Genomic DNA, 141139 nt, shown 5'->3' with positions numbered 1-141139 from the left:
ATGTAGAGATTTTTCATGATTGTGCTCTATCGTTAATTACAAGTTAGAAAAATGAATACTAAGTTCTGATTACATTGTCCTTTCAGATGAAAATTGTTGTGTAGACAGATTGGTTCATACCTGAATTTTTGAATGACATGAAATGTTTAGGAATCTCATCGATTAAGGTTGAAGATTGATGTTTCAGTCATGCTTTTGAGGAACATATATAGATCAAGCCAATGAGATTTATAATGGAACAATGTTTGGTTGGATCTGATCTAAAATTTCTATTTAAGTTTCATATATTTTTATCGTCGTTGTGTTTCACAATGATCGTAAATTAGAGTCAATGTCAATCTTTTTTCAAGTCAGTTTGTATATGTATGCAATGACATGTATTTACCCGTAACAATTTCTATGTGACCATTTCATGTGCAAAGTAAAGGAGAGGATTGAAGATTCTTATTTTGTACGATGAAGAAAATGTTGTAATTTTTTTTAAGATTTTTTTTTAAATTTAATTATATTGATTAATTATTTCTTTGATTAGACCATTTTAATACCGCATATTTTTTGTTATTGATTTTCGGTCAAAACTGCATTGTACGGTTGTCCATCCTATTTAATTGAATTTTACGGTTTTGCTTGTTTCGACAATGATATTTTATAATATGATATAAATATGTGGGTGATTTGTTGATCAGTGATTTTAGAGTGCGTTTATTTCACGGCCACAAAAGGGAATTACTTTCTTAGGCATAACTTTTCAAGGAATAGATTTCTTGAAAATGTGTTTGGGTAAAATTATAAGTTCTTAGAATTTTTTTATTTCACATTCTTAAAAATTAATCATATATTACATTTTTAATAGTACAATTCTTATAATACCCCTATAACTAACTTGATCTTATACCAAATAGCTTCGTACTTTCTCTCTATTCTCTCCTTCTTAAACTCTAGTTGTCATCCTTTTTGTCTTCTCCTTCTTCTTATCAGAGGGGTGATTTAAGGTCAATTTTGACCCAAAAATCACCCATTCGAGTTGTTTTTCCTTCTATCCTAATTGAATAAGTGATTTCACATATTTTATGTTTTCTTTCGTTTGTTTTTATGATTTCGTCGTCTCTGCATGACTTTGTTTGTTTTGATTTCTCGTCTTTGTGCGGTGTGTTTTTGATTTTCCATCTTAGTGCGGTGTTTATTTGATTCAGGTTGAAAGATCAGCATTGAGCAAGTGCAGATCCGATTAATGACAGTGACTTTGGCGTCTTCAACGTTGCAGATTCGGAGACTTGAGTATTCCGGAGACTTGAATATAGTCATATTTGTCATATTTGTAGGCATATATACTTTGCCGTTTTATATTATTATTAACATGGATGCTGTGAATTTGTTCACAGATTCATCCTTTTTGTTTTTAGCGAATTTGAATTTCTATTGTACCGATGTACTCTATCAATTTGGATGAATGAATATCGTTTATTTTTGGAAGAAAAAAAAAAACTAACTTGGTCTTATTTTTCACTAAAATAAACTAAATTTCATTTGGTCCTATAGTAAGTGAGATACTATCATCTTAACAAAAAAGTAAGACAGCATCATCATTGTTATTGGAAAGTTAGCCAGTGATCAGATGATTGTAAAAATGTTGACTTTTACAGAATGTATTACATTATTTATGTTTGATTTAATTATGTTTTTGACAAGATTTTTGATCATTTTTTTCTTTTTCATGAAAGGATCTTGTTGACAACAAGTTGGAATAAATTTGTTAATTTGGAACAAGAAGGATTTAGAGAGAAGAAGAATAGCACTAATTTGAAGAATCTTGATCTGACATCTGAAGGAGTTCATGCTGGCGTCTTAAAGCTTGCAACTTCACCTTCTTGATCTTCTCATCACCACGATAAGCGTTCTTGAGAATATATCCCAAGCACCCTTTGCAAATTCTTGATCAACTATCTTCTAAAAAAATATTAGGGCCAATGCACTGATGAATTAGGAACAAGCCTTTTGCATCTTTCTTTCTCAATTCTCGATTTGCAGTTCTCTGAGCTTCGGTTGCATTCTCTTGCAGAATTGGAACACCATCATTCACGATTTCAAACACATCTTGGAATATGAATATAACTTTCATCTGCGAACACCACCTATCATAATTATGTCCCTTGAATATTGGAAGATTCAATTGGAATTGGTCATTGTTTGATTGTGCCGCCATTGTTGAAGCTTGTTAGAGATCGAACCAGGGGCTCTTGATATCAGTTTGTTGGAACAAGTTTGTTAATTTGGAAGAAGGATTTAGAGAGAAGAAGAATAACACTAGTTGAAAGAATCAAAGTTTATTCAATTACTTATTATGAGTTACAACATGTAATTTGCTTATATATCAAGCATCTCAACTAACTACACTTAAGAACCTTGTTACTTACATTTCAAGTAACTGTTATAAAACTAACCACACTAATAGTTAACTAACTCTAACAGTTAACTAACACTAATTATTAATGTGTGACAATAATGTACGCAAATAATTATCAGATTCATAAAAGACGACATAAAGAAAGAGGGAACCATTTCGTTTGTGAAGGTGAGGATTGAGATCGTGTCTTTTCGGTCACTATTATAAGTAAAACTTTGCATTTTAGATTCATTCATTAAATAATGTATATCTAATCTATAATTGTTGATTTTTGCTTATAATAGTGACCGGAGAGTGTATCTAGTGGAGAGTAGCCCAATAATTTTACTTGGAATTAACACCTAGGAACAATTCGTGGTTCCAATGTAATTGTAACTAATGTGAGAATTTTTATTCCCATCGTTGGATTTTCAGGAATATGTTTATATTTCCATCCTAAAACCTCTCTTTTCCTATCATCACAAATCAATATACAAACACATAACCACGCATCAATTAAGCAATAGGATAAATCAATTGAGTTTCATTGAGCATCCAAGAAATTGTTCCTGAGACTTTGTTATATTTCACATACATGCTAGCTAGCTAGAAGTGATTATTATATCATAAAGAGTACTAGCTATGAGCAACACATCAGATAACTTACATGTGATGGTGAAATACGTCCAATACATTTGTACGTCAATTCATCTGTGCTAATATTTCTCTTTGATTTATTTATTACTTAATGATAATTATATGTCAAATTTTTCCAACCGAAAGTCAATGAGCCGACACTGGAAATGTTGTGCATAACAAAATTTTCAACAATTTGTAAACTGTGAAGAGGAAGCTTCTTGGACGGTTAAAACTTTTTTGGACTTTGGTTGTTAGTTACGTGTGTATGAGATTGAAAATCATGTTTCTGGTGTTTTTTTTCTTTCATAGTTTTCAATTTTTACTTTCATGTCATTCAATTTTATTACTTGAGTTTTTAATATGTCGTTTATTTATCACAGTCAATAATTTTCAAAGAAAAATTATGTACCATAAATAAAACAAAACATATTATTTCAATAAAACAAGATACAGAATAATACACTAAAATTCAATTCTCTAATTACATACATAAATCCAATCAAAAAAAGAAAGTATAGAATTTCCTAAGTAACTACATTAAAATAAATAATCACCAATTAATTGGTGTTGTCACTATTATCACCACCAGGAGATGTAGAAGCACTTTTAGTTGCAGAAAATGGCAAAGAAGGAGACAACAACATCAAACTTCCATTCTGTGTATTGTTCACCGGTGCCGTTTTGTTCAAGAAACTTGAAGCACAACCATTTACTTTAGAACTTGATGAAGGCAATGAAGTAGAAGAAACTTGAAACATCTCAGCCCATTTCATTTTCTGACTCAAATTTTCTCCTGCACTTTGATTTTGATTCCCTTGATTGGTGGTGTTTCCGATAAGCGAAGAAAGTGCTGCAGCTAAAGCTGATTGAAAAGTTGGATCTGCTGTGATAGCTTTTGTTGCTGCAGATATAGTACTATCTTGTAAACCTACATGTTGTGAAATGTTTGAACTATTGTTGTTTTTTTGCATGTAGGTTTGGTATATACTTTCCATTGTGTTTTGTCTACCAAAGTTTAAAGTGCTTAGGTTATTATTGTTCCTATTATTACTATATGGTTGATTTTGAGTAGTAGCATAGTTGAGGAAGCTATTCCAATGCATGGGATTTGATTCAGGAGAACTAAAGCTAAGAGTGGAAGAAGGGTATCTTGGTAGTTGGTTATTGTTGTTGTAGCTTGAATTGAATCTAACAAAGGGTGATGATGTTGAAGAATTTGATGGGTTTGAAGTGAGGTCAAGAGTGATAGTTGGATGTGAATGTTGAGATGATAGTGCAGGGTTGGATAGGTATAATTGATTTGATTTTGTACCATCTGGTAGATAAAAGTTTAGGCCATGAAGATTATTGTTGGTTTGTGCTGATGGCATTGAACCAGAGTTTGAGGTTGATGAACCTGATAATAGCATCGATGCGGCCGCGGAAGTTGTGGAAGCCATTGCTGTTGCTGAAAGTGGAAGGCTGTGGTTGTGTGTCCCTTCGTATGTTGTGATTAGAATAGACATGTCCTCAACACATCTTTGTACCTGAAATTTATAATTACATGTACGTGGTGCATTTTAGATATGTGAAAACATTCAATTAAATGTCATTGTAGCCTCGAGCACAAAATATGCGTAAATTTTCTAGGTGCTAAATAAATGAATAGTTTATATTCTTTGTCCTTCTTTTTGATGAAGAATAGTTAAGATTCTACTTTGTGTAAATGATTAATTTCAATTGAAACACAATGACAACATGAGAGTGTAATGAAAATATAAATGTACCTGTTTTCTAACTGGACATGATGGTGCAACTGTGCAGCGATAGTAAGCTCGAGGGCAAGGATTTCCCTTTGCAATTTTTTGTCCATACTTCCTCCATTGGCATCCATCATTCATCTATTTTGAGAAATCAAAGTGTGAACAAATGGTTTTCATTATTTATACTAAGAGAAAAACTTACAATTTCTCTATTTCGAATTGCACCATGTAACATCGAATATGATATAAAATGATGTGAGGAAATAGAGAAGTATTTACCGTTGGGGTGTCACATCTTGCTCTAACACAAACTCTAGCTTTCTTTGCAGGAGTTTGTTGAGCAACTTCATCCTCAGCATCTCTCATTGTCTTATTGAGTGTCTTACTTGGTGGCCAAGTCTCCACAACTTCATCATTCTTTATTGGAACAACTTCAGAACTATTCACTGGACTTGGAATATTTGGTAACCCTTCAGTTGTGCTACCTGATTTTGATGTTTCAAATTTACATTCCAATCCAAGTGACAACTCTTCCTTATTGAATTCTTCATCATTATTCAATGCTAGTTTAGACACTTTGTTAACTTTCTCTTGATCATTTTTTGGAATATTGTTACTAGGAACTCTTCCAAGACTGAGAGAAACAAGATCTGATTCTGCATTCATTTCTTCATGGTTATTATCATTGTTCTTTTTTGTTTCTTGCTTAACCATATTGTTAAATTGCATTTCCAGTGCTCGGTATTCAGTCATTATTTTGTTCAAGCACATCTTTAACCGTTGATTTTCTTCTCTCACCTCACCCATTTGAGCTTTTGTTGTCTCAAGCTGTTCATCAACCTATATATTTTTTTTTTAATCGAAAAACAGGTAGAATCACTATAGGTCGGTCATCTCAACTATGTTGACACCAATAATCCAATAAAACTCAATAATAGTGTTATAAAAAAAATTTAACCTTATCATTTTTGGGCGAGGATATTGTGCTTGGACCAGCCTCAATTGATCTTTCTGTACTAGCAATGGGTGCTTCCTGTACAACAACATAGGCAAATATAAGATCATATCATTGATTAATTATATATTCATGAGCAAATGCAATTTTTTCCTTTTCATTTTTTTTCACTTTATTTACTACAGTAACTAGGTTCCTTGTTCCTTATATTAAAAAAATAAACTTGGGAGTATTTCCAAATGACATAAGAAAGGGAAAATGAGGTTTCATGTACTTGAATGAAATTATAATTATGAACATGTCTTCAATCAGTAACTATACGTATATACATGAGAAGCCTAATGAATCTTTTTCCCCTGTTCATATTTGGTCAATTATTTAAATTAATTTAAACTTGCATGTGCTGGGTAAGTATCATGTTTTCCATATATCATTTGTTTTGTGTGTGGCACATGCATAGGTCAACTCTCATCAAATGTGTATATTAATGGAAAGTAAACCCTTTATAGTAGTATATGCCAGAAAAATTTAACAACTTCAATAGATTTTTGCAAATTAAGAACATGCACAATTGGATTTAGACTTGTGTGTACATGTTTTTTTTTTTTTTTTTTTTTTTTGCGACTCATGTGTGTACATGTATTATTACTTCTGCCGACGCCTATTTTCAATTTAATATTTACGGTGTTGACTATTTCTAAGACTACTACAATTCTATCAAAAAACATATTCAACATTAGCCACTTCAATATTTGCCAGATTGTAGATATATCATCCTTTTTTATATGTTAACAGATTATTTTTTATTGGTGAATGCTTTAACAGATAAATGATTGAGATAGATATTTTTAACAAACTTTTGAAAAAAAGAAGAAGACATTTTTAACAATTTTATGGAGGTCAAACTTTTTTGGGGCTATGGATGGAGGTAGATATTTAACATACATGCATTATAGCCAATAAATACTGAAGGATTGTGGTATATATTTTTATGGTATGTACAAATTATTATTTAGTATAAAAATTTTAGGATGAACAATATTCAGTGATATAAAACAAAATTAAGTTTTGTCAAAACATGTACAAAGCCAAAATTAAGAATCGAAGTCTATTTCTTTTAATAATAAGAACAAAATAATTGATTAAATTCTATACAATCTCTATGTCCTAACTATATGGATTTAAGTTTGTTGCCTTGCATGCACGAAAGGTTATTTGTCTATAATTCACAGAAGAGTAAGACACAACTAATAGCCACTTAAATCTTAATTTTTTTTTTTTTTGAGGGAGCCACTTAAATCTTAATAGCAAGTTGATTTTGGATTTGGATAATGAAGGAAGGGGAGGAATTAATGACCTGATCATGACCCACGTTAATTACAATGATTTTTATTTTTTATTTTTTATTTTTTTTATGGCAAATGAAATTATATAAACGTGAATTATGATTAATTTCTATTTTGTGAGTGTTCTTTTATGTAATAAAAATCTAAAAGGATATAAACGTATTTATATGATTGCAATTCATAAACAAAATCAACATGATAGAGTTTTGTATAATATTTTTTTTGTTTGTTGATATATCAACCTTTGTTTAAGACTTGTAGATAGATAGTTCCAAAAAGGATTGCAAATGATGAAGAACTAGAAAATCATTTATAAAAAATTGGGTTTTCTCCCTTAATTTTACCAAATCTAATCAACATAAACCAAAACAAACATATAGATCCATATATATAGAGAGAAAGAAAAAGAGACATGTTTTGTGATTTAAAAGCTAAAAATGGCTCTTAATTATAAAAAGGATATAAAAGTATTCACCTCAGCAATAATCTCCTTTTTATGATGATGACTTTCATGATCATCACCAGTACTATGCTCACTTCTCTTATCATCTTTGAGTCCACTATCTCCATCACCAGATCTCCCAGAACTGCACTCCATATATGGAAATTGAGAAAAACTAGATGTTATTTCTTCTTGTTCTTGATCTGCTTTTGTAAACCTTTTAGGTTTTTCAAACAAAACCCCTCTTTATGGTAATATATAGAAAAAGTAGAGAAAGAGGACCTGCATGAATATTTGACTCTTGAAAGGATTTGACTAATTAAAATATAAAAAAATACAAATTTGTGATTGGTGGTACCATCTTTGAAGTTTCGTACATTTTGTATAGTCACATGGGACAAACAAGGGTTTGTTTTAAGGTCAAACTTTTTGCCACCACCGGTGACCGGAGCCTTCCTTTTCTTGTGATTAATTGATATATTTCTTGGTCTTCTCTTGCAAGTGATAACGAAAGAATTCTAGTTTGTGAATCAAATTGGTAATTATCTGTGATACGGATACATCAATTTTCTCGCTCTATCGTGTGTCAGATACATATTTTAAATGTATTAGTTATGATACGCTAGGATACACCAATCACCTTATGTTCTGTTTATTCTTCATTTTTATTTTTTATTTTTTTAGTGAAAGTCTCTTCAACCGCTATGTTCATATTAACACATCTTCCTCACTTAATCTAAAATAAAATTGGTTCATGTCTTATTTTTTTTTTTTTTTTAAGTTTTATTTCCTTCTATTTTATTTGTATGTTTTTCCTTAGTTATTTTTCTGATTTAAAATTTCTATTTATATATCGTATTTACTAATATTTTGTGAATTTTTATTTTCAAGTATACGCATTACTAAATTAATCATATAATGCAAATATTTTGTATTATTTTTTTTTCTTTCTAGAATGCATTATCCTTTTCGTATACATAAAAGAGAAATTTAGTAATAATATACACATTACTCCAACTTTTCTTAATACCCGTAAATTTTGAAAAATGGATGGAGGGAGTATAATTTTTTGCATTAATCTATTATTAATTATTTCATGTGTCATCAAGATTAACGTTATATTAATTATACTATTGTCATTTATCTTGATATATGTTTTTATATACACACACGCATTTTTATTTTGCGCCAATTGTTTTTTCTTTTTGAGAAGAAACTGAAACACATACTGCCAAACATATTTAAGACTAACGTCAGTGATTTACTGCACAACTTTCAGAGAAAGTTTTATAGTTTTCCTCATTTTAAATCTTTGTGATTTAGATGTAAATTGTAATTAACCACAATAAACTCCTTCTTAGATGTAAAATTTTAGCCGTGTCAAAAAAAAAAAAAAAAACCCCTATAAAAATAAAATTCTCAGCTGTATAAAACGGACTTATAAAGCATATAAAAAGCATATGTATAATTTGCATTATATGATTATTAATGCATTATATTATGATGGTATTAAATCTATACATGTTATTTGTTCACCAAAAACAAAAAGTCTATACATGTTATATACAGTTGTCTTTTATTGAAAAATATGATTTTTTTTTTTTTTATCAGCTCAAAGTCAGATAATTAATCCGATAACACAGTCTTGTGATAAAATGATCTTTTAATCAATTTTTGTCCAAAAAAAAAAGAATCATTTTAATTGTGAAATTTATAAAATAAACGGCTGCTGCATTTAAGATGGGTCAATGGAAAAGACCTAAGAGAGTATATAATATAACGTTAGTCATTCAAATATCTAATAAAACTCAATTTGGAAACACAGACAGATCACATATCTACTTATTTATTTGCAACTCGTTACAATTGCGTCATCGAGATTTAGAAAATGAGGAAGGCTAAGGTAGGTTGGCAAGTGACAGATATGTAATATTGAACTTTCATTTGCCACGAACTTAGTACATAGTATATATAAATATACAATTATACATGTCCACTTGTTGTATACTTGGTACTTCTAAACGGATATAATTAGGTGACAAAATATAGACAACTTTTTCTTTTCTATAGTCTAATTAGCATCCATAGAGACAATCTAGGGATCAACTCCGTTGACGTCTTATAATTTTTTGTCCTTACATAAAGCTTGAGAGAGAATGAATTTTCTAAATATATCCTAATAAGCATTGACTAATATATATTTTGTGTGTATACAGTTACACATTAAACATTAATTTTCTAAAATTTTCAACTCTCTGCCGTATTTTTTTTATTTGAGTGTTTCATACGGCACTATTCTCTTATGTAATAATACTAGTACTACTTGCATTATACTACTCTCATATACGTAATACTACTTGCATCATTTTATTTTATTAGTAATATATTTAATTTTCCGTTAAATAAAAGCAATATATTTAATTAATGTTGATCTGTAAACCTTTTTTTAAATTCCTTTGATGATTGTACCCGAAAACAAAATTGGTCATTTGATGATTTGTCTAGCCTCTTAGGCCATGGTTTGTTGGCCAATGTCTTGCAATTTGGACACAACTTCCGGAGCCCACTATTTGACTCCTAGTCACCAACTTAGGTGGGCCACATTTAAGGTCAGAAGGGCTATTAATATCGAATGTATCTACCTTACATCTGAGGGCAGGTTGATGAGGATACAAAGAGAGGAAGTAGTGGACTTATATCCACCTAGAGGCACATTGGTATAATATTTAAATTTAAGAACTTTATATTCATATCTATATTATCCCTAAATAGTTAGCTTCTGGTAATACATTTGAATGTGAATTGCAAAGAAAATTGTTGATAAATATTGGTCATGTTGTTTATCATATGTTTTTTTTTTAATGTTGTTAAAAGGTCAAATGCTCCTCTAAAAAAAAAAGTCAAATGCTCAACACATGATATTATTTTATTTGTTACGACTTTACCAGATCAACGCTGCAATTTTTTTTATCAGTTGACATTGAAAAAAATGTGAAGTTGATTTTGTATTACTATCATAATTCATACTATTAATGAAGGTATTTTATAGATGACCAATTTTGGTATCAATACTTCTGTAACCCATCTGGGCTATGCATGTGCCTTTAGACTTTTACCCATCTTGTGCTTGATTCAATCTTTTTATAAAATTATTTTCCTTGTTATATTAAAAAGAAATGTATGTCTGCAAATAGAAGCAACTCAAAAAAAAATAAATTGAACAGTTATCCATTCTTAAGGTCTACTATTTACAATGTTATGTTTTATATGACTTTTATCAACCTTCGATATTCGTTACTTGATATATTTTTTTTTTTTACTTTCAATTGGATGTATTCAAGAATATATTTGAATTATTTTTCTCCTCTTCACACCGCTATAGTATTTTTTTATTTTTTTTTGTGCTACTTCTTCTAAGTTGTGCAGTGTATGTAAAGATAGGGAAATGCTTGGACCATGCTTATTTAAAAAAAAATAAAAATGCTTAGACCTTAGACGCTGTCCAAGTTCTTGTTTAGCCCTTATATTGACCATGTGTTGGGTAGCGCAGCCTTTCTACACAAAACGGAACTGCGAACATCACAATAGAAAAGGAAAAATACCACCATACCTAAGTCTCATACACCCCACAAAGTACGTGAAATTCCAAAAGAGAAATAGGTTGCATAACCCTAGAAGTATTCATTGCTTAATTTACATTTTGTAGTCGGTTAAGTTGTTGAATTGTATAAGATTAATCTTTTATATTCTGTTGGTTTATATCTATGAAGTCTCGAAACGTAGTACAAATGCGGGTAAGTTACGATACAGATACGAGAAAAAGTGAAATTTTTAAAATTCAGGATATGGTACCACTAAAACACGTTAACAAAATATTTATACTATAAAATTTATATGCATGTAAAATACTTGAAAAAAAAAAAGCATTCATTACTTTTCAATACTATATAATCATAAAAGTCATAATTTAAAAAAAAAATGTAATGTTTTCGTATAAATCATATTTTATTTTCATTCATATCTTAGGATATCAACAAATGCATCAATAAAAAAACTCAAAACAAAGTTTGTTTAATGTTGGTTGATTGAATCTCCTCTCTCTCGTTACTTTCATCCACCAAAAACATAATTTATAATTGGTTAATCGAAAAACAATTATAGTAATTTATATCTTAAATTGAATCATATACATCTCAATTGAATTTTCACAACAAAGTCTCATTTTTATACCCTTAATTTCTTCTTTTTCAATGATACGTATCTGTGAAGTATCTTATAAATATATGTGTATATATGTCGAGTATTTTATAAGTATTCGATAAAATATATTTTAAATTAAAATAATTAATTCTGATACTCTGTGGATACGCATTCGCGAGTATTAACAGAATATCAGTAACGCCTTCATTTTAAAATACCCGGTCTTCATAGGTTCATATATATGGCATTAATTTATTCATTACATGTATATACAATTATCCATTTTCACGCATTCTATTTCAAAAATACACATGTTCGTTATGGTAGTGATGTATCACTTAATCCACATGCATCATTTTCTCATCTCATTCTGTATCACTTGACAATTTAAGAAGTAGGTTGATCGATTTAGGACAAATATTGCGTGAAAGAATAAGCAGTGTAACTCAAATGTTTTCATCATCCAATGCACGAAAATCAGATAGGACAATTCCCATAATTCCTCTTCTCTTTCGCACAATATGATTTGCCGCAAATTTTTAACCTAAATCTTAAATGGGCAAGAACTTCACGTAAGAGATAGAAAATGGATACATGTAAGATAAGAGGTCAAACTCATTCATCTCAAGATAGAACTATCGAAACCTCTTGTTAGAAAAGCTGCCAAATGCCTAGATTTAAAGTCAATAATAATCTTTGACATATATAGTGGCGGAGCCTTTAATGGGCTGGGGTGGGCCACGGCCCATCCAGAAAAATTAAAAAATCAACGATTATAGGTCTATTTTGCAAGATTTTATGCAATTTTGTGTCGGTTTTATGTTTTGGTTGATCCAAATTCCTGCAAAGTGGTGCAGTGGCCCACTCGAAAATTTAAATAATTCAATTGTAGGTCTATTTTGCGAGATTTTATACAATTTTATGTCGGTTTTAGGTTTCGGTTGATCCAAATTCCCGCAAATTGGTGTAGTGGTCCACTCAAAAAATTTAAATAATTCAATTATAGATCTAATTTGCGAGACTTTAAACAATTTTTCAATAGTTTATTTTAGTGGTCCATCCTGACATTTTTTTCGAGCGGAGCCACATGATATCTGTATCAAAGAAAAACATAAAGTGGACATTAGTGTGAGTTCCAAATCTGATATACTTCGAGACTCAAACCTTGACCAACAACTTTAGACTCATGAAAGTACTTTAAGACGCATAAGATGGGACCATAATAGAGGACATACATCAGATTAGTTAAAACTAAGCAAATAGCTAGCCCTTCAAATAGGATTACGAGTACTGATGTATTTGAGATTTTGCAGAGAAGTTTCATATCGTAAAGTTTGTTGGAATACTAGTTGTAAGTCATGAACGGATAGATATAGGCTAAGTATCTCCCACACAAATAACAGATTAGTCTTTTAATTTTATTTTACAATAAATTAATCCTTTAATTTTTTATTTGTAAATAAATTGGTCATCATCTTTGACCAAAAAAAAAAAAATTGGTCATCATCTAAGTAAACCAATTTATTTTGTCAAAAAGAAAGTAAACCAGTTTATTGCAAAAATAGTTTTTTGCATTAAACGTCCACATAAATACTTTTTAACTGAGTTTGATAAAAAAATTGTAATTGTGAACATATTTTATGACTTAAAAGTCTAATTTATTGTAATTTTTTTTTTAAACTAACTCATTACAAATGTCATCTTCATGCATCCAAAACCTTCGTAACTTTATACGAGTCTTCTTATTATATTTTTAAGAAAATGTTAGATATCAAAAATGATTTTATCAAGATTCAAGAATGACATGACTCAATAATTATCCTTAGATTTCAGTCTTATTTATTAACCTATACAAAAAAAAATACATAACACCCACCACCCTATGATTTCCGGCCAGACTGAATTTTATCGACTAACATCAATTTCAGGACAATTTTTTGATAAAATTTAAGGGTGATTATTCTACCATGTCATTTTTAAATATTTCTTAATAAAATCTTTCTTATTATATGTTACTGAACATTACATTTTCATTTAGTATCAGACTTCTTAAGTCACACTTGATATATCAATACATATACAAGTCCTAAATCACATGTGAGAATGGTGGAAGCCATGTCTATGGATGTAGTTTGACCTGTATCATGAGCAAACAAACTTAATATCTTGAAAATATTTTCCTCGCATCTAGATAGATTGGATTTTTCTTTCCAACTCAATTTATGCTGGAGTTGAAAGTTAAAAAGGAATTTCGATGCTTTAAGGAGAACCATGACAAAGCCACACCCACACGTACGAGTTTAGAAATAAAAATGAAGATTTTTGTACTCTTAGGGTTCGTTTGGCCATACTTTTTTTAGGTCTAAAAGTCACTTTTAGAATAAAGTTGAAAATTAAAACTTTGAAGTTGAAGTTAAAGTTGTTTGGTATTTGTTGTTTTTTTCAACTTAATTAGTACTTTTAAGTTCAAATTTGTTTGGCAAAATATTTTTAAAAGAGCTTTGAGATTTTATTACAAATTATTATAAATAAAATAAAAGACATTTTTTTTATAAAAAATTAAATTTTGTAAAGGCCTGATTTTTTTAGACCAAATGAAAATTTATAAATTATTATATAAAACATTATCATAAATTAAATTGAAAGCGTTTGGAAATAATCCAATATTAGAAACATAACACATCATAAACTTGAACGATTTTTGTTTTCCAACAACTTAGTGGCTATTCGATTTCTAGCTCTATCCATGTAGCTCCCATCTTGTACTCTTAAATTATTTGAACTCGAATCTTCATTAATGTTTCTTTTGAATATTTCTATTAGTCTCGCTATGCGCACAACTCCAAAGAAACATAACAAGTGCCTCCAAGGATGTCATTTCATTTGATGGGTGTAACCATCCCTTACTCACTAATAACTTTTCAAGTTTCAATACAGCATGAGTTTCCATTCTAAACATATTATAACTTTCACCTGGGGTGTTAAGAGTTTCTCGAACCCAAGTCCATCCATGAGAATAAAGAAATCTATTACCTTACTTTAGTAAGTACTTCATATGATATTCATATGCAATCATCGCTGCCCCATAACGTATTTTATAAAACATGCATTTTCTTTTTTTAACTTTTCTTGAATGCTCATCAATCTGATTAGAAGACATCTATAAACAAATTTTAAAAAAATGACATTAGTATGAGCTGCAATTCGTTTATTCTAAATGGAAGAAAAGGAAATCTAACAAAACTAATAGGTAAGAAACTGAATAGACTTACCGAGATAAAGCATAGGTAATCAAACAATATAATAAACAAAAAGCAAGCTAGTACTAATAGACAAAACATATACTGAATTTAATATGGACTTTTTAACAAGATTATCATTAAAGAACAAAATGACATAATTTGAATCTGTTGATGACAGGAGAAAGCAACCAAAGTATAAAAATTATGTATAGTAATATATCATATAAAAGGCATAAGGAAAGGTAAGCAACAAAAGGACAAAAATTAAACAAGATCTATTTAAATCAAAAGAATAAAATATAAAAATGTACCTGCACCAATGGTCAGCGGCGGCAGCAAGCATAGGTGTGGCAGAAAACACTGAAATGGAAGAGATATATATGACTAGGTTTTATGCAGTTTTGGCGGTTTCATGAAAAGGGAAAAAATGGATTGGCGGGATTTTACCAAAAATTAATAAAAAAATAGGAATATGTTGGCTTGGGCAGGAATCGAACCTGCAGAAGTGTATTTCACCTCTGAAAAGTTGTCATAAAGTTCCCTTTCACAACTTATTTTCAAACTAACTTTTATTGAATTTCCTTCTTTGTAAAAAAGACACTTATTTTATTAAGAGCTTTATTAAAATTGTGTTTGGCCCCACTTCTTCTTAGAAGTAGAAGAGAAGTGAAAAATAAGTAGGGCCAAACATGCTCTTAGTTTGCGAGAAAAAATTACCAATAACATACGCAAGAACATATAAAATAAACATATCAAATTTTGTATTTTTGTAAATTTAAAATGTTTTTGCAATTTCTGTACACTTATAATAAAGTAATAAAATATAGATGAATATTTTATATGCGTACAGAAATTATTTTATTATAAGTGTACAGAAATACTATCTTAGGGGTTTTTAGATGAATTATTCAAAGTGTTTAAAATGTTTTTGCAATTTCTGTACACTTATAATTATTTAAAGTGTTTTATAAAGTGTATAGTAAATTTTGTATTACTTTATACAGAAATATTCATCTATAGGTTTTTGAACCTATTTTTTTTTATTACTATCACTATCAATTAGATGAATATTTTTTATTATTTTTAAAAATTTAGGAGTATATAGGTTCAAAATAAAATTTTATGCTATTATTTTATAAAACCAATTACATGATTCAACAAAGAAGAACAAGAAATATAAATTAAATGGTTTAAATGAAGGGAAAATTAAAAGAAAACATGTTACATCAAAATTTAATTAGATAAAGAATGAAAACCATGTGAATTGATAGGAACATTACATTATATACGCAAAGGTCGGAGTTCAAATCTTGAATTTTTCACTTATTCACCTTAAAAAAAGTGAATTTCTATCTACAAGACTGTTTGACAAAAAAACTAAATATGGTTTATTGTCATACATCAATACAAGTTCATTTTTTATTTTTATTATATATGGAACACTTCACACGAACAGACACAAGTGAGTCACCTGTGGCCATCACTAGGGATGAGAATAGATCAGGCCAGCTTACAGGGGCCTACGGCCTAGCCTACGATATGTCAGGCCAGGCCAGACTTTCTTCTTAAATAGAGAATGCCTAGGCTTTTTTAAAAGCCTATTTAGTTTAAAAGGTCAGACCACAAGGTCAGACCACAAACTCATCAACGTTTAGATGAGATGACGCAAGTCTCTTCTAACTTAATTAAGATTTTGGATTCGAATTCAGTTTTGGACACGCAACAACATTACAACTCTTGGGGGTGAGATAACACAAATCTCTTCTAACTTAATTAAGGTTTTGGATTCGAATTCAACCTTAAACGCGCAGCAATGTTACAACTCTTAGGGAGTTTGTCACCTATTTGGATCCCACAAGGCCTGAAAGATTAGTCACTACAATTCTGCGCGGAGGATACCTGATTTGCAGAAGAAAAAAAACAAGCACACAACCATATGTAAGACTTAACTTAACCAATAACATGGTCTCCCATGTTCAAACCCGTTCTTCCATTTTATGAGTGAATTTATGACGATGTTTGTCATTTAATCGACAGAAAAAAGAAGAAGCGTAAAATCTTTAAAATTATAATTTATTATGAACATTGTTAAAAAGTCTCACATCGATATTTAAATGTGGTATGAATAAGTATTTATAAGTAGGGTAATACTCACATCTCAAACCAGTTTTGTTATAATTAATTAAGCTCAATTTCAACAAATATAAAATGTATGATTATAAGTAGAATGCTAACTAGAGCATGAGTGAAATTGGTTAAACAACCAAAATAAGTAAATTTTTATAAAAAAATAATTTAATTAATTACTTCATCAAAATTAAAAACTTACATTTTTAAAAATAAAATTTCTATTTAAGATTCCTCAAATAATGTTGAGGACTCGGGCAAGCAGCAAGACATTAACTATAAATTTAACTAATTAATTAATTGAGTAAAACATGTAGTAGTATTATTATCTTTTGTTTTTAAAAAAAGAAAAGAAAAATAGGATGGTGCAGTAATGACACAATGTGCACGTGTAATGTAGCAAATGGAAGACCCAGCAATAGATTTGTTTGTTTGTTCATGAACTGACTCATAGGTTACGTGGATCACATGTAATTTTCAATCCCGAAATCAGATACATACCATCTCAATCAATTTCATAATGACACGATACTCTCAAACCCGATACATAAGGGACCACGTTTATGTTTTTGATTTGCAAAATACGCATAAATAGGTTGTGATACAATCTCTTCCATTTTTAGTTTACAACTCTCACTCACTCTCAAATTCAGTGATTGAGGGTTTTTCTACGAACACTTAACCTGCAACATCATGTTGAACCATTTTCTTACCAGAGCTTCAAGGGTTTCTTCTCTTACCAAATACAATGTTCTTCCTGCTTTCAATTTTTCTCGGTATTTTGTTACTATCCTTTTGTGTTTTATTGATTTTTTAGACAGAGATCTGAACTTGTTCAGTTTGTTTGTTTAATTCATGTTTTCTATCTTATAATCTGATCTGAATTTATATCAATTAGCCACCAGTTTTATCATCAGTTAAATAATAATTGAATTTTGATTCGCTGAAATGATCAAGTTTGTTTGATGCTCCAATATTGTTTTGCACGTTTGAAATCACCATGAGTTTGATGAAATCAAGGTGTCACCGTGATTTTGTTGAAGCTCAAAAGCGGAACTTTTGTTAAAATTACGGTGATACACTCGTGATTCTGCTAAACTCACCGTCAATCAGGACATAATATGCCTGTCAATGTCATTGTTATGATTTGTCTTTTTTTTCATTGTCATTTTTATTTTATATATTTCTTACATAGTTTATATTAATTTATTTCATTGGTGTATCTTTTAAAGAGTTTAAAGGGTAATGAGACCCTAATACTTTGCCACATCAGCTCATTATTGTAATCCTAATTGCAATCGCGTCTTAATATTAATGAAATGAAGTAGCAAACTCTTGTGTTCGCATTGGATGTCAGGTTTTACATGTCTCTTAAACAAGTATTAATGTGGTTTTTGATTGCTAAGTACCTTTTTTATATTAACTTGCAGGTCTGTCAGTTCAATACCACTTGCCACAGTAGAAGCAGAAGAGATATCTGGTGCAAGGCCTGCTGAAGTTTTGAACTTGGGTAGGCACCACATACCATTGTTATTTTTCTTCTTAATAGGTGTTCTTCTAAATTTTGCAGAATTTTGAATGGTCATAATGAATGAAGATTTAGAAGGGTTAACATCGTTAGAAAGTTACTCTGTTTATTTTTCTTTGATTCTGTCTGCAATGTGCTAAATTTTAAGTTTATTAAAAGACATTGTTTTTTTTTTTTTTTTTTTAAAGTATAAAATGACATTGTAATATGGTGGAAAAGGAAAAGTTCTTCCCATAATATCATTTATTCTTTTATTCATCAAAATCTGAATTCTACTGAGTGTTATTGTAAATTTCTGTATAATGTAGTTTAAAAGAAATGAACTTTAATCAAACTTGGTGTAATTGTGTGACGACCATCACTCTGAATGTTTTGTCTTCTCTTTCAGTACATGGTAAATGGGTTGGATCTTCAAACTGGAATACAATTGTGGATCCTTTAAATGGAGAGCCATTTATTAAAGTTGCTGAAGTTGATGAAACAGGCGTTCAGGTCCGTTTCTTGAAATATTCCTTTTGTTGAGCCCTGAAAAAACCTCTGTTTTGTGAAAACGTAACATGATATATTCAAGGATGTATTCTTTTATTATCACCTTACTCTTCAAACTATGGAATATTAAGTGACCAAGGCATTGCCTATCAGTCACCACTCAACACCCATTGCTTCGATAAAGGGTTCAAGTTTAGAGCTTATACCTCTGTGTGTGTGACAAGGTTCTCATCATTTTATGAAAAACAAAGAGGAGAAACACAAATTTGAGTTTGAAGGCTATAGACGAGTCGATTGGAATTCAATAATTGCTTTAAGACAGTGATGTTGACTAATTTTTTTCCAATTTTTTTGACTTATCAGCCCTTTGTAGAAAGCTTATCCAGCTGCCCCAAGCATGGTTTGCACAATCCTTTTAAGGCACCAGAGAGGTATGTGCAGATTTTCTTCCTTCCCTCTTCAATTTCGTTACAGAAAGCTAAATATGTTTTCTTTGATTAATGATTGCCATCTAGGTTGGATTTTTTATTTTATTTTATTTTATTTTATGGGAACCTCATTGTTCACTGAAAACCTCTATGCTTTGTGTGTTTATTATATGAGACTATTGTCAAAATAGTTTTTTTTGCTGATCATTCATCGGTGGATATAGAAACTATCCCCAGAGGTTTTTGCAGTTTTTGTTAATGAAACAATAGTTTTTACACAGAAAACAATACTACAATTTCTTGTTTTTCCGCTTTTCCTTTTCAAATGGAAATGTGAGTTGATCTTCAGATGGTTGGTTTTCAAAGTGTCAAGAAGTGCCAATCCTTTTCAAATGTTTTTCCACATTTTCTGACTAAACAAGCCAGGTTACAGAATAAACTTCTAGGCCCAGTTAATCGACTTCTGCAAAGAGGAGTAACTAAAATACCTGGAATCATGTATTCTTAAGCTGCCTAAGATATGAATAAGTATAACAAAACTTTTTACTTTCACAAATCTATCATTTTCTTCGTTTAAGAACGGACTGATTCAAGCACTTTTTAGTATGTATTTTGAAATTTAGAGTATAATATTTTAATATAATAGGAATTCTCACATTCTTATTTTGGCCATCTTTTTGAAGTCTAAGAATTTTTTAATATTATAATAAAATATTTTGCAGATACCTTATGTATGGAGACATATCTGCTAAAGCAGCTCAAATGCTATCACTTCCTAAGGTACCTCTCACAATTTTTTTTTGTATGTTACTTATTGAGTTTGATAAGATATCATGTTGTCTGTTTACTGTAGGACAGTAGGCGCCACTTATTATATCCCTGTTGTTCTCTTCTTTAATTGGAAACTGTACATAATTTATTCTTGATGACCCTCAGGTTTCAGAATTCTTTGCAAAGCTAATACAGAGAGTTTCTCCAAAGAGTTATCAGCAGGCTTTTGCGGAAGTTTATGTGACACAAAAGTTTCTAGAGAATTTCTGTGGAGATCAGGTACATCAAAATAAGACTTGCCATTGCTAAATGAGTGATATCCCAATTACGAATATATCATTTTCTGATACAGAATGATGGAAGAACCTGCATTGGTATTCTTTAATTGATAGTTACCATTGACTGGTAGATATTTATCAATTTCCTTGAGTTCTTTCAATAAAGCCTGAATTCTTCTGTCCCTGGAAGAATTTAACCTTATCACACGCACACACAAAACAAGGAGGGGGGAGAAAGAGAGAGAGAGATAACGTTATCTCACATGCATACCTATGAAATTTTAAAGTTCATTTATTCCTTTGGCGATTTATTCTTTGTGTTTTCTTCATTTCAACAATTCTTTGGCAGGTTCGTTTCCTGGCTAGGTCTTTTGCAGTACCTGGAAATCATCTTGGGCAGCAAAGTCACGGCTTCCGTTGGCCATATGGTCCGGTAAGGATTTTATTTAATTTTAAATTGGTATATACTGTTTTGAATGCTGTAATAAGAGTATGTGTCATTCACTCACTATGGATACCTTCCAAAATTGTCAATTACCTCGAGGTTAAGCACATTGGTTTTTAGGAGTAATTGATTTAAGCTCTCTACAAGATGTAAGAAATGTAAAATAAAAATTAAATCTAAGTTTTTTTAAAAAATACTAATAATATATAATAATTATGTGGCTCTGATTCTGATTTAAGGTATGACATAGTACAACAGTTTGATACGGCAATTCAATTCCATATGTATATCAAGCCAATATATCAATGAACTTGGTTTGAGTATCTAATTTCCTTTGAGAGTAAAACAAAGATTTTACCCCAAAATAGATTAGCAGTGCCATGTCAATTCTTCAGGCAGTTACCAATGAGTGTCCCTATGTCTGGTTTATGAAGTGTATCATTATATTTTTTTGCACACTATTAACATTCACGTTCGTGTCCTTGTGTATTGTAATCTCAATGGTGAGGGTTTGTTCTGCAGGTGGCTATTATTACTCCTTTTAATTTTCCCCTAGAGATTCCAGTCCTTCAATTAATGGGTGCTCTTTATATGGGCAACAAGCCAGTCCTTAAAGTCGACAGCAAGGTAACTTCTGGCTCTGATTTAAGGAATTTTACGCAATTACATCTAATATATAATTGATACAAGACGGATACCTTCTATACTACATAATATGTTGATTACTATTATTGTGGTGAAAATAATTTTGATGGAATTGTTCATCTTCTTTGGGATGAGGGCAGATTATGCATTTTTCCTGCCATGCAAGAATACAAGTAGATGTTTTCACGCAGCTTTAGAGTCCATTGTGTAATTTTTTTTTTTTTTTGAAAGAATCCGTTGTGTCTATTGCTATTAGGCATCCTCATTTTGCTCTGCTTCTGTTGAATTTTGGAAACAATAATATTATTTGCTTTTAAAATTAGAATCTTTCTGCAGTTTAATTTTGAACCATTGACTCAAATTGTTGTAGGTGAGCATTGTTATGGAGCAAATGCTACGCCTTCTTCATTCATGTGGCTTACCCGTAGAAGATGTAGACTTCATAAATTGTGATGGAAAGACAATGAACAAGCTGCTACTAGAGGTTGGCTGTTTGATACCTTTTGTTCTCATTCAAATGTTGGTTCTAGAGAGCAGATATTTTTCTTGAAAGATTACCAATTTACTTCATGATTATATTGCATAATGATCTCAATTTTCAACTCATATTGACCTCAGCCTGTAATTTTATTGGGTCTTGATTGTCTTTTGAGCTCCTTTATTTTGTAATTATCATATACCTTTATCTGAACGTGGCTACATGTCCCTTTTATAATATGATAATGATGTTGGATCATGAAGTAATATTATATTTACAGGCAAATCCAAGAATGACCCTTTTCACTGGTAGTTCAAGAGTGGCAGAGAAGTTGGCTGTTGATTTGAAGGGCCGTGTTAAATTGGAAGATGCCGGATTTGACTGGAAAATATTGGGCCCTGATGTCCATCAGGTTTCTTACAATATTTTGTGGATTCCAGAATGACACTGACTTGGTTTTCAGTTATATAATATTTTCTCTATTCTTTATTGATTGCAGGAAGATTACACTGCATGGGTATGTGACCAGGATGCATATGCATGCAGCGGTCAGAAGTGCTCGGCACAATCATTGCTATTTATGCATGAGGTTGGTCACCTTGATTATTTGTTCGTTCTTTAATCATGGTTGAATGTCCTCATGAACTAGGGTAAACTTGTAACTATGTTATGCCTTATGTTTCGTGTCTTTACTAAATCCAGGGTTTTAATTTCCCTTTTTCAGAACTGGTCTAAGACTTCCTTGATATCTAAGTTGAAAGAACTTGCTGAGAGAAGAAAGCTATCAGACTTGACAATTGGCCCAGTCCTCACTGTAAGTATTAATATAGGATTTATCATTTAAAACTGTGTCAATACTCCCTTGAAATTTATTGAAGTCTTATCTTCAAGGTACTGAAAGCCAAGACAACTAATATCGTTTGTATTTTAATTATATGAATGGATTCTAGTGTAATTGTGATAAGTTGATAAATTAGTTTAGATGATATTCCCTTCTATTGCTAATATGGACGTTATATCCATGCTCTCGTGTTCGACTTTGTTGGTGGACCATGAACCCGTACATCCAAAACGATATTAGTTTTTGACAAATCATTTCTTCCTTTAGTGCACTTGGAAGAACAATTATCTGCTTTATTTCTGTTCTACTACACTTCATTTGAAATTCTTATTTTTGTTTATTCATATGTTGCAGTTTACAACTGAATCATTGCTAGAGCACACAAAAAATTTACTTGAGATACCAGGAGCAAAGCTACTCTTTGGCGGTCAGCCTTTGGAGGACCATTCAATTCCACACGTTTACGGTGCTATTAAACCAACTGCCGTTTATGTTCCCATTGAAGAAATCGTGAAGGATAAGAATTACGAGCTTGTGACAAAAGAAATATTTGGACCTTTTCAGGTGTGGAAAGGGAGACTTGGAACATGAAAATAAAGTTATTCTGATGCCTTTCTTTTCAAAATATAATTTCAATTTGTTTTTTTATAAGATAAATAATTTTATTTTTATTTCCAGGTTATTACTGACTACAAAGGCAGTCAACTACCAATTGTGTTGGAGGTTTTGGAAAAAATGCATGCACACTTAACTGCTGCCGTAGTTTCAAATGATCCTTTATTTTTACAAGTAAGATTTTTATGACTCAAATTTAGTTGGGTATCTGATATATCCCGTTGTTAGCAGGATTCCTATTATATCATATTTTCTTGCACATTTTGACCTTTAAAATGTTAATTATACTTTGGTGTTATCATATTTCACTCCAAAAAAAAAGTTACAGCTTTTAGGATATTAGACTTGATATTATTAATGTACGTATGGCTTCTCTTAAGTTGCGATGACTAATGGACATGCTACTTGTTCCTTGAACAATAAAAAGAAAGAGTTTAATGGGATGTCGGTGCAAATTAGTTTATTAAATGTCAGTACAAAGTTGGTTTTACACCCACATTACATATCCTTTAAATCCGAAAATCAATGGGTGGGGTTATTTTTTGAAATATTTCTGGCTTTATAGGTGGTCTCAATATGACATATGATCATTTATGGGTAAAAATAAATTTGCAGGAAGTGATTGGGAAATCAGTAAATGGCACTACTTATGCTGGTCTAAGAGCAAGGACAACTGGAGCTCCACAAAATCACTGGTAAGTAGATGTCTTTCAAGTGATTTTATTTGTTCTTTGGAGCCAAAATATATGTATTGATGCATCAATTTATGAAAAAATATTATTGTGTTTATGCAGGTTTGGACCAGCCGGTGACCCCAGAGGTGCAGGGATTGGAACACCAGAGGCTATAAAACTTGTATGGTCTTGCCATAGAGAGATAATTTATGATTATGGACCGGTATCAAAGGATTGGGAAATTCCTCCTTCAACATGAAGAGTCCTATGTAAGAGATTAAGAAGTTAGACGGCGAGACTAGTATGTCCCTGAGAATTTTTAGATTTTTAGAATAAACTTTAGGGAATCCGGTATTTGTTTAGTAGTAGAAAATGAGGTAATATTCCCCTTCACAATCTTATATTTATATATTTTAGAATAAACTTAAGTTGATTGAGTTTTTATTAGCTTTTATATTACTTGTTATCCTTTCATTTACGCCTCTAGCCATCATGATAAAATAAAAGTAAGCATTTTTTTTTTTTTTTAAAGTATTAAAAGTAAGAAATTTTTCAATGCTAAACAGATTAACATTAAAATAAGTCAGAAAATTGGACTGGTGTTTCTTGGTATGATCCCAATTTGAAGTAGCTATCAAATTGATTATGAAAAAATCAAGAATGTCAAAGGATGACATGCCATCATTTTTTTTTTTGACTAAAATGGGTAGTTTAAAGAAAAACAATTTTCACAAAAAAAAAAAAAAGAAAGAAGCAAACAATGGAAAAGAAAATATTTGAAAAAAATAAGTGTTCATGTGGGATTCGGATCTCCCCATCCCTTTTTCTCATCCTGTTTGTGCTGCATTAATCTCGGCCATCCACCCACCATTTTCTCTCTATCTTTTGAACTGTTTCTTATTTTCTTATCAAGAGGCAAGTCAATAACGAACTACTACTGTAGCCGGTGTTAGAATAAAAAAATTTCCTTCTGGACAAGAAACCGTTCATAATAAAAAGTACTGTTAAAAACATAATTTGTTTTTAAATATAAGACTCTTTTCAAACATAATCTTTTTTTTCTTTCTTTCTTTCAAACATAATCCTAATTAAGACTCTTAGTTTGATTTATAAAATAAAAAGTTAATATTGAATACATCTATACATAGATAAATTTCATAGTTACATACAAAATGTACACATCAATTACACTCTTATTTCTTCGTAAAAAAAGTGAAATATGTCGTGATGGATGTTTATATAATTAAGTACAAAGGGAGTGAGTTAGGATCATTTACAATTTTTATTCTCTCCGGTACTATTGTTTTAATAGTATTTTTTTGGTGGTGGTCAGGGTTTGAACCCCGTATCTTGCATATTTTATGCATACTAACTGAGCTAAGCTCACGAGGACGTTGTTTTAATAGTATAAATACAAAAGTGTGACATCAAATGAGTCTCGGTATTTTTTATAGGCTTAAAAATATGTCAACTATATATAAAATATAGGAAAAATGAAGAGGGAGTATGTAAAATTGGATTTGGATAAATTCCATTTGATCATACGGCAAGGACATAAAGTTAATTATATTGTCAAACCTTCACTTGGTATAATCCAAAAACGTTTCATGTGAGCTCTCTTGACAGAAAATTTGTCCATAGCACCTAGCTAATCACACAAGAGTCTCGTTCAGAAAATTCTCTCGGGCACGTAGCTTGTTATAGAAGATAAATTTGTTTTAAGCTTCAAATTGAAAACAACACGAATGTTAATATCCAATTCATCATTAAATTATCTTCTATAAATACCACATAAACTCTTGAGTACAAACACAACACATCTTTCTCGCATTTAACTGTTCACTAATCAACTTAAAAAGCAGTTGTTTGTCACAGTTCATTACCTACAATGGCTTCCAAAAATCAGTTATACTATAGTATTGCATTGACATTCATTTTCTGCTTGGGATTGTGTGCTATTCAAGTAACTTCTCGCTCTCTCCAAGTTGACTCCATGTATGAGAGGCACGAGCAATGGATGAGTCAATATAGCAAAGTCTATAAGGATCCACAAGAAAGGGAGGAACGTCACAAGATATTCACAGCAAATGTGAATTACATTGAAGTTTTCAACAATGATGCCAATAACAAGCTATACAAGTTAGGCATTAATCAATTTGCAGACCTCACCAATGAAGAGTTCATAGCATCTAGAAACAAATTCAAGGGTCATATGTGCTCCTCAATCGCGAAAACAACTACTTTTAAGTATGAAAATGTAAGTGCAATCCCGTCCACAGTGGATTGGAGGAAGAAAGGAGCAGTGACACCTGTGAAGAACCAAGGTCAATGTGGTAAGTATCAATCTAATAAGTGATGTACTCAATTCTATATGTGATAAAAAATTTAATTGCCATTTAACTATAATTAATTTTTAATTTACGTTTTTCGTAGGATGTTGTTGGGCATTTTCAGCTGTTGCAGCAACCGAAGGAATTACTAAGTTGAGTACTGGAAAGTTGGTCTCTTTATCGGAACAAGAACTTGTTGATTGTGACACAAAAGGTGTGGACCAAGGTTGTGAGGGTGGTCTTATGGACGATGCTTTCAAATTCATCATTCAAAATCACGGACTTAGTACTGAAGCCGCATACCCTTATCAAGGTGTTGACGGAACATGCAATGCAAACAAAGCGTCCATTCATGCAGCTACCATTACCGGGTATGAAGATGTCCCTGCCAACAATGAGCAGGCATTGCAAAAAGCTGTCGCAAATCAACCTATTTCTGTTGCCATTGATGCTAGTGGATCTGACTTTCAATTTTACAAAAGCGGTGTCTTTAGTGGTTCATGTGGAACCGAGTTGGATCATGGTGTCACCGCTGTGGGTTATGGTGTCGGTAATGATGGAACCAAGTATTGGTTGGTTAAGAACTCATGGGGAACTGATTGGGGCGAAGAAGGATACATTAGGATGCAAAGGGGAGTGGATGCCGCTGAAGGACTCTGTGGCATTGCAATGCAAGCATCTTACCCTACTGCTTAATTCTCAAACTTAATACTTAAGTTACCTAAACTTTGTAATTTGAGCAAAACTGTGATTGATTGTGCAATTATAAGCTACATTCATCATGGTTTCTACAACTAGTTGTGTGTATATTCTATAAATCTAGCAGTTATACTTGTGCATTTATCAATACAATGAAAAATATTAAGAGGACATCTTATAGTTCACTGTTCTTCTGTGCTCTTTTGTTTGCTTTTCTAATTGTGAGATACCACAAATCTTGTTTGTAACTTACAAGGGATCTCACGAAGTGTTTCTTGTAAGCATTGGATTTTGGCAAACTCAAAACTTGCCATTCAAGTAACATTGGTTTGGGTTTTTAAAATATAATGCAAGTCAATACGATATAAGTTTAACGCTAAATTTATTAAAATAAATTAGGGGAAATTATTGAAAGTTTAAAACACATTTGATAATGTAACCAATAACATAAAACACTTTTTTGCGGAGTTGATGAACCACGGCAGAGGACGGTGATTACGCTCACTGATGGCGGTTGTACTTGCAAAAACTCTAACGCTCAAGTCAGTTATTAAATTTGGTGAACGGGAGGTTTTTCGGAATACTGAGTGTGTCCCTTTCTCCTAGTACAATTGTCCACTTATAGACGAGCCTTGGAAGCATTTGGACACCAGGCTGTTGAGGGATTTTTGGCGTGGTTCGCATATCATCATACGATCTTGATCACACAGTGAAGATGAGTTGGACGAATTTGCTTGGGTGTACTGACGGTGTAGCCCCTTAACGCACACCTTTGCCATAGAGTCTGTTAAGATTTGGACATGGGGCCAGTTTGAATGACTTTCTACTATTGATAGACAATAGCTAATTAGCAAGGTCACCTGTTGCATTCAAATATTTCTAACTCTTATAATAGAGCATATGGTTGGTTAGTTAGTTAGTATTAACATAAATTAGTCATGAACTGATGTATGCAGCTCATACACTTGCATTCATATGCAATTAAACAATTCATTCTCTATATTTACGCTTAACATATAAATCTCCTTCCTTTGTTTTTAACTTCATCAAGTTTTGTAGTGATGAAAATGAATAATTTTGTTTTGTAAAAAAGCAATTAATATTTTGTCAAAATATTTTTGTTTTCTTTTCAAAAAGTCATAATAATTAATATGTTTTTAACTTCATTTGTTGAGCCCATAGTAGGAACGTGAAGAAGTGGGACAATTTTTCCAAATATTAGCCCATAATTTCATAATAATTTTTAAGAGCTTTTCTGTTTCTAAATAAACAAAGAAAAAAACATGATTTCTAACTCGGTTAAGTTTTGTTTTTGACAGAAAAAAAGAATAAAAAATTTCTTATTTTTAAAACCACCATATACTAATGTTTTTTCCCTTTATATTCAAGAGAAGACTAGATGGAGTAATTTGTATTGATATTAGTTTGAACTCTCTATTAGTCTTCTGCTATTCTGTTCCATTTCCTTTTCATTTGCTTAATAGTTAAAACGTTCCTTCTAGTCTTGTACTCAGAGAAACCTTCAATCCACATTGTGCTGCACCAGACATTGATCCAGTGATCAGGTATGTCATCTTTACCTTCACCTCTTCCTTGTTAGCATTCTTCTTTTTCTCTTCTGTCATATATCAATGTTCTTGTTTTTAATTGCTATGCAAGAAACACAATCTTGATTGAGTATGGAAATCAAGAATTTTCTATGATGAAATGCAAATTATACAAAGAGATTTCTAACCATCTGTAAACAATGTTGAAAGATATAATGTAAATCAGTTTGCATAATTTATTTCAAAAGGCATAGTACATGCTACTTGATTTACCAAGTTTTTCCTCATTGTGCTATATTTTCTTAATCTTACCTCTATTATACAATGGTTGTTTTATTTTAGGATATAGAGGAATGCTTAATTTTTGTTAGCTTACATAAATGAATTTTTCAAACAAAGTAATGATAATTGCGGAGCTGTTATTTATAAGTGTTAGTTCTGCTATCTACATTATATTGTTTGGTTGAAAACTCTCAACATTTTTGTTATTATCCTTTGAATGCAGGATGACAGAACCTGCATCTATCGAGGAGGAAAATTCGTCGCCGCCTCTTCCTGAAATAACACTTGGAATTGACATTGGCAGATCACCATGCTGTGTTTCTGTGTGGAATGGTTCCAGAGTGGAGATTTGGAAAGAAAGTATAAATGAGATGATTAAGAGATATTTCGAAACTTTCGATCATGTCTTTACTGATGGAGCTAGTAGTAGTAACGTCTCACTCTCCCAAGCGCATGAGGATGCAGTTTCCAACCTGAAAGACTTGATTAGCGCACTTTTCAACGAAAGTGCCAATTTCCCATTTCTGATGCACACTTTGGACATTAAGATTCGTCCTTTTGTAGCTGCATTTGTGAACAAAGTGTGCAAATCAACCACTGCAGTAGAACTCCTTGGAAACTTTCTGGTGAATTTAAAAGAAATGGCTGAAACTGAACTGAAACAACCTATAAGAAATGTAGTGTTTATTATTCCAGTTTCGTTCAGTCGATTGCAGCAAACCCGGATACGTATCGCTTGTGAGATGGCCGGTCTAAAAGTTATTAGACTGATGCCTGAACCAACAGCAGTGGCTTTGCTTTATGCACATCAACAACTGCATGCTTCTGCTTCTTCTCACGAGGATATGGACAATGAAAGCAAGAAAATTGCTCTGATTTTCAATATGGACGCGGGTTATTGTGATGTTGCTATTATTGCAACAGAAAAAGGAAAACGCCAAATAAAAGCGTTGGCAGGAAGTGCTATTGGTGGAGAAGATTTGCTTGGAAATATGATGTGTCATCTCTTTCCCGATTACGAAAATATATTCAAGAGAAATGTTCACAGGGACACAGAAATTACAAGGATGGCTTCTCTTCGAAGTATAGTCCACAACGCGATTACTAAGCTTTCGTCCGAGGCAAGTGTTAAGGTTTATTTAACGTCACTCAATCGTAGGGATGTAACACGGGAGGAGTTTGAGGAAGTAAACAAAGAGGTGTTTGAAAATTGTGAAAAGCTAATCATCCAATGCATACAAGATGCAAAGATAGAAGTTGAGAATATAAACGATGTGATAATTGTAGGTGGATGTTGTAATATACCAAGGGTAGAGAGTCTTGTTACTAAAATATGCAAAGGAAAGAAACCTTATAAGTTAGGTGTGAACCCTTTGGATGATGTACTTCGTGGTGCAACAGTGGCAGGAGCTGTTAATGACCCCTCTGGTGACTTGGACTTGCTTACTTCTCAAGTCACACTTCTTGCCATCGGAATTCGAGCTGATGGAAACAAATTTGTACCAATTATTCCAAGGAACACACCAGTGCCAACCATGAATTCGGATATACTTTTGACAACTATTCATGATAATCAAACTGCGGCATTGATCGTTGTTTACGAAGGTGAGGGACAGAAGGTTGAAGAAAACCAACTTTTAGGATATTTCAAACTAACTGAAATACCTAAAGCACCAAAAGGTTTTCCTAAAATCATTGTTTCCATGGACATAGACGATAAGAGCGCGTTGAGAGTTACTGCTTTTCTTGAGATGCCTCCTATTTCAGTAGAGGTGCGAAATTATGATGCTGGAAGGATTGGTTATTGTGATGAGTCACTAATTAGAAAACATGGTGATAGAATGGATTTGGTTACTCTGGATTTGGAAGAATAAAGTCATGATATCCAGTCCAGCATATATCATTGTATCTTGTTTAGTTGTATTTTGTGTGTTTCAGCAACAGAGGTTTGATGTATAGGTCTATTGTCTGTAACATATTTGGAAAATAATACATAGAGAGTAGAGACTAGAGAGGACTTCAGTTCTAAGATGATTCTGTGGAAAATAAAGACTATCAAATTGATAGTTAACCGTTAATATACAAGAGAATATTATATGTCAGTTTGAGAAATTTTATAGAAATTGTCAAATACAACAGAATGCTACATACATGTAAAGATATGTGATTTTGTCCTTTGACTTTTATTTTTCTTTGTTGAGATGTATGCCTTCACATTGTATACAGTAATGAAACAATTTCAAGTTCTTAGTTTTTTTTTTAGGAATTCAAGTTGTTAGTTTTTAGGTGATATTTGAAATTTTCTAAATTTAATTTAGACAAAATACAACATAAAATCCTTTCATTTTTTAAAGTTCTCTAAGTTTATGAACTTAATGATATTGTATCGATTAATTGAGCGAGACATCATAAGCGAATAAGTACAATAGATCTCTCATTGTTTTTCAGATACGGAAACATATGATGGACGACAAGTGAAGATTTAATTAAAACAGTGAAAATATATAATTGACCAAGAGGATGGCATTAGATAAATAGTTAATGAAATTTAATCCCATAACAACTTTATATTCTTTGAAAGTTTCCTTAGATTTACCATATTTAGGTTCTGGTACAAACAAATTTACAAAACCATAACTTAGAATAATAAAAATAGCTAATCAATTTAAATACTTTGATTGTCATTATATATTACAGCCTATAATCACTTTATAAACAAAAATTGAGATTTTAGATTTCATGTGGTCTTTAATATTAAAGTGACTTTTATTTCATCATAGAGAAGTTGCAAACTCGGGTTGGCCTCTTGAAAGCATAAACTTCTTATCAAACCTAGAAGATTAGCTTTTGTCACATCGGTTTTTTCCTCCATCCCTACTTACTGCATATTGGTTTCTTAGCTCCCACATAATATTTGCGACCTCATGGGCCAGACCACTCGAAAATTCATCTAAAAAACTCTAACAATAGTGGCCTTAACTTGGTACAAGATTGTTTTGTCCAAAGATTTGGAGCAATCTTGGGATTCGTACAACAAGGGATGGAAACACCACCCTTATTTGTAAACTCGTTTGTTATACGTTTAAGGCACTAACAACAAGCTTTGAAAATACACTTATGGCGCACATATTCTCTAATATACCAACGCTATTGTTTCTTCCATTCGGAGCTCCATCATAAAAGCCAAAAATATCACAAATATGGCTTTACTTTGCGAGCAAACTTTGGTATTTTATCATTTCTGGAATAGTCATCGGGACCTCATTTAGCCGGATATGCCTTAATGTTCCTTTTTGTACACATAAATGACCAAGATTTTTAAATCAAATATGTGAGTGAATCTTCCCTTCCAAACCTTAACGCCTTCTATACCCAGCCACCTCAAGTCATCATCGATGTAATCTATAATCTAAATCTTCACCTTAATTAATTCAAACATTGAAGATCTTTTCATCTGTTGTGATAACAATAATGGTTTCTACACTACCAATATTGGTTAAACTTGGCTTTTGAAGAAAAGAAACATGAATACAACTACTCTATCATAGTCTTGGATATGACGACTTCATTTGCCTGAAAAGATCTAGTTTCTTGTATGGTTGACTTGTAACAACTTTGTAACAATGATCCCTTTGCTTCATCATTGTAACATGGCTCCCAATAGCATTGCCATCAGTTCAATTCGGAAGAAGAATATTTCCTTCAGTGCATTAGAGATCCATTAGCCTCTCGTTCTCTTTGGCAAGCTTTTGGCTTCTCTAATGCCGAGTTCTTATCCAACACAAATCCGATTAATTGGCTCAAACTAGGGTTATTTTCAAGTAATGCCAATATTATTGCCTCATGCGTATGGTGATCTTGGCGTAACCATAAAACTCTTCTTGCTTCTCCAACCCATCTATCCCTCACTATCGCCTTGTCTTGAAAGCCCATAATATGGCCTCCACCTTCATATCTTCCTTCCATAATTCTCTGCCTTTAAGACATGAGGATAAATGAGTTAAATGGAACACTCCAAATCAAACTTACACCATCCTCAATACTGATGAAAGTTGTCATGGCAACCCTATTAAAGCTGGATTCGACGACTTGGTTCCTCGGATATGTGATTTCTCAGGCCTCCTTGGATGAACCTCTGATATCCTTAATGCTGAGCTCCATGCTATTCACCATGTCCAAAGGTTATTATTGGCTAAACAATTGATACTACAATGACATCATTTGTTTTACAGATTCTCTTCATTGTGTTGATATTCTCCACAAACCAACACCAAGATTTCACAAGTATGCCGCATTGATCCAAGACTTCAAAGATTTTATTCATCACAACGGGCAAGTTCGCATCGCTCACACCATCTAAGAAGAAAATAACGGTGCATACTTTCTAGCAAAGCTTGGAGTTTCGTGTGACATTTTCATCGCTCTACATATATTATACAATGTCCATATCAACTAAGTTAATCTCACACACGCGGACAACATTTTTTATTTAATTTTTTAAGGGCTTAAATAAGATTTTTTATTGATAATATTTTGAGACTTCTTTCAAAAGATATCATAAAAGGTGTTAGTTAGTTTTTGGTGGTGGTCAGGGGTTGAACCCTATACCTCGCATACATCATGCATTGTTCATACCAACTGAGTTAAGCTCACAAGGACAAATGTGTTAGTTAGTCTGTCTCGTTCAGGTAATTTTATCACTTTTTTTTCCTTAAAAAAATTCGTTTTTTTATAGAACCCTAAAAAATATAATCTGCGATTAGCTTATGGATTTGAAAAATAAGCTTGTGTTTTCTTCGTGCCATTCAATTCCGATCAAAACTGTTTAAAAATCGTTGAATTTCATTGTGAACCAACGGAGATCCTCTCGGGTCAATTAGCGGGTCAAAAAACCCGTTTGAGAGTGTACGGGCGGAGAAGATGAGTGTAAAAAAAAAACATAAAAAAATAAAATAAAAACAAGGGCTAGCAGGACTCAAACAGGCGACATATGACACATATTACCACAAACCAAACCAACTGCACTACGCCCACAAACCAAACCAACTGCACTACGCTTAGAATTGTGATTTTATAGATTTTTATAATTTAATTACTACTATTTATGAATTGAGACCAAAAATCAATGATTTAATTTAAGGATAATTAACTGAATGGTCACTATAAATATTCAGAAATTTGTTTTTAGTCCCTAAAAAATAAAATCACATTTTTTATTTCCTATAAATTTTTTCATCAACAACTTTAGTCCCTATAAAATTTTTTCATCAGCATTTTTAGTCCCTATAAAAAAATTCATCAACAATTTTTGGTCCCTAAAATACTTAAGAAAAATAATACAGGGACTAAAAAGTGTGATTTTATTTTGTAGGGACTAAACACAAAATTCTGAATATTTATAGGGACTGAAAACTTAATTAACCCTTTAATTTATTTAATTTTGGGTTTGTGAATAAAAAATGGCTTACATCGACACAAGTCTAAATAAAATTTATGTGAACATAAATACACTAATGATAAAATTTAGAAAAAAGATGATATTAAGTGATGTGACAAAATTATTCTTTTTTAAATTTTTTTATCATCTTTGTTATGTATGATAGGATTTTTTCATTTGGAATTGTGACCTTAGTAGACTAATAAGAATATAAAAACTGGGATATGCATCTTTAAACAACACTCAAAGTGTGGATTCTAAAACTTTAATTTCAAATAAAATTTCCCAAAATTCCAGAAATATTTAGTATGAAAGTAGGCAATGATACCAAAATAAATTAGCAAAAAAACACAATCAAATTTTATATCAATAGTTCTTCACAATAAGCAGATGGCATCAATGGGTTTTGTTGAACCTTTGAGTGTAGATAGTTTCAGTTTTCACGTGTTCTCTATTTTGATGAATCGTGCCGCCATGGATTGCGTCAAAGTTGCCGGCGATGGTGATTGGAAAAGAGAGAAGTTTAGATCTGAGAAGATTGGAATGTGAGTCAATGAGTTATGTTGGTTGTTGGGAGGTAGAAAAAAGATTGTGTGTGGAGAGGTCGCCGTGATGAATCGCCGGTGAGCAGTGCCGGCGATGGGGAGTGGGGAAGAAAGAAGTTTGGACTTTGGATCTTAAATGTGGGACAATAATTATTTATGTTTTTGTTGGGATGTGTTAGAGTGTGGAGAGATGTCTGTGTTCCTTATGTATTAATCTAATACCACATATATATCTAATTTAATGGTATTTTTTACTCCCTCACTGGTGAGGGACCTATTAGCTACCTCATCCTAGGGGTGTTCAGAACCGAACCGATCCACAAAAAACCGCCAACCGATCCAAAAAACCGAAAACCGCAAAAAACCGATATTTTTTGGATGTGTTTGGGCCATCTGAAGTAAGAACCGACCAGTTCGGTTCGGTTTTCGGTTCACAACTTAAAAACCGGACCGAGCCGAACCGAACCGCACTTATTTTAAAGTAACCACTACCAGACCGGTCCACTACCCTTTGTTGACATAAACTCTTCAATTCACTTACCAATTACCAATGCAACCGGAAAACATGCGTGTTTTAATTCCTTCTCTTTGTTATACTCACCAATTACCTTTGCTATTAAACTCTTCTGTTCCTTTCTTAAACTACCACCAACACTGAGAAACGTGAAAATTCAAACAATACTTAACATCTCTTCTCCTCCCTTGCAATGCGTCGCCTACCACCAGTGCCGCCGTCGTCGTCGATTCCTTCATCCTCTTCGGAAAGCAGCACCAACAATCCTGTCATTGACTCCGATTCTCTCTTTATGGGTCATCAAGTAACATTTTCGTGTATACTCACTGCTACTCTGATACTCTTTTCCTTCTCTTCAATTGTTGAATGAATTAGATTAGAAAGAATGGGTTTATTGGTCCAATTTGTGAAAATCCATGTTGCGAGTAAAGTTTTCTTCTTTGTGAAAACTCTTTGAATCACTTTTTCCCCTTTGAATCACTTTCAGATCTTTCTTTTTTTATTAGTTTGTGAAATCCATGATCAATTGCTGAATTATATAGATTAGAAAGAAAGGGTTATTTGAATCACTTTATTCTTTGTGTATAAATAATGTTGATTGATTTTTTTCATCATTTCTTCTTTGGTATAACTATGTGTCTGCTATAACTTCTTCGTGTTTAAAAGAATGTTGATTGATTTTTTTCATCACTTCTTTGGTATAACTTCTTTTTTGAATCACTTCTTCTCTGAATGTGCTATTATTTTTTTTATCAGTTATGTTCTATTTGTTTGGAAATATGTTTGGGTTATTTTTTTTTTCATGTAAAAATGTTGTTTGGTAATGAGAATTGTTGATTTTTTTTTCTTCATATAAGAATGTAAGTTTGAAATCTCGTTTGTCATAGAATTATTTATTGAGTTGTATATGAATATTTTGCAGGCTGTAAACATTCAAACTAACGAGAGTAGAATAGCTGGGAATGTTGAATCCATGAACTCTACTACTGAACTTGAACTACTAGCACCACTGCCACCGAGTATGGAGGGGAAAAATGATGTGGACAAAGGTGAAGGTTCCAATGATAAACAAACACAAACTCTTCAACAATTGAAAAAAGAAGATGAGACAGGAACTGGTAGTACTCTTTCCGGTGTCCATTTTGATGTTGAAGCATGTAGGAAAGCGTTAGCTAAGATGATAATTGTTGATGAGTTGCCTTTTAAGTTTCTTGAGGGGGAGGAATTTCGCTATTTTGTGAGTGTTGTGCAGCCTAGATTCCCCATTCCTTCTAGGATTTCAGTTGCTATAGATTGCTGGGATATTTTAACCAAAGAGAAACATAAGTTAAGAAGTATGTTTAGGAGAGGGGATTAGAAAGTGCTGGATGGTTTGTTTCTTACTTTTTGTGGTACTCCTTATGTTATGGTTTGTTAAGGTTATGATGGTACTAACTACTAAGGTTGATCTTTGGTCTTGTGTTAGTTATTTTGTTAGTCTTGCTCATTGAGTGTTTGCCTTTTTTGATCAAAATAATAAGGCCTTTGTTCCTTAATAGTTGCATGGCTATAGAGATCTTACTGAAATATGACACATTCTGCATAAACTGCTACATGCTATAGCCTATTATATGAAAGAATTTGCTATAACTAGTATATGAAAGAAAAAAGAAATACTGCAATTTATGAAATCGTAAAAATTATTTTTAATACAGGCATTAATATCACTTATATACATTTGGATAACCGAAAACCGATCCAAATTAAACCGCATTAAATTGGATCGGTTTGGTTTGGATTTTATTTTAAGAACCAATCGAACCGAGCCGAACCGCACATATTTTATTTTTTGGATCGGTTCACTTTTTGCTTCATAACCGAACCGAACCGCACCGCGAACACCCCTACCTCATCCTAGCCGTCACCGTGTATTTAATGTTTTGCAATTTTTTATGAGGATATATTTATAAAAATATTCAAAATGTTACATTAATCAATGATTGTATTGATTTTGATATTTTATAATAAAGAACGGAGGGAGTAATAATTAAAATATGGTTATAGTACTTGTTTGTTAGCAAGACCAAAACTGAAAAAAACGACTCTGTTCTGCTTCTTGAATCTCGATCTGGGTACAGTACGCTGTTTCTCCTTCTGCTTCACTCCAGTAGGGTAGGGTTCCATGGATCGTCAATGGCGTCCCAATCCCAATCTCAATCCAAGACCAATTCAATACCAAACCAATCTCTGTCCCAATTGCTTAACCCCACACTTCCCCTTTTGCCCCAACCCTTCTCCTAATTGGCCACCACCGCCACCGCCACCAAACCCTACCATCAACAATTACGACTCCGATTTCGATAGAACCTTTAAGAAACCAAGAATCGAAGACGACGAACGAAGATTAAAGCTCATTCGTGATCACGGTCTCAATCCACCTCAATTTCAACACCCTCCACCACCACCGCCACCGCAATATCACCCTCCTCCACCACCACCGCCGCCACATATTCACAATACTCCAATTTATCATCCTCAACAACACCACAGCGAATTCAATTCACCTTTCCACGATCCTAATTTTCACCATTTTCAACCTCAACCAGTGGATAATCATATTCACAATCATAATTTCAATGCACGAGAATCACATCATCCTTATCCATATCCAAATCCTTACCCTAATGGTAGTAACAATGGTTTTTCTGACAATAATGCTCAAATGGAAGCTTCTAGATTCTACAGGCCTCCTCTTCCTACTTCTCCGCCTCCGCCACTTCCGATGGATCCACCCATGTATTTTTCTGCACCTAAGAAACCACCTTCACTATTTCCTGTTACTTCTTCTGCGCCTCATGAGCCTCACCCATTTCCCCAACCTTATTTTCACACTACTAAACCAGAATTTTCCACTGCCTTTCCTACTGAGGTATGTTAATGCTAGTTTTCATTGTTTGTTTGATGCTGTTTTTGTTAGCTATGCTAATGTAGAGAGAAGACCTGTGGATTCTGTAGTAAGGAGAGTAGTTAAATCATTAGAGGCTGAGGAAGACCTAGAAAAAATATAAAAGAAACTATTAAGAAAGATCTAAATATTATTAATGAGTTAGATAGAAATACGGTATATAATAGAGCATTATGGTGTCGTTTGATCCATGTAGCCGACCCTACTTAGTGGGATAAGACTTGGTTGTTGTTGTTGTTGTTGTTTTTGTTTGTTTGTTATGATTGTTTACTTTTTGTTTTATGTTAGGAACCATCGAAACAGTACTTGGGAGATGCACAACCTTTTTCGATAAACCCATTGGCTGCCGAGAAGCCTAAGTTTGTTGATGCTTCTCAATTATTCCGGAATCCACTTCGAACTTCACGGCCTGATCATTTTGTGATCATACTTCGTGGTTTTCCAGGTGTGTTTTTCATTTTTGTATTATATTAATTGCTATTGTTGATCCAAAGTTGTGTTGGTGAGTTGTGATAGTATAGAGGTTAGTAGTAGTACTATATTTATTAGCAAATCATTAATAAGTTATGTGATGGTGTGGCTGTTATGCCTTTCTTTTTAAGCTTGAAATACTAGGTTCAAATAGATCAATTTAAGTGGTGTTGATAGAGGTGGATTAAAGAGTGGATGAAGGGCTAGTTATGATGGTTTGAAACAAAATGAAACCTGAATAAAAGTTAAAAAAATAAAATAAACCCTTCAGAACAGAAATAAAAAATTAAAAAATGCTGTAACCTGAAGAATCAGTAACCAGATGAATGAATCAAAATGTGCGGACGTGGCCCAATTAGAGAGTGTGTGACAGATAGAGTGTGTTTGAGCGTTTTCCCCTAGCTTTCCTCATATAATATGATAAAGGGCAACCCGGTGTGCTAAAGCTCCCGCATACGCAGGGTCTGGGAAGGGGTCCCACCATCAATATACATCTTATAATATGTATATTAATGGAAAATGATGAATGTTTGAAGGGGCCCTGGCCTCTCCTTGTTCCATAGAAGACCAGCCACTAGTTATAGTGTGGAGCAAATTGATTAACTGTATGCATGTGAATAGGGATTTTACTTATACGTCTTGGATTTTGTGGAAGATGACAAGTGTTCGTAATTTCATTGTCTATGTTGCAAATCTAAAGGAAGCTCCTGTTGTTTGTGATTTCTTGGCCTTGGGATGTGATGTGATAGTAATTTGTTGCCCATTTTACATGCCCGCGGTATTGATTACTTTCTTCTGTTGAGATCTTTTCTACATGTTTGTCTCCTTTTCAGGCAGTGGTAAGACTTACTTGGCAAAGATGTTGCGTGATCTAGAGGTCGAAAATGGTGGTGATGCTCCACGAATTCATTCTATGGATGATTATTTTATGACGGAGGTTGAAAAGGTTGTTGAATATATGGCTTTATACTTTTGACCAGCATTCTTGTCTTGTCATATATGAGATTTTAATTGGTTATGTTGTAACTTCTGGTGGATGCTGTGTTAATATATTTTTTTTTTTTTAAAGGTTGAGGATAGTGATGGACCAAAATCTTCAAGTTCAGGAAGAAACAAGAGGCCTGTAACAAAAAAGGTCATGGAGTATTGTTATGAACCTGAAATGGAGGAGGTAGCTGCTACTTGCATTGTGTTGTGTATTTTTTATTTAATTTAGGTTTAAATGCTTGCTCTCATCTGTTTCAATATCTAGTATTAGATTTATGCTGTCCTTACAGTTTCCCTGCTATGGAATCTGTTGTGAAGGAGGCTGTAGAGGAGAGATAAATAGGGTTTGGGGAGGGGGGTTATTGCATTGAATGTGCCAAACTTATATTGCTTATTTTAAAATTTCTTCTGTTAAGACTTTTTTTTTTATTAAGCAATTTAGGCTTTTGTTCACCCAAAGATTTGTTTTGTCTGAATGCATATTTTAAACAAAAATGCCAGGAATATGCAAAGATTAATATAGAAGGAAGCTAGAGAGTGGAACCGAATATTTGCAATGCATAGTATTTGGGAGCTCGTTATGTTTGCACCATGTTGTAATTTTTATTGTTGTAAATTTGGAATTAGGTCATTGGATCCTGGTTGCAACCTTGCAGGAAATTTTTATATTTATTTTGGATGCCTGTCTTCTGTATATATTTTTTTAAATATAAAAATACTGGAAAACTCCATCGTTCTATGCTCTAATGTATGCACTGAATCTTTGTATATTTTTATTTTGGATACCTGTCTTCTATAAATATGTTTTTTCTTGTAATATAAAAATACTGGAAAATTCCACTGTTCTATTCTCTAATCTAATATGTTATATGCACTGAATCACAATGTGCAGGCTTATCGGTCGAGCATGTTGAAAGCATTCAAGAAAACTGTTGAGGAGGGCGTTTTTACCTTTATTATAGGTATGCATTACAAAAATGTGTAGGCTAAAATATTCTTAACGCAGACGAACTCCACTATTTTGGATATTTGACTTAGTTTGAGGTTGCAGTTTTGCTCTGGATGGAAAATCTTGCATTTTGTCATGAGTTCCGTCCATACTCACTATAGTGACACTGTTTGTTGATTTATTGGTAATAGAGTTGCACCGAGTACTTGATCTTAGGCTTAATCTCCTCTGGTACACATGTTTATGTGAAATTAGTTTAGTATACTCAGGTATCCAAAAGTGGAAAATTTGTTTCTTAGGTTTATTAGAATAACATAAGCATAGAATTCATAGAGAGTGGTTGAGGGTTATGAACTAGCTTGTTATAGAATATGATAAATTCAAATGTGTAGTTTCCTATTAGATTAAGTGGTGATGCAGTGCCCATGCACTGCCTATATGTTCACTAACTACAGATGCAGTTTTGTTTGGCAATTGACCCTTTTCTTGGTGGTATTTTGTTCCTCTTCTTAGTGGATGACCGCAATCTGCGGGTAGCTGATTTTGCTCAATTTTGGGCAACTGCAAAGGTATACCATTAATTCTTTTTTTGCTCGCAACCTCTGCCATGTATGCTCAAGACGACTCACAATATCTTTGTAATACTCTCTCCGGTCACCCTCAAAATTAGTTTTAGGCATGTTTCACTTGCCTTCTGTTGCTTAGTTTTGCAAAATTATGAACTTTTGTTCCGTATCATGATTCTATATAGCAAACAGAGGGTAGAGGGTTGCTGGCAATGTACTAGTAACTTTTAGTGTCAATAACTGCAATTAACTGAGCTGAACCATTGAAAATTATATATAGATATTATGTTATGCTTCCTAGCTGTCTGTGATGTTAATGATAATGGATATTAAAGTGTTATTTTAAATAATACGGTTGCTGCTTCCTATTCCATTGCTTTATGTGAAATAAACTGCCTCCTACCAAAGTTATGGTTTGTATATGTTTGAATTTAAATCTGATTCCATTTGAAGTTGATGGATGAATGCCAGTTGCTTCTGTACTGTTATAATTATCAATACTCATTTCATAGCTAAATATATCTATGAATTGAAGAGTAGGCATATGAGATATATTTATTCAATGTTTTCTTTGCTGACGAATATTTTTCTTCCTTTCAGAGATCGGGTTATGAAGTTTACATTTTAGAAGCTACTTACAAGGACCCAGTGGTACGTTTATTTGTTTCCACCAAGCAATATGGAGCCTCATTTTGTTTTTCTTTTAGAATAACATCCAGCTAATTATCATTATTGGTCTGTGCAAAACTAAATAAACTATCTTAATTGGCCATCCAAAATATTCCATTGCATAATGATAGAGAACATTTTCATATTGCTTTAATGTTTCCCGTATTGGATTAGATGTTTGAATTTTCGATTACAAGTGTTTGCTTTTTTGGTCATATTCAATGACTAAGTTCTCTTATATGATTAAATATTTTTCAATATTATGTAGGTTTAATTATTGTTCTTTATTCAGGGTTGTGCTGCAAGGAATGTCCATGGATTTACACAGCAAGAAATAGAAAAGATGGCTGAGCAATGGGAAGAAGCACCATCCTTGTATCTGCAGCTTGATATGAAGGTTTGCAGTAAATTTGGAATTATTTGTGTGAAAATAGCAATTCTGAGGCAATAAAATTTGTATCACTTGTATAGTAAAGGCTCTGTAGTCTGTATTGTATTTTAATCGTGTCTCTTTTCCTGACACTACAGTCACTATTTCATGGAGATGATCTAAAAGAAAGCAGAATACAGGAGGTAATTGTAACTTTTGAATGTTTTTTCGTTTGAGCTTTTATGTGCAATTTGAGTATTAGGGACCTACTTTCAAACAATTCTGGTTTTTATTTCTGGGGTTAAAGATGGAATTTTATAGTGAGAAAGAGAACTGGCACGATAAAGGTAGTTAAAATCAAGATTTTACTCAAAATCGAGGAGGTGAAATAAAAGTGTAAATTGTGGAATCGTAACACGAATTGTAAGATTCTACAAAGATCATCTATATGTATATAAAATAATATGAATATGTGAAGTACTCTCCAAGGACTTCAGGCAAAGGTTTTTGAGCCTAACTTTTTTTGAGTAGGTTAATTGTTATGCTCTAAACAATCCTATAGAGATGCTACTGAGGACGTGGGCATTATGCTCTAAACAAATAATGATAAAGAACAGTTTAAACTTCTCTCAGTCACCAAAATTTAATTTCCTTGTTCTGGCAAACGCCTTAATGTTATTTCCATAGAAACTATATCAAATTGTGACAATACTTTAAATGCCAAGAATATTTTCAAAAGTAAATGTATATTATTATTTAGTAACTGTCGATATTATTTACAAGTATTCTAGTGATCGTTTTTAATTTATTAACTATAATATATTTTTAGTACTTGTATTTTATTATTTATAACAACTTCAACAATTAAAACCAGAAAACTTTTGAATGAGATGACACAGTCTCTTCCAGTTTAAGCCGAGTCTCAGGTTTGAATCCGATGTTGGGCATGCTAAATGCTAAAACTCTTAGGTAGAGCTTGCTGCCCATTTTTGGTCCACCATGCTCGAGGAAGTCTCTGTAGTTGTGCATGAGGATACCCGGTTTTTACCAAAAAATGTAACATATTTACAATATTTTTAGTAAAATATAACATGAAGCTTGTAACATATTTAGGTTTCATTGGGTTTATTTGTAATTATTCTAATGCTCATATAGCTGCGATAACTAGTTTTAATTCGAAGCTACCTTATGGCTGTGGACATCGTATCATGTTAGATATGGGATATTTGATATGTGCTGGTTATATACCGTATAGCTGTATATTAAATTTTTTGCCGAAGATCCTTCATTATTTTCAATCGGTGTGCCTGAACTTGACTGGTTTCATATGACATATTTTCCAGGTTGACATGGATATGGACGATGATCTTGATGATGCTTTAGTTGCAGCGCAAGGAAGAGAAGCTGACAAAGCTGTTGTCCGTCCTGTCAAGGATGGTGAAGGTAATATGCTCTAACCCATTAGTGTTTGTATGGCTGCATCTATCCTGTTAATGTCATTTTTTTGGGTACATCTGATCACTGATAACCAACTGTAAGATAGTCGTGGATCTTATTTCCTTTATAATATTGGATGAGTTCAGGTTCACATAGGATTATACAACAATGAGATGCTTGACCTGGCCAAAGTTAGAAAAATAAGTATCCACTCTAATATTGGGGCCTATCTTGATATGTTATCCCCTCCCCCCCTCATGTTATACTTTATTCAACCCTTTATCTGGTCGAAAGAACATTAAAATTAGGGAATAGTACATGGTTAGAAGCAATGTTGGTAGGGTCAAAAGTTATACCCATGGGATTGCCCGATCCTGCAATCCAAACACACTTGTTTATGGATCAGATGGCTGAAGATCACAGTGAAATCATAAAAATCACCATCAAATGGGATCGAGAATTCAGCACAGGTGGCTTTTTTATGTTCGGTCGGGTTTTTCCTCAGAAAACCCTTGTCCACCGGAGACTTGTCATCCAATGGATACACAGTATCTCCTCTGGATAATAATTCGGCTAAAAAATTTAGAATTGTTTTACTTCTGTCTTTCGTGTCTCTTTACTGTGGTTAGCCCTTTGCAATATAGGCTCCATAAAGGATGGGAAGAGATGGGATGCTGAAGAGGAACATCCAACGGAAGTCAGAGAACTTGGTAAAAGCAAATGGTCTGAAGATTTTGAAGATGACATCGACCAAACTGAAGGTATGAAGGGCAATATTAATGCTCTGTCTGGGTTAATTCATCAATATGGCAAGGAACGAAAATCTGTACATTGGGGTGATCAGGTATGACATGTATTTGATGCTATTATCTGAAAGCTTAGAGAGTGTAATATTTGAAGTCTGTTTCAACCTTAGTATTATCGGTAGCAAAAATTTGCATTCTCGTTTAAATTATTGTTGGATTACATGGGAGATGTAGGAAGGTGTAGGAAAGGGGTAAGGAAAAGGGTATGATGCAGGCATTGAACAATGATTATGGTGATGTTGTTCAGGGCAATGTGTGCTATCGGCTATGTTGTTTCTGTTTTTTCAGATTCTTATACGTGTATATTTATTATCTTTCTCCACTTCTTTTTCTTCCTAGTTTTGTGCGTTTTACTCCTTTTCTTTTTGAGGTAATGAGGACACTGAATATAGAAAAGGGCAAATGGACTAAAGTACTAAACCTTTAAGATTTTTTATTTTATGTTTGGTGTGTATTGAAGCACAGCCGCAACAGAAATACCGGCATAATCTGTTTTTGTTGCTTATATTATGGATTGAAATCATCTGTTCCTTCTCGTCCCTTCAGTTAGATAATGACAAATCACGAAAAAATTCCCACACTTTTAAATAGGGCAACATTTTCTCTATTTAGTGTTTTTTCTAGGGTGTTGTTTTAATTAAATGTACTAGAAAAAAGGACATACGAAGGGGACATGTGATTTGATTCCTTTCATTATAGGCATTTTCTTAATGTCCGAACCCCTTCCCCTTTCTTTGCAACCATCCTTTCAGGTTGGCAAAACAGGATTTTCAATAGGCACTGCAAGGAAGGTAACCACTTTGTCTTTAGTAATTGGACCTGGTGCTGGATACAACCTGGTTAGTTGTTTTGACTTTCATCATTTCATATTGCTTAAATTTTAGGAACAACATTTATCTGATAAGATGTTAATCTTCTTTCTCTGACATTTAGTTTCAAGATTATATGCACTTGTTTTTCATTTTACTTTGCGGAAGTTAATCTGTTGTACTTGTATGTATTAAGCATCCTGTTTGCTCATTTTTTTAAAACTTGGGAAGTTTTTTGGTTTTAGAAGGATGTAAATTCAGTCTATGTTTTCAATTGGAAGATACCTTTATAAACCATTGTATTGTGTGTTTATATACAGAAGTCGAATCCATTACCTAAAGAGGAAAGTCCAACCCGAAATAGTGTGGAAACAAAGAAGCGCAGCACATTTCAAGAACGAATCCGGGCGGAACGTGAATCATTCAAAGCTGTCTTTGATGGGAGACGTCCACGGATTGGACTTGATGTAGAGGAGGACTGAGTCAGAAATTTGGTTTACTCATTCATACAGATAGGTTCAATCTATACCTTTGTGTATCATGAATAGTTAATTAAAAGAAAGTTGTATTTTTTGGTTGGCTGGAATTGAAAAACATGCCGTCCCCAGCCGAGTTTTGTGAAATTTTGTAAAATTGACCGAAAGGTTAATATGAAATATATATTCCTGATTTGTTAAGGTCTAGTTGCTGTCTGTATGGAGACTAATGTCTCATTTATATCTTGTTGTATAATATTAATAGGAATATATTATAAATAAATTTGAGGCTGTATTAATACACAATACTTAAGCCCGTTTACTTAATTTTTAATGTTGTTAAATGTTTTAGTAGTTTTTTATTTGTAGCATATAGGAAAATATTTTAGTAAATTTCTTAGAATTTTGGATTGTGCATAATTCAATCTTAAAAAACCGGGTTGTAACGTGATGAATAATGAACTCAATGAATTGAAGAAAGAAGCAAAAGCTACATAACATGTATTTTTTAAGTTTCTCCTTGTTGAAATTGTTTTGATTTTGTTAATTATATTTACCAATTTGTTAAAATGATTAATTGGTAAATTAAAAACAAAATTTGTGATTATTTTTTAATAATGAATGGGCAGTTAAGAACATAATTAACAGACTACATCAATATTATTAGTACAATAACACTTTTAATAATAATTTTATCGGATGCATGAGTATTTTTGATACTTTTGTTTTGTCACATTTGTAGGCATAATGCCATTTTTGATATATAATTGGATGTTTGTGGATTTGTTCATAATTTTATCCTTTTTGGTTTTAGCACTTTGAGATTTGTATGATGTATTTTTCTTCTTTGATGTAATTTTTACAATTTAAATGAATGAATATCACTTTTAATAAAAAAAAATAAAAACACTATTAATAATTGTAGCAAAATATGGTATTAACAAATTATAAAAATATACTGTAAAAGTTAAGACAATTAAATACATTAGAGTTTTAATGCAATGCAGTTTGAGTTCCAAAACAAAAAGTTTACAGTTTTGAGTCTAATGCACTGCGTTAGTAGAGTGGTGTGGGATAATACCATGCCTTTTTCACCTTATACTTTTTGCTATTAAAAAATGAAGAAAAACGGGTAGTAACCTCTGATAGCAGGTAATTAAATCGGTCCAAGATGGACATATACATGAACTATGTCTTGTGTCACAGTAGATGTTGGTTTATAGATACAATTGTATTGATGACTTCCTATGCCATAATAGAATATTGGCAAAATTGCATTTTTGATCCCTTAAGTATTTATGTAGTATCGTTTTGGTTCCTTAATTAAAATTCGATTTATTTTGGTCCCTTAACTTCTCTCTGTTACACATTTTAGTCCTTTTCGTTGGTTTTAATTCAAAAAAGTTAGATTTTCTTCATTTTCTTCTGGAATTTTTCTAGGATACTTGTTGTTGAAGGTTGATGGAGATGATATGAAGATGAAAAAGAGGAGAAGAAGATGAAGAAAACCTAACGTTTTTGAATTAAAATTAACAGAAAGGACCAAAATGTGTAACGGAGAGAAGTTAAGGGATCAAAATAAATCAAATTTTTGTTAAGAGACCAAAGCGATACTACCTAAATAGTTAAGGGACCAAAAATGCAATTTAGCCCATAATATTCTTGTCCTTTTACTTTATATTTATTTACATTTACATATATTTACATTTCAGTTAATCTACTCTTTTGTCCCTTGATCTTTTCAAATATGACCAAAGGGAAATGGGGGGAAATAAAGAAAAAGACAAACACAACATAATTACATAGCTAAGGTTTTAGGTCTGATCCTTGGTTTACTACTGCTACAATCTAGATCAGCCTCTGTTCCAATGTCTTGTAGGCTGTATCTGGTTCTTAACATGGCTTGCCTACTTCACATTTTAGACAACCCGAAAAACGAGTAAGCGCTGCTGCAAAACTCCCTGGCTTTGCCTTGATGTCTGACTTGGGAAAATTTGCAGCCTTAGTTCCAGACTGTTTAAAGAAGGCTCCATTCATCATCAAGTCATTCTCTGATCTCCAACTCCATGCCTTCCATACACTTTCAGGTGCATAATCCCTCTTTGTCACCTAAATCATTTTCAATTTGTAGAATAATTAGAAGAAAATAAAACATTTATATTAGACTGAACTCATGGCTTATATGTCGCTCTTTATATACCTCTTTTGCATTTGGGTTAGGAGGAGCAATAAACCGGTTACCCTGGCTGAGTATGGTGGGATGTGTGCTACCACCAATGGCATACATAAGCCAATGAGTGTAGTCATTGTTAACAATATGAAAGAATCCCCATCTACACCTTGGCATCCTCTGTATCAATCCTTTCCCAAAATGGTTAAAAGCCACAGTTATTTGCGAGATTTGATCTCCTGAGAACCCATCATTTGCTCCAAATAACATAACCTACACCACAAGAAAAATCATTTATATATATGCATGCATGTAAGCAAAAGAATAAGTAGATGAGATGTTGTTAATTACATCATTATGACGCGTCATATGGCAGTTGGAAATGGTAATAGCCGTTGATCCCGCTACGGCATCAACCAATCCATCAGCACAATTCCACATTGAAATATGATCTATCCAAACATGACTAGCTCCAAACATTGAAATTGCATCACCATCACTCGCACTACGGGATCCATAGTGATCCATCGAGTCTCTGATTTGGCCACCGCTGGTTTTTTTAGTATCATGGATATGTAACCCATGGATGATTATGTTTTTCACGTATTGCAACGTTATCTGAGCACCCTCACTAATATGAACGTTTGCACCACGTGCATCTATGGTCTTGTCACTGGTCAGTAAAAGCTCCGCCTTTAGTTTGATATTCATATTATGTTTAAAAATGATCCATAATGGCTCTTTTTGAATGGCTGCAAATCGCAATGTCCCTGGTTTTGGTGTGACAAGATCATTGTCAGATGAATCAGTGACAACATATATTTTGCCAGCTTTGCCTCCTGTTGTGCCGTGACCAAAACCAAGAACACAATCTGCTAGCTTCTTGCGATTCTTTTCCCAATTTGGATCACATCTCCAGCAACTATCGATGGGATTTGTGGCTGAGCATGGACCTTTGTATTTGGCTAATTCCCTCCTCGTACTATTGGAACCACTAAGAGCCCTGCCCCATTCATGAAATTTAGTTTTATAAGGTTATTCATATTAATAAAAGTAAATGCATATTGAAATTAATAAAAAGGACATACTTGTGGACATGCATATTCAAATTAGAAGTTATTTCCTGAGGGTTTGGCTTATAAGCTTGCTGTGCAGCCTTTTTGGCATCATCAGATCGGTTCTGCCAGTATTGGTCGAAATGAACTATGTTAGCCTCGAAGATTGGGACTATAGCAAGAAAAAATACACAACCAAAGAGCAATCTACGCTTGTTGACTTCCATTCTTTCAAATGTTTCGTTATCCTTATCAAATTTTCTATGTTTCTTGTTTGCTTAATTATGTTTCTTTTATAGTTTGAAATCCTCATTCCTGATTTTGTGCATGGCCCTACGTACGCGGTATTATTAGATCCTCTTAGTGCCATATCTATATGTGAATGTGAATGGAAAAATACCAATAACCAACCAAAGTGCATGCAAAGATTACGCTATATTTGGGTGTGATTGTAACACCATACATTTTTCTTAAAAATAAAATAAAGTCCTTTATATGGGGGGGGGTAAGAGATTATGCATGAAGAATCAGCCGTAATTCTAAATCAATGAATGGAAAATGCAAAACGAGCGATGTGAGGGAATAGGGCAAAGCCTTTCCTTTGGATGGTTTATATTTTTAGTCCATTGGCTTATCTTGGTAATCTAATTTGGATTTGTTCACTACAATGCACAACTAATTATTTGTATGAGCTGATAATAAGTGTCATTAATGCCATATAACAATGATTAGCTTGAAATAATGAGAATTAATATGTAAAAAGAATATTTACACCAACTTGGTATTATTTCCACATTGCACATTAGATGAATCTAACGGCTGAGAACAAGGCAGGAGAGAGCGCTATCATATTACTTCTTCTGCTCCATATTATAAATTATATACAAAGAACTATCATATTTTACATGTGGCTTGTCGCTCTACGATATTAATGAATATTATTATTTTTTTAGTACACACTTAGCCTATTATTAATGTCTCTTTAATTTCTTCAATTCTTGAGATTGTAAGGTCATTCATGTGGTGGTGCTTTACCTATTTAGCACTATATTAAATAGACATCATCATTGTGGAGTATAATATTTGGATGCCTAAGAAGAAGGGTGACTATAGAAACACCCTTTCTCTCCACTTTTTGTAGACCCCATTTAATAAATCATAATGAAATAAATAAATTTTTGTTGAAATGTAATGATATATAATTATTTGTGGGATCTATTTTGTAATTTCTTTTGTCGTGCTGGTTGGAGAAAATTGATGCTTAGTAAATATTATTGTAAAATGAGTAATGTGGATAAAGGGGTCTCATTTAAGCACTTAAACCGAGGTGCTCTGTTGTGGATGGTCTAAAAAATTATTTAAATTAGTGAATATTAATTTTATAAATTTCAATATAAATGAAATAATGAAATATAAATGAGCCATTTTGAAAGAAAAAGAAAACAAATTATATGTCATTTGGAATATAAATGAAATAATAATGTTACGTTTTCTATTATACTCTTTAAAATATTTTAAAGGACAATCTAATATATATTTAAATTGGAATTATTAGTCAAAATAATAAGACAATGGAAAATCTGTGTTGCTAAGTGATTGTTTATTTTGGATATACAAATGTACGTTAATAATTAAATATTAAATTAGTATTGTTCTCCAGCGTTTCAATTTGAGTCTTCTTTGCATTCAGTCTTTAACTCAAATCAAAATAAAAGAAGCTAGTGAGAAACATGTGTTTCTTCATGCAATGTCATTTCGTCAATGTTGGGATGTGTCGAAAAATGTTTAGTTGATCACAAATATTTAGACACCCTATTTAGACGCACACACATTTGATAAAAATTGTAGAAAGAAAAATGAATTGAATAATTAATTGATAAAAATTGTGTCCAAGTACTTATGACTGTAAGAATTCATCAGATGTGTTTGCCATCCTATATATGAAGTTACAAAGCTTGACAATTGAGTGCAAGAAGTGTACGGGAGGCAACAAGCAATTTGTGATTGGGGGGAACCGTTTTTGCAATTGTAAAAACTGTTACGTTGAGTTTGTTATGACGAAACAAATATGATCCTAAGTCCCTCAAAAAAAAAAATGATCCTAAGTTCATCATATCAACAAGTATTCCTCAAAACTTTTCTTATCTTCCAACTTGTATCAAATATTTTATTTTAGATTAATTGAAGTAGTTTTGTTGCTGTCAAAATTAGAAGAGAAGACAATTGTCAATGTGATAAATTGATACAACATAATTGAAGTGTCAACACTATAATTTACATTTTAAATTTAATATATCATTATAAATTAAATACACAACAATTCTTGTAGTGCACTAAGTAGAGCATGTTTTATTGATCCCCCAAACTAAAAACTAACAATGACTAGCTTTTGAAAATGAATATATAAAATAGATAGCTTTTGGTCACTGTAAATATGACGAGTTTGGGTTTTGATCCCTGGTAAAAAAAATAAAAATTGAAATCCATCCCTGCAAAACTTTTTGTTTTTTAAAATAGTTCTGGCCCCACTTTATTGATGATTTGGCACATATATGCCTACGTGGCATTCGCTGACTGTGTAAGTTTGTACATTTGACAGCCACGTGGTAATTATTTTAGTTTAATTATTTAATAAACTTTTTTTAAATATAAAAAATATATTTTTGAAATTAAAATAAAACATTTAAAAATAAAAATAAATTTTAAAAAATACTGAAATTAATTTTTCCAAAATTTTAAAAATAATTAAATTAAATTTTTCAAAAAAAAATAATTTTTATTTTCGAAATTAATTTCCCTTTTTTTTTAGAAATATTTTTTATTTCGAAAAAAAATGAAAAATTCTTTTTTGTCTTTCTAATTTTCGGAAATTTTTTTTTCTGATTTTTTTAGTTCTGAAAATAAATAAATTCTTTTAAATTTTGAAAGCAAAATCTGAAGATAAATTTTCTAATTTTTTTAAAATTTTAGAAAAATGTTATCTAACTTTTTTTTATTTTACAATAATTAATTTCCAGGAAAAAATAGAAAAACCTTTTTAAGTTTGAAAAAAAACTGAATTTTTTTTTTTATTTTGAATTTGTTTTTCTAATTTTCGAAAACTATTTTCTATTTTTTTTTTCGTTTTAATTTTGAAAATTTAGTTCCATATTTTGTTTTTCTTGTAAAAAATAAGTTCCATGCTTTTTTATTTAAAAAAATAAACTTTTTTTTTTTTCAATTTTTTTCTAGTTTTTTTTTTTCAATTTCTTATTTTTATTTCGAAAATATGTTTTTTGTTTTTTAAAATTTGATTTTAAATAATTAAAATGAAATCAATCACACGTGGCTGCCACATGTGCATAATTAAACAGTCAGCAAGTGATACCTATGTAAAAATAAGACACATAAGCAAGAAAGCGGGTCTAAGGACCTTTTTAAAAAACAAAAAATTTTGCAGGGATTGATTTAAAAAAAAAAAAAAAATTTACTAGGAACCAAAACCCAAATTCACTATATTTGCAGAGACCAAAAACATATTTTAGCCAATAAATAAAAATACTTTGCATTTGCATGGTGAGCTTAAGATAAAATAATCCAAGCAGAAACATTAAATCATTATATCTTGGTTCCACAAACCATGCCGAAAGACGAGGACCTGGAAATAAGCAAAGAAAGGAATAGTATGCTTTTGTACATGTTATAATATACAAAACTATATAGTTACCGCAATCCAAATTCAATGCAGCTCAAGTTTAGAATATTTAAGAATGTTCAAGCAAGTAAAGCAATCCAACCATAGAGCTTAATTGATCATGAGGAAAACATGGAAAACACATCACGCAATTATATGATCAAATTATATATAGCTTCCATAGGTTGCATGCAAATTAATTGTCACATTTCTTCAATACCAATTTCTTACAATCTTATCAGTTTCATATTAGTTGTTAATTTGTTTGTCCTTAATGGCCAACGTTAGAGGTACTCCAAGGTATGGAGTAATAAGACCTGTGGCACGCCCTTCTGTTGTTGAAGATATTGTACCTAATTCTGCATGGACAGAGGACTCTGCTGCCCATTATCTTGTAGTGGATCTTCCTGGTATTGCATTAATATCACTAACTTATGAACGTAAAAATAATTATAATATTCATATGAATTTATAAGAATGAACCCTTTAAACCAATGATACACTAATTACTAGACTTATGTAATTACTTGTTTCATGTGAGAATAATCTAAGAAAAAACCAATGAACTATTTACAAGGATTTTTTGTACAATTATCAGTCAAGATTGATGCCATGAAAACGAGAATAACTTGTGAATATTTTTGTCTTCTCTTTCAAATTGTTTCTGTACAGAATTTGTGAAGGAAGATGTGAAGCTTCAGGTTGATAGCAGTGGCCGTATTGTTGTCAAGGGAGAAAGGCAAGCAAGTGAGCAGAAACGTGTTCGTTTTCACCTGAGTTTTCCAGAACCAAATGATTCTGAGATTGATAACATAGCCGGAAAATTCGATGGGGGAATCCTTTACGTGACTCTCCCCAAGCGAATTGTACAAGAGAATAATAAAGAAAGCGACACTGAGAAAGCTGGAATCCATGATGTTAAAAGAGCAGAAGAAATTGATAGCCATACAACCAATGCAGATGATGACAGTAGAGATCATAATCAACATGTTGGTCATGTAGAACGCGAAGATGATCATAATCAACACGTTGGTCGTGTAGAACACGAAGATGATCATAATCAACATGTTCGTCATGTAGAACACGAAGATGATCATAATCAACATGTTGGTCATGAAGAACATGAACATAAACAAATTGAAAATGCACACATGAGAGATTTTTCTGAACAAGTAATGAGGAAGTGGGATCAAGAAACCATGTTAAGAAGTGCATTGGATGTTTTGATGAAAAACAAAGGAATTGTTGCAACAGCTGTTATAGCCTTCTCCTTGGGGATGTATGTATCTAGCAAATTTCAATTTTCAGAAGCACCATAAGTAGTCCTTTGACCTGCATCAATTAATATATATTCACCACTTCAAGTCAAAAGTTCCTTTCAAATGTATCTATAGAACATCAACAAAGTATCATACATATATTCAAACTTTAAATATATATTTTATGTATCTTGTTTGTTTCCAATCTTCACATCTACATCCATAATATGATATAATTTTATGTCATACATCATTTTTCATGTCAGAAGAATTAAGTGATTGTAGAGGAAACTTTATGAGGGCTAATTGGCATATTTTAGTGCCTGCACAATCTTGATCAAGTCAAATGACAACAATATTAGAGACAGAATGGTTCATAATCTTGATCAAGTCAAATGACTACAATATTAGAGACAGAATTCTTGCCACAATTAGCTTCATAATTAATTTGAATATACACTTTCACAGTCCTTGTCAAAATGCATAATATATATAATTTTATCATCAGTTTATGGCAATCTGATGAAAGCAGTCTTAGAGAAGATACAATCACAATAAGGATCTGCTATATTCCTCAAAAAAAGAGAAGAAAATAAACCTCTAAGTTCTCATTGCTTCTATCCAATAATCTTATGTTGGCTTCTATCCTTTGATGAAAAAACCTCAAAAAACAAAACTACAAATCAGATGACATCACCTCTTCTTTTTCAAAACCTCCTTTGCATATGATTCTTTAAACAATATTCTCCACTAAGCTAGAATCCAATACATTGATCCCGATTATGCAGAATCGGAAAGTCACTATGTCAAAATTTACTTTTATCTTATAGGGATCAGATTCCACAAGTAGTTCACCAATTTTAAAAAGAGCATAATCTCACAGGATGCTGATGCTGAAAAGAGAAGCTTCTTCCTGAGCTTAAATTGTTTGTCTGCTTCTTCTGGTTACCTAAACTATTCTCCTTCATATTCATGCTTTTCTTCATGATAAGTTGGTTAATAGTTAAGGACTAACCTCCCCAAAAAATTCTTGACAAGAGCGGCATACGTTGTTACAGTGATTAATCCTTGGTTGAATGTTTTGTGATATACTAAATATTAGACAGGGAAATGAATAACTTCCAAAAACTTTTTCAAATTTACATAAAAAAAAAAAAAAAAATTACACAATAAAATACATCATGTGGCATTCCTTAATACTAAAAAATACAGAGCTTGTAGAACACAATTGGGATATATATATATATATATATATATATATAATGGAATAGTGCCTTAAGGAGCTTCTTGAACACTGATACATAAAATCAATAGACAAGATATAGTTTGCTTGAAATAGGAAAGGAAAGGTGGTTGGAGTTGTGGATGTTGACAAGTGATGCATGGTGAAGAATAAGGAACCAAACGGGTAGGGAAGGAAGGGTAAAGGTGATGCTTTGTCCTAGAACTTTATTCAAAAATGTAGATGCTTTTTTGACAAAAAAAAGGATGGGGCCATAGTTGGGACGCGGAATCATGTGCCTTCCTGCTGAGGATTTTAAGTTTCATTGAAAATCTAAGCCTATTTCTATCAAGGGTTGCATCTTCCATGCCTCTGTTCAAACCATGTCATCAAGAGTAATGGACATGTACATTGCTACAAGTCCTTTTTTATATGGCTTTTGGTACACATACTTTCTAACATCACGGTCTCATGTATACTTCATTTTATTACAAATAATAGTTTGATAGTTGAATTGACGACTATATCACATATAAACTAAAACTTCTGATTTATTAAGTTAATTAAATAAATCAACAGTACAAAAGAGATCTAGAGTGTGACAACAAACCGTGTTAAAAATAAAGTTAATATATGTATGCCACTCTCCTCAACTTGGGTAAGACAAACAAGCGTGTGATACAAAATATTACTAAATCCAGAATTCAATTTTTATAACACAAGCAAGAAAAACTCTTCTTAGACTAATCTTATGATCACATAAAGAAATGCACATGTGCATTCAGGAATCGATATCCTATAAACCTACATATAGAAAATTAAGAATTAAAATGAGAACTTTTTGTCTGTGACTAGGAGATTAGTGAATAGAAAAAAGTGAGATGCTTGCTTGGGCCATTCATTCTAACTAACTTATCAACCATTGAAATAAACAAATAAAAACATTCACAAATTAATCTTAAATATTCTCATATAAATAAAAAAAAAAATTTGAGGTGGTGAATAACCAAACCCGTAGACTAGTGGAGAGGGAATTGAAAAAAGTTCCTTGGCGAGAGAGCATGGAATCCAACCTGCTTACAACAAACCTTCCTTCCTTTCCTAAATATACGGAAATAACATTAAAATAATAATAATAAAAAAACGCAACCCACAACACAAAACCAAAAACGAGTCTTTGTTTCTCATTTCTCGATGAGACTATGAACATGGCAACGACGCCGTTTCAACAAGGACCGCCCCAAACGGTGAGAAGATTGGCGGTGGAAGTTGTTGACGCACGCAACCTTCTTCCCAAAGATGGTCAAGGAAGTTCCAGTCCTTACGTGGTGGCGGACTTCGACGGTCAGAGAAAACGAACCACCACCCGGTTTAAGGAGCTCAACCCGGTTTGGAACGAGTTGCTTGAGTTCATCGTTTCTGACCCGGATAATATGGAGTTTGAAGAGCTTGAAGTTGAGGTTTATAATGATAAGAAATTTGGGAATGGTAGTGGTCGCAAGAATCATTTTCTGGGTAGGGTTAAGCTTTATGGAACACAGTTTTCTGGTAGAGGTGAAGAGGCTCTGGTTTATTATACTTTAGAGAAGAAGAGTGTTTTCAGTTGGATTAGAGGTGAAATCGGTTTGAAGATTTATTACTACGATGAGTTGTTACAGCAAGATGAACAGCAACAACAACAACAGGATCAGCCATCGCAACCGCCGCCGGAGGAAGAACGACACGGTGGTGGCGCAGAGCAAGAGAGGAACAATCACAGTCACAGGCATCCGATGATGGTTGAAGAGGGAAGAGTTTTTCAGGTTGAACAGATGGAGCATTGTGTGCCACTTCCTGACGGTCCTCCTTCACCGCGTGTGGTGGTTATGGAAGAATCACCTTCTCCGGTGGTTCGTGTTCAACAAGATCCACCGTTGCCGGAGATGTACGCTCAACCGGAACCAGAAATGCAGTATCATCATCATCATCCTGAAGTGAGGAAGATGCAAACAATGAGGAATGATAGAGTGAAGATTATGAAGAGACCTAATGGTAACGGTAATGGTGATTATGCGCCGAAAGATATCTCCGGGAAGAAACCTAACGGTGAATCTGAGAGGATTCATCCCTATGATCTAGTTGAGCCAATGCAGTATCTGTTTGTTAGAATCGTGAAAGTTCGCGGGCTTAATCCTCCAACTGAAAGCCCGTTCGTGAAGGTTCGAACCTCTAGTCACTACGTCAGATCAAAGCCCGCGAGTTTTAGGCCCAACGAGCCCAATGACTCACCGGAGTGGAACCAGGTTTTTGCCCTTGGTTACAGCAAAACCGATGCAACCGGTGCTACGTTGGAGATTTCAGTTTGGGATTCACCTACAGAGCAATTTCTCGGTGGTGTTTGCTTTGATCTTTCTGATGTACCTATTCGTGATTCTCCAGATAGTCCTCTTGCTCCACAATGGTACCGTCTCGAAGGTGGCGCAGCAGAACAAAACGCCGTTAGAGTCTCCGGCGACATACAGCTTTCCGTTTGGATCGGAACTCAATCCGACGATGCTTTTCCAGAAGCATGGAGTTCAGATGCACCGTACGTTGCACACACTCGCTCAAAGGTTTATCAATCACCGAAGCTTTGGTATCTGAGAGTAACAGTAATGGAAGCACAAGACCTGAATCTAACACCGAATCTACCACCGTTAACGGCGCCGGAGATAAGAGTGAAGGTTCAGTTAGGGTTTCAATCACAGAGAACAAGAAGAGGCTCAATGAACCACCACAGCATGTCGTTTCACTGGCACGAAGATCTTCTCTTTGTCGCCGGTGAGCCACTAGAAGATTCCATGGTCCTTCTCGTAGAAGATCGCACCACCAAGGAAGCGGCGTTACTCGGCCACGTGGTGATTCCTCTGACGTCAATCGAACAGCGTATAGACGACCGCCACGTGCCAGCCAAATGGTTCCCGTTAGAAGGTGGGTCCTACTGTGGGAGAGTCCACCTACGCCTCTGTTTAGAAGGTGGTTATCACGTGCTTGATGAAGCGGCGCACGTGTGTAGTGATTTTCGTCCCACCGCGAAATCTCTATGGAAACCTCCGGTTGGAATTCTTGAACTTGGAATCTTAGGTGCTCGTGGTCTTCTTCCTATGAAATCCAAGGGTCCAGGAAAAGGGTCCACTGATTCTTACTGTGTGGCCAAGTATGGCAAAAAATGGGTCCGAACCCGAACCGTGACGGATAGCTTCGACCCACGGTGGAACGAACAGTACACATGGCAGGTATATGATCCTTGCACTGTCTTAACCGTAGGTGTATTTGACAACTGGCGTATGTTTGCTGATGTGGCAGAAGAAAAACCAGATTGCCGTATAGGCAAAATTCGTATACGGGTATCCACTCTAGAGAGCAATAAAATCTACACAAGTTCCTATCCATTACTAGTTCTGACTCGAAACGGTTTGAAGAAAATGGGTGAAATCGAGTTAGCGGTTAGGTTTGCATGCCACGGGTTTTTTCCTGATACATGTGCGGTTTATCAACAACCATTGCTTCCAAAAATGCACTACATTCGTCCACTTGGCGTGGCCCAACAGGAGGCTCTCCGCGGGGCAGCCACTAAGATGGTAGCTCAGTGGCTGGCTCGTTCAGAGCCTCCCATGGGGCACGAGGTTGTTCGTTACATGTTGGATGCTGATTCACATGCTTGGAGTATGAGGAAAAGTAAGGCCAATTGGTTTAGAATTGTGGCAGTTTTAGCTTGGGCTGTTGGATTAGCTAAGTGGTTAGATGATATAAGAAGATGGAAAAATCCAGTTACAACGGTTTTGCTTCATATACTTTACTTGGTACTTGTTTGGTATCCTGATTTAATTGTTCCAACCGGGTTTTTATATGTAGTTTTGATTGGGATATGGTATTACCGTTTTAGACCCAAGATACCAGCTGGTATGGATACAAGATTATCACAAGCTGAAGCTGTTGATCCAGATGAATTAGATGAAGAATTTGACACAATGCCTAGCTCCAAACCACCTGATTTGGTTCGTGTTCGTTATGACAGGTTAAGAATGTTGGCTGCAAGGGTGCAAACTGTTTTGGGTGATTTTGCTACACAGGGTGAGAGGGTTCAAGCATTGGTTAGTTGGAGAGATCCAAGAGCTACAAAATTGTTCATTGGAGTGTGTCTTGTTATTGCTGTTATACTCTATTCAGTGCCTCCTAAAATGGTTGCTGTGGCTTTAGGATTCTACTATCTTCGTCATCCAATGTTTAGGAACCCAATGCCTCCGGCTAGTTTGAACTTTTTCAGAAGACTTCCTAGTTTGTCTGATAGATTGATGTAGATTATTCATGATCAAAGATTAGTTTTTATTTTATTGTTACAGCTTTTTTTTTTAAGTGATGACAATTTTTTTAGAAATGAAAACTTAATTTGTTTTACCATAGGGTGAGGAAAGGACAAACACTAGTAGAGTAGTAGTGTAGCTCTTTTCAGTGTTTGAAAAAGCTGTCCTTAATAAAAAAAAAAAATTATTGCAAGGCCAAGGAGTGAAAAGGGTTTGGGAAAGTGGCTAGATGTCATGATTTATTTTTCAAATTGACTGACTGTGTGGCCACTGTAGGAAACTCGAAATAAGAGAAAGGTGGGAGAAATTTTGGGTACCCAACAGAACATGTATGTGAATAACCTTTGATATCTTTCTGACATTTCAAAATTTAAAAATACTTTGCATCAATTGCTACATTATTGTTTGTTTCTGTATGTTGGTATACATTAGCTCTTGACTTTCCTGATTTTTGGATTTATGTAAATGGTTACCTTCACTGTTAGACTTTGTGATAAGTGTACTAACTATGATGGAAGGGGCCAAAGAGATGACTTTATAGGACACAAACGGAATTTTGAATGCTAATTTTAATCCTTAAGGATATGGATGCAAGTAAGATGTGTGGTTCTTCAAATCTGTCATTGCAATTTGCAAATGAGGAAGGGGGCAGAGACCATTGCAAAACTATATGCATGCAAAATATTTTGATTGCTTAGGTGTATACAATCTGAGCACTTTTCCTTTTTTGTGAACATATGACACATGAAGGAAATTAAAAATGGGAATGACCAGATGACAACTGCACTCCATCACAAAAAAAATTCGACACAATCTTTTGAAAATAATCAAAATATTGACTCCAACCAACTAATGCAGGTTGCGACTTAACGACTTAATTTACTTTTGGATGCCAAAATTTCAACAAAGTCTAACTCTTACTATGCAATTGCTGTGTCATTAACTTTTCACACAATTTTGTAAACAAGCCTTTTAGATACGCAAATTCTAACCAGCACCACCTTGGAGGAGGATTGAACTATTAGATTCATCAATATCTGGACTAGTATTTTTTACTTACGAATAAACGTCACATTTTTCTTGGCCTCTCCCTAAAATGTAACATTTTCATTTTTGACATGATTAGCAAAAATATATATTGTATGCTTGATTAACAATGTCACCTTCACTATTTACTTATTGGATTTGGATCTTCTCATTCTCTCCCTTCATGTTAGGTGAGAAATTTTACTCAATTTTGATTGTATATAAGGTTCATCAATATTGATGTGTCTATGTCTCTCCTAACACGAGCGATGAAACAAAAGAAAAAAATGAGATGATCCAAATACATACTATTTTACTATTTTGGCCATCTCAACCAAACATGACATGTTATTTAAACATATTGAATTTTTTATTCGTTTTTCTTTTATTAGATATACACTTCTTTTATAGATAAGGATGTACACTAAAAGGCGAAAATACAACTACACAATTATTCATATCAATGTCATTATTTCAAGTATTATTGACATGTTCTACAATTATGCACGACATACTTTCATAATACACCGAAAGACGAAATACAACTATTCTAGTTGTAGTTTTTAAGCATCAATCGTTATGATTAAAGACAAACATTTTTATTAACATGAACAATGTAATTTTTTTTAATGATATATACAAATTAAATTATTTTCCATTTTCTCGAATATCTTTGTGATATTAAAAATTTACTTGGCTAAGAATCAAATATACCGTGAGAAAACTAAGCACATAGATGTTTGTGAGGGAAGTGATTGCAAAAGGAAGGAAATTCTAGAAAATGTTAGAACAGATGACAACTCTGCTGATGTATTAACCAAGTCATTAACCCAAGCTTGAGTTCAAACATTGTTTGAAGATTTTACATGTTCTATAGGACAAACCTCTAATAATTGGAATCAGCTTAACCCTGAAGCAATAGTTATTTCATAACAAATATGACAACATGTTTATTTAATGTACTAACGTTAATTTACAAGGAGCGTCAGTGTAAGGTAGAATACAAGCAGGTTCAGACACAGACAATGTTTGTCTAATGCTACCTTAAATTTCACTCTTTGTTTATTTCACTAGTCACCACCTTGAGATGTCATTTTTAGTGTACCAAACAATAGCTACAGTTGATATTTGGAAATTTCATTTTATGCATGGTACCACCAAATCAGTTGAACCATTTTGTACAATAGGAAACTTCCCTTTGCCCTCCCTTTCGCTCCCAATAAATTATCATGTCAACAAATCACAAAAAGGTGAAACTCAAACAACAATTTTGATTTCTTAGCATTCATTTTAGCAAAATGAGCAAGAGTCCTGGTGTATATTCTAATCTTGGTGATAATGCCAAAGGTTTTATCAAATTCCTTTCCATTTTAATCTTTAGAAGAGTGTATTATCTATAAGCTTCTTTACTAGTATTATACTGAAATAATTGTTTATTTTTTATTAGATGTTCTTTACAAGGACTATGTTAATCAATCACCTATTCACTTTCACTACCAATTCATGGATTGGAATGCAGGCTTCTCTTGTAAAGGTATTGTGAACATCAACTTAGCTTATGTTTGGAACTGTGGTGATCGGTGAAAACTGTTTTAGATTGCAAGAATGAGATGGCTACCGCGGATCCAAACATAGGCTTAATCCTTTACTTTTATTTTTCTACATATGGTTGAAACTATTTTTTTTTTCTTTTTTAGCCAAATGTTATTCTGTTGGAAGTATGGATAACAAATGAATGAGCAAACTGATATTTTGCTCATTGATTTCTTACTGAATGATTCAATGATTTAGTCCTCAAATTTTTCAAACTTTCTCCCATCATTCCTTTTTCTATCTTTTAGTCAAGTTTGAATCATTTAAATACTAAATCATATCAATTATTTAAATCAAGGGTGGAATTGAACGTAAATTACAATGAAGATTACTCCATAACAAAATACCATTCAATGACTTCACATACATGCAGAGTTTTCAGAAACTATCAAAAAAATTTCATCTTTTTTCAATCTTCATTTCATATGATTGGCATCTAAATTTGCACTTAGGAAACAAGTGAGTATCTCATAGAATCATAGTTTATGTATGCCATATCCGTTTAGAAATATGTATAGAAACAGTTTAGCCGTCAAAGGTCTCCACAAACAAATGAGAGCCATGTTAATTTATTAGAACCCTGAATGAAATGGCATTACCTGCAGCATGTCTGACTGTAGTGCTTTTGCTGCTGTATCCATTACAGTTCAAGAAATTCTACCTGGATTCAGAACTGTTTTCAAATGTACCGTACCAGACTCCGGGAAGGTACCATTACTTTGTACTTACTTATATACTATGTAAAGTATCATCTTTAATAGTTTTAGTGTTTTTTTGTTCATTGCATCTGAGTATTTCCTGAAATCACAATGAATTCATAGGTGGAACTACAGTACTTGAATAGATTCACTGGGATTACTGGATGCATTGGATTATTAGGAAACGAAGAAGGAGCATATGACCCTGTTGTAAAATTATCAGGCCTTTTAGGAACAAGCATTCTGTCCCTGGGAGCCAATGTTGCCTTGCACATACCAACAAGATCAATAACCAAGTTGACTGCTGGCTTCGGCTTAAACACTGCCTTCCTTGAAGCTTCATTGACCTTGTAAGATATATCCATCAAAAACTACTGGTGATCTATAAACTAACTTTAGGATGTAATTAATCGTTACTGCTTAGTGTTCTGCTACTGTTTCTTTTGTCGAGCTTGAAATAAATATTTCAAATTATGCAGGCATGACAGCTTTGACACTCTAAAAGCGACCATTTATCACGAAGTGAACCCCCTAACCCAGACTGCCATTGCAACACAGGTGAAGCATAGCTTGTCACTCAAGGAAACTGGTGTCACCATTGGTGCTCAGCATGCATTTTTTCCAGAAACATTGCTAAAGGCTCGGTTTGACAGTTCTGGCAAAGTAGGTGCTCTCATTCAACAAGGATTTTGGCAGAGATTTTTTGTGACTATGGCCAGCGAAATAGATTTTGGGGCCACAGATGATAAGATTCCGAAGGTTGGAGTCTCCATGGCTCTAAGACCCTAATCTATGCCCAGGAGATAAGCTTTCGTGTTAAACTGAGAAGTTGCTGGATGAGGAGACTTTCAAACAATGACACAAATTGGATATAGATTCTTCAATATCCAACGACAGTACTAATATTAGATATCTATTTATCACTTCTACTTTCTGAAGTTTAAAATCATTCAAGCTTATTCGTATACAAAATTAGTCTCTGAAAATAGCTCTAGACTTGTTTACTTCCATTTTCGACAATGTTTAGGATTATTCCTAAAGGGGAGAGAAGATTTCTACAATTAAAAAGAACCCTGAAATGCAAGCAAACCTTCAGATTCTGAGGGACAAAATTGTGTACTCTCCTCTCGATATTTTTATTTGCTTAGCAAGCATTTTTCTTTTGTGCAAAAATGTGAGGTACAAAACCATATAACATACTGAAGCAGGGTTACACTACTAAACTCACAAACCTAACCCATCAGAGAACAAGTGAGTATTCAAACACTACAGTTGAAGTGTTATGTTCACTCTTGTATCTCCAAACTTCACCTTATTGTGGTCAATAGCTGTTGCTTTAAGATATAGGAATTTCAAAGAAAAAATATCTCAGTATGAGACAGTGATAGAAGTATAAAAAGAACCCTGAAATGCAAGCAAACCTTCAGCAGCCAACCATTTTCTTTGTGAAAAAACGTGAGGTAGAAAACAATACTACCATAGTACTTAATTTAAGCACTCTCAAACAGTGCATAAAAAAAAATTCTTGAATGCAACTTTAATAACGTAAACATATTGAAGCATAACAATCAAAAGTATTAAAAATCCTATTTAAAAAAAAAATTAAAATTAAAATATCCGCACACTCTCGTATAAATCGGATACGACGCTGGAGGAGTAGAAGCTACTGATGAGAACCCTGGAGAAGTCCATCACAAATTTGGCTAGCTACATCACGAACAGCACCAGGTCCATGTGGAATGAACACAGCAGAAGACTTGGAGGCAGCACCAATTTCTTTCATAGTGTCAAAGTATTGAGTGACAAGGACCATATCCATGACATCTTTTGCACTTGGCCCTGGTACATTCTCTGAAAATCCAATCACACTGTCTCTCAAACCATCTACAATGGCTTGACGTTGACGAGCAATACCCATCCCAGAGAGATATTTAGACTCAGCCTCACCCTCGGCTCGCTTTATTTGCAAGATTTTCTCTGCTTCAGCCTTCTCATTAGCTGCGATCCTCATTCTTGCAGCTAATCATAGACAGGAAACGGTAAATGAAAATATGGTAATCCAAGAGCAAAGGAGATATTTGGCACATAGCACTAGGTAATGAAACATGATAAACTATAAATAAGTATTTGACACAGAAGTTATGATTCATTCAATATCTATACATAAGTCATAGAATAAAAAGTTGAGTTGATATAATGAAAGATAATGTGATCCATATCATAGCATGACCAACTATTGGACCTCAAAGAAGCAAAACAAACGAGTTAATTCCAAAATAAATTTTGCAACAAAATTAGACTTAGGATCAGATGCTTAATAACAAGAGCTTGTATATTACAAGCATCCCTACATAGTTTTTCGATACATGTAAGACGTACCGTAAGGAAAAAGGTAGGCTTTCTTAAACACTTATTGACCTCTTTTGGAGAATAATTCATGTAAATTATGAACAGAAACTGAGCATACCAAGTTTAACTCATATAAATATAATAGCTATATATGTTGTGGGGACATCTCATGGTTTTAAAAAAACTTACCAGCATTGATTTCATTCATGGCCGTCTTCACATGCTGATCTGGCTCTATATCAGTAATCAGTGTTTGAACAATTTCATATCCATAAGCGGACATAGCCTGTTGCGACGATTCAAAGTTATATAAATCCTCAGTTCACCTTATCAGGAAATAGTAAATACTAATTGTAAAACAAAAAAGAACCTTCTCACGTTCTTCTTCCACAGCTTTTGCGATTTCATTTTTCTGCTCAAAAGTATCATCCAAGTTGAGTTTTGGAACACTGGCCCTAATTACTGCAATGAGAACATAAATTTCACCTTAGCTGATTATTTTTATAAGCTTTCACCTTAGTTGATACATATTTTTAAACAGGTAATTGCATGTTTATTGCTAAGCAGGGTTACGCTTTATACCATCAAAAACATAAGCTTGAATCTGGCCCCTTGTGTTGCTAAGTTTGTAAAATGCATCGTTTGCCTTGTTTGCCAAGGCACGGTATTGAATAGAAGCAACAACATTGACAAAGACATTATCCTGCAAGCAAATAAATATTAAACAAATCAACATTTATTCCATGGAAAAATTTTAGAACAATGCACGGAGTATCATAGAGTACTGAAAGTGGCGAATGCTAGAGAAAGAGATAACCATAGTTAAGAAAATATATAGGAATCAAAATAACATAGCACCAGGATGATACCTAATAAAAATTATCCTGGCCAAAGAGAAAGTATATCCATGTGATTGATAAGCATGGAATGGCATGAAGATTTGGTATAATTGAAGTTTTAGAAAGTAACAAACCAGCCTTTGTCTTGGTCTCACATTTGATATCCAATTGTTGAACCCGAAGAGAGAGATGACCGGCAATTCGTTTTCCAAGGAACCATGGCATGCAATGGCATCCCGGATGAAGCACCTTTTCAAATTTCCCAAAACCTTCTTTCATAGCCACTTGAGATTGATCAACTTGCACGCAACACACAATATTCCCCATTTTCTTTTCACTGCTGCAAAGTATATGAATTATATCAGGCAAAATCGGAATGCAAGGGACTTAAACGATTTCTACCAAACATTTATATACAAGCCACGTATAGATATAGAACTAGAAGCCTTCATGGAATCGTGGTTTCTCAGAAACAATCCAATTGTAAAACTAAGAGTAAAAATATATCTCAACCCTCACAAAATAGTCCTCTACATGAGACAGATCAATTTTCCATACCAATACAAATCTTGGAAATCTCTACTATATGATTATTTATCATGTTTTTTAATTTTGAAAAAATTTCAACTTAGACCTCGCCTCAAAAATCCTCCAAACAAACAGACCTTATAATCATCCCAAGGTATTAGTACCTAAAACTAAACACAGGATTTGAACAGAAAAGGTGCATGGGTTGGAAGAGTTGTTTCTTCCAAGTTAACTTGACGTATAAGCTAAGTAGCTCAACAGTGATAAGAATACAAAAAGACATGGTATTCATGATATTCCATTGACATAGATATATATATATACTATTATATATTTAGGCTTAATACATGCTTTTGGTCCCTTAACTTATTTTCGGATTTCATTTTGGTTCCATAACTATAAAATGTCTCAATTTAGTCCCTTATGTCTTTTGTTATTACCTCTTTTGGTCCTATTCGTTACATTTTAATTGTTTGATCTATTTTTCAAATAGAAATCGTTGGATCATGTAAGTTTATTGTAGCTTACGGTGAATGATTAACACCTGATTTTTTTTAAGCCAAAAATATATAAAAAATTCATATTTTATAGAAAAAAATATTCCAGATTTTTTTTCAAAATTTTTATAAAATCATTTTCAAAATGAAAAAAATTGAAAAAATTTATTTTTTTACGAAATGTTTAAAGGTCAGATTTTTTTTTCCGAAAATATATACCAAAAAAATTACAAAATCATAGCAATACATACATTTTTGAAGAACAAAACAAAGCATACATAATCTTCTCAATTTTACGTGTTTAATTGTCTGCAAATAAAAAATCAATTTAATTTTAATATTTTTAAAAAAACCAAAATAATCATAAAACCAAAAAGTCAAAAAAGTGACCGATAATTTTGATTTCCCAATTTGTTTGCCAATAAAAAAGGGTCTTGTCAGGGCACTCTTTAAACATACTAAAATAAGTAATTATCTTTTAAAAAAGTTAAATATTTCGATTTTCAATGTAATAATTACATATATTTTCATAAATACTTTGCCACTTATGGTCCTTAAAAGAGTGTCCCGAGGACACTCGTTAACATTTCCCATAATAAAAATCCAAAAAATCGCAAAAAGTGACCGAAAAGTTTGTTTACAAATATAAAAAAAAAAAAAAAACCAAAACTAAAACAATAATACATAAAAATGAGGGAGGAGTTTCTTACCAATTTGTTTGCAAAGAAAAAACTAATTTGTCATTTGCTAATAATAATATATGAAAGTCAATTAACAGTCACCAAAATTCTTTAATTAACCTATTAAACTCATAAATTTCTTAATTTTGTAGTTTAATGGCCAATTACATTTAAATCATTATTAAATATTAACGTTGAGAAGTACACTCTATTTTCGTCTGTCTTATTTTTGTGCTAATACGTATAAATTACGAACAATAAATTTTATCAAATTTTGACACCAACGATATAACAAATATAATATAAATTATTATTTTTTTCAAATGATATCAATAATATAACATTCTTACAAACAAATTTGTTTAAGGGTATAATTGAAAGTGTATTCCATTCATATACAGTATAGATAGATATTTTGCACTTTCACATTATATCAAAGCAAGATTCAAGAAAGAACAAAAACAAGTGCAAAAAGACCACGTGACAAAAAGATCACTTTAACGTGACATTACATGGCAGACCACATGACAATGCAACGTAGAAGGTCAACGACCACGTCATGTTGACTTTTTTGGTTGTGCTTTGAATTCGAATCTTAGAATTTGCATATATTATGCATTGTTCTTACCAACTGAGTTAAGTTCATAGGGTCCCACGTCATGTTGACTAATAGAGGGACAAATTGACCAACATTTAACAAATTTAAGGGGCTTTTGCCTTTTCTCAAATTTGAGGGAAGTATTTGCAAAAATTTACAATTTGGATGGGTGGGATTGCCTATTTACTCCCAATTATTGATAAGGTAAACAATCATTTTAATTCTTCAATGTGATACGAGCTATGACTATAGTTCCTAAATGCAAATATGTCTTTTGTTAGTCAATTTGATCCTCAAATATGTCATTAGTTAGTTTAATGCTCGAATACATTTTTCATTGATTAATTTAATCCATAAATTCATAGACATAAGATACACTAGGGATGTTTTTAAGTTCAATACATTCCGGGACTATATACGTTTCACACGTATAGGGACCAAAGTTGATTGTGATTACATAATATAAAATATACAAAAGTGTTTAAAATTCTAGTAAAAAAATATTCGTATTATATAATCCATGAATTTCAAGAAAATAGAATCCAGATTACGTAATTTAAAGGATATTTTTGTAATATATAGAGCGGAAAAATTAATAGTCTAAGCATTTTAGTATAAATTTGGACGACTTACATTTGTTTATTTTATTCGATTCGATCAAACAAAAAAACATGATAACATTTTGTGATAATCGTTCAAAGACAAGGAGACGTCTACGACAACACTCTCAAAACGTCACCGTTTTTACTCAATCGGTGTCGGAAATCACCGCCGACATGCCGGAAGAAATCATCGTTGAGATACTCCTTCGACTTCCGGTGAGATCCCTCCTTCAATTCAGGTGCGTTTGCAAACTCTGGAAAACGTTAATCTCAGATCCCCAATTCGCAAAGAAACACGTTTCGATCTCAACCGCTTATCCACAATTGGTCTCTGTCTTTGTCAGTATTGCAAAGTGCAATCTCGTATCTTATCCTTTAAAACCACTGTTGGATAACCCATCAGCCCACCGTGTTGAACCCGCTGACTTTGAAATGATACACACCACATCAATGACAATCATAGGTTCATGCAATGGGTTGCTTTGTTTGAGTGATTTCTATCAATTTACTTTGTGGAATCCTTCTATCAAATTGAAATCCAAACCATCTCCAACCATTATTGCTTTTGATAGTTTTGATAGTAAGAGGTTCCTATATCGTGGCTTTGGCTATGATCAAGTTAACGACAGGTACAAGGTCCTAGCAGTTGTGCAAAATTGCTATAATTTGGATGAAACTAAGACCTTAATTTATACATTTGGGGGAAAAGATTGGACAACTATTCAAAAGTTCCCATGTGATCCGTCGCGGTGTGATCTTGGTCGGTTAGGGGTTGGGAAATTTGTGAGCGGCAATTTAAATTGGATAGTTAGTAAAAAGGTGATAGTTTTCTTTGATATTGAGAAGGAAACGTATGGGGAGATGTCGCTGCCTCAAGATTATGGTGACAAGAATACTGTGTTGTACGTTTCAAGTAACCGTATTTACGTATCTTTCGATCACTCTAACAAAACTCATTGGGTTGTGTGGATGATGAAAGAGTATGGAGTTGTTGAGTCATGGACTAAACTGATGATCATCCCACAGGATAAGTTAACATCACCTGGTCCTTATTGTTTATCCGATGCCTTGTTCATTTCGGAACACGGAGTTCTCTTGATGAGACCTCAGCATTCTAAACTCAGCGTATATAACTTGAATAATGATGGTGGCTTAGATTATTGTACTACAATTTCTGGTCAATTTGCACGTTATCTACATATTTACAACGAGAGTCTGGTATCACCACACTGGTAATTCATATATTCTATTGTTATCTTTTAGTTTTATATTAATGTTTGTAGTGTGTCCTTCTTTCTTTTTAATCTATTCAAAGGAAAGAATGTTCAGTTGTAGTAATACTTGTATCATATTGGTTCTGCTTTTACTTTACATGAACAAACAAACAATAGACTTACAAATCTATTTTGCATTGCAGTAGTTTCTTTGTCTCTGTATGTTTTAACAGTTTATGCATGCATTTCGTTACAATTTCAAATTATCTACATCTCAATCAATTTAATAGAAAAACTAAGTCTTTCTTCAACAATACGGCTAAGTTAATAATGAGATGCTAGGTGGTAGATTTGCTTTGATTCTGCAACTGAAGAACGACTTAGATGGTTTAATAGACTGGTGCATAATTACTTGCTTGAGGTAGGGTGTGGACATTTGGTACTAAAGGACCAAGAAATGATAGTTAGGGGTTGTTGTAATATCTTGGAAGTGGATCTCATATTGTGCTAAGGTGCTGGTTTTTGTAGATTTAGTATTGAGTAGAGAAGTTAACAAGCTCCAACCACAGACCAAACTTGGCTCCAGCCACATAACTCATTTTTGTTGCTGTCACAATTATTAGTAGCTCATCTTCTGTACTGCATGTGCTCAAGTGCAACTTTTTTTTCTATTATGAATAATAAGATCTGGCTTCTTGAAAAAGATTACTCAATCAATTGCAAGTTGGTTTGAAATTATAAATAATAACGTTCATTTTCAATAGAGAATCAACACGAGATTAAAATAAGCATTGAGGAGATGAGAATGTTGTGTTGGATATGCGGTAATACTAGACAAGATAGTATTAGAAGTGACAACATTAGAGAGAGTTGGGGTAGTGCCTATCTAGCAAATATGGTGAGAACTCGGCTTAGGTGGTCTGAGCATATAGAGAAAAGACATGTATATTCTCTAGGAAGGAGAGTAGATCAGATGTATAGTAGTTAAATCACTAGAGGCAGAAGAAGACCTCGAAAAACTATATTAGAAACTATCAAGAAAAATCTAGAGATTAACGAGTTGGGTAAAATATGATATATGATAGAACATTATGGTGTCGTTTTATCTATGTACCGATCCCACTTAGTGATAAGATAATGTTTTGGTGATGTTTGTTCATTTTGTATTTTTTTTTTTATATTTAAATTTATTTTTATGTACAAATTTGCATCATATTTTCATGTTTTATTTTAAACTTTCATATTTAAATTTCATCTTTGATTTTGGACAGCTACTTTTTGTTTTGTGTAGGCTAAAACACAGTCAAAAGAAAAACAAAAGAAAAAGGAAGCAAAAACTAGGATCCGAAAGCCCAAAGCTTGTAAGGTAAGAACTAGAGAGATGGCCCAAAGCTTGTTTTGTAAAAGTTTATTGAGCTGTGTATACCGTGGTGCTGAAGGTGTATCTTTAATCTTTCTTTATTTTTGAAAATATATGTTGGTGTCCATTTCTAATTGCAATTTATACTATTAATGACAATGATTGCATTATGGTTTGCCCTTATTGATTTTTGTAACCCCAATGTAGACCTTTTTATGATTTATTAACATGCAGCTACGATGAACTTCTGAAAATTATTGTTGTGTTGATAGTTTTGTAGTTCCACGTGGTTATTAGAATTAAATCATGAATTTTACCGTTCTAGAAGTCATCTGCAAATCATGTGTCGGGAGTTCATTAGTTTGTCAAGTGTAGCACAATATATAGTTTTTAACGTATTATTATCATCCGTTTTAGTTTGAGCAGGCTGCAATTGCTAATAACACCTGCTATGATGAGATTCTTGATGTTCATAGCTTAGTAGCATCTAGAGGCAGGTGCGGCAAAACGGGTCCGATCAGTCGGGCTGACCTGTTTAGCCCGCTTTTTTTGTCGAGTTGTGCTGAACTTGTCCCCTCTTGTTGGCATGTCTCGTTTAGTGCCCTGAAAAAACAGGGCGGGGTCAGCCGGCCCACCAACTTGTGTCGTGTCTTTCCTTCAAATTTTGATGTGGGATTGAGATTTTTTTTTTGTTTTTTTTGCCTATTTTTGTTAACATTAACTTGCCGAGAGATTTAGAAGCTTAAAATATAGGTTATTTGGGTTAAGTGAAGGCATAAGATTAGTTTAATATATCAAGCATCTTTGCTTCTTTTCCGTTTTTTTTTGTTGACCTTTTATTTGTATTAGCATTTTTTTATTTCAAAGATTTATTGATTTATTATCCCTCTATAATGTGGCATTACATGTCAGACCACGTGATAATGCAACGTAGAAGGTCAACGACCACGTCATGTTGACTAATAGAGAGGACAAATTGACCAACATTTAACATTTTTAAGGGGTTTTTGTCTTTTCTCAAATTTGAGGGGAGTATTTGCAAGAATTTACAATTTGGGTGGGTGGGGTTGCCTATTTACTCCCAATTATTGATACGGTAAACAATCATTTTAATTCTTCAATGTGCTACGAGCTATGATTATAGTTCCTAAATGCAAATGTATCTTTTGTTAGTCAATTTGCTCCTCAAATATGTCTTTAATTAGTTTAATCCTCGAATACGTTTTTCATTGGTCAATTTAGTCCATAAATTTATAGACACGCTAGGGGGGTGTTTTTAAGTTCAATACATTCTGGGACTATAGACGTTTCACACCAATACGTTTTTCTCACATAATCTTTAAACTAACTTGATAGTTCAATCGTTACTGCTTAGTGTTCTGCTCCTGTTTGTACATTCACTCATGCTAAGGTTTGGTGTTATGCAGGCATTCATGCTAGCTCTTACTCTCTAAAAGTGACATTTTATCATGCAGTGAACTCCTTAACCAAGACTGTCATTGCAACACAGTTGAAACATAGCTTGTCACTCAAAGAAACTGCTGTCACCACTGTGTGACAGAATACCTTCTAGATCAATTTTAATTATGCTATTTTCTGTAAATCTTTAAGCCCTTCTATTCCCTTCTAAGGATATTGTCGACAATAGTTGGTTAACAAATTTCTTAGATTGTGGCATTGATTGGGAAATTCGTTGTAACCAAATTGCTTACTTATAGCCTTCAAGGAAAATGGAATATGCAGACAATTCACACTATTCAATTTATCCTTACAAATTCTCTTCTTAGTTTCTTTCTTCTCTTTCTCGAGTTGCATTCTAACATACATTGTTAAAGGCTCGATTTGACAATTCCGGCAAGGCAGGTGCTCTCATTCCACAAAGGGTTTTGAGACTTTTAAACAATGACACAAATTGGATATAACTTCTTCAATATCCAACAACATTACTAGTATTAGATATTAATCACTTCTACGTGTTTAAGACTTATTTTCTTTTCTTAGATTTATTTACTAGCAGTTTGATGCTACTTCTTTTCTTAGGTTTCTTTTTTTCAATTAAAAAGAACCCTGACTCCGAGGGGCAAAATTGTAATGCAGCCTCATCTCGATATTTTTATTTTACATTTATTTATTGGAGACCGAAACAAGCGTTTGACCAAAAATGTGGGTAGAAAACCATAGTCCTTAACTTTCACGATGTAAAAAGTTATAAAAAAAAAAAAAAAAAAGTCTAGTTATGCATTAAACGGTATATAAAAAGTCATTTGAATTCAACTTTCACAATGTAGAAAACATGTATATACAAGGATAATTGAAAGTCTAGTTATGCATCAATTTATAATGTAGAAAACTCATATCTATCTATATTAAGAGTTGCAAACTGGAAGTATAAAACAAGAGTAATTCCTTTAAATCATCCTCCAAAGAATTTATCATCAATAAATCCATTTAAAACACACAACATTTACCAAATTTTTAAATTTGGCGTCACCATTTTCCTCGAGAGAAAATGTGACAATTGTTTCAAATCATTGAAGGATTAACTTAATGACAAATTTTATTTTTTGCAAGACTGATATACCAATGCCAAAATATTTGGAGGATCAATTTACCAGTTTACTCTTGTACTAAATAATATAACATATTGAAGCGTTACAACCACAAGCACTATAAAATCACCACACTCCCACATAAATCAGATACGAAACAGGAGGAGTAAAAGTTACTGATGAGATAGAGAACCCTGGAGAAGTCCATCACGAATTTGACTAGCTACATCACGAACAGCGCCAGGTCCGTGTGGAATGAACACAGCAGAAGACTTGGAGGCAGCCCCAATTTCTTTCATAGTGTCAAAGTATTGAGTGACAAGGACCATATCCATGACATCTTTTGCAGTCGTCCCTGGTACATTAACTGAAAATCCAATCACACTGTCTCTCAAACCATCCACAATGGCTTGACGCTGGCGAGCAATACCCAACCCAGAGAGATATTTAGACTCAGCCTCACCCTCGGCTCGCTTAATTTGCAAGATTTTCTCTGCTTCAGCCTTCTCTTTAGCTGCCAACCTCATTCTTGCAGCTGATCACAAGACAGAAAACAGTATAAGAAAATATGGCAATTTGCGAATAAAGGAGTTATTTGGCATATTCCAAACCACAAATTAATCATTTGAGACAAAAGTTATACTTCATACATTATCTAGTTAAAACATAAGTCAAACAAGGTTGAGCTGATATAATGAAGATAATATGATCCATATCATAGCATGAATGTCTATTGGACCCCAAAGAAGCAAAACAAACCAAAGGGAATGCCTAAATAATTTTTGTAATTAATAAAAATAGATTTACGATCAAATACTTAATAATAAGAGCTTGTATATTAAAAGCATCCTCGCATAGTTTTCAATACATTATACATGCATGACGAACCGTGAGGAAAAGGGTATGCATTCTGAAACACTTTTTTTTACAAGACATTCTTAAAAACTGAACATATAAGTTTAATTCACATAACAAACAATTTTGTGGGTACATCTCAGTCTTCAAAAAAATACCTGCATTGATTTCATTCATAGCCCGCTTCACATGGACATCTGGCTCTATATCAGTAATCAGTGTTTGAACAATTTCATATCCATAAGCTGACATAGCCTGTTGAGATGATTCAAAGTTACATAAATCCACAGTTCACCATATCAATAAATAATATCGTAACAAAAAAGAACCTTCTCAAGTTCTTCTTCCACAGCTTTTGCAATTTCATTTTTCTGCTCAAAAGTATCATCCAAGTTGAGTTTTGGAACACTTGCCCTAATTACTGCAGTGAGAATATAAATTTTACTTTAGTAGATAATTTTCATATTTTTAAACCACTTATTGCATGTGTATGTACTGCTAAGCAGGGTTATGGTTTATAGTTTATACCATCAAAAACATAAGCTTGAATTTGGTTTCTTGTGTTGCTAAGTTTGTAAAATGCATCATTAGCCTTGTCTGCCAAGGCACGGTATTGAATAGAAGCAACAACATTGACAAAGACATTATCCTGCAAGAAAACATTAAAATCAATCAACACCGATTCAATGGAAAAAATATGAGGCAAATGCACAAAGTGTCTTGTTATGCATACATATGAAGTAGTGAAAGTGGCCTGATACTAGTTAAAGAGATAACCATATTTAAGAAAACACAAAGAAATCAAATTAACATAGTACCAGGATGACAACTAAAAACAAATCCTAGCCAAAAAGAAAGTATTTATGTTATTGATAAGCATGGAATGACATGAAGATTTGGTTTAATTGATGTTTGAGACAGTAACAAACCTTTGTCTTTGTCTCACACTTGATATCCAATTGTTGTACCCGAAGAGAGAGATGACCAGCAATTCGTTTTCCAAGGAACCATGGCATGCAATGGCATCCCGGCTGAAGCACCTTTTCAAATTTTCCAAAACCTTCTTTCATAGCCACTTGAGATTGATCAACTTGCACACAACACACAAGATTCCCCATTTTCTTTTCACTGCAATGCTTGAAAATATATCAGCACATCATCAATACAGAATACAAATTATGAGGATGAGAATTGTATCATGCAAGAATTTCAAATCATTCCGAATAAACACTTCTAAAGCAGCCACATATAGACATTAGACAGAAGACTTCATGCAATCCTAGTAACCTCCAACTCTCGAACACATAGCAATGGTAAAACAAACAGTACAAATATATCGAAACATATCACGGCATAGTCCTCAACAAGAGAGAAATCAAATTTTTCATGCCAATAAAAATCTCAGAAACCTCTGCTATAGATTTTCTTGTTTAACTTTGTACATTTACGCATTAAGTCTGTTAAACTAGAAGCCAATCAATGAAGGAAATGCACGATGCAACAAAAATAGAGTTGGAGAGTTGAAATACTGAAAAAGATTATCAAAAACAATATTCTTCATGGCAGAATTTGATGTAAAGAAAACACTAGCTAAGAGGGACAATCGTAAAACAATTGGACTCGACAATCAAACATACCTAACATATTGTGTTACCAGCAGAAAACATTTGCAACATAACTGATTTGAAAGAAACAAAAGGCCACAGTTTCATCAAGTAAATAAATTTGTAAATCAAAAGCATTATCAGAAATTTTTTCTCAAATCACAAAATTCACAGCATAAAAGATTATCGAACAATCTAAATGATACAATACTGAACATATCTTATAGCACTTAACCAGTAATACAAAGTGTGTGTTTGGAAAATCAGAAAACTCTTAAACTCATGCGTCCCGGCGTATTATTACCTCAGTTTTAGTGAAGCTACAAAGTGTATATTTAAGAAGGACGTGCGTTGAAGTTAGTATTATCGTGAAAACAAACCGGCTATATATTGATTCACAAAAGCAATTATTATTATTATTTGAATGATACAAGAAAATACAGGGAAAATCATGAGAATTGTCACCTCAAAGTAAAGCTGACTTGGAAGAGTTCTTCCACAGTTAGCTTAAATTATAAGCTAAGTAATTCACCAATGCTGCTAAAAGTAGAAAAAGACATTGTATTCTTGATATTAATCGCCACTATTAATTATTTTAATCTTATATTCCATTGACATAATTTATACAATTATAAAGTTATGGATAAAATTAGAAGCTACAGATTCTCTTTGATTAATTCATCAGCCGGACAGTGGAAAATGTAATATATACAAAGTCTAAGCATAAGAAAATATTTAAAATAAAATAAAATAAAATAAGGCAAATTGACAAACAGCTATTGCATTTCGTGGAAAATCAGAAGATTCATTTGCAAAGAAGAAAAAAAGAAAACATACGTTGTTTTAAGGGAAGAATGAAGAAGTACTTACACGTTCGTTGTTTGGTTTGGCTGTCTCTCTGCAAAACAACAAAAGAATTGTGTGTGTGTGTGTGTGTAAGGTCGGTTCACAAGGGAAGCTGTGGGTGGGCCAATAATAAGCGACTTGAAAAACAACAACCTCGGTGATTAATTTGTCGTTTTGTCAAAAAAAAAACATGGATTACATTGGATAAGACTTGTGGCTTACCCCCTCAAGAAATGGAATGAAATTGATTAATAACTTACTCACACCGGTCCTTAAAACCCATGTTAGGGGTGATAATCATCAGATGAGAATTGTTGTTTTCTGGTTTAGCACAGATGAGTAATTTACCTAAATGTCCTTCGACAGTTAACTGCCGAAGTTTTAGTAAACCGGCGGCAGTTAACTACCGAGGATTTCCTCGGCAGTTAACTGCCGATGTGAACTGAACATAACGAAGCAGAAACTCAGTTTTCTGAGTATTGCTTCATTGTTCAAAAAAAATTCAAACCAACCAACTTCTCCAATTTCGAATTTTCAGCAAAATCAAGTGCATCATCTCCATTTAATCACAAGTAAGTATCTTGACTCATTTTTAATCATAATGTTAGTTTGGGTAGGTTTTTTTTAAAAAAAAATATATAGTTTTCATGTGGTTAGGGTTGATGTAGGAATTGATTTTTTTATGATTGCATGTAGTTCATAATTGAATGTAGTTGCTTTGATTGATGATTGAATGATGTTAGAGTATAATGTGATTTTGAATGGTGGCAAAAGAACACATTTTGAGTATGTTTGATATTTTGCACACAAAGTGTTTGATAAAATGTTTCAATGACCATTTCATTGATTATTTAGTTAGTTTAGGTTATAGATATGATCTTGATTGTAATTCAAAAAGGTGTATATTGAATTAGGTTGAATGTATATTGAAAAAGTGTATACTGAATTAGGTTGAATGTGTATATTGAATTATGTTTAGGTTGAATGTGTATGATAATGCATTTGATTATTTACGTTTGAATGTGAATGATAGTGTGTATGATAATGTTTAGGTTCAATGTGTTTATTTTGGTCAAGTGGTTGAATGTGAAAGTGGTTATGTTTAGGTTATGTTTAGGTTGAATGTGAAGGTTTAGATTATGTTTGGGTTTAGTGTTTTTGATAAAGTGGTTGAATGTATAAGTTGAATGATGTTAATTTTATTATTTTTTATGTAGATATTGCCGATCAGGATCCCATTGATCCATCTAAGATGATTGGTAGTAGGCATGCGATGACTCAGAGCCACCGGAGGGAGAGGCAGAGTGGCCACATCCCAAAGAAGGGTAGAGGTCGGAGGGGAGATGGTTCAGGGAGCTCTCAGGCTACACAGCCTGAGGAGTCACAGGTTGTTGACTCGTCACAGCTTGTTGACCAGTCTGGGGTGGAGTACCTGAATTATCAGGATCAGGTACACCACGATGTGACTGATGGTGGGTATGACCAGGATCATATACCACAGTAGCAGCATGTAGGAGACGATGATGACATTGCAGCAGCTGCTGCTCCGGAGGTGTTACCTGTGGACCCTCCCTTTCCTGGTGGACCGGTAGACTTATCTTTGCTCCACTCTTATGCCAGTCATGTGGCGTTGCCACTTTGGTATAATTCAAGTGTAATTTTTTTTAAATGTTTTTTCTTTATGTTTAATTATTTTCTTTAAATGTGTGTTTGTTTAATTATTATATCCACTTTTATATGTGTTTTTCTTTATGTTTAATTATTTTCTTTAAATGTGTGTTTGTTTAATTATTATATCCACTTTTATATGTGTTTTTTTTAATTCTTTTTCTTTATGTTTAATTATTTCCTTTAAATGTGTGTTTGTTTAATTATTATATCCACTTTTATATGTGTTTTTCTTTATGTTTAATTATTTTCTTTAAATGTGTGTTTGTTTAATTATTATATCCACTTTTATATGTGTTTTTTTTTAATTCTTTTTCTTTATGTTTAATTATTTCCTTTAAATGTGTGTTTGTTTAATTATTATATCCACTTTTATATGTGTTTTTTTTAATTCTTTTCTTTATGTTTAATTGTTTTCTTTATATGTGTGTTTGTTTAAACTATATTTATTTTTCTATTATTTCAGGTTCGTAAGCTCCGTGTGGTTAAACCGATTAATCATGGGGCTAAGATCCTGAGTCTCGGACGCCCAAACGGGAATGAGAATTAGTTTTGGGATCCGCTTAGGGAGAGCGGGTTACATGACTTGGTTTATCTGGGCTACGCCACCGTGCCTCATGCCCTGCTGATGACTCTATGCGAGAGGTGGCATCCTGAGACCAGCACCTTTCACATGCCCTTGGGGGAGATAACTGTGACATTGGATGATGTCGCATGTCTCAAGCATCTTACGATTGAGGGGCGGATGTTGAGTCATGGGAAGAAGATGCCGAAACATGAGGGAGCGGCACTACTTATGAGGCACCTGGGTGTGTCGCAGCAGGAGGCGGAAAAAATTTGTGGGCAAGAGTACGGTGGGTACATTAGCTACCGAGGCTGAGGGACTTTTATACGACGTACCTTGGTAGGGCCAACTTATTGGCTGGTACGGAGGATCCAGAGGAGCTTGAGGAGCTGGTGAGGGTTAGGACTTATTGCGTCCGGTGTTACCTTCTCTACTTGGTCGGATGCTTGTTGTTTGGCGATAGAAGCAACAAGCGCATCGAGTTGGTCTATCTGACGACCATGGAGGACGGCTACGCAGAGATGCGTAATTATTCCTAGGGAGGGAAGAAACTCGCTTACCTATACGGCAAGTTAGCTGAGGCGTGTAGGCCTGGAGACAGAGCTCTTCAGGGGAGCGTGACACTGTTCACTTTAAGAAAATTTATATTTTATTTTTTTGTTAACTTTCATTTTTTTGTTATATTTTCCGTGCGTAATAATTTATAAATGTGATTTGTTTGGTTTGTGCAGGCATGGTTTTTGGCGCATTTTCCTAGGTTTTATAGTGTTGATCCCAACACTGACTACATGGAAAACTATCCGGTTGCAGCGAGGTGGAAGCTTCAGAAGGGTCACGGGGAGAGGGTCACGTATCGGTCACTGCTTGATCGTATATAGTTTGATGACGTATGCTTGAGGCCTTATGAAGAGCACAGGGAGATCCAGGACTTTGAGGAGGTTTTTTGGTATTCTGGCTGGATTATGTGCGGTGTCCGTAGGGTGTACCGTCACTTGCCCAAGAGGGTTTTGAGGCAGTACGGATACATCCAGACCATCCCCAGGCATCTGACTGATGTTGTAAACCTCCCACCGCCTTACATTGTGCAGGCGTTCGTCGACTTCCGCACTCACACGCTTAAGGCGGCCGATTGGGGTGAGCAGGCAGGAGAACAGACATGGCACATGGCGGATGGCTGTGTGCTATGGTACACTAGGGTGTCTCACCCTCAGATCTTGCCACCTCTTCCAGGAGATTTTTCGAGGCCTGTAAATGAAGAGCAGATCATTGCAGAGCAGTGGGAGCGGTATGAGGCGAGAAGCTCGCCTGACACCTATGACATGGTTTATGGTGTTGTTGCCTACGCTGATTGTAACACCCACTTTTATTTAATTAATTATTTAATTGAGTCTATACGAGTTATATTATATTTATATAATATATGTGTGATTTACGATGATTTGAGATGATTTATGTGATATGATGATTTTTATGAGGAGATGAGACTTATTTTGTTGTTTAATAAAATAAGATTTGAAAATAAAATAAAATATTTAGTTAGAGGCTGTTTTGAGATTTTAGAGAGTTTTGGGGGAGAAAGAGAGATAAGATAAGATTTTAGGAGGAGATATAAAAAGGAAAGACCTAGGTTTTTAGAAAAGTTAGTACGTACGACTGTTTTTGGAGAAAAGGGAGAAAAAGCCAAGAGAAGGGAGAACACCTAGGAAAGCTGCAATTTTCTTCAAACAAGGTAAGGGTGAGACTAACTCTGCAATTTTATTAATCATGTAATCCATCTGGTTGTATTTAGCAAGAAATAGGATTGAATTGGAGAAGTCGAGAATTAGGTCAAATTGTTAGAATTGATGATTAAACGGTGAAAATTGGTTAGATTGATGTAGAAACTGTCCTTTGACCTTAGAATATGATTAGGATGAATTCTGGAATTGAAATTAGACTTAAAACCATGTGAGATGATGGATTTTCGTAAAAACTGCACTTCTGCCCGAGCCTATATTCATCTCTCGCCCTCGCGAATGATGATCCTCGCCTCGCGAGGGATGAAGTTCATCGCTCGCCACGCGAGCCAATTACCCTCGCCTCGCGAGTTGCACGTCGCAGCTCGCCACAGCGAACAATGTTACTCGCCATAGCGAGCATGACCAGAGAGCATGTAGAATTCTATATTTTTGACTTTTGAGTTGAACCTTAGATGTTTTTGAGTGCCTAAAGATGTTTATTAATGATTAAATGATAACTTAGAATGAGATTGAACCTGGTTTAGCTTAGAACAACATTAGTTGGGAATCTGGCTAGTACTCCCCATGGCGAGCAGATGCTCTCACCTCGCGAGCACTTCCAGAACTGAGTGCAAGTGAGGATGTTGCGATCTGTGTCGCATAATTTGATTAGAGATGGACCCCTAGGTAGTAATGTGACCTATTTAAGAAGTTAACTGCAATCTGTGAAGCTGTTATGAAATGTTAATGTTGAATATGATGTGATTTAATGATTAATTGCATTACTTGAGTTATGAATGAGTGATTGAAATGTTACTTTTATTTGATATCGTTATGTGATGTCATACTGTTGTTGCAATATGCCTATACTGCTATTGTTATTTAACTATGTTGCATGAATAGATATAAGATGATCAAGACGATGTTGAACCTCCAAATTACTGGATACATAAGAGATGATGATTAAGATGTTTTAAGAGATCGAGTCCATGCATTAGCATACATATGTTGGGGGCTCATGCCCTGGAGCTTAGTACTCAACACGATGGAGCATTAGCTCAAATTAACGATGGGGGCTTATGCCCTGGAAGTATATTAATACTCAAATAGCGATGGGGGCTCATGTCCTGAATTGGTACCACATGCATATAAGAGGTCTAAGTTGCATAGTCGCATAGTCGAGTCAATGATGAAAGATGTTAAGATGCTATGAAATTTATGATGCTTTAATGAAGTGATTACATGATATATTATTATCTATGATGTTATGATGTTTATGATGCTTATGTCGAAGATTTATGTTGTTAAATACGATTGTTGAATTATATTGATTAATATTATTGTTTTGTGAAATCTCACCCCTTCTGCTTGGAAATGTTGCTCTTCGTATGAGTAACTTGCAGGTGATCGAGCTTAGAGTGTTGTGTTGTTGTCGTGAGTGACTTATTCCTCACTGAGTCGATTAGGTTGCTCTGATACGTAACGAGATGGGGTCTCTTGAATTGCATGCTTCTATTCCTTTACGTATTTGACTATGCTTTTATGATTAAGTTGTTTAACTGATTTATGAGACGTCTAGATGAGGCCTGCGTGCCAAAACTATTTTTGATGATGAAACTAATTCCGCTGCGATGTTCGAAGAATTTTGTCGAAGGATAATTTGTTATCTATCTATTTATGATTTTTGAGAAATGTGATATCCCGTTTGTGACGTGTTACTCTGATTATTGTTGAAATTTTTATGTTGGGAAAACGGGGTGTTACACTGATGCTCAGTTAGGCCAGGAGGAGGTCATGAGCATGACCCCTCGGTAGTGGTTTCAGGCCATGAGCCATATGAGGGAGCAGATCGCGCCGATTTTGACTAGGAGGCGAGGCCAGAGGCCGAGGAGGAGGCACCATCAGTAGGACCATGACCACTAGTAGTATTTTGATTTTTAGGACTTGTTTTTTAGTTTTTGTGTTTTCATGACATTGATTTGTATATTTGTATATTTGTACTTTGATGACATTACTTTTAATTTCATGGGATTTTTTACTTTGTTTAATGTATAAAAATGTTGGTTTAATTAAGTTGTGCATTTGCGCCAGTATTTTTTTGTTATTTGAACTATTATGATGAATTTTAAATGTTTGTGTAATTTGAACCAAATGTCGGTTTGATTTAATTATGGACAATTGTAAAAGATATTGTACTTATCTTGTTTATGTCCGAGTTTCAATGTTGTATGAATTGTTTTGCCTTTCGAAATGCTCTGATTTAATTACAGGGAAAACTGGCCAAAAAAAGGCTTGGAAATGTTTTAGAATGATGCAGAGCTCACTGCCTGCATAATCAGATTTCCTCGGCAGTTAACTGCAGCCGGGTTTCTTAAACTTCGGCAGTTAACTGCCAAGGGGCAAAAACGTCATTTACTCGTGTGGCACAACCTTATGTAATGTGGGAACAACAATTCTCTCATCAGACTGCTCAATGAATTTTCTCTAATGTGTTAGAGGTATCGGTAATTATCATATTCGGATTGCTTTAAAAATTTATATATGTCTCAAAAACCTGTTCTGAATTTTATTGAGGACCTAGCATGGGTCACTCAGTGCAAGGATCGGTTTGACTATCTTCTCTCCCTAATGAGTGATTTCTTTAGGGATAGATGTGGTTTACCAAACTACAGATTTCCATAATTTGTTTTATGGTGTTTTTTGTTGTTTCCTTTATTCTTGCTTTCTGTTTTTTCGTTGGAGGGTTTTGGTCTAGTCCCCCCTCCTTTGTATTTATTTTCCTCATTTTTTAATAAAATTTTTAGAGTTTGGCGGCATAGGATGGAGATTTTGCGGGGTGCCAACCTAGTTGGGATGTCGATGTTGCCTCTTGATGTCTATCCATTCTCCTTGCTTATCAAAAAAATATGCAGGCAAACTAAAATATGTTGAGTTCATAAATAACTTTGTTATATGTCTTGACAATATTTTGTTTATAAATCAATATATCAATAATTTCCATTAATTTATATCTACACTATATATATATATATAAAAAAAATAAAAAAATACTCCTTTCAACACACTTCTGGGTTGGAATTTTCTTTCCAAAAATACCCTTAATTTTAGATTTTAATTTTAAATACAAATAACACGAAACAAATATATAACAATAAATATAATTTAAGGAGAAAACTTACACAATTCCTCATGAAGTGTTCTTACTTACTGTAAGCCAATTATAAGATAACACGTGAATTACTAATTCACGTCACTAATTGTTCCCGTTAACCCTCTTTTACCTCCGTAACCACAGATCAAACTCACAAAAAAGTGGCACAAAACAAAAACTCATGCAACTTTTTTATCAACCGCTTTTATGTTGTACATCTGTGTTGACTAAAAAAAAATGTTTTACATCTGTGTTGTTCCCCTCAATACAACCGACAAAGATTGCCAAGTAATACACAAAATATAGTATTTCCATATTTTTTATTCTTTTATTTTATTAATATTATTATTTTATTTTATTAATATAACTTACCCTTCCTTAGCCTTTGATAAATTATAACAACCGCGAGCAAAAAATAATGGTAAAAATTGGACTCTAAATCCTTTAAAAGAAAGATTAGTTACAAACGTGAGCAAAAAATAATCTTAAAGACTGGACTTTAAATCCTCTAAAAAAAGATCAGTAACAAACGTGAGCAAAAAATATTGTTAAAGATTGGAATTTAAATTCTCTAAAAAAAATATTAGTAACAAACAAGAGCAAAAAACAATGTTAAAGATTGGACTTTAAATCCTCTAAAAAAGATCAGTAACAAACGTGAGCAAAAAAAAATTTTAAAGATTGAACTTTAAATCCTCTAAAAAAAGATTAGTAACAAACGTGAGCAAAAAATATTGTTAAAGATTGGTCTTTAAATCATCTAAAAAAAAGATTATGACTCAAAATATTTTAGAAAAAGATTTGTTAGCACTATATTAAATATTAAATTTTAATAAGTAGGGTTCTCACAGTTCATAGTTCGTTCCCGCATTGTTTAATTTTTCTCAACCTCTCTTAACCCTCTGCATCAGAATTCAGAATTAACCTGTAAGTTTTTTTTTTCTTCTCTTTCTTTCTTTCATATTACAACTAATCAAAATCGATTAATTTTATGGATTATTTGACTTTGCTAGTTTTTAAGTGATTATGATTCAAATTGTTTATGATTAATTTCAAGGATTATTTGACTTTGCTGGTTTATAATTGCTTATACAAACTATGATAACGTGACTTTTTTTTTTTTTTATATATATAAAGAGAACCGTGTTTTTTTTTTAATTATTAAATAAATCATTATTTTGTTTAAAGCAATGTTTCTTTTACATAACATATCATTTATACATTTATGTTATAAAGTTACTAATTACTATTAGAATAAACAATGAAAGATCGTTATTTTTTATTTTATTTTATATGCAGTCAAACTAAAATATGTTGAGTTCATAAATAACTTTGTTATATGTCTTGACAATATTTTGTTTATAAATCAATATATCAATAATAAAATTTAGTCAATATATCAATATTTTGTCAAAAAAAAAAATCAATATATCAATAATTTTCATTAATATTTTAAAATTTAATCAAAATTATATAAAAAAACATAATAAAATAATCACATGCGTTAGTGCAGTAGAAAGAGCGGACACGGACACGCTAGTTCTCGTCTTTCCGCTAGTAATTCAATAAATTTAATATGTTTTGATACTCAATATTTCTATTTTTTTTTCCTTCAGAAAGAAAATATTTATATGTTTTTCTATTTTTCAAAACTGATTATTTAACCGCTAAAAAAATTGATTATTTTATCTAAGAAAATAAGTCTCCAACCAAATTTCATAATTAATATCATTAATCACAAAATCTTCTTAATTTTATGGGTCTAATCGTCATTTTACAAATAAAAAAACCAAAAAACAAAAATATCAGAAAACCAAAACAATACATAAGGAGCGGAGAAGTTTAATTTGTTTTACAAATGACTTGAAAATTGATACAACTATTTTCCTTAATAAATAAAAAAGTAATTCTTTTTATTTTATCACTTCTAAGTCTAAAATTAATTTCCTATTTTTTCTTGTGACAATCAAATATTTTTATGCATTGTTTATACCAATTAAGCTAAGCTCACGAAGACTTCCATCGTTTTTCTTTTACCAACAATCCGTATTCCCCTTCTTTCTTGTAATCTTCTTAATTTTATGTATTTGTTTGCAAATAAAAAAGTCAGTTTGTTATTTATAAAAAAAAAAAAAAAACGAAAAATCACACGGCTAAAAAGTCACAAAAGTGACGATGGGTCTATTACCAATTTGTTTGCAAAGAAAAAAACAAAAAAAATCACAAAAGTAATGGAAGAATTTGTTTGCAAATAAAAAAATACATACATTTTTAAGAACAAAACAATTCATGCATAATCTTCTCAATTTTACGTGTTTAATTGTCGGCAAATAAAAAGTCAATTTAATTTTAATATTTAAAAAAAAAAAAACCAAAATAATCATAAAACCAAAAAGTCAAAAAAGTCACCGATGATTTTGATTTCCCAATTTGTTTGCGAATAAAAGAAAGAGTCTTGTTAGAACACACTTTAAGCATACTAAAACAAATAATTATCTTTTAAAAAAATTAAATATTTCGATTTCCAATGCAATAATTACATATATTTTTATAAATATTTTCCTACTTATGGTCCTTAAAGAGTGACCGAAGAGTTTGTTTACAAATATAAAAAAAATAAACAAAACTAAAACAGTACATAAAAATGAGGGAGGAGAAAAAACTAATTTCATATGCTAATAATAATATATGAAAGTTAATCAACAGTCACCAAAATTCTTTAATTAACCTATTAAACTCATAATTTTCTTAATTTTGTAGTTTAATGGCCAATTACATTTAAATCATTATTAAATATTAGCGTTGAGAAATACACTCTATTTTCGTCTGTCTTTTTTTTTTTTGCTAATACGTATAAATTACGAACAATAAATTTTATCAAATTTTGACACTAACGATATAACAAATATAATATAAATTCTTATTTTTTCGAAGATACGAATAATATAACATTCTTACAAATAAATTTGTTTAAGGGTATAATTGGAAGTGTATTTCATTCATATACACTATAGATAGATATTTTGCACTTTCACATTGTATCAAAGCAAGATTCAAGAAAGAACAAAAACAAGTGGAAAAAAGATTGTTTATTACGTTACATGGGCCAACTTGTTTAATTATTATCAATTTTAAAAGGCATTTTGCACATAAGCGTAAAATTTTATGAGGGTATTTGCCTATAATGTTACGGTTAAAAAAATCCAAATTAAAAAAAATAAAATACCCTCTATAACATGGCATTACATGTCAGACCACGTGACAATGCAACATAGAAGGTCAACGACCACATCATGTTGACTTTTTTGGTGGTGTTCGGGGTACGAACCTTAAAATTTGAATATATTATGCATTGTCCTTACCAACTGAAAGTTAAGTTCACAGGGACCCAAGTCATGTTGACTAATAGAGGGGACAAATTGACCAACATTTAACAATTTTAAGGGTTTTTTCCTTTTCTCAAATTTGAGGTGATTTGCAAGAATTTACAATTTGGGTGGGTAGGGTTGTCTATTTACTCTAATTATTGATAAGGTAAACAATCATTTTAATTCTTCAATGTGGTACGAGCTATGACTATAGTTCCTAAATGTAAATATGTCTTTTGTTAATTAATTTGATTCTCAAATATGTCATTAGTTAGTTTAATCCTCGAATACGTTTTTAAAGGATTAAAATAGAATCCAGATTACGTAATTTAAAGGATATTTTTGTAATACATAGAGAGGAAAAAACTAATAGTCTAAGCATTTTAGTATAAATTTGGACGACTTACATTTGTTTATTTTATTCGATTCGATCAAACAAAAAAACATGATAACATTTTGTGATAATCGTTCAAAGACAAGGAGACGTCTACGACAACACTCTCAAAACGTCACCGTTTTTACTCAATCGGTGTCGGAAATCACCGCCGACATGCCGGAAGAAATCATCGTTGAGATACTCCTTCGACTTCCGGTGAGATCCCTCCTTCAATTCAGGTGCGTTTGCAAACTCTGGAAAACGTTAATCTCAGATCCCCAATTCGCAAAGAAACACGTTTCGATCTCAACCGCTTATCCACAATTGGTCTCTGTCTTTGTCAGTATTGCAAAGTGCAATCTCGTATCTTATCCTTTAAAACCACTGTTGGATAACCCATCAGCCCACCGTGTTGAACCCGCTGACTTTGAAATGATACACACCACATCAATGACAATCATAGGTTCATGCAATGGGTTGCTTTGTTTGAGTGATTTCTATCAATTTACTTTGTGGAATCCTTCTATCAAATTGAAATCCAAACCATCTCCAACCATTATTGCTTTTGATAGTTTTGATAGTAAGAGGTTCCTATATCGTGGCTTTGGCTATGATCAAGTTAACGACAGGTACAAGGTCCTAGCAGTTGTGCAAAATTGCTATAATTTGGATGAAACTAAGACCTTAATTTATACATTTGGGGGAAAAGATTGGACAACTATTCAAAAGTTCCCATGTGATCCGTCGCGGTGTGATCTTGGTCGGTTAGGGGTTGGGAAATTTGTGAGCGGCAATTTAAATTGGATAGTTAGTAAAAAGGTGATAGTTTTCTTTGATATTGAGAAGGAAACGTATGGGGAGATGTCGCTGCCTCAAGATTATGGTGACAAGAATACTGTGTTGTACGTTTCAAGTAACCGTATTTACGTATCTTTCGATCACTCTAACAAAACTCATTGGGTTGTGTGGATGATGAAAGAGTATGGAGTTGTTGAGTCATGGACTAAACTGATGATCATCCCACAGGATAAGTTAACATCACCTGGTCCTTATTGTTTATCCGATGCCTTGTTCATTTCGGAACACGGAGTTCTCTTGATGAGACCTCAGCATTCTAAACTCAGCGTATATAACTTGAATAATGATGGTGGCTTAGATTATTGTACTACAATTTCTGGTCAATTTGCACGTTATCTACATATTTACAACGAGAGTCTGGTATCACCACACTGGTAATTCATATATTCTATTGTTATCTTTTAGTTTTATATTAATGTTTGTAGTGTGATCTTCTTTCTAATCTTTTCCAGAGGAAAGTATGTTGTGTTGTATTGTATTGTAGTAGAATAACTTGTAACATATTAGTTCTTCTTTTACTTAACATGAACAAACAAACAATGGACATAACAATCTATTTTGCATTGCTGTAGTTTCTTTGTCTCTGTATGTTTTAATAGTTTATGCATGCATATCGTTACAATTTCAAATTATCTACATCTCAATCAATTTATTAGAAAAACTTCCCTCAAAAAAAAAAAAAAATCAATTTATTAGAAAAACTAAGTCTTTCTTCAACAATACGGCTAAGTTAATAATGAGATGCTAGGTGGTAGATTTGCTTTGATTCTGCAACTGAAGAACAACTTAGATGGTTTAATAGACTGGTGCATAATTACTTGCTTGAAGTAGGGTGTGGACATTTGGTACTAAAGGACCAAGAAATGATAGTTAGGGGTTGTTGTAGTATCTTGGATGGGGATCTCATACTTTGCTAAGGTGCTGGTTTTTGTAGATTTAGTATTGAGTAGAGAAGTTAACAAGCTCCAACCACAGACCAAACTTGGCTCCAGCCACATAACTCATTTTTGTTGCTGTCACAATTATTAGTAGCTCATCTTCTGTACTTTTTTTGCACAAGTGCAACTTTTTTTCTCTTATGAATATTTTGATTTGGCTTCTTGAAAAAGATTACTCAATCAATTGCAAGTTGGTTTGAAATTATAAATAATAACGTTCATTTTCAATAGAGAATCAACACGAGATTAAAATAAGCATTGAGGAGATGAGAATGTTGCGTTGGATATGCGGTAATACTAGACAAGATAGTATTAGAAGTGACAATATTAGAGAGAGTTGGGGTAGTGCCTATCTAGCAAATATGGTGAGAACTCGGCTTTGGTGGTCTGAGCATATAGAGAAAAGACATGTATATTCTCTAGGAAGGAGAGTAGATCAGATGTATAGTAGTCAAATCACTAGAGGCAGAAGAAGACCTCGAAAAACTATATTAGAAACTATCAAGAAAAATCTAGAGATTAACGAGTTGGGTAAAATATGATATATGATAGAACATTTTGGTGTCGTTTTATCTATGTATCCGATCCCACTTAGTGATAAGATAATGTTTTGGTGTTGTTTGTTCATTTTGTATTTTTTTTTATATTTAAATTTATTTTTATGTACAAAATTGCATCATATTTTCATGTTTTATTTTAAACTTTCATATTTAAATTTCATCTTTGATTTTGGACAGTTACTTTTTGTTTTGTGTAGGCTAAAACACAGTCAAAAGAAAAACAAAAGAAAAAGGAAGCAAAAACTAGGATCCGAAAGTCCAAAGCATGTAAGGTATGAACTAGAGAGACGGCCCAAAGCTTGTTTTGTAAAAGTTTATTGAGCTGTGTATACCGTGGTGCTGAAGGTGTATCTTTAATCTTTCTTTATTTTTGAAAATATATGTTGGTGTCCATTTCTAATTGCAATTTATACTATTAATGACAATGATTGCATTATGGTTTGCCCTTATTGATTTTTGTAACCCCAATGTAGACCTTTTTATGATTTATTAACATGCAGCTACGATGAACTTCTGAAAATTATTGTTGTGTTGATAGTTTTGTAGTTCCACGTGGTTATTAGAATTAAATCATGAATTTTACCGTTCTAGAAGTCATCTGCAAATCATGTGTCGGGAGTTCATTAGTTTGTCAAGTGTAGCACAATATATAGTTTTTAACGTATTATTATCATCCGTTTTAGTTTGAGCAGGCTGCAATTGCTAATAACACCTGCTATGATGAGATTCTTGATGTTCATAGCTTAGTAGCATCTAGAGGCAGGTGCGGCAAAACGGGTCCGATCAGTCGGGCTGACCTGTTTAGCCCGCTTTTTTTGTCGAGTTGTGCTGAACTTGTCCCCTCTTGTTGGCATGTCTCGTTTAGTGCCCTGAAAAAACAGGGCGGGGTCAGCCGGCCCACCAACTTGTGTCGTGTCTTTCCTTCAAATTTTGATGTGGGATTGAGATTTTTTTTTTTGTTTTTTTTGCCTATTTTTGTTAACATTAACTTGCCGAGAGATTTAGAAGCTTAAAATATAGGTTATTTGGGTTAAGTGAAGGCATAAGATTAGTTTAATATATCAAGCATCTTTGCTTCTTTTCCGTTTTTTTTTGTTGACCTTTTATTTGTATTAGCATTTTTTTATTTCAAAGATTTATTGATTTATTATCCCTCTATAATGTGGCATTACATGTCAGACCACGTGATAATGCAACGTAGAAGGTCAACGACCACGTCATGTTGACTAATAGAGAGGACAAATTGACCAACATTTAACATTTTTAAGGGGTTTTTGCCTTTTCTCAAATTTGAGGGGAGTATTTGCAAGAATTTACAATTTGGGTGGGTGGGGTTGCCTATTTACTCCCAATTATTGATACGGTAAACAATCATTTTAATTCTTCAATGTGCTACGAGCTATGATTATAGTTCCTAAATGCAAATGTATCTTTTGTTAGTCAATTTGGTCGTCAAATGTGTCTTTAGTTAGTTTAATCCTCGAATACGTTTCTTCATTGGTCAATTTAGTCCATAAATTTATATACACAAGATACACTAGGGGGTGTTTTTAAGTTCAATACATTCTGGGACTATATACGTTTCACACCAATACGTTTTTCTCACATAATCTTTAAACTAACTTGATAGTTCAATCGTTACTGCTTAGTGTTCTGCTCCTGTTTGTACATTCACTCATGCTAAAGTTTGGTGTTATGCAGGCATTCATGATAGCTCTTACACTCTAAAAGTGACATTTTATCATGAAGGGAACTCCTTAACCAAGACTGTCATTGCGTCACAGGTGAAACATAGCTTGTCACTCAAAGAAACTGCTGTCACCACTGTGTGACAGAATACCTTCTAGATTAATTTTAATTATGCTATTTTCTGTAAATCTTTAAGCCCTTCTATTCCCTTCTAAGGATATTGTCGACAATAGTTAGCTAGCAAATTTCTTAGATTGTGGCAATGATTGGGAAATTCATTGCAACCAAATTGCTTACTTATAGCCTTCAAGGAAAATGGAATATGCAGACAATTCACACTATTCAATTTAGAGTAAATTACACTCTCCTCCCCTCAAAGTTGCTTGAATTACGCTCCCCTCCCCTTTTATGTTAAAATATACACTCCCCTCCCCTCTTATTCAAAATATATTAGAAAAAATTTCACTCCTCTCCCCTCCCCTTAGAGAAGCTTGAATTACATTTCCCTCCCCCCTTATGTTAAAATCTACACTTTACTCCCTCAATATATAGTTTTTATTTCTAACAATCTAGAAAAATAATAATAATCTAACACACTTAAAAAAAAATAGTATTGCGGGTCTATTTTAATATAATAAAAAATTAAATACATATTTTTTGCTATTTTTTATTCATAATTTCATTAATATGTAGTTTTAAACCCTAATATAAATATGAAACAGCCAAAAATAAAATAAAATATGTAAAAAATTATTAAAGACAATAAAGCATGGTTATTTTATACTCATTCAAGCATCTTATAAGGAAGGGGATTATAAATTTTATTTTTCAAGGGAGGAGAATGTATATTTTAACATAAGAGGGGAGAGAAGTGTAATTCAAATATCTTTGATGGGAGGGGAGTGTAATTTACTTTTCAATTTATCCTTATAAATTCTCTTCTTATTTCTTCTCTTTCTCGAGTTGCATGCAAACATACATTGTTAAAGGCTCGATTTGACAATTCCGGCAATGCAGGTGCTCTCATTCCACAAAGGGTTTTGATAGAGACTTTCAAACAATGACACAAATTGGATATAACTTCTTCAATATCCAACAACATTACTAGTATTAGATATTAATCACTCCTACATGTTTAAGACTTATTTTCTTTTCTTAGATTTATTTAGGCTTAATACATCCTTTGGTCCCTTAACTTATTTTTGGATTTTATTTTGGTCCATTAACTTTAAAATGTCTCAAATTGATCCCTTATGTATTATATCGTTATCTATTTGGTCATCTCTATTAGTTTTTTAATGTATAATATTTTTAATATGATTATAGTCGTTTGATTGCAGGTCCACCGTGTATAACAGTGAACCACCTGTATCTAACTTTTTTTCCTTTTATTTTTCTCCTTCCTTGTTTTTCCTCTTGAACTTCATCATCATAAAAATTATGTTCATATAAACCCAGCAAAATTTAAACAAACAAACCCACTAAAAAAAAAAAAATTTGATTGAATCCTTCACTAAAATCTAAAATTAATTGAATCCAACTACCAAAAAAAATCTAGAATTGAAACACAACAATTCATTGATTTCTTCCTTCATTGAAAAAGAAAATGGATGGAAGAACACAACCTAAAATAGCAGCGGAACTAAAATTAAAAAAAAAAAAGAAGGATTGAGATGGTTGAACAGATACACGTTATCTTCTTCTCTTCTCCCATTTCCAAATCCAAACATATGCAACACAACAACACTCATTCTCCTTGTCTCATTTTCACCATGACAGAACCCCCTCAGCTGTAACACCCCGTTACCCAAAAGTAAATAAATAATAAATAATCATCAGAGTAATTCACCAGAAACGGATATGCTACATTGCAATATCAAAATTCTTAAATAACATATGAAACTATTTAATTAAACCACTTAATAAAAATGAAAACATAGCAGCGGAATAATTTTCTAATCCAACAACAGTCTACGGCATTAAAGGCCTTAGCTTAATTCAACAACATTATTCAAAAGACAATAAGGCTCCACATCAACAAGTTCCAAAATTCGATGCATGGAAAAGAAACAACAATAATATAAATAACAGTTCCCATCCCACGTATCAGAGCCCTAGACACGACATTGAGCCACCACCAACTACTCAGGAAACTGTGCAGCTCGCCTCGCGAGCACATCTGCTCGCCATGGCGAGTTCACAAAACACTAGCTCGCCATGGCGAGTTCAAGGCGAACTCGAGGCGAGTGAAAATCAGGTGCTCTCGGGAAAAATGACATTTTCTCACTCAAATCCAAATTCTAAGTTCCCTATTCATCTTTTTAACCTAAAACTTTCACCATTCATCATTAATATCATCTAGATACCTTAAACCATCCCCAAAACATCTTATAACAACTTTTCAAAAATCAAGTTTTATCCAGGCTTGCTCGCCATGGCGAGTTGGACTGCTCGCGAGGCGAGTGATGATGTTGCTCACTCACGAGGCGAGACATGAATGCTCGCGAGGCGAGCGATGAACATCAGTACGGGCAGAAAACTGGTTTTACCCAAAAATCCCATTTTTCTTCTAATCACTCCCTAAATCAGTTTACAGATACAAATTAACTTTCTGTATGCACTTAGAACCTATTTCTAACACCAAATTCACACTTACAACTTCAAATTCATCATTTCATCATTTCATCATAAAAACCCAATTTCCCCAATTCTCACCAAAACTCTGTTAAACACAAAATCAGAATTTAATAACTACATTCTTGAAGTAAACCTCACCCTTACCTTAGAAATTGCAGAAAATTGAACAGCACAAAAGATTCATTGAGTTCTACTTGCTCTTCTCTCCTTTCTCCCAAACTGCCAGTTCTTACGTACAACTGCTTCTAATCTTTCTTTTCCTAACTTCCCTTTACTTAACTCCCTATATTTTCACTTAACTCCCCATTAATTTTAATAAGTATTAAATAACTCCCCAACCTCCAAAATAATTAATATTTCATACTTATTCTAATTATTATTAAATAAACTATATAATAAAATAATACACCACATAAAACACTCAAAATCACATACATATAAATATATATATATATATATACTCCGCATAAATCACCAAACATCATATATAAAAGTATATATACTCCACATAATCCAAATTAATTAAATAAATAACTAGGGCGTTACAACTCTCCCCAAATCACAGAATTTCGTCCTTGAAATCTTACCTCAAGCAAACAACTCCGGATACGACTCCCGCATCCTACTCTCCAGCTTCCAAGTCAAACTTTCACCAGTCGCTCCACCCCAAACGACTCTCACAAGAGGTATCTCTTTACCTCTCAAGGACTTCACCTTTCTGTCATCAATCCTCAACGGCATAGTCTCCACAGTCAGGTTGTCCCTAATCTGCACATCATCCCTTGGAATCACATGAGAAGGATCCGCAACATACTTCCGAAGCTGAGAAACATGAAACACATCGTGCAAGTTCGAAAGATGTGGTGGCAAACCAACTCTATATGCCACTGTTCCAACTCTCTCTGAAATCTGATACGGACCAATGAACTTAGGAGTCAACTTTCTCGACTTCAGCGCACGACCAACACCCGTCAAAGGAGTAACCCTCAGAAAAACATGATCACCCTCCTGAAACTCAAGATCCTTTCTCCGCTTGTCACGGTAACTCTTCTGTCGACTCTGCGAAGCTTTCATCTTTTCTCTTATCAACCTGACTTTCTCAGTAGTCTCATGAACCAAGTCCGGTCCCAACACAACACTCTCACCCGACTCAAACCAGCATAAAGGAGTCCTACACCTCCGACCATACAAGGCTTCGAACGGTGCCATACCAATACTCGAGTGATAGCTGTTGTTATAAGTAAACTCAATCAAAGACAAGAGACTGTCCCAAGCTCCACCTTGTTCAAGCACACACACTCTCAACAAATCTTCCAACGATTGAATCGTCCTCTTCGACTGACCATCTGTTTGAGGATGATAAGCCGAACTCAACCTCAACTTTGAACCCAAGGCGTCCTGTAAACTCTTCCAGAACCTAGAAGTGAACCTCGGATCTCTATCCGACACAATACTCGACGGAACACCATGAAGTTTCACCACACTGTGAATATAAATCTCTGCTAACTGCGCTACCGGATAATTGATATTGATAGGAATGAAGTGTGCCGACTTTGTCAACCGGTCGACAACAACCCAAATAGCGTCATGCCCTCTCGGAGTGTTCGGTAAACTCGTCACAAAATCCATAGAGATACTATCCCACTTCCACTCCGGTACATCTAACGGTGTCAACAACCCCGCAGGCTTCTGATGCTCAGCCTTGGACTTCTGACAGATCAAACAGGCATAAAAGAACTGAGCAACATCCCTTTTCAAACCGGACCACCAAAACAGTTTCTTCAAATCATGGTACATTTTTGTAGCCCCCGGGTGAATACTCAACCTACTCTTGTGACTCTCCTCAAGAATCAACTTCTTCAACTCTTCATTATCAGGAATACAAACTCTACCTCTGAACCTCAGCACACCCTGATCATCAACCTTAAAATCACTATCCTCGGTATCATTACCTGAAGTCATCAAATCAACAAACTTCAAATCCACTTTCTGAGCTTCTCGGATACTGTTCAAGAAGTCGCTATCAATTTTCAACATTCCCAACTGTATACTCTGAGATGACAATTCACAGACAAGACTCATGTCTCTGAACTGTTCTAACAATTCAAATTCCTTTACCATTAAAGCAGACATATGCAAAGTTTTCTTGCTCAAAGCATCAGCAACAACGTTGGCCTTACCAGGATGGTAATTCAAGCCAAAATCATAATCTTTCAGTAACTCTAACCACCTCCTCTGTCTCATGTTCAGTTCCTTCTGGTCAAATAAATACTTCAAACTTTTATGATCACTGAACACCTCAAATCTGGAACCGTACAAATAATGCCTTCAAATTTTCAAAACAAAAACCACCGCAGCTAACTCCAGGTCATGTGTAGGATAATTCTTCTCATGAACACGCAATTGCCTAGAAGCATACGCTACCACCTTACCATCTTGCATCAGAACACCACCCAAGCCCAGCTTAGATGCATCACAGTACACAACAAACGGTTCTTCTGGTTTAGGCAAAATCAAAACAGGAGCAGTTGTCAATCTTCGCTTCAATTCATTGAAACTACTCTCACACTGAGCATCCCACACAAAAGATTTACCCTTACAGGTCAACTGTGTCAACGGAAGAGCCAATTTCGAAAACCCTTCTATGAACCTGCGGTAATAACCAGCCAAACCCAGAAAACTTCTGATCTCAGTTACCGACTTCGGAGTCTCCCATTGTGATACTGCATCAACCTTTGAAGGATCCACTGCAATACCACTACCAGAAATAATGTGATCCAGAAAGCTCACTTCACTTAGCCAGAACTCACATTTCGACAACTTTGCATACAACCTCTTTTCCTTCAACACTTGCAACACAATTCTCAGATGCTCTGCATGCTCCTCCTCATTCTTGGAATAGATTAAAATATCGTCAATAAACACCACAACAAACTTATCCAGAAAAGCATGGAAGATTCGATTCATGTACTCCATAAATACACCAGGCGCGTTAGTAACACCGAAAGGCATCACTTTGTACTCGTAATGACCATAACGTGTCCTAAAGGCCGTCTTCTGCATATCTTCATCCTTCACCTTTATCTGATGATAACCTGACCTCAAATCAATCTTACTGAAAATCTTAGCACCAACCAACTGATCCATCAAGTCGTCAATTCTAGGGAGCGGATATCTGTTCTTGATCGTAACCTTGTTCAACTGACGGTAATCTATACACAGTCTCATACTACCATCCTTCTTCTTGACCAACAACACCGGTGCTCCCCAAGGTGAAACACTGAGTCTTACAAACTTCTTATCTAACAGGTCCTCCAACTGTTTCTTCAACTCAGCTAACTCAGAAGCTGACATATGGTACGGTGCCATCGACACCGGCTTAGTTCCTGGAACAAGGTCAATTGAAAATTCAACTTCCCTCTCTGGTGGCACATCAGGAATCTCATCAGGAAACACTTCCGGAAATTCATTCACTACAGGTAACCCATCAATCACAGCTTGATTTTCTAACGACAATTGTGCCATTAGAGAATACATCAGAATTCCATCACTTTCAAACTGTTTCATCTGTTTCGTAGACAGAAGCTCAACTTCACCTTCTTCTTCAGCAGAAGAGAAATGCACCGTCTTATTATAGCAGTTGATATGGACTCGATTAAACTCTAACCAATTCATACCAAAGATAACATCCATACCCGTCAACGGCAGACAAACTAAATCAATCACAAAATCTCTACCAAACATAGATATAGGACACCGCAGACAAACAAGAGAAGTGGTTACTGAACCCTTAGCTGGAGTTTCAACAACCATTTCCCCTTTCATATCAGATACATCCAAACCCAACTTATATGCACATTCAATAGCAATAAAACAATGAGTAGCACCAGTATCTATAATAGCAATTAAAGGAGTACTATTAAAGAAACAAGTACCTCTGATAAGTCGGTCCTCATTAGGAGTCTGCGTACCATTCAAAGCAAACACCTTTCCACCAGTTCTAGTCTTCTTCGGTTCAGGACACTGTGAACTAATATGACATTCTCCATTGCAATTGTAACAGACAATATCCCCACGCTTGCATTCAGCTAAACTGTGACCCTTCTGACCACACCTGAAGCACTTCCTATCATCTCTTCCACAAACATTACTCTTGTGGCCTTTCTCACCACACTTGTAGCAAACAATCTCAACAGGAGCATCTCTCCTCTTGGGCCTCCTATCATGACCCATCTTCTGCTTTCCTTTGTCCGCAGGAGCACTGTAAGGCTTAGGACGATTCTGTTGTCCCTTACCCCTCCTCTCACTCATTATCTTGTAATGAGCTTTGGTGTCTTCTTCATAGATTCTACACCTGTTAACCAACTCAGAGAAGACTCTGATCTGCTGATATCCAATGGCTCTCTTGATGTCAGCCCTCAACCCATTCTCAAACTTGATACACTTGGAGAACTCAGCTGTCTCCGCACTGTAATGAGGGTAGAATGTGGCAAGCTCTACAAACTTTGCAGCATACTCTGTGACAGACATGTCACCCTGTTTCAACTCCAGAAATTCAATGTCTTTCTTACCTCTGACATCCTCTGGAAAATACCTGCCCAGAAACTCCTTCCTGAACATGGCCCAGGTTACCACAACATCATCCTGTTCCAACACAAGCAACAGACTAATCCACCAATCATCGGCCTCTTCAGCTAGCATGTGCGTCCCAAACCGCACCTTTTGAACCTCAGAACACTGCATGACCCTGAATATCCTTTCAATCTCCTTCAGCCACTTCTGAGCACCGTCAGGATCATACCTACCCTTGAAAGTTGGTGGATGATTCCTCAAGAAAGTCTCTAGCATCCTGGTTCCATCGTTACCAGTCTCAACCTTAGGTTGCTGTTGAACAGCTTGAGCTACAGCCTCAAGCGCAGCAACAAGGGCAGCATCACTACTTCCAGTCATCTCGAGATTCTACACGACAAACAACAACTCAGAACAACAACAAAAAGCAACATTAAAGTTGACACTCTATCCTAGGTGGCTCAACACGACTCTACTACTTGGCCGGACGGACCAACCTGCTCTGATATCAAATTGTAACACCCCGTTACCCAAAAGCAAATAAATAATAAATAATCATCAGAGTAATTCACCAGAAACGGGTATGCTACATTGCAATATCAAAATTCTTAAATAACATATAAAACTATTTAATTAAACCACTTAATAAAAATGAAAACATAGCAGCGAAATAATTTTCAAATCCAACAACAGTCTACGGCATTAAAGGCCTTAGCTTAATTCAACAACATTATTCAAAAGACAATAAGGCTCCACATCAACAAGTTCCAAAATTCGATACATGGAAAAGAAACAACAATAATATAAATAACAGTTCCCATCCCACGTATCAGAGCCCTAGACACGACATTGAGCCACCACCAACTACTCAGGAAACTGTGCAGCTCGCCTCGCGAGCACATCTGCTCGCCATGGCGAGTTCACAAAACACTAGCTCGCCATGGCGAGTTCAAGGCGAACTCGAGGCGAGTGAAAATCAGGTGCTCTCGGGAAAAATGACATTTTCTCACTCAAATCCAAATTCTAAGTTCCCTATTCATCTTTTTAACCTAAAACTTTCACCATTCATCATTAATATCATCTAGGTACCTTAAACCATCCCCAAAACATCTTATAACAACTTTTCAAAAATCAAGTTTTATCCAGGCTTGCTCGCCATGGCGAGTTGGACTGCTCGTGAGGCGAGTGATGATGTTGCTTACTCGCGAGGCGAGACATGAATGCTCGCGAGGCGAGCGATGAACATCAGTACGGGCAGAAAACTGGTTTTACCCAAAAATCCCATTTTTCTTCCAATCACTCCCCAAATCAGTTTACATATACAAATTAACTTTCTGTATGCACTTAGAACCTATTTCTAACACCAAATTCACACTTACAACTTCAAATTCATCATTTCATCATAAAAATCCAATTTCCCCAATTCTCACCAAAACTCTGTTAAACACAAAATCAGAATTTAATAACTACATTCTTGAAGTAAACCTCACCCTTACCTTAGAAATTGCAGAAAATTGCACAGCACAAAAGATTCCTTGAGTTCTACTTGCTCTTCTCTCCTTTCTCCCAAACTGTCAGTTCTTACGTACAACTGCTTCTAATCTTTCTTTTCCTAACTTCCCTTTACTTAACTCCCTATATTTTCACTTAACTCCCCATTAATTTTAATAAGTATTAAATAACTCCCCAACCTCCAAAATAATTAATATTTCATACTTATTCTAATTATTATTAAATAAACTATATAATAAAATAATACACCACATAAAACACTCAAAATCACATACATATAAATATATATATATATATACTCCGCATAAATCACCAAACATCATATATAAAAGTATATATACTCCACATAATCCAAATTAATTAAATAAATAACTAGGGCGTTACACCAGCAATTGAACCACCATCGTCCACCTCCTTACTGCCTCCCACACAAACGAACACGTTCAATTGCAATTTTCGATTCACTTCAGATCTATGGTGAACAAACGAGGTTGGTTCTGGATACTCTCACTTCAATTCTTCCTTTTAAGTCTGAATCCAGATTGAAATATGATATTATTGATGTGAATTCAAAGAGAAAATAGTGGTTTTTTTTTCCTTCTGGAAACTGTGATATTAAATTAAGCATGGAAGATGGATGAAAAAGTAATTTAAATATTTAATTGATTTTATGGGTTGATTTTGCAAAAGAAGAAGAAATGTGAAGTGAAATTATGGGTTGATTTTATGGGTGCGATTGAAATTTCAGTGAAGAGAAATGTGAAGTGAAAATGAACTAATGGAACTAGAAGGAGAAGAGGGGTGATGATAATTTTTTTTTTGTTTGGGTTTGTGTGTTGTTTTTTTGTGTTTGTATAAACATGGTTGAAGATGATGAAGGAGAAAAAGGAGAAGATAAAAAAAGGGAAAAATTTGTTGTTGGTGATTCATTGTTAGATAAAATATATCTGCATGATCAAACAGTTATTATTTTAGAAAAAAGATCAAAGGGTTAAAATAGAAGATCTATGGTGGACCACATATAATATTGGTCCACTTTAGATATTTATGGTTAAAAATTAATGGAAAGGACCAAGATAAGTAACGATAGAATACATAAGGGACCAATTTGAGACGTTTTAAAGTTTGGGGACCAAAATAAAATCAAAAAATAAGTTAAGGGACCAAAGCATGTATTAAGCCATTTATTTACTAGCAGTTTGATGCTACTTCTTTTCTTAGGTTTCTGTTTTTCAATTAAAAAGAACCCTGACTCCCAGGGACAAAATTGTAACGTAACCTCATCTCGGTATTTTTATTTTTCATTTATTTATTGGAGACAGAAACAAGCATTTTTCTTTTGAACAAAAAAGTGGGTAGAAAACCATAGTCCTTAACTTTCACGATGTAAAAAGTTATAAAAAAAAAAAAAAAAAAATCTAGTTATGCATCAAACGGTATATAAAAAGTCAAATGAATTCAACTTTCACAATGTAGAAAACGTGTGTATACAAGGATATTGAAAGTCTAGTTATGCAGCAATTATAATGTAGAAAACTCATATCTATATTAAGAGTTGCAAACTGGAAGTATAAAACAAGAGTAATTCCTTTAAATCATCCTCCAAAGAATTTATCATCAATAAATCCATTTAAAACACACAACATTTACCAAATTTTAATTGGCATCACCATTTTCCTCGAGAAAATGTGATAATTGTTTTAAGGAAAATGTTAATCGATGCCCCCGGACATTGGTTAAGGAAGCAAATATAGTAATATTTGCATTGGAAGTTCTGTAATCAATGCATTAAAAGTATAAAAAATATCTTTTTATTTTTAATTTCTTCTTTTGGCTTCCTTAACCAGTGCCCCAATGACCCTTGTTTTAAATCATTGAAGGATTAACTTAATGACATTTATTTTTTGCAAGACTGATATACCGATGCCGAAATATTTGGAGGATCAACTTTCCAGTGTACTAAATAATATAACATACTGAAGCGTTACAACCACAAGCACTATAAAATCACCACACCCCCACATAAATCAGATATGAAGCAGGAGGAGTAGAAGTTACTGATGAGATAGAGAACCCTGGAGAAGTCCATCACGAATTTGGCTAGCTACATCACGAACAGCACCAGGTCCATGTGGAATGAACACAGCAGAAGACTTGGAGGCAGCACCAATTTCTTTCATAGTGTCAAAGTATTGAGTGACAAGGACCATATCCATGACATCTTTTGCAGTCGTCCCTGGTACATTAACTGAAAATCCAATCACACTGTCTCTCAAACCATCCACAATCGCTTGACGCTGGCGAGCAATACCCAACCCAGAGAGATATTTAGACTCAGCCTCACCCTCGGCTCGCTTAATTTGCAAGATTTTCTCTGCTTCAGCCTTCTCTTTAGCTGCCAACCTCATTCTTGCAGCTGATCACAAGACAGAAAACAGTATAAGAAAATATGGCAATTTGGGAATAAAGGAGATATTTGGCATATTCCAAACCACAAATTAATCATTTGAGACAAAAGTTATAAGTCAAACAAGGTTTAGCTCATATAATGAAGATAATATGAATTATATGATCCATATCATAGCATGACTGTCTATTGGACCCCGAAGAAGCAAAACAAACCAAAGGGAATGCCCAAGTAATGTTTGCAATTAATAAAAATAGATTTACGATCGCATACTTAATAATAAGAGCTTGTATATTAAAAGCATCCTCTCATAGTTTTCAATACATGCATGACGAACCGTGAGGAAAAGGGTAGGCATTCTCAAACACTTTTTTTTACAAGATATTCTTAAAAACTGATTGACCTCTTTTGGGGAAGGAAAATGCTTAGCCGCACGACACTTGCTGTCGTGCAATACACATGACCAGTGTATTCTGCAATACACTCTTCCAATTTTAAAAAATCATTTTAATTAAAAATTGATTTAAACAAATTAAGTGAAGCCACGCACACAATCGTGCAATGTTGTGCCAATATATGGTCGTGCCCTTTAGCAGTGCTCTTTGGGGAATAAGATAAATTAAAAAGCAAACTGAACATATAAGTTTAATTCACATAAACAATTCTGTGGGGACATCTCAGTCTTAAAAAAAATACCTGCATTGATTTCATTCATAGCCCGCTTCACATGGACATCTGGCTCTATATCAGTAATCAGTGTTTGAACAATTTCATATCCATAAGCTGACATAGCCTGTTGAGATGATTCAAAGTTACATAAATCCACAGTTCACCATATCAATAAATAATATTCGTAACAAAAAAGAACCTTCTCAAGTTCTTCTTCCACAGCTTTTGCAATTTCATTTTTCTGCTCAAAAGTATCATCCAAGTTGAGTTTTGGAACACTTGCCCTAATTACTGCAGTGAGAATATAAATTTTACTTTAGTAGATAATTTTCATATTTTTAAACCACTTATTGCATGTGTATGTACTGCTAAGCAGGGTTATGGTTTATAGTTTATACCATCAAAAACATAAGCTTGAATTTGGTTTCTTGTGTTGCTAAGTTTGTAAAATGCATCATTCGCCTTGTCTGCCAAGGCCCGGTATTGAATAGAAGCAACAACATTGACAAAGACGTTATCCTGCAAGCAAATATTAAAACAAATCAACACTGATTCAATGGAAAAATGTGAGGAAAATGCACAAAGTGTCTTGTTATGCATACATATAATTATGAAGTATTGAAAGTGGCCTGATACTAGTAAAAGAGATAACCATATTTAAGAAAACACAAAGGAATCAAATTAACATAGCACCAGGATGACAACTAAAAACAAATCCTAGCCAAAAAGAAAGTATTTATGTTATTGGTAAGCATGGAATGACATGAACACTTGGTTTAATTGATGTTTGAGACCGTAACGAACCTTTGTCTTGGTCTCACATTTGATATCCAATTGTTGTACCCGAAGAGAGAGATGACCAGCAATTCTTTTTCCAAGGAACCATGGCATGCAATGGCATCCCGGCTGAAGCACCTTTTCAAATTTTCCAAAACCTTCTTTCATAGCCACTTGAGATTGATCAACTTGCACACAACACACAAGATTCCCCATTTTCTTTTCACTGCAATGCTTCAAAATATATCAGCACATCATCAATACAGAATACAAAGTATGCGGATGAGAATTATATATCATGCAAGAATTTCAAATCATTCCGAATAAACACATTTAAAGCAGCCGCGTTTAGACATTAGACAGAAGACTTCATGCAATCCTAGTAAACCTCCAAGTCTCAGACACATAGCAATGGTAAAACAAACAGTACAAATATATCGAAACATATCACGACATAGTCCTCAACAAGAGAGAAATCAAATTTTCATGCCAATAAAAATGTTAGAAACCTCTGCTATAGAGTTGAAATACTGAAAGATTATCAAAAACAATATTCTTCATGGCAGAATTTGATGTAAAGAAAACACTAGCTAAGAGGGACAATCGTAAAACAATTGGACTCGACAATAAAACATACCTAACATATTGTGTTACCAGCTGAATAACTCATTTGAAAGAAACAAAAGGCCACAGTTTCATCAAGAAAATAAATTTGCAAATCAAAAGCATTATCAGAATTTTTTTCCTAGATCACAAAATTCACAGCATAAAAGATTATTGAACAATCTAAAATGATACAATACTTAACATATCTTATACCACTTAAATTATCGCGTCCCGTGAAGCTATAAAGTGTATCTTTAGGAAGGATGTATGATCGTGAAAACAAATTCTATATATTGATTCACAAAAAAGATATATATATTTTTTTAATGATACAAGAAAATACAGGGAAAATCATGAGAATTGTCACCTCAAATTAAACCTGACTTGGAAGAGTTCTTTCTTCCACAGTTAGCTTAAATTATAAGCTAAGTAGGTCACTAATGCTGCTAAAAGTAGAAAAATGAAATTATATTCTTGATAATAATCGCAACCATTAATTATTAATGTTATATTCCATTGACATAAACATATATAATTATATATTTAGAGTCGGAACTAACTACAAACTACAGATTCTCTTTGATCAATTCATCAGCCGGATAGTGGAAAATATTAAAAAAAATAAAAAGGCAAGTTGAGAAATAACTATTGCATTTCGCCGAAATTCAGATGATGCATTTGAATTTTGAAGTGGAAAATAAAAAAGAAAGGAAAAGAAAACACGTACGTTGTTGCAAGGGAAAGATGAAGAAGCATTACTTACCAGTTCGTTGTTCGGTTTTGGTCTTTTTGCAAAACAACAGAAGAATTGTTTGTATGTCGGTTCACAAGGGAAGCTGTGGGTGGGGTCAATAAAAAGCAACTTGAAAAGTGATTGATTTGTCGTTTTGTCAAAAAAACATGGATTACATTGGATAAGACTAGTGGATTTTACCCCTCAAGAAATGGAATGAAATTAATATGCTTACTCGAGCCTTTTCTATAATAAATTCAACTTAAATAAATAGAAAATTTGAGATTTAAATATGGTTTCTGCAATGTTCGTTCCAACTAATCTATGACTATGGGAACATTTTACATGAGTCACCTAAATTGGATTGGGTTGATGGACATGGTATTGGTTTGAGCGAATGTGCTTAATGGAGCTCTCTTCTCTACGACCATCTCATTATTTTTCTCCCCAATGGTAGCATGTACTATCTATGGCTTAACAAGTTAGACTCTTACCTAAAATTAAGAGCAACAACGGAAATAATTTTACCTAGTGTAAATTAATATGAAAATGTAAACAAATTCATCCTACCTACTACTATCTATTCGTTTCAAAATAAATATCGTTTAAGATTTTTATACACATATTTAGAAATGCATTAATTAAAAGAAAGATATATGTTATTTTACCAAATTATCATAATCGGCTATTAGTTTATTTTTCATTAAAGACAATATAATATTTTGAAAGTAGTGTATATAGTATTAATTGTTGGGTATAATTGAAAAGAATTTTTTTTTATTGCATTGAAAACTGAAAGTGACGTTCATTTTTAATTTTTTTTTACTAAAATGACACTCATTTTAAAACGGATGGAATATATGTTTATGTCAATGAAATATACGATTTATAATTAATAATATTGGTGGCGATTAATACCAAAAATACTATGTCTTTTTTAACTCTTACCGTTCATCAGCTACTTAACTTATAATTCAAGCTAACTTTCTACTCAGTTTGAGGTGTTATTCTCATCTTCTCTGTATTTTGGTTGTTGACAATTAATTGCTTTTGTGGATCAATAATGAATTACTCTTGCAGGTGATTTAAGTTATGTTAATGATTGTATAATCTTTGTTACTTAATTTTATGGTAGTAGCTGGCTACGAAGATTGGAGAGCTGATGCTGAAACCATGTCGACTTTTGGCGGGAGAATTTGAAGATTAAGTTGTTTAGCCTGTCTGAATTGATATTTTCTTTGTATTTATTTATTTGTATTTGTATGTATTTTGAGGGACTTTCATTTTTATTTGGATTTAAAAATTGTGTATGTATCATTGTGTAATGCCTCCTTTGTCATTTATAAATCTTTTGCAAATTAAAAGAACAAATTTACTTCAGGGTTATTTATTTTTGTATAAAATGAGTTGTTGTAAATGTCAAAAGAATAAAATCACCGTATTCTCCTCTAGCAATTGTCTGTAAGTCCAATGTGGTGATTTATAAGTCTTTATTATCAATTACAAAACTGTTACTTGGCACGAAATTTTGACGAAATACAAAATAGTGACTTTTCTAAGGAGATTATGTCAAAGAATTTCTAAAATTATATTTTAATTTATTTGTTTTTATTTAATTTACTTTAAATCAAAGGAGGTGTTACATCTTGTTGCGGCTGTTTTATACATGAAAATGGTTGATAGAGGTCGATTTCATGTCCTCCAATTCTATACCCAAACGAAAACCCTGACCTCGTAAACATGGCACTTATGATTGTTCACACTTGGAGACAAAAATGTTTGAAGGGGAGGGTATTGTCGCAAGATTAAAGTATTAGATTATCCTCTACCTTTGTGCTTCATTTACAATCAATCAAACATTTTAACAATTATTTTTTCTCTTAAAGTCTCATTCAAAACTATACTAACAAAATTTCAACTTGAATTTTACCGGTTTGTCCCTAAAAACCTATTTTTCCCGTCTCAACGCCTAATGAATTTAAATATTGCAAACTATTTTTCATAATTAACTTGTACCCAAACCAAAATAAAAGCGGCAAATTCCAAAACGTGGCGAGAAGCAAATTCGAAATCAATTTGTTCCCACTTTCGTATTGGTGGAAGTCATATGTATCCCACAGTTAAGCAATGTGTATCACGTAATAAGAGAGTAATTGTTAAAAATAGAATGTTACTAGCATTTTTTTAAAATTTATTGGACTACTAACTTACAAACATTTTTTTTTTTGACAAAATACTAACTTACAAACATAAAGAGGTGAATAACATAAGTCCAATCTTATTGTCCAACAATTTTTTTTAAGGATATTATCTAACACTTTTGATAGATCTGGGTGCGTTTGATTTGCAAAACGGCAAGTACAGTACAGAACAGTACAAGAAAGAACAGTACAATACAAGGGAGAACAACACATGACAAATTTTGATGACATTGAATAATTTTGTTTTATACGATTTTTGGGGGACAAAATGCTATTTTGATATTTTAGACAACTTGTACATGGGACAAAAAGTTGTGTTGTGGTTTGCTGAGGGACAAAAATATCAGTTTTTGTCCTGTCTCTTGCCTCCAGTTTGTCCTGTACCTGAAACAGTTTTACAAATCAAAAACTGGATAACTGGAGTTGTTCTGTCCTGTCCTTCATTTTTTAGCAAATCAAACGCACCCATGTATAATTTTCCTTAATATTTTTAGTAAAAGAAACGATAATATCACATTTTGGACCTTATTTATTGAGAGGCTCGTTTGATGTTTTTGAATAAAGATTTAAACAACAGACGCATGAATTTTCATTATATTTAACCATTTTTGAATTTATACTTTAATTTTATTATATATTTTTAAATAAATTTAATTAATTAATCTCAATTCAAATTTAAAAAATATATGTTTTGCTTTTTTATGCACGTGGCATCTCCCATATTAATTTTATAATTTTTTTAACTATAGATCTTAACATCAAGTTAGTTGCAGTTTACTATAGCGAGGGGAAACCCAATCTTTTTAGGGATTAAGTTGATGTCATGTTGTTTGACTCGAATGATCAATCAGACCAAATCTACCGTCGACTCGACCATATAGCCACAAAAAGAGTGGACAGTGGTAAGTATTGTTGTTCATCGACCAGCTCAACTAAAAACGTCTAATTCACCCAGATAAAACTCAGGAACAATGATGACTCAAGAACCTTGTTCTCGATATTTGATCAATACAATTCTAAAAGACTGATCGAATTAGATGCTTCATTGGTCATATATTTCGAAGATATTCAGAAAAGTTTGATATAATCCAGTACCTACGAAAAAAGCAAGGCTTGCATGTATATACCAATGAAGATTTTAGTTTGACCGATCCATTATCATTTTGTGTGTTTCATTGTGTTATTTTACGTTGTGAAGTTATGTTATTGAATTTGTTATGTTTTTTAAACTGTTATCTTGATGTATGTCGTTGAAATTAAATTTTCTGTTTTCTGAACCCTCTCACACCCTCCAAACTTCAAGTTAGTCTAGGACTAGTTCGAAATCATATAATTAAAAATTCATTAGGAATGAATTCGGAACATATAATCCAATTAAGCCTAAAACGTCTATAACATTAAATGCAAGGTTTATACGACTTGTGGTGTGTTATTGAATTTTAAACATTATAAATCTTTCATTTGACTCTAATTACAATCTAGAAATGTTTTATGTGTCTTGTTAACGAGGGCACTCTTTAAAGATTCCAAAAGAAGAAACTATTTTATAATAAAATCAAATATTTCAATTTCCGATGCATTAATTACACATATTTTCATGATAAGTTACTATTCAAAGGCCTTAATCAGTGCCCCGCAGGCACTGGTTAACATTTCCCATGTTTTATGGCTATAAACAGTCCTTCAAAATTTTCATTGGATTGGATTGAGATATTGAAAGATTGTTTTGGGAAAAAAAAAATCTTAAAAGATTTGAAAAGACTTTGTGTGATTGTGTTGATTTTGTGGGATTTTGATAGACTTTATTTTAAAGACTTTTTACAATCAAGATTTTTAATCAGGATTTGAATGGATTTATAACATAAACTTTAAAGATTTGAAAGGATTGTATGATTCTTAAGAAAAATTCATTATTACAGTGAATGAAATTGTAATATGGAACTCACTAATAATAATAATAATAATAATAAGTTACTAAAAATAATCAAATAATAATATTAATAATAATTGTTGGTTAACAAAATAACAGAAGATTGTCCTGTTAGTGTAAGGTAGAATAATAACAACAAAAGATATCTGTTAAAAAACCAAATAATTATGATAAATTAGAAAACAGAATAACCTGTATATGGGTTACAAACAAGAAACTGATAACAATAATAACAATATTTGCCACCGGTAAAAGAAGATTTTAATTTGATTTTCCTTAATATTTTCTCAAGTTACTCAAGGGGAGGACATCAGTCTCAAAAACAAACACAACAAACATAAATGAATATGTGTACATCTCCAACGAATATATCAATCTCCAAAACAAACAAAAAACTCCAACCTAATTACATGAATCCTTCAAGCACAACTATTAGTATGTAACGTGGACAAAACCATTTTTCTTGACCGGAACGTGCACATTCAACACAGTCAAGTAGAGGCTATGATTGTGGGGTATGAGAAAACTTATGAATGTCTCAAAAAGTTTCAAGATTTTATGTGAGATTCTTGAATGAGCATGTCATGTGTATTTTTAACTAAAAAGTCTTATAAAATTCATTCTATAAAAGAATTCATTAAAATCTGCAGATTTTTGAATACCAATAGACATTTTAAAAGTTGGTACAAATCTTAATTGAATACTATGGGATTTGGTTGTCTTGAATAAAAAGTCTTGATTGAATACCATAAGATTTATTTATGTTTTATAAAAGTCTTGATTGAATACCACAAGATTTTTTTATCATTAAAAAGTCTTTTAAAATCTCTTGAAATCTTGATTCAATACACCCCCCTTAAACATTATAAATGTTTCATTTGACTTTAATTACAATCTAGAAATGTTTTATGGGTCTTGTTAACGAGTGCCCCCGGGGCATTCTTTAAGGATTTCAAAAGAAGAAACTATTTTATAATAAAGTCAAATATTTCGATTTCCGATGCATTGATTACACATATTTTCATGATAAGTTACTATTCAAAAGCCTTAACCCGTGCCCCGGAGGACCGGTTAACATTTCCCATGTTTTATGGCTATAAACAGTCCTTCAAAATTTTCATTCTTCTCTTTTCATTCATTCTACAAATTTCGTTCTTAAATTTTATTTCATGATTGAGTTATGATATCATAGTCATTGACAACCACTTATATTATTCTCAAAAGTGTTTCGCCGTTTATGCGGAGACAGTCAAAATGTTAACGGTAGGGCTGGGCTTAGGGTCGGGGTTCAAACCCCAATCTGAACCAACCCACGGGTTATGGGAGCAGACTCTAATTGAACTATTTTTTTTCGGTTTTTTGCAGGTTCGGATTGATAGGGTCGGTTCCGCCGGGTGTAAAAAACTCATAAGGAAGAAGATGAAGATTGAGAAACCAAAAAAAACAAAAAAACCATAAATAGAGAGTGTTTTGTTGTATATATTTTTTTTTTGAAACAACATATATATTAGAATTAGCCTTGTACAAGAAGAGCAAAAAGGCCAGTATTACAGCAAAAAAAACCCTTAGGAGCTAGCAACAAGCAACCGCACCTAGGGAAAAAAATACGAAACAGAAAAAACTGCTGATATCCAGCAGAAAACGGAGCAAAACAGAAAGGCGCCAGCTGACAGCTCCAAAAACAAACTCTGCCGACACAGCAAGCAACGCCCTCCATTAGCGCCTATTGAGACACTCCTTTGGATTCAATGTCCACTCGTAAAAAAGGCACGAGGGTATCCGTAATCTGCTCATCGCCCAATACCAAGAAAGCGCCTTGATCTCATCCAGTACCTCATCAAAATGCTTAGCTTGATTTTTAAAAATCCTAGCATTCCTTTCTTTCCAAATTGACCAAACCACCGCGTGCCAAATTAACCAAAACGCTTTCAAGAGACGCTTAGAATTACAAGCCTCACTCCAACAGTCAAAGTGCATCAATAAATGTTGCGGTGTGATAAAATTGATCTCTAACCAATCCATAAGCTTCCTCCAAATCATCACCACTACGTCACAATGAACCAAAAGATGAGCCGTTGTCTCCTCCCCATGTCCGCATAAAGCACACTCTCGAGGCTCACCGGGAGCTAAAGCATGCCTCCTATCAAGATTTGACCGCGTAGGGATACGACCAATAATAGCCAGCCAAGAAAAAGCCACCACCTTGGATGGAGCCGAACTCTTCCAAAGTTTTGCTGTATATGTGTTGATCGTTCATGGAATATATCACAGATTTAGCATTATTAATCAAGGATTCGACTTTCCAATGTTTGCTCTCTCCAACTCTTCTTCTCTCTATTCAAATCGGTAAATATCATATTGATCAAGAATAACACAAATCCAACATTATTAATTAGTGAAATAACACAGAGCTAGCATTCCAGCAAGAAAACACACAAATGAAGCAGAAGCATAAACGAAAGAATAGATTCGGGTTATTTCACTGATTTTTTGTTTCTTCTCATTCCAGCAAGTAAACAAAACACAAGGATAAAGGAAATGATAAGTAGATCTACGGTAGTGTAAGAGTGAAAGTGAGCGAGGGAGGCAGCTACGACAATTGTGAATGAGAAGAAATGGATGAGCTTGGTAGAAAAAACTATAAATATTAAATTAATAATAATATCGGTTTGGTCGAGGTCGTTCGAGTTCCGACGGTTTCAAAATAAACATCCGAACCGAACCGAACCGAACCAAACATACTCATAATAACCTATAAATTCACCTGATTAACCCATGATCCGTTTTAACCCGAACCAAATGTGTAAAATCGTATCAGATTGATCGGGTTAATTCGGTTCAACTCATATATGCCCACCCTAGTTAACGAGGATATTTTCTGAATATATCAGGCACGTTCAATTTTTTATTTTTTTTGAAAGGATATAGACAAAAATATGTTGACGTCAAATATGTTTGTTGCACCGTTAAAATAAATAAATAAATAAGGACGATTGTAGTATAAATTTGGATGACTTACGTTTATTCTATTCAATTCGATCAAACAAAAAGACACTACGACAATTTGTTGTAATCGTTCAAGGAAACGTCTACGACACTCTCAAAATGTCACCGTTTCGACTCAATCGGCGTCGGAAACCACCGTCAACAAGCCATCGGCGCTGTTTTTGCCGGAAGAACCGGTCGTGAAGATCCTCCTCCGACTTCCGGTGAAATCTCTCCTTCAATAGAAGTGTGTGTGCAAAACCTGGAAAACTCTCTAATCTCAGATCCTCAATTCGCAAAAAGCCACCTTCAAAGCTCAAACGCGCATCCACAGTTGCTCTCTGGCTTTCTCAGTATTGCAAACTGCCATTTCAAATCTTATCCTTTAAAGCCACTGTTCACTGTTGGATAAACGATACACACCACATCAATGACAATCATAGGTTCATGCAATGGGTATTCCTCTCGATTTACTTTGTGGAATCCTTCAATCAAATTGAAATCCAAACCATCTCCAACCATTACTGCTTTTGATCGCTTCAAGGTCCTAGCAGTTGTGCAAAATTGCTATAATTTGGATGAAACTAAGACCTTAATTTATACATTTGGGGGAAAAGATTGGACAACTATTCAAAAGTTCCCATGTGATCCTGGTCAGTTGGAGGCAGGGAAATTTGTGAGCAGCACTTTGAATTGGATAGTTAATAAAGATGCTGTTAGTAAAAAGGTGATAGTTTCTTTGATATTGAGAAGGAAACTTATGGGGAGATGTCGCTGCCTCAGCATTACCGTGACAACAATACTGTGTTGTATGTTTCACGTAACCGCATTTATGTCATGGACTAATTAAACTGATGGTGTTATAAATTAGATGTGGAATTAGAAGAAATTAAAAGAAATATGATAACAAATAATTAAGACCAAGAAGAACTTATCGAATTTGGTTGCCGACAAAGCTCCATCAAAATCTTCACAAATCAAATTAGAAGAAACTTGCAAAACAACACGCTGTTAAGTAACCTGAGGCGTGACATAGTCACTGTCCTTCAGATTCTATCCGCCTCATAAGCGCATATCCTCCTAGGATACAACAGTTCTTCCCCGATATGAATCATAACCAGAGATGACAGAACAACTCGAATATATACACAGGAGATTCACCAAAAAAACCTAAACTTGATTTTATAAGAAAAAGGAAATTAATTTTCGTGTAGATGTGAGTTCTCTATAACAAGTATGTATGGTTTTTTCTACTGTGAAAAAATGAAGGACGTGAGTTTTTTTTATTGTGAGAAGACTTGGTGGTTCCATATAATTAGGAAGTAATTAACACATGGTCAAAGCAAAAAATAATGGTAATCATTGGGAGAGAAAAACTACGAGTATAAATAAGGCTAATTAGCACTGATGCCAACCCACATTTACAACTTTGACTAAGTATATCAACATGTGGTTAAAATAATAGTTTAGTAAAATAAAACATATTTTTAATTAACTTTTGAAATAAAATAAAACTCTAAAATTAGTCATCCCCCAGGATAAGTTTCATCCTAGTCGTTCATGTATGTTTGATGCCTTGTTCATTTCGGAATATGGAGTTCTCCTCCTGAGACCTCAATTTTCCAAACTTATGGTGTATAACTTAAATAATGATGGTGATTTAGATTACCTTACTACAATTTTCGGTAAATTTGCGCATTATCTACATATCTACGACGAGAGTCTGGTATCACCGCAATGGTAAATCATATATTCTATTGTTATCTTTTAGTGATATTGTTGTTTGAATTAAAGTTTTGAATTGTGATCTTCCTTTTTATCTATTCAGAAGAAAGTATGTTTATGGTGTGTTGTAGTAGAATATACGTGTATCATATTAGTTCTGCTTTTACTTTACATGCAGAAACAGTGGACTAGACAATCTATTTTGGATTACAGTAGTTTGTCTGTCTGTGTATGCTTAACAGTTTATGCGTGCATTTCATTACAATTTCAAATTATCATCTCAATCAATTTGTTAGAAAAATTATTAAGTCTTTCTTCAACAATACAGCTAAGTTAATAATGAGATGCTAGGTGGTAGATTAATTTGCTTTGATTCTGCAACTGAAGAACGACTTAGTAGGTTAGACTAGTGCATAATTACTTGCTTGAAATAGGGTGTGACATTTGTAGTAATATCTTGGAAGGGGATCCTCATACTGTGCTAAGATGCTGGTTTTTGTTGATTTAGTATCGAGTTGAGAAGTTAACAAGCTTATCACAATTATTAGTAGCTCAAGTGCAACTTTTTTTTTCTCTTATGAATATTTTGATTTGGCTTGTTGAAAAAGATTACTCAATCAATTGCAAGTTGGTCTGAAATTATAAATAATAACATTCATTTTCAATAAACAATCCACATGAGATTAAAATAAGCATAGAGGAGATGAGAATGTTGCGTTGAATATGCGGTAATACTAGACAAGATGATATTAGAAGGGATAACATTAGAGAGAGTTGGGGTAGTGCCTATCTAGCAAATATGGTGAGAACTCGGATCAGGTGGTCTAAGTATATAGAGAAAAGACATGTATATTCTCTAGGAAGGAGAGTAGATCAAATGGAGAGTAGTCAAATCACTAAAGACAGAAGAAGACTTCGAAAAACTATATTAGAAACAATCAAGAAAAATCTAGACATTAATGAGTTGGATAAGATATGATATGGAAAATATAGAGATTAATGAGTTGGATAATATATGATAGAACATTATAGTTTAATTTTATCTATGTATCCGATCCCACTTAATAATGAGATAATATTTGGTTGTTGTTGTTTCTTCATTTTGTATTTAAAATTTATATGCATGTTTATACTTTAAAATTTATTTTTATGTACAAAATTGCATCATATTTTTATGTTTTATTTTAAACTTTCATATTTAAATTTCATCTTTGATTTTGTGTAGGCCAAAACACAGTCAAAAGAAAAACAAAAGAAAAAGGAAGCAAAAACTAGGACTCAAAAGGCCAAAGCTTGCGAGGTAAGAACTAGAGAGGCGGCACGAGATTGTTTTGTAAAGGTTATTGAGCTATGTATACATTGGTGCTGAAGGTGTATCTTTAATCTTTTTCTGTATTTTCGAAAATATATGTTGGTGTCCATTTCTAATTGCAATTTATACTGTTAGTGACAATGATTGCATTATGGTTTGCCCTTGTTGATTTTCGTAACCCCCAATGTACCTTTTTCACTAATGCTGCTAAAAGTAGAAAAAGATTAATGTATTCTTAATATTAATCTCAAATGTTAATATGAAACATAGTTGTTGCAAGGGAAGAATGAAGAAGTACTTACATGTTCGTTGTTCGGTTTTGCTGTCTTAGTCTCTGCAAAACAACAAAAGAAGTGTATGTACAAGTCGGTTCACAAACACAAACTGTGGGTGGGTCAATAAAAAGCAACTTGAAAAACAACAACTCGGTGATTTATTTGTCGTTTTGTCAAAAAAATAATCATGGATTACATTGGATAGAGTAGTGGATTACCCCTCAAGAAAAGGAATGGAATTAAATTGATTAACAACTTACTCGACACGGGAGGGATTCCAAACAAATACTATGGGCCTCTTCAGCTTTAAATTATACAAATACTTGCGCCTTTTTAATAACAAATTATTTTTATTTTATACTCCTTTTCTTTTTGTCAAATTGATTACTAGCTAGAAATTCAGTCTTAAATTGAATAATTGAGAAATTTGAAGTTTAAACTCCAACTACAACAAATTGCAACGGCGACATTTTTAATTCCTTTTGTATAACATTAGATTTAGAGTGAAGGTTGCTCAACACACTTAATATTCCTTAATCATATTTGAGTTAAATTATTACTACAACAACAACCAAGTTTTATCGTATAAATGAAATCGGCTACATGAATCAAATTACATCATGTTATTTTATTATAAACTATGTTTGGATATGTAGAAAAGAGGAGCTTAAGGTGAAAATGGTGGAGAAAAAAGAAGAAAATCCAGAAAATAGAGAAGAGAATAATTTTATTATAAACTAGTGTGCGTTTGATCTACTAAAAAATGAATGACAGACAGAACAACTTCAGTTGTACAGTGTTTGATTTGTAAAACTGTTTATGGAAAATGACAAACTAGAGGCAAGAGACAAGACAAAAATTCACTAAACTACAACACAACATTTTGTCCCATATATAAGTAATCTAAAATATATAATTAGTTTTTTGTCCACCAAAGATTGTATAAGACTAAAAATTATTCAATATCATAAAAATTGTTTTGTGATGTTCTGCCTTATATTGTGCTGCTCTATCTACTAGGTACTATTTAGCAAATCAAACACACCTTAGACATCATTACCTAGTGACTACTTTACTTATTAAATAAACAAAAATCTAATTATGACAGAAAAACAACAACACAAATCATTTATTAAACCAGAAAAATATCAATCTCCAACATGAATCAACTCATTAACCTCTAAATTTTTTTAATAAATTATTATTTTTCTTTTTAATGAGTTTAAATGCAAATAGTAAAGTCATCGTGAGCTTAACTCAGTTGATAGGGACAATGAATAGTTTATACAAGGGCCGTTGTTCAAACTTCGAATACCCCAATAGTTTGAGAATATAAGATGTTACTTTTGATTAAGTAATGATTACACAACTTTTTGATGAAAACATACTCCCTCCGTTCTTAAATATAAGCAAATTTCACTTTTTAGATTCATTCAATTAATGATGTATGTGGTTCATATTATGGACCACATACATCATTAATTGAATGAACCTAAAAAGTAAAATTTGCTTATATTTAAAAACTTATATTTAAAAACGGAGGGAGTACTTGTTTTGAATGTTTATCTTTAACTAATGCCCTTAGGGCACTGGTTAGCATTCTTCTACAAAAAAAATAATATTTTTCTTGAAAGACAAATAAATGACATTTGTACAACTATTTTGTGACAATTTAAACGTACCTTATTTGTATTAAATTAACATGATGTTTTTATCCTTTACCATATTTTTTTTCTTCTTGATTGTTTGTTGTTGACTAAGTAAATTAAGGGTTAAATATGTCAACTTTTCGTTTTAGTGTCTTTAAAATATTTCTTCAATTTTTAGTTCTTAAAAAAATTTTGCATCTTTACTTTTGGTCCCTCTTTTAAAGTAAACTCATATGTAGAATTCATTTTTTTGGATAAAATTTTGCAGAAAAATTCATAATATTATAGGAATTTATCCTAAAAAATTTTAGAATTTTTTAACAAAAATATGAATTTTTATATTTTTGACGTTAAAAAAATTATATTTAATTTTTGTTTTGTTAAAAATTCTAATTTTTTTTACAATATTCTGCACAATTTCTTTAAGAAAATAACCAAAAGTAGTGATTGAAAACTTTATAACAACTAAAAGTTGAAGAATTTTTTTAAAGAGAACAAAATAAAAAATTGGTATATTTATAAGAAGAAAAACATATTTAACCCTTAAATTAAAAAAAAAAAAAAAAAAAAAAGAATCTTATGATATGAGTGATGACGAAACTTTGAAACAAGTCTCTCATGTTCGTTATTTTCATGATTTGTAGATAGATATTCACCCTACCTACTAATCTTTGAGATATTTTTCCACAAGTCTTATCTGCTGCGAATTAAAACTAAAAGTAATCCCATATACTTGTACGTAGTTTTCCCCAATTCTGATGAATTTCTGTTGACCCACCACCGCTTCTGAACCCACACCACAGGTTGGTATTATTGAAAGAACATTCTCTTAATAACAACGCGTTTTCTTTTAATATTTTCTTATGCTTACAATTACAATTTGTGTATTTATTCCATTTTCGGTTGATGTATTAATGAAAGGGAATTTATTATTTGCTTGCTGTTCCGACTCTAAATATATAATTCTATATGTTTATGTCAATGGAATATAAGATTAATAATTAATGAGGGCGATTATTATCAAGAATACAATGTCTTTTTTAACTCTTACCATTGGTCAGCTACTTACCTTATAATTCAAGCTAACATACAACTCAGTTTGAGGTGTTATTCTCATCTTCTCTGTATTTTCATTGTTGACTATTAATTGCTTTTGTGGATCAATATTCTATTACTGTTGCAGGTGATTTAATTTATGTTGATGATTATATAATCTTTGTTAGTCTCTATGTTTCTTCTTAATCTCTTATGTTTATTTGCTAATTAGTAAACAGCTTAATTTGCAGCTTATAGCATGACTGTTTATCATGATAAGCACTTATTTATGTATATGCTATTTATATAACAAAAGATTATATAAAGTTAAATTACATTCATATAAGCTATAAGTTGTTTGTATAAGCTATCTTGGAGAGAGCTTATGAAATAAGCTGAAAACAAGTGGTATGCTAGTAAATAAACTCAAATAAGTCAATCCAAACATGCCCTTGTCTTACTGTTTTCAAGTGATAATAGTTACGAGACCAGCGTTGTTGTATGTTGGTAACACAATATATTATTTTTGTTTTTTTGTCGAGTCCAATTGCTTAACCACTGTCCCTTTTCACTAGTGTTTTTTTTTTTTTTTTAATTCAAATTCTAACATTCTGCAGTAAAGCATATTGTTTTTGATCATCTTTTCTTCATTGAATAGCTTCTAGGAATAACCAACTCAGTCTTTACTTGAAAAAAGTATTTTAGTTATCAAAACTCTTTCATCTTCAACCTTAATCCGTTTCACTAGTTCTAATGCACAAATGTACCCGTTTAACAATAAATACTATAGTAGAGGTTTCTAGGATTTGTACTGGCATGTAAACATGGCACCTCTCCTGTCGAGGACTATGTCATGATGGGGTTCGATATGTTTTTATTGTTTATTATACCATTGGAATGTGTCCAAGAATTGGAGGTTACAAGGATTCCATGAAGACTTCTGTCTATACGTAGCTCGTATACCAGTGTTTGGTCGAAATCATTTGAATTTCTTGCATTCCAATCTAGCATGATGTAATTCTCATCCTCATACTTTGTATCTATATTGATGATGTGCTGATGTATTTTGAAATGTTGCAGTTAAAAGAAAATGGGGAATCTTTTGTGTTGTGTGCAAGTTGATCAATCTACAGTGGCTATGAAAGAGGGTTTTGGAAAATTTGAAGAGGTGCTTCAGCCAGGATGCCATTGCATGCCATGGTTCCTTGGAAAACGAATTGCTGGTCATCTCTCTCTTCGGCTACAGCAATTGGATATAAAATGTGAGACCAAGACAAAGGTTCGTTTGTTACTGTCTAAAACTTCAATTTAACGAAATCTTCACGTCATTCCATGATTATCATCTTGTTGCTATTATTTTGTTTGATTCCTGTATGTTTGCATTAACTATGGTCATCTCTTTCACTAGTATATCGATCAGGCCATTTTCAATACTCTATATGTATGCCTAACATGATACGCTGCACACTTATGCCATGTTTTTCCAATGAATTAATGTTGATTGGTTTAATATTTATTTGCTTGTAGGATAATGTCTTTGTGAACGTCGTTGCTTCTATTCAATACCGTGCCTTGGCAGACAACGCCAATGATGCATTTTACAAACTTAGTAACACAAGGTCCCAGATTCAAGCTTATGTTTTTGATGGTATAAACTGTAACCCTGCTTAGCAATACATAAACATGTAATAACTAATAAGTGGTTTGAAAATATTTAAATTATCAGCTAAGGTGCACTTCTATTCTCATTGCAGTAATTAGAGCATATGTTCCAAAACTCAACTTGGATGATACTTTTGAGCAGAAAAATGAAATCGCAAAAGCTGTGGAAGAAGAACTTGAGAAGGTTTTTTTGTTGTTTTTATTACAATTTTCATTTGTTGATAAGGTGAACTGAGGATTTATGTAACTTTGGATCGTCTTAACAGGCTATGTCAGCTTATGGCTATGAAATTGTTCAAACACTGATTGTTGATATAGAGCCAGACGAGCATGTGAAACGGGCTATGAATGAAATCAATGCCGGTATGTTTTTTTAAGACCATGAGATGTCCCTGCAGTATTGTTATTATCTGAATTACACATATATGTATGGAAAACTATGCGGGGATACTTGTAATATACAAGTTCTAATTATTAAGTATTTGATCCTAAATCTAATTTTGTTGCAAAAATTATTTAGGCATTTCCTTTGGGTTGCTTTGCTTCTTTGGGGGTCCAATATGATATGGATCACATTATCTTCATTATATCAGCTCGACCTTGTATAATTTACCATGTTTCTCTACCGAGTGCTTTATGCCTAATATCTATTTTGTTCTTGGATTGCCATATTTTCTTATACTGGTTTCTGTCTTCGATCAGCTGCAAGAATGAGAGTGGCAGCTAAAGAAAAGGCAGAGGCAGAGAAGATCTTGCAAGTAAAGCGAGCCGAGGGTGAGGCTGAATCTAAATATCTCCATGGGGTGGGTATTGCTCGTCAACGTCAAGCCATTGTGGATGGTTTGAGAGACAGTGTGATTGGATTTTCAGTTAATGTACCAGGGACAAGTGCTAAAGATGTCATGGATTTGGTCCTTGTCACTCAATACTTTGACACTATGAAAGAAATTGGTGCTGCCTCCAAATCTTCTGCTGTGTTCATTCCACACGGACCTGGTGCTGTTCGCGATGTAGTAAGCCAAATTCGTGACGGACTTCTCCAGGGTTCTCATGAGTAGCTTCTATTCCTCCTACTTTTTATCTGATCTGTATAAGAGTGCGGTGATTTTTTAATGCTTTTTGTCTCTGCAGTATGTCATATGACTTTGTGTGAGGGTAAACTGCTAATTTGGTCCTCCAAATATTATGGTATCACTTATCGATCTTGTAAAGATATTTTTGTCGTTAAGGCAATCCTTCAATGATTTGAAATGTTTTGGATTTGGTGATAAAGTCTTTGGAGGGCGATTTAGTGCAACTACTATTGTATTATACTTGCAGATTGTAACTCTTATTACCGATACGAGTTTTGTACATTATAAATTATGCACAACTAGATATCAGATAGCCCTGTATAATGTATAGACAAGTTTTCTAAATTGTGAAAGTTGCATTCGAGAAAAAATTTATATACTGTTTGGGAGTGCTTATATTGAGTATTTGATATTTTAATATTGATTATTTATATAGTCAATATAATTGGTCACATGATTGTATATATTGACATCAGATCAAATGAATGAAACAAGATAAATACTCTACCAGCATTCTCATAAAAAAAATGATTTTGCATCCCAAAAAATTCAAAGAACCTCATATTATGATTCGCCTAAAGTCTCAATATGCGGTGGACTGTGTTGTTATACATTTGCAAAAACAACACTACAACGAGTCAACAAAGTCAACTCCATCCGGTCAATATAACTTATAAGCATCTAAGCTCGCATAATCAGTAGGGCTTTTTAATTTAATGAGCATAACAGTAAACATGAGCAAATATACACCTAATATAGCTAAAACAATTGCTTGTGATGAGAAAAAACTAATTGACAAAACATGGGTTGGTTGGTGGTAGTAAGGTCTTCAAAATGCTGAAAACTACTTCCTACGTTCATCCCACCTAAAACAGGATCGCAAATGTTTCTACATATTTATTTAAATTGAAGGTGATAGATAGTAACAGAACAGTAAACAGGTTCCCACCTCAACTACTCTATCCTTCCATTTCACAAGCCATTGTTTGACACTTTGAGAAATGAGGTAGAACACACGATTTCCATAAGGTTACGTATTAAAGATCTTGTTTATGGATCATGCCAAGAAGGAGAGACGGAAGCTGAATGTGGGGCGCAACAATCCCACCAGCAAGGGAGTTATCATGCATAACCCGAAAAATTAGACAATCAAAGACTCATCACTTTATATGGGAATCCTAACAATCCTTCTTAAGTTCACTTGCTAAAAAATTGATCTCACTCCTCTCAAATCTCTTTTTTATGTATGCTTTGCTTTGTTACACAAACACAATCATTCCATGGGTAAGATCCTTACCACTAAAAGTTCTTTGTTACAAATTTTGTTTCAGAATTTTCTTATAAGTATCGGTAATTGTCCTTGTCATTACGAGTATGTTGCCCTTTTTTATTCATAATGTATTTCATGTATATATATTGAATTGATCTAAATTGAATCATCTTTATCTCAAAATGCGCTTAGCCTGATCACTCTTCTTTTCGGTTGACATATCCGTCTACCACTAAAATCGTTCATAGGATTCTTTGTATTGATGATTATTATCTTCTTTTATAAATTATCGCATAATACCTCAAATATAATTTTGAGCCGCGCCACGTGTGAGTCTTATTCTAGTTCCCATTGTTTATAGGATTGCACTTCAATGACATTATGGCCGAAATGTTATATAACATTGACCGGTCAATCTAATTTTGACACATAGGCCAATTCAATTGTTTTCTTTCTTACACAACTTTTTATGTTTAAAAAAAATTACATTGTCACATGTTACAATTGAATTGGTCAATGTCATGTGTGCAATCGACTCTACCAAACGACACAGCCACTAAAATCACATGTCATATGTTCATTGTTATATGTTTTTAAACATAACCTTCCAAATATCTATTTTGGAAATTATTCTCACAAAAAATTATATTTCTCAATTAAAAAGAACACTGGAATGCAAGCAAACCTTCATATTCGAGGGACAAAATTGTAATGCACCCTCCTCTCTATATCGTTATTTATTTATTGGAAATGGAGACAGCAGCAAGCATTTTTCTTTTGTGCAAGAATTGAGGTGGAATTATTCACCAAAAAACAATGTGAGGTAGAAAACCACAGTACTTAATTTAAACACTATCAAACAGTATACTCAAAATTTCTCAATGCAACTTTCAATATTTAGATAACTTGTATATCCAGGGATAGATGATAGTCTAGTTATGCATCAATTATAACGTAGAAAACTCGTACTTATAATAAGAGTTACAGACAGAAAGTAAAAAACCACGGTAACTCGGTTAAACAGTTCTTCAAATACTTCATTACCAAATCGATCCCACAAAGATACAAAACAATTACCAAATTAGTATTTTTGTGTCACCATTTTCCATAATAGAATATGTGACATGGTTTTAAATTGTTGAAGGATTACCTTAATGACAAAATATATCTTTGCAGAACTGATAGTTGATACTGTAATATTTGGAGGATCAAGTTAACAGTTTACTCTAACACAAAATCATACTCCCTCCGTCCCAGTTTAACTGAGCCAATTTTCCATTTCACACAGATTAAGATAAGTGTATAAAGAAAAGAAAGAGAAAAATAGTTTTGAGTGTCTTTGTCAAGTATTGGTGCATTCTTCTTTATGATAAATGTAAAGTAGAAATATTGAATTGAAAGTGGTGAAAGTAGTATTAATTAGAGTTATAATTGGAAAAAAAGTAATTAATGTTGTATTGAAAAGTGAAATGAGTCAAGATTCTTGGGACTATATTTTTTTACAAATGGCTCCGTTATTATAGGATGGAGGGAGTATATCATACTGCAGAGACATAAAACATTAAAAAATCACAACACTTCCATACAAATCAGATATGAAGTGGGAGGAATAGAAGCTACTGATGAGAACCCTGGAGAAGTCCATCGCGAATTTGGCTAGCAACATCGCGAACAGCGCCAGGTCCATGTGGAATGAACACAGCAGAAGACTTGGAGGCAGCCCCAATTTCTTTCAAAGTGTCAAAGTATTGAGTGACAAGGACCATATCCATGACATCTTTTGCACTTGTCCCTGGTACATTAACCGAGAATCCAATCACACTGTCTCTCAAACCATCCACAATGGCTTGACGTTGGCGAGCAATACCCATCCCAGAGAGATATTTGGACTCAGCCTCACCCTCGGCTCGCTTTATTTGCAAGATCTTCTCTGCCTCCGCTTTCTCCTTAGCTGCTAACCTCATTCTTGCAGCTGATGAAAGACAGAAACCAGTATAAGAAAATATGGCAATCCAAGAACAAAGTAGATATTTGGCACATAGCACTAGGCAGAGAAACATCTTAAATGATATAAGAACCTGAATATTACATGTATCCCTACATAGTTGTCCATATATGTATGATGTATCAAGAGGAAACAGGTAGGTTTTAAACACTTATTGACCTCTTTTGGAAATAAAATTAATTAAAAAGGAAATTTAACATAAAAGTTCGATTCATATAAAAACAATGTTGTAGGGACATCTCACGGTCTTAAAAAAAATACCTGCGTTGATTTCATTCATAGCCCGCTTCACATGCTCATCTGGCTCTATATCAGTAATCAGTGTTTGAACAATTTCATATCCATAAGCTGACATAGCCTGTTGAGGTTATTCAAAGTTACATAAACCCTCAGTTCACCTTATCAATAAATACTAATTGTAATAACAAAAATAAAAACCTTCTCAAGTTCTTCTTCCACAGCTTTTGCAATTTCATTTTTCTGCTCAAAAGCATCATCCAAGTAGAGTTTTGGAACACTGGCCCTAATTACTGCAATGAGAATATAAATTTCAGCTGATCACTTACATATTTTTAAACCACTTATTACATGTTTATCTATTTCTAAGCAGGGTTATGGTTTATACCATCAAAAACATAAGCTTGAATTTGGCCCCTTGTGTTGCTAAGTTTGTAAAATGCCTCATTAGCCTTGTCTGCCAAGGCACGGTATTGAATAGAAGCAACAACGTTGACAAAGACATTATCCTGCAAGCAAATAAATATTAAAACCAATCAACATTAATTCAATCGAAAAATATATGAGAAATGTACATAGTGTCATGTTATGCATAAATATGAAGTATTGAAAGTAGCCTGATACCAATAGTGAAAGAGATAACCATAGTTAAGAAAACATATAGAAATCAAAATAACATAGCACCAGGATGACACCTAATAAAAATGAAAATAAAATCCTAGCCAGAGCGAAAGTATATATGTTATTGACTTATTGGTATGCATAAGGAATGACATGAAGATTTGGTTGAATTAAAGTTTGAGACAGTAACAAACCTTTGTCTTGGTCTCACATTTTATATCCAATTGTTGTAGCCGAAGGGAGAGATGACCGGCAATTCGTTTTCCAAGGAACCATGGCATGCAATGGCATCCTGGCTGAAGCACCTCTTCAAATTTTCCAAAACCTTCTCTCATAGCCACCGTAGACTGATCAACTTGCACGCAACACAAAAGATTCCCCATTTGCTTTTAACTGCAATGTTTGAAATCACATCAGCACATCATCAACTCAACAAGATACAGGATACAAAGTTTGAGTATGAGAATTATATCATGCAAGAAATTCAAACGATTTCGACCAAACATTTATATACAAGCCACATATAGGCAGAAGTCTTCACGGAAACCTGGTAACCTCCAATTCTTGGACACACTCTAGTTGTAAAATAAACACTAAAAGTATATCGAACACGTCACGACATAGTCCTCAACAACAGAAAGATCGATATTTCATGCCAATACAAATCCTAGAAACCTCTACTATAGGATATCTTGTTTAACTGGTACATTCATGCATAATAATTAAGAAGTGAAGCAGATTACGATTCAATGAAGGGAATGTGTGATGCAAGTATGCAACCATCATTAGCTATGAAACCATTTATCAATATGATCTAATCCTTAACATATCTTACATCACCTAACAAGTAATACTAAGTGTATGTTTAGAAAGTCGGCCAACTCTTAAATTATCGTGTCCCATGGTATTATTACCGCGGGTTTAGCGAAGCTACAAAGTGTGTCTTCAGGAAGGACGCACGTTGAAGTTGGTATCATTGTGAAAACAAAGCATCTAATATATAATGATCCACTAAAGTAATTATTTGTATGATACAAGAAAATACGGAGAAAATCATCAGAATTGTCACCTCAAATTAACTAAAAGATAGGATTTGCAAATCAAAGCTGACTTGGAAAAGTTGTTTCTTCCACAGTTAGCTTGAATTATAAGCTAACTAGCTCACTAATGATGCTAAAAGTAGAAAAAGACTTAATAATCTTGATATTAATCGCCACTATTAATTATGAACCATATTTTAATCGTATATTCCATTGACATACGATATACAATTATAAAGTTATAGTCAGAACTACAAGCTACAGAGTCTCTTTGATTAAATCATCAGCCGAACAGTGGAAAAGGAATATATACAAAGTATAAGCAATAGAAAATACGTCAAGAAAAGGAAAGATTATTGGATGGATAAGATTAACCAATATAAAAATACATCAATTTTTTTTGTTAGATTCCGTCTTTTGATTGGTTGATTAAAAAAAACATTTGGGATTATGAGTAAATAGTAGATTACCCTCTTTATTAAAAAAAAACAAGAAGTCAATTATTCTCTGAAATTGCAACTTTCGTAAAATATTTCCATCAATTTTGCGAAACTTCAAAAACTCTGTTTTGTCAAACATTTGTCCCCCTCCGTCTGTTTTTGCCATTACAACCTAATGACACTGACACTTCCACGTAGATCGAAGGTTATGCCACGACCGTGGTCTTTTTTTTTTTGCTTTTTTTTTTTTTGTCTAAAATATGCGTGGTTATAAAAATAGACAAATACACCCTTCAAATTTAAAACTTATGTAACAAATACCCCTCATTACCTTAATTAGTCCTAACATATGTAATTTAATATGATGAAGACAAATATTCTTCATTCAACCTGCAACTCTGAAACTGTCATAGGCACATAATAACGCATCAAAGCTTCTGTTTCTTTTTGTATTTCGCTACTGCCTCTAAAAAAAATATGCTAATCTCTCTCTTCTGGATTTCATTACTCTGTATCATTTTAGATTTCATCTTCCAAAGCAAGTCAAAAAGAATACTTTAGTATATATTTCATGAATCAATTAACACTTTAAAACAAGCCAAGCCACCGTCCTTTGTTTTTGTGGAAGCAATAAGCTTGAATGCCATGTAAAATGACAAATACCAAGCTAATTGGAGCACTGTATTACTAAACCATTGCCATTAAATCATGAAAGAGTCCACCTATTTTCTCTTCTTCTGTTGGGAAGTCCTTTGATGAAAGAAATTTGTGTTCTTGTTTTCAAACTTAAGCCATGATGTTAGAGAAACTATTCCATCATCTCTGAGGTCACCTGTTCATGATGAGGCATCCTCTTCTATGGACAAGTAAATAACAGAAAAGTAGTGGACTTTTGTTTTGAGTTCCTCTTTTCATCTGTAATAATCTGTATGTTGCAGCAACTTTTCAATTGCTTAAGCCAAAAAAATACATATTAAATAGCAGCAGCTTACTTTCACAAATCTTTAATAGCATTTTAATACTTTCACAAGTCTTTAACAGACTAGAAATGTGGCATGCAAAGCTTGTACTTAGTTATGTCCACAATGAGAAAAGTGATAAATGCTTATGAAAACAAAACCGATGAATTGAAGTAACATCATTGAACTAGTAAAGAAAATTAGTTAGTGTTCTTAAGTGTGGAGGCCTATGATCCAAAAGTCCTAACCAATGGACTCATACTCTCCAGTCCACCACTTAAAAACACTTTAGTTTTTCTTAATCCGCCTATGTGGGACTTCTTAATTTCCAACCGTTTCCATTCTTTCAGAATATAGAGATTCATGTTCTAATCTTCCATCATATTTCTGTCTCCAATTAATTTATTACTCTCTTCTAATAGAAAGATCCATTTCAGTATTTTGATTTCACTTTTACACTATTTTAATATAACTAATTTAAGTTGTAAAAGAAAAGGAGAAGTCGTAAATACTGAAGATGAGGGATCCTCCTCTGCAGACTAGCAATGAAATATAGCATTTAAACCAGTTCTGTATCAACAGAAAAGTAGTGCTCTTTTCTTTGAGTTCCTCTTTTCATACCACTTTTCAAACGTATATTAAATATTCAAATGATTGATCTGCTGCTCCAATCATCACATTTTAATACTTTCACATGCCTTTAATAGCAGCTTACTTGCATTTTAACTGTTATCTTCCATCCAGAGCCAACAATGACACTTGATAAATAAATGCATATGAAGAACAAAACCAATGAATTGAAATGATATCATTGAACAGGAGCAGAAAATCAGAATGAAATTTGAAGACAAAAAAGGTCAAGTTAAATTCTATAGGGGATTATGTCTCCCTAGCTTTAACTAGAAAGTGACTATTTATCAGCATTACGCTTTCAGCATTTAGCAATTTGACGATAAACACTAACACCATTAAAGCATACTGATTCAATCTAAATACATGTGTAGTGATCAAAGGTTTCTTGTTCCACTGCATTTGATTCCATAACATGTCCAATCTAAAAGAATAAAAAACAATTACCAAAGTCTTCAATATGATCTTGTCAAGGTCAGAGCACCATCATAACTCGATCAATTATTTAATTCCAAGAAGAGATCATCCTACAAGCAAAAATCATATCATATATTATATAAACCATAGATGAAATAGTAATTTAAAATTTAATAGGAAACAGAACAATGTACAAAATTTTACAACTTCAAAGTAAACATATTCAATAGTTAGTAACTCAATCATTTACATTTTAAAGTTTGATTAATAAACTCAATCCAACATAGCTACTTAGTAAACAACAAATACAATGACATGATGAATTTTCATTTCCTCTTCAAACTCATGTATGTGAAGTTTCAGGTGTAGAACAAGTTAAAAAAGGCACTTACAAAGAGTAGTTTTTGAATCAGGGCGTTGCACGTGTAGAAGAGGATCCTCTCTTCCGGCGCTCCTTCTCTCCTTGCTTGAAGGACTTCTTGTTTTTCTTTAGAAGCTTGAAAAGATCTTTGATAACCAAGTTCATCTCTTCTTCTTCATCACTGTCAACTTCTTCATCATCCTTTCTTGACGACGCCACTGCACTGCCACTATCTTTCTTCTTCTTCTTCTTCTTCTTCTTCTTCTTCTTCTTCTTCTTCTTCTTCTTCTTCTTCATATGTCTTTCTTCATTCTTGTCCAATCTATTTAACTCAACCTCATATTCTTCAAGCTCTATGAACAAGTGACGCAAGGGCATAGTTGTGAGATCTCTTGATGTCATTATAGTTCTGACCTTGTGCTGCCATTTCCTACTCAAACTTCTCAAAACTTTGTAGACCAAGTCTACCTACATTAGGAATCCTTTTCCCCAATGAAGCAAGATGGTTAACAAGATCATAAAACCGCATTTGCATATCGTCTATGTTCTCACCAGGTTTCATATTCAATAGTTAGTGAATTGATCGTTTGCATCTTAGCTTCACCAGTTCCCTCATGGATATCTCGAAGACATGACGAGGTTGATCATAACTTAAGGCACGAATTAGGAGGGCTTTAGCCCTCCTTTCGACACTAACCATTTTCTTATCATCATTCGTCCATTCAGATTTAGGTTTTTATTTAGTAATACCATCAACAATGTAAGTGGGCACAAAGGGACCATCTTCTATGGCTTCCCACTCATCAAAATGGTTACCTATCAGAAAGGATTGCATAATATCTGGACCATTGAAAAAAGGGATTCCAATATAGTTGATCGGAGCCATTACAAACCTAAAACAAATAATATTGAGAAATAATCCTAAAATTAGAGACGATGAAAATTGAAGTTACAAATATATAGCACTGTAAAATGAGTACATTAAACTAATTACCCAACAATTTTTTAAAAAATAAAATAAAAAAGGAAGTAGAAAACGATACCAGCTGGCTGGAGTGGGGAACAAAATGAAGACGACACCGAGAGAATATGTGAGGAACAAAGGTCAAGCAATGGTAATGGAATGGGACAGAATGAGGAATTAAAGGGAATGGTTTTCACCCAATATGACCGTTGTAGGATTGGTACTATCAGCGCAACACACTTCCGAACATCAGAGATAAAGTTATCACAAAAGTTATCATAAAATAGTTGTTCAAATATCATTTCTCTTTTATTAAATACAAGAGTGAGTTTTATTAAATGCAAGATTTCTCTTAACAAATTATGATGATACTCCCTCCGGTCACATATATAAGCAAAAAATGACTTTTTAAATATATTGAATAATCAATGTATCTAACCTATGAATGTGACCACATAAATTAATTATTCAATATACTTAAAAAAATCATTCTATTGCTTCTAAATATGACCGGTGAGAGTATATTAATTGTGCTTAAGAAACATCCATGCATTTTAGTAAGTGAGAGAAAATACTAAGACTTTTTCAACTTCACATTTTGACATCTACTTCATTTGGTCACTATTATAAGTAAAACTTCACTTTTCAAATATACTGAATAATTAATTTTTTGGTTATAATATAGACTAGATACATTAGTTATTCAATGTATCTGAAAAATAAAATTTTGATTATAATAGTGACCGGAGGGAGTACCATTTAGAAAGTGAAAGAAAATAAGTAGTGAAAAACTTCAAAACAAGGTGGATCATTGAATGCTTGTAGACTGAATCATTTGATGCAAAATCTTTTCATTAGATGTATTTAGTTAGGAATCAGTTTGTAAATTCTTGGTCTGGAAGGTTAGACATAAGTTTTATTTTACTGTGTCAATGTTTCTATTCACATGCTTAATGCTTTTTTCTACGTATAATGTGAAATTGATCGTTCGATTTAAAAAGTGCTTAGGTATATACTCACTCTCATCACATTTTATAAGCAAAAAATAACTTTTTAGATTCATTGATTAATCTATTTGGTTTACAATATAGACTAAATACATTATAATTTCCTTGTGTCATATCATGTAAACAATGATTGTGTACCCTATTTCGTTGCTTCAAAAACAAATCACAACCTTAAGTAAACCCCTAAAGCACCAGGTCCATCACGACGCTGGAGGAGTAGAAGCTACTGATGAGAACCCTGGAGAAGTCCATCACAAATTTGGCTAGCTACATCACGAACAGCACCAGGTCCATGTGGAATGAACACAGCAGAAGACTTGGAGGCAGCACCAATTTCTTTCATAGTGTCAAAGTATTGAGTGACAAGGACCATATCCATGACATCTTTTGCAGTCGTCCCTGGTACATTAACTGAAAATCCAATCACACTGTCTCTCAAACCATCCACAATCGCTTGACGCTGGCGAGCAATACCAGTATAATTCTTGGACACATTTCAATGGTAAAACAGTTGATCGTAACTATTATCAATATTCTTTACTGCAGAATTTGAAGTAATTAAAATACTTGCATAGAGGGACAATGGTAAAGCAATTGAACTCTACAATAAAACATAACTAACATTTTATGTTACCAACAGACAACTGTAGTCTCATAATAATTATTATCACTGGAAAACAGCCATACTAGTACTCAATTGAAAAAAAAAAAACATAAGGCCACAGTTAATTGAGCACGAAAATAAATTTGCAAATAAAAACTATCATAAAATTCACCCCAGAAAAGATTACTGGAACAACCTAGAATCAAACATGGTTGGCTATGACACCATTTACTAAATTGACATGATCCTTAACATATGTCATACCACCTAACCACTAATACCAAGTGTGTGTTTGGAAAGTTGGCTAACTCTTAAATTACCGCGGTTTTATAAAAACAAACTAGTTATATGGGTGCGTTTGATTTAACTTTAAAAAAAAAAAAACCTATTTTTTTAAATGATTTTTAAATCTGATGATTACCTCTTTGTTTTTGAAAAAAAAAAAAATAGAAAAAAATCTGTCCTAATAGCTTTTCATTATAGAGTAAAAAAATGTTTTTTTTTTTTTTTTTAAAATCGTAAACAAACACTTCAATAATGAAAAAAGTGATTTTTTTATTTATTTATTTTTTATAAAAAAATAGATCTGTTTTCTCAAAAAAATCCTAAACAAAACACCCATATAACTGTTATTTGTATGATACAAGAAAATAATCAGAATTGTCACATCAAATTAACTAAAAGATAGGATTTGAAAAACAAAGCTAGCTTGACTCACAAGTTAAGTAGCTAAACAATCGTAAGAATAGAAAAAGACATTGTAATCTTGATATTAATCACCACTATTAATTATAAACCATATTTTAATAGTGACAACTACAAGCGATACAGATGTACAATTAATTTATCAGCATAAAAAAAACAAGAAATAAAAACAAAAAGAAAGAATGAAAACACGTTGAGGTGAAACTGAAGAAGAGAGAAGAGATGAATTATTTACCTGCTGTTAGTTTTTTTGCAGAGTGAATCGTCGCATTCAAAACAAAGAAAGAAGTGTGTTAGTGTTAGTATTTATTTATTATATTCAAAGATCAGAAGCTCGTGGGGTCAACAAAAAGAGAGTTCAAAGAAACTTTGGTGAATGTCGTTTTGCCAAGAAAAGTATGGATTATATAGGATAAGACTGTGGATTACCCCCTCTAAATAAGGTAACAAAGATTATTGGATAAGACTAATTAATAACTTGCTTAACAAGTGTCGCGCCATTTTTCGGAGATCAAGGCTATTTGATTAGCTTTTGACTCACTAATTATTTCACGACTGAACATTTAATTTTTATTAAGAAAATGGGAAGAAAAGTTCAAACTACCCCATTTTGAAAAGATTTAGGGTTCGGGGGTTAGTTACATAAAGGGAAGGTATTAGCACCCTTTATGTCCGTAGTACTCTACGGGAACCTCTTGATTTTATTTAATTAATGTGCTATAACTTGCTTGCTTATTTTTGAAAAGAAGGAATTAAAGTGGAAAAATAAAGACCTAATTATCTACATTTTTTATTGATTTGGAAGGACAAAGTCCTAACGTACCCGTAAGGGATCAAAACCTCATAGTTCGGGGTAGAAATACCGTTTATTTGGTTTTGTATTTTTTATTAGTTTTGAAAATAGTTTTAAAAGAAAAGCCAAGTGGCAAATAAGAGTTTGTTTGTGTTTTTTAATTTAAATGAAAATAACTTGAAGTAGAATTAAGTTGATTGAAATTTGATTAAGGAAATAAAATAGAAAAGACTATCACTTGATTTAGGATCAAGGTTTGTTTATGAAAACATTTTTTTTGTGATTTTTGTTATTTGCATGTTTTTGTGTTTTTTGAATATTGGACTAAAATTAAACTAACGGAGCATAAAAATAAAAACGTAGGTACTTCATGGTGACGTTGGATCACCACAAAGACCTTTAACCTAAATTATAAAGCATAAAAAGAGGCATACACACACGCACGCACACATGCACCTACGACTATTACATAAAAGCCTATGACACACATGCACTAGAATATTCATTATTTGTTAAATAAAAAATTGTACAAATAAAGACTAAAATTAAATAAAACTTATGCAAAAAAATAATATTTAAAATGTTATAAATGAATAGGAACTAAAAATAAAAATATGTAGATAAGATAGTTGAGTTGCTATTGGTAAGGTTGGATAGTTTCACACAACTCACATTTGTGTGGGGTTTAAATGTTTGTCATTTCATCTATAGAAGAAAAAAATACTCGCTAAAGGCTATAGAATTCGACGGCTCTATGACACTTTATGATCCAACTATTTAGATTCACTAAGGGTGTATTTGGGAGTTTATGAGCGGAAGGAATGAAGAGCTTTGGGAGAGGAATTTTTTAGGGGTTATTTTTCTTTCTAGTATAAAATTTTTCTAATATGAAGAAACTAAAAAAATTATATTGGAGGAGAATTTTGAAGGATTTTAGAGGTTTGGTTAAATTCTCCAAATTCAGTTTATATTACCAAAAAAACTCAATATTAAAAATATATTAATTATAAACAATAATTTATCATTCTCTACAATGACACTTTCTAACCAGCAACTTGTAAAAAGAATTTCTATTTTTTCTTTATTCCCCTCCTTGAAAGGTCTCGGTTCTAAACTTCCATAGAACGCAGAGGGAAAGAAGAAGGCAACATGTGTGATAATAGTCTTTTTTAAATCAACCAATATTATTAAATCTCATACTTGCAAGCTGGTCACAAAGAGCAAGGAAGAGAAGGATAGGAGCGTCATATACATGCAGAACACTAAAAAAAACCAGCACCAAGTTATGAACAAGTAGTCCTAATACTCCCTCCGTCCCAAATTATATATCGCTTTGGAACAAAAATTTGTCCAAAATTATATGTCGCTTTACAATACCAATGAAATATTAATGTTACTTTTCCTATTATATCTTTAACTATTAATTACTCTCTTTTTTCAATTATTTCATTTATTTTTTCCATACCATTTATTAAGAATAATTTTGTAAAACAACTCATAATTTCTCTTCCCCACACAATATTAATTACATTTCTTAATACATGTGAAATGGCCAAAACGTCATACAATTTGGGACGGAGGGAGTATTAATCCTCCAAAATGCAGTACCATAGTTATGCCAAAGCTTATCAACATAACAACCTTTTGACATGGCCTATTAGGGGTATTCCAAAACAATTTTTTTTACAGGGGGTAAACCAATTCTTTTATACAGAGGATAAATCCGAAAATAATCTATATTACATGGGATAAAACACCATTAACCATAAACTTATCACACGGCTATATCAACAAATTCGAAATTATTACTGTGTTATTAGTATTTATTGACTTTTTACGTGTATTATTATATATTAAAAAAAAAAATTGTCCCTAAAACTTTGGAGACCCTTACCCCCTAAAGAACATCGCTGGTCGTACCAGATTCATCAACATACCCCTAATATTAGTTGTTTAGGTTGTTCGTGTTGAACAAATGATAGAAGTTGTTCTTTCTCGACATTAATGTCCAGAAATTCTACCTGGTTAATTAAGAACTTTGGTCTAATTCGAATCCTCAATTTTATTGTAAAGAATATCACATTAAAAAGTAAGCCTTTTTTTCCTGTTCTGATTAGCTTCTTCTGATTTGGTTTAGATTTTAATTTTTGTTTTGGGTTTTAACATATTTTGTTTCTTCAGATATCTTTTGATAAAAAAATGTTATGTCGTTTCTCCTGTGCAAGGCACTATTTTTAAACCATGTCCCCTTGTTCAAAGGAAAGAATAGATCAGCATAAAGGTTTTATTCGATGTGAGACATATAACTCTCTTACTTATAAGGTGTTTAACCTTTACTGTTTTATCCCATGTTGGACATATAACTCACACTTGCACACAACGACACTCCCCCTCAAGTGTGAGTCCATCAATTCATCGTGCTCCCCCAAAAGCGGAAGCTCTTTACTTGTTTGTATCGTCGTTGCTGGTGTCTCTGCAAATGGACCGACACTACTTGTATCGCCGTTGCTGCTTTCTGCGAAAACGGACCGACACTACTTGTATCGCCGTTGCTGCTTTCTGCGAAAACGGACCGGCTGTCTCGGTCGTACCCTTCGTCAAACCAGGGCTCTGATACCACTGTTGGATCATGAGAGGAGCGGGGACCGTCCACATCGAGGCTAGAATAACCGCACAAGCAAGAGAAACACCACACTCTTACCCAAAACCTTAAGACAATGAGTTTATGTGCCCTCTTACTTATAAGGTGTTCAACCTTTACTGTTTTATCCGATGTGGGTCATACAACTCTCTTACTTATAAGGTGTTCAACCTTTACAGTTTTATCCGATGTTGGGACATCTAACTCACACTTGTCCACAACAACACTCCCCCTGAGTCCATCAATACACTGCTTGTACCACCGTTGACGGACCGGCTACCTCGGTCGTACCCTTTGACGAACGGGGCTCTGATACCACTATTGGATCATGAGGGGAGCTTGGGGGACCGTCCACATCGAGGATATAACAACCGCACAAGCAAGAGAGAAACCACACTCTTACCCAAAACCTTAAGGTTATGGTTTATGGGTCCTCTTACTTATAAAGTGTTCAACCTCTACTATTTCATCCGATGTGGGACATATAACTCACACTTGCACACAACGACACTCCACCTCAAGTGTGAGTCCATCAATTCATCGTGCTCCCCCAAAAGCGGAAGCTCTTTACTTGTTTGTATCGCCGTGGCTGCCTCGGTTGTACCCTTCGTCGAACCAGGGATACCACTGTTGGATCATGAGAGGAGCGGGGACCGTCCACATCAAGGTTAGAACAACCACACAAGCAAGAGAAACATCACACTCTTACCCAAAACCTTAAGGCAATGGGTTTATGGGCTCTCTTATTTATAAGGTGTTCAACCTTTACTGTTTTATCCGATGTGGAACATATAACTCTCTTACTTATAAGGTGTTCAACCTTTACTATTTTATCCCATGTGGGACATATAACTCATATTTGTACACAACAACATTCACCTCGTTATTCAACTGATGTTCAAATGCTTAAAATAATAAGGTTTAATAATCGTTTGTTTGATTTTGGATTAAGTTTTTCATTGGTGACGACAAAAAGAAGTTGAGAGCAATATTAATTTTGATAAGTTGTAGAAGATTCAAACAGTATTACAAAATATGCATGGATTAGAATTGTTGACTATAACATGCTTAATATTCTCAAGAAAACTGTTTTATTATTTACATTGAATTTCGTTGAATAGTAGGGTGCACATGTAATCATGTATCTCCATAGTAAAGAAAATGATAAAAGAATTCGTAATTCCTAGCTCAATTGGCAAAATGTCGAAATAGTTAGGTCGGATGTTATGACTAGGGTTTGAACCCCGATACCTCCATTTGTTGTTGTGTGAATTTATAATAGCTTTGCCATTTCGTCTATCTACAAAAAAAAAAAGACAAAAGATATAACCCCACAACATGTATAGCACTTTAGAAGAAACTTCAATTGTTGTTATCAGCAGTTTTTTATCATATTTTATTAACGCTGTTATTATTATTATTATCAAGACTTTTAAGAGTGAATTTTGTGGTTTGGATTTCAAGTATCTGTTGTGAATGTATTAGTTTGAGTAATGAAACAAAGAAGATTACTCATAGTATAACTCGTTGTTTATCATATTAATGAGTGTTTTGTACTGAATGGTGAAAGCGCTAATGAATGTGATTCTATAAGGGTTCACTCTAAGGAACATGTTGAGTGGGTTATATGACTATCATTGTTAGATGACTATCGGTATTTTAATAATTCAATTTCTCCGAAATTGAAATCTCTGTTGGATTCAGAGATTTCGATATTTTTCGATGATTTTACAAGTAGCTTTTCTTGTTGCTGGCAGTGCACTGAAAGCCACAAAGAGAGTCGCAAATAGCATTTTTGATGTTGTTATGGCAATCATAAGGCCGTCGGGGCATCACGCCGATGAATTTCTTCTTTTTCAATAATATTTCGGTGGCCGCTGCTTATCTTTTGGTTAGAGTAAGTCAAGTTCATTGATCTCAAGTGTAATACTTGATCTCATGATTAATGGAAAATTAATGGAGTTTGAACCTCAAACCTTACAAATTACAATGCATTGTCCCTACCAACTGAATTATGCTCACGGGGATTATATAAACTATTAATATCTACATAAAATAAAAAGGAAAAATAAAAAATAGGTTGAATCTTTCGTGAAAAATTACTAATTTGAAAGAAATTATCAACAATATAAATGTTTGTTTTATATGCAAAATATTAATTGAAAATCCATATAATTGAAAAGTAATAAAAGAAAAATATTGCTCATATTATAACCCGTAATTTTATTGTGGTGATATAACCTGTAATTTATTAAATGAACTATTATTATCTATATAAAATATAAAATAAATAAAGTTTAGCTATATAAGTTGAAAAAAATATCAAAAGTTTGTGTTTTGAAAGAAAACAATGAGCACATGTAGGCAAACAAAATTATTTCCATATAAATATATAAATTTGATTAAAACAAATAATTTAATTAAATAATTATCTAAAATTTTATCTATCAATTTATTATTTATAAAATGAATAAATTATCTATTAAATTTGACAAAAAATATGCCTAACTAAATATAATTTAAAATCAAATGTAATGAAGGAGAAAACTGAGAAATAGATAAATAGTTAGAATTAAAAACAAAACTTATGTGAATTTTCTCATGGGTTATTCATATGGTTCGTATCTATTTATACACCTTTTGTGCTTGTAACAAACGTTGAAAAAATTGTACATTTATGAAAATGATGAGTAGTTTAGTTAGATATCATACAAAAAACACCTAAGTTTATGCTTTGAAGGATAAACCTTATGTGCATTTCCTTAAATGATTTTTGCGTGGTTCTTTGCATAAAATACTACCTATGATTTCTCAAATCCACATTTTTCTCAAGGTTTTTTTATAGCCACAAAATTCAACTGTTATAAAATAAAGTGAATCTTATGTGAAAGAATCATACGAAAAACATGTAATGAAATGCACCCAAATTTTATCCTCAAAATAAAGATTTTATTTAGCGACAAATGCTAGCAATTAGTTGTAAAAGAACAAAAAAAAATATAAATAAAAAAGATAAATGAATATAATAGTAATAATAGTCTTAAGAAAAAAACAATAATAGCAACGGTGACAGTGATTAGGGATGACAAAAAAATTATACGCATATTTACGAATAAAATCTACCATGAGTACAAAACATATAGCTTATCAAGTACACACAGATAAAATAAATTGATATTTTAAGTACTCTAAATTAATAAATACAGACACATATGTAACAGTATCTCTGCATGCAATTTATAATGATAATCAAGATAAGTAATTTACAGAGATATTTATACTGACCATTTGATTTGATCCCCCAACCCCTTTTAACCCCTTAAAAACATGCATTATGGAGAGTTTTATCATGAATCCGTTGATTTTAGATGACACCCGGGTAGTTTTTTTTTTACATCACCAAAGATTTAATTAGAACCAAGCTCATAGCATGCGAAAATTGATTTAACATTCAGCGTCCACAATACCCACCCAAAAACTTATCACTCATCACTAAGGTATACAAAGAAAGACTGCAGAGACCAAGCGTACCTTCATAAGTGAACATGCAAAAAATGGTCTTCCCCTGTTAGCAGCGGTTTGTGCAATGTGTCTAACCATAAATCTCCCGCAACCACACAACAATTGCATTAAGGAAGATGACTCGGTTCTTGACGAATGAGCAACGCTCCGTTGGGACGAGTTTGTACCAACGTCCATCATCATGTGATTCGATTTTAGTTTTCGATGGAAGGTTCGATTTTGGTAATAAATGGATTTTGCACCAACAAATTCGGTTTGAAAAAAAAGGGGAGTGTTTGGGTGTGGGACCTTAGGTGGAGGAGGCCCTTGTTCGTTTGGGAGACGGACCTGCTCAATGAGTTACTGGTGGTTGAGGCTAGGCATTCCTGTTTAGATAGGGAGGATCAGTGGTCTTGGACCCTTAGTTCGGATGGTCGATACTCGGTGAAATCGGCCAATTATCACCTCCTTAAAGGGTTGCCGGTTACAGGCGCCCCCGATGGTGAGGTTATGCGGGTGGTGCACCTTCAAAAGTTGTTGTCTTCTCCAAGTAGCTTATCCTTGATAGGATTCCTACCAGGCTCAACCTTGTTAGTCGTTGTGTCCCGCTTCCGGACGGGGGCTTAGGATGTGTTTTATGTGTTGCGTCTT

At 33.2% G+C, this 141139-nt stretch overlaps 16 protein-coding genes and 1 long non-coding RNA gene across 32 annotated transcripts; 10 read left to right on the top strand and 7 right to left on the bottom strand.

The window, feature by feature from the left end:
• Positions 1-3428: 3428 nt before the first annotated feature.
• Positions 3429-7750, bottom strand: LOC11439640 (WRKY transcription factor 72A). The gene is made up of 5 exons (XM_003608971.4): positions 7541-7750; positions 5723-5797; positions 5044-5604; positions 4789-4902; positions 3429-4548 (listed from the first exon to the last, which is right to left on the bottom strand). The coding sequence occupies exons 1-5, from the start codon at positions 7661-7663 to the stop codon at positions 3580-3582; spliced, it is 1842 nt and encodes a 613-aa protein (XP_003609019.1). The 5' UTR covers positions 7664-7750; the 3' UTR covers positions 3429-3579.
• Positions 7751-17526: 9776 nt separating this feature from the next.
• LOC11442772 (delta-1-pyrroline-5-carboxylate dehydrogenase 12A1, mitochondrial) lies at positions 17527-24734 on the top strand. The gene is made up of 16 exons (XM_003608968.4): positions 17527-17852; positions 18507-18586; positions 18993-19096; positions 19457-19524; positions 20244-20301; positions 20458-20571; positions 20920-21003; positions 21538-21642; positions 22031-22144; positions 22419-22550; positions 22638-22727; positions 22863-22952; positions 23334-23543; positions 23658-23768; positions 24210-24289; positions 24389-24734. Exons 1-16 carry the CDS (start codon positions 17770-17772, stop codon positions 24525-24527), a joined length of 1662 nt encoding a protein of 553 aa, XP_003609016.1. The 5' UTR covers positions 17527-17769; the 3' UTR covers positions 24528-24734.
• Positions 24735-25801: 1067 nt separating this feature from the next.
• LOC11443589 (senescence-specific cysteine protease SAG39) lies at positions 25802-27487 on the top strand. The gene is made up of 2 exons (XM_003608967.4): positions 25802-26601; positions 26702-27487. Exons 1-2 carry the CDS (start codon positions 26157-26159, stop codon positions 27292-27294), a joined length of 1038 nt encoding a protein of 345 aa, XP_003609015.1. The 5' UTR covers positions 25802-26156; the 3' UTR covers positions 27295-27487.
• A 317-nt stretch (positions 27488-27804) lies between these two features.
• LOC11443588 (heat shock 70 kDa protein 8) lies at positions 27805-31000 on the top strand. Its single transcript, XM_003608966.4, has 4 exons — positions 27805-27839; positions 27923-27973; positions 28800-28862; positions 29350-31000. Exons 1-4 carry the CDS (start codon positions 27805-27807, stop codon positions 30998-31000), a joined length of 1800 nt encoding a protein of 599 aa, XP_003609014.3.
• Positions 31001-37665: 6665 nt separating this feature from the next.
• LOC11445374 (YLP motif-containing protein 1) lies at positions 37666-46401 on the top strand. The gene is made up of 13 exons (XM_013602425.3): positions 37666-38530; positions 38855-39011; positions 39871-39983; positions 40107-40208; positions 40917-40986; positions 41487-41542; positions 42140-42190; positions 42501-42605; positions 42737-42781; positions 43922-44021; positions 44660-44859; positions 45574-45660; positions 45951-46401. Exons 1-13 carry the CDS (start codon positions 37784-37786, stop codon positions 46110-46112), a joined length of 1995 nt encoding a protein of 664 aa, XP_013457879.1. The 5' UTR covers positions 37666-37783; the 3' UTR covers positions 46113-46401.
• A 1598-nt stretch (positions 46402-47999) lies between these two features.
• Positions 48000-49558, bottom strand: LOC11438708 (probable pectate lyase P59). The gene is made up of 4 exons (XM_003608961.2): positions 49365-49558; positions 48628-49279; positions 48307-48549; positions 48000-48215 (listed from the first exon to the last, which is right to left on the bottom strand). The coding sequence occupies exons 1-4, from the start codon at positions 49556-49558 to the stop codon at positions 48000-48002; spliced, it is 1305 nt and encodes a 434-aa protein (XP_003609009.2).
• A 3621-nt stretch (positions 49559-53179) lies between these two features.
• Positions 53180-54509, top strand: LOC11440573 (uncharacterized). Its single transcript, XM_003608960.4, has 2 exons — positions 53180-53414; positions 53677-54509. The coding sequence occupies exons 1-2, from the start codon at positions 53279-53281 to the stop codon at positions 54321-54323; spliced, it is 783 nt and encodes a 260-aa protein (XP_003609008.1). The 5' UTR covers positions 53180-53278; the 3' UTR covers positions 54324-54509.
• A 1971-nt stretch (positions 54510-56480) lies between these two features.
• Positions 56481-60203, top strand: LOC11437655 (protein QUIRKY). Its single transcript, XM_003608959.4, has one exon. The coding sequence runs from the start codon at positions 56688-56690 to the stop codon at positions 59802-59804; it is 3117 nt and encodes a 1038-aa protein (XP_003609007.3). The 5' UTR covers positions 56481-56687; the 3' UTR covers positions 59805-60203.
• A 1485-nt stretch (positions 60204-61688) lies between these two features.
• LOC11437654 (mitochondrial outer membrane protein porin 1) lies at positions 61689-64243 on the top strand. Of its 2 annotated transcripts, none has more exons than XM_039833507.1 (5): positions 61689-62083; positions 62281-62367; positions 63073-63134; positions 63248-63474; positions 63604-64243. In XM_039833507.1, the coding sequence occupies exons 1-5, from the start codon at positions 61921-61923 to the stop codon at positions 63911-63913; spliced, it is 849 nt and encodes a 282-aa protein (XP_039689441.1). In that variant the 5' UTR covers positions 61689-61920; the 3' UTR covers positions 63914-64243. The 2 variants fall into 2 exon arrangements, with proteins under 2 accessions (XP_039689441.1, XP_003609006.1); XM_003608958.4 differs by having other exon boundaries at positions 61941-62180.
• A 516-nt stretch (positions 64244-64759) lies between these two features.
• Positions 64760-77119, bottom strand: LOC11440572 (hypersensitive-induced response protein 1). Its single transcript, XM_024780772.2, has 6 exons — positions 77035-77119; positions 66451-66649; positions 66056-66176; positions 65844-65935; positions 65663-65759; positions 64760-65143 (listed from the first exon to the last, which is right to left on the bottom strand). Exons 2-6 carry the CDS (start codon positions 66637-66639, stop codon positions 64788-64790), a joined length of 855 nt encoding a protein of 284 aa, XP_024636540.1. The 5' UTR covers positions 66640-66649; positions 77035-77119; the 3' UTR covers positions 64760-64787.
• On the top strand, positions 69248-73562 carry LOC11438707 (F-box/kelch-repeat protein At3g23880). Its single transcript, XM_024781053.2, has 3 exons — positions 69248-70449; positions 71723-71797; positions 73219-73562. The coding sequence occupies exons 1-3, from the start codon at positions 69287-69289 to the stop codon at positions 73229-73231; spliced, it is 1251 nt and encodes a 416-aa protein (XP_024636821.1). The 5' UTR covers positions 69248-69286; the 3' UTR covers positions 73232-73562.
• On the bottom strand, positions 74043-106156 carry LOC11439638 (hypersensitive-induced reaction 1 protein). Of its 6 annotated transcripts, none has more exons than XM_024781056.2 (6): positions 77265-77413; positions 76125-76323; positions 75724-75844; positions 75525-75616; positions 75354-75450; positions 74043-74875 (listed from the first exon to the last, which is right to left on the bottom strand). In XM_024781056.2, the coding sequence occupies exons 2-6, from the start codon at positions 76311-76313 to the stop codon at positions 74514-74516; spliced, it is 861 nt and encodes a 286-aa protein (XP_024636824.1). In that variant the 5' UTR covers positions 76314-76323; positions 77265-77413; the 3' UTR covers positions 74043-74513. The 6 variants fall into 6 exon arrangements, with proteins under 6 accessions (XP_024636824.1, XP_024636825.1, XP_024636828.1 ...); XM_024781057.2 differs by having other exon boundaries at positions 76125-76331; positions 77265-77388; XM_024781060.2 differs by lacking the exon at positions 77265-77413 and adding an exon at positions 77035-77058.
• LOC11438079 (F-box/kelch-repeat protein At3g23880) lies at positions 88522-92886 on the top strand. The gene is made up of 3 exons (XM_024781054.2): positions 88522-89723; positions 91045-91119; positions 92549-92886. The coding sequence occupies exons 1-3, from the start codon at positions 88561-88563 to the stop codon at positions 92556-92558; spliced, it is 1248 nt and encodes a 415-aa protein (XP_024636822.1). The 5' UTR covers positions 88522-88560; the 3' UTR covers positions 92559-92886.
• LOC11442770 (hypersensitive-induced reaction 1 protein) lies at positions 102782-106596 on the bottom strand. Of its 5 annotated transcripts, none has more exons than XM_039833501.1 (6): positions 106477-106596; positions 105135-105341; positions 104729-104849; positions 104530-104621; positions 104358-104454; positions 102782-103670 (listed from the first exon to the last, which is right to left on the bottom strand). In XM_039833501.1, the coding sequence occupies exons 2-6, from the start codon at positions 105321-105323 to the stop codon at positions 103309-103311; spliced, it is 861 nt and encodes a 286-aa protein (XP_039689435.1). In that variant the 5' UTR covers positions 105324-105341; positions 106477-106596; the 3' UTR covers positions 102782-103308. The 5 variants fall into 5 exon arrangements, with proteins under 5 accessions (XP_039689435.1, XP_039689434.1, XP_039689433.1 ...); XM_039833500.1 differs by having other exon boundaries at positions 105135-105333; positions 106477-106587; XM_039833499.1 differs by having other exon boundaries at positions 105135-105333; positions 106441-106540.
• A 12555-nt stretch (positions 106597-119151) lies between these two features.
• LOC11443587 (hypersensitive-induced response protein-like protein 1) lies at positions 119152-122672 on the top strand. Of its 3 annotated transcripts, none has more exons than XM_039833503.1 (6): positions 119152-119326; positions 120639-120837; positions 121086-121206; positions 121313-121404; positions 121487-121583; positions 121923-122672. In XM_039833503.1, exons 2-6 carry the CDS (start codon positions 120649-120651, stop codon positions 122276-122278), a joined length of 855 nt encoding a protein of 284 aa, XP_039689437.1. In that variant the 5' UTR covers positions 119152-119326; positions 120639-120648; the 3' UTR covers positions 122279-122672. The 3 variants fall into 3 exon arrangements, with proteins under 3 accessions (XP_039689437.1, XP_039689439.1, XP_039689438.1); XM_039833505.1 differs by lacking the exon at positions 119152-119326 and adding an exon at positions 119368-119627; XM_039833504.1 differs by lacking the exon at positions 119152-119326 and adding an exon at positions 119493-119706.
• A 1765-nt stretch (positions 122673-124437) lies between these two features.
• LOC11443586 (hypersensitive-induced response protein 1) lies at positions 124438-127670 on the bottom strand. 4 transcript variants are annotated; one of them, XM_024781457.2, is made up of 6 exons: positions 127496-127670; positions 126621-126819; positions 126194-126314; positions 126007-126098; positions 125830-125926; positions 124438-125535 (listed from the first exon to the last, which is right to left on the bottom strand). In XM_024781457.2, the coding sequence occupies exons 2-6, from the start codon at positions 126807-126809 to the stop codon at positions 125180-125182; spliced, it is 855 nt and encodes a 284-aa protein (XP_024637225.1). In that variant the 5' UTR covers positions 126810-126819; positions 127496-127670; the 3' UTR covers positions 124438-125179. The 4 variants fall into 4 exon arrangements, with proteins under 4 accessions (XP_024637225.1, XP_003608993.1, XP_024637226.1 ...); XM_003608945.4 differs by lacking the exon at positions 127496-127670 and adding an exon at positions 127341-127489; XM_024781458.2 differs by lacking the exon at positions 127496-127670 and adding an exon at positions 127267-127437.
• Positions 127671-128169: 499 nt separating this feature from the next.
• LOC112421225 (uncharacterized) lies at positions 128170-131465 on the bottom strand. The gene is made up of 3 exons (XR_003011407.2): positions 131317-131465; positions 130305-131166; positions 128170-130022 (listed from the first exon to the last, which is right to left on the bottom strand). It is a non-coding gene; the product is annotated as an uncharacterized lncRNA (long non-coding RNA).
• Between the last annotated feature and the right edge of the window lie 9674 nt (positions 131466-141139).

The sequence above is a fragment of the Medicago truncatula genome, chromosome 4 (assembly GCF_003473485.1).
Source record: "Medicago truncatula cultivar Jemalong A17 chromosome 4, MtrunA17r5.0-ANR, whole genome shotgun sequence".
NCBI lineage: Eukaryota > Viridiplantae > Streptophyta > Magnoliopsida > Fabales > Fabaceae > Medicago > Medicago truncatula.
Note: the sequence above shows the minus strand (reverse complement) of the source record. Positions and strands in the feature narration are given on the sequence as shown.

What these genes read in the sequence shown, in the direction of transcription:
- LOC11439640 (XM_003608971.4), bottom strand. Translation starts at nt 7,663, where the DNA reads ATGGAGTGCAGTTCTGGGAGATCTGGTGATGGAGATAGTGGACTCAAA. An exon ending in AAAAGGAGATTATTGCTGAG is followed by an intron (nt 5,798 to 7,540) that starts GTGAATACTTTT and finishes GTTGTTGTACAG; the next exon opens with GAAGCACCCATTGCTAGTAC. An exon ending in CATGTCCAGTTAGAAAACAG is followed by an intron (nt 4,549 to 4,788) that starts GTACATTTATAT and finishes TATAAATTTCAG; the next exon opens with GTACAAAGATGTGTTGAGGA.
- LOC11442772 (XM_003608968.4), top strand. Translation starts at nt 17,770, where the DNA reads ATGTTGAACCATTTTCTTACCAGAGCTTCAAGGGTTTCTTCTCTTACC. An exon ending in TGAACAAGCTGCTACTAGAG is followed by an intron (nt 22,145 to 22,418) that starts GTTGGCTGTTTG and finishes TTATATTTACAG; the next exon opens with GCAAATCCAAGAATGACCCT. An exon ending in AAATATTTGGACCTTTTCAG is followed by an intron (nt 23,544 to 23,657) that starts GTGTGGAAAGGG and finishes TTTTATTTCCAG; the next exon opens with GTTATTACTGACTACAAAGG.
- LOC11443589 (XM_003608967.4), top strand. Translation starts at nt 26,157, where the DNA reads ATGGCTTCCAAAAATCAGTTATACTATAGTATTGCATTGACATTCATT. An exon ending in GAAGAACCAAGGTCAATGTG is followed by an intron (nt 26,602 to 26,701) that starts GTAAGTATCAAT and finishes CGTTTTTCGTAG; the next exon opens with GATGTTGTTGGGCATTTTCA.
- LOC11443588 (XM_003608966.4), top strand. Translation starts at nt 27,805, where the DNA reads ATGGCGGTTGTACTTGCAAAAACTCTAACGCTCAA. An exon ending in GCAAAAACTCTAACGCTCAA is followed by an intron (nt 27,840 to 27,922) that starts GTCAGTTATTAA and finishes GTCCACTTATAG; the next exon opens with ACGAGCCTTGGAAGCATTTG. An exon ending in GACATTGATCCAGTGATCAG is followed by an intron (nt 28,863 to 29,349) that starts GTATGTCATCTT and finishes CTTTGAATGCAG; the next exon opens with GATGACAGAACCTGCATCTA.
- LOC11445374 (XM_013602425.3), top strand. Translation starts at nt 37,784, where the DNA reads ATGGATCGTCAATGGCGTCCCAATCCCAATCTCAATCCAAGACCAATT. An exon ending in CCACTGCCTTTCCTACTGAG is followed by an intron (nt 38,531 to 38,854) that starts GTATGTTAATGC and finishes GTTTTATGTTAG; the next exon opens with GAACCATCGAAACAGTACTT. An exon ending in ATGAACCTGAAATGGAGGAG is followed by an intron (nt 40,209 to 40,916) that starts GTAGCTGCTACT and finishes CACAATGTGCAG; the next exon opens with GCTTATCGGTCGAGCATGTT.
- LOC11438708 (XM_003608961.2), bottom strand. Translation starts at nt 49,558, where the DNA reads ATGGAAGTCAACAAGCGTAGATTGCTCTTTGGTTGTGTATTTTTTCTT. An exon ending in ATATGACGCGTCATAATGAT is followed by an intron (nt 48,550 to 48,627) that starts GTAATTAACAAC and finishes CTTGTGGTGTAG; the next exon opens with GTTATGTTATTTGGAGCAAA. An exon ending in CTAACCCAAATGCAAAAGAG is followed by an intron (nt 48,216 to 48,306) that starts GTATATAAAGAG and finishes AAAATGATTTAG; the next exon opens with GTGACAAAGAGGGATTATGC.
- LOC11440573 (XM_003608960.4), top strand. Translation starts at nt 53,279, where the DNA reads ATGGCCAACGTTAGAGGTACTCCAAGGTATGGAGTAATAAGACCTGTG. An exon ending in TCTTGTAGTGGATCTTCCTG is followed by an intron (nt 53,415 to 53,676) that starts GTATTGCATTAA and finishes GTTTCTGTACAG; the next exon opens with AATTTGTGAAGGAAGATGTG.
- LOC11437655 (XM_003608959.4), top strand. Translation starts at nt 56,688, where the DNA reads ATGAACATGGCAACGACGCCGTTTCAACAAGGACCGCCCCAAACGGTG.
- LOC11437654 (XM_039833507.1), top strand. Translation starts at nt 61,921, where the DNA reads ATGTCATTTTTAGTGTACCAAACAATAGCTACAGTTGATATTTGGAAA. An exon ending in TGCAGGCTTCTCTTGTAAAG is followed by an intron (nt 62,368 to 63,072) that starts GTATTGTGAACA and finishes TATCCATTACAG; the next exon opens with TTCAAGAAATTCTACCTGGA. An exon ending in CCGTACCAGACTCCGGGAAG is followed by an intron (nt 63,135 to 63,247) that starts GTACCATTACTT and finishes ATGAATTCATAG; the next exon opens with GTGGAACTACAGTACTTGAA.
- LOC11440572 (XM_024780772.2), bottom strand. Translation starts at nt 66,639, where the DNA reads ATGGGGAATATTGTGTGTTGCGTGCAAGTTGATCAATCTCAAGTGGCT. An exon ending in AATGTGAGACCAAGACAAAG is followed by an intron (nt 66,177 to 66,450) that starts GCTGGTTTGTTA and finishes ATTTGCTTGCAG; the next exon opens with GATAATGTCTTTGTCAATGT. An exon ending in TCAAGCTTATGTTTTTGATG is followed by an intron (nt 65,936 to 66,055) that starts GTATAAAGCGTA and finishes TTCTCATTGCAG; the next exon opens with TAATTAGGGCCAGTGTTCCA.
- LOC11438707 (XM_024781053.2), top strand. Translation starts at nt 69,287, where the DNA reads ATGATAACATTTTGTGATAATCGTTCAAAGACAAGGAGACGTCTACGA. An exon ending in AGTCTGGTATCACCACACTG is followed by an intron (nt 70,450 to 71,722) that starts GTAATTCATATA and finishes TGTTTTGTGTAG; the next exon opens with GCTAAAACACAGTCAAAAGA.
- LOC11439638 (XM_024781059.2), bottom strand. Translation starts at nt 76,313, where the DNA reads ATGGGGAATCTTGTGTGTTGTGTGCAAGTTGATCAATCTCAAGTGGCT. An exon ending in AGTGTGAGACAAAGACAAAG is followed by an intron (nt 75,845 to 76,124) that starts GTTTGTTACTGT and finishes GTTTTCTTGCAG; the next exon opens with GATAATGTCTTTGTCAATGT. An exon ending in TATGAATGAAATCAATGCAG is followed by an intron (nt 74,876 to 75,353) that starts GTATTTTTTTGA and finishes TCTTGTGATCAG; the next exon opens with CTGCAAGAATGAGGTTGGCA.
- LOC11438079 (XM_024781054.2), top strand. Translation starts at nt 88,561, where the DNA reads ATGATAACATTTTGTGATAATCGTTCAAAGACAAGGAGACGTCTACGA. An exon ending in AGTCTGGTATCACCACACTG is followed by an intron (nt 89,724 to 91,044) that starts GTAATTCATATA and finishes TGTTTTGTGTAG; the next exon opens with GCTAAAACACAGTCAAAAGA.
- LOC11442770 (XM_039833499.1), bottom strand. Translation starts at nt 106,469, where the DNA reads ATGCTTCTTCATCTTTCCCTTGCAACAAC. An exon ending in CATCTTTCCCTTGCAACAAC is followed by an intron (nt 105,334 to 106,440) that starts GTACGTGTTTTC and finishes GAAGCATTGCAG; the next exon opens with TGAAAAGAAAATGGGGAATC. An exon ending in TGGAAGAAGAACTTGAGAAG is followed by an intron (nt 104,455 to 104,529) that starts GTTCTTTTTTGT and finishes TCATCTCAACAG; the next exon opens with GCTATGTCAGCTTATGGATA.
- LOC11443587 (XM_039833503.1), top strand. Translation starts at nt 120,649, where the DNA reads ATGGGGAATCTTTTGTGTTGTGTGCAAGTTGATCAATCTACAGTGGCT. An exon ending in AATGTGAGACCAAGACAAAG is followed by an intron (nt 120,838 to 121,085) that starts GTTCGTTTGTTA and finishes ATTTGCTTGTAG; the next exon opens with GATAATGTCTTTGTGAACGT. An exon ending in TATGAATGAAATCAATGCCG is followed by an intron (nt 121,584 to 121,922) that starts GTATGTTTTTTT and finishes GTCTTCGATCAG; the next exon opens with CTGCAAGAATGAGAGTGGCA.
- LOC11443586 (XM_024781457.2), bottom strand. Translation starts at nt 126,809, where the DNA reads ATGGGGAATCTTTTGTGTTGCGTGCAAGTTGATCAGTCTACGGTGGCT. An exon ending in TCAAGCTTATGTTTTTGATG is followed by an intron (nt 126,099 to 126,193) that starts GTATAAACCATA and finishes TTCTCATTGCAG; the next exon opens with TAATTAGGGCCAGTGTTCCA. An exon ending in TATGAATGAAATCAACGCAG is followed by an intron (nt 125,536 to 125,829) that starts GTATTTTTTTTA and finishes GTCTTTCATCAG; the next exon opens with CTGCAAGAATGAGGTTAGCA.